General features: G+C 40.2%; 3 protein-coding genes across 8 annotated transcripts in view; all 3 read left to right on the forward strand.

The window, feature by feature from the left end:
• Positions 1 to 11,819: 11,819 nt before the first annotated feature.
• On the forward strand, positions 11,820 to 104,853 carry atosa (atos homolog A). 2 transcript variants are annotated; one of them, XM_069911658.1, is made up of 12 exons: positions 11,821 to 12,231; positions 69,218 to 69,402; positions 69,577 to 69,782; positions 70,480 to 70,605; positions 73,413 to 75,003; positions 85,422 to 85,550; positions 88,882 to 88,961; positions 90,061 to 90,166; positions 97,270 to 97,428; positions 97,665 to 97,733; positions 103,325 to 103,524; positions 104,612 to 104,853. In XM_069911658.1, the coding sequence occupies exons 1-12, from the start codon at positions 12,216 to 12,218 to the stop codon at positions 104,763 to 104,765; spliced, it is 3,021 nt and encodes a 1,006-aa protein (XP_069767759.1). In that variant the 5' UTR covers positions 11,821 to 12,215; the 3' UTR covers positions 104,766 to 104,853. The 2 variants fall into 2 exon arrangements, with proteins under 2 accessions (XP_069767760.1, XP_069767759.1); XM_069911659.1 differs by lacking the exon at positions 97,270 to 97,428 and having other exon boundaries at positions 11,820 to 12,231.
• A 6,998-nt stretch (positions 104,854 to 111,851) lies between these two features.
• Positions 111,852 to 118,989, forward strand: arpp19a (cAMP-regulated phosphoprotein 19a). The gene is made up of 3 exons (XM_069912157.1): positions 111,852 to 112,006; positions 114,916 to 115,038; positions 118,772 to 118,989. The coding sequence occupies exons 1-3, from the start codon at positions 111,947 to 111,949 to the stop codon at positions 118,940 to 118,942; spliced, it is 354 nt and encodes a 117-aa protein (XP_069768258.1). The 5' UTR covers positions 111,852 to 111,946; the 3' UTR covers positions 118,943 to 118,989.
• Positions 118,990 to 125,547: 6,558 nt separating this feature from the next.
• Positions 125,548 to 144,179, forward strand: part of myo5aa (myosin VAa) — a 154,839-nt gene continuing 136,207 nt past the window's right edge. For 4 of the 5 annotated variants that reach the window (XM_069911090.1, XM_069911092.1, XM_069911093.1 and 1 more), the window contains exon 1: positions 125,548 to 125,785. In XM_069911090.1, coding sequence (XP_069767191.1) covers positions 125,759 to 125,785 — 27 coding nt within the window. In that variant the 5' untranslated portion in view covers positions 125,548 to 125,758. Of the gene's footprint in view, positions 125,786 to 137,098; positions 137,212 to 144,179 lie in introns of those variants that run through there. The other variant, XM_069911091.1, reaches the window with a different exon arrangement.

Genomic DNA, 144,179 nt, shown 5'->3' on the forward strand with positions numbered 1-144,179 from the left:
TGCCTCCATTGTCTCCAGAAGACGGTCTCCTGTCCACACTCCAATGAAACGTGTCATTTTCCACTGTGATAATCACCTGTCTCACCATTGTGAAAAAAGTGATGTCCAGGTATTATAAATTTGGTGGATAATTGTTCAAAAGAAGCAAGATTTTGGTCAGTAAAAATATCTGAGAAGGATTGGATACCTAAATTTAAAAAATGATGATAACCGATATCTTGAATCGAAGGTTTTAAAAAAAAGGAATTACCTAAAATAGGACTAATTAATAAGAATCGATGGGACCTAACATGTTTCCTGAATTGAAACCAGATTCTCAGTGTTTGTTTAACAACAAAATTATCAGATAATTTGTAGGCAAAAAAAAGGTAAAGGGTCCTCCAAATATCGAAAGAAGAGAGTACTTTTTGGTAGATTTAATTTCTGAATTAATCCATCTTGAAGCACCTAAATTTTCCTTGTGATGAATCCAAAAAATAATCTATCTAATATTATCTGCCCAATAATAAAACATAAAGTGTAATGCCAAGCCCCCATTCTTTTTAATATTTTGAAGGCAAACTTTTTTTTAAGATGGGGGCACTTATTTTTCCATATAAAAGAAAATATGATAGAATCCAATGCATCAATAAAGGATTTGGGATCAAAAACAGGCGCAGCTTGAAAAATATATAAAAATTTAGGTTGTATATTCATCTTGATAATATTGATACGTCCAATTAATGTCCTCGAACGAGGGGGCCAATGTGTCGAGGACTTCTTGACATGACTCATTAAGATGAGAATATTTTCTTAAAACAAATTATTGAATTTCTTGGTAATAGTAAGACATGGATAGTTGAACTGATTTTTAGCTATTTTGAAAGGAATAGAGGAATCGAAAGAACAGGAAGAACTCAAAAGGAACAGTTCACTCTTCTGCAAATTCAATTTATAGCCTGAAAATTGCCTGAATTGATAAAATAGATGGAATCAATCAGTCAGGATTTGATATATACAGTAAAAGATCATCTCCATAAAGACACCTTATGAACACTTCCTGCTCTATTTTGTATAATTTCTAGAGTAGCAAGAAATCATTATAATTGCTTTCAATTCTAGAAAAAAGAATAATGTATTTGGCACTGAATAAATTACCATGCACACCACACAACTGCCCTTTATAATTTGACACTGATCATGACTTGTCAACAACCTGTGTACAAGAAATCCACTGGGTACAAGTGTCTTGGTTATTATACTAGATCAGGTAGCCCAAGGTCATGTTCAATCTCAACAATTCAATAAATTTGCTCATTATTGATTAGTACCATCAAGGAATCCAATGTTGTCATAAGAAAAGCCCACTCAGTTTATTTATTAATAGCCTTCATGATCTAGCTTAGTCAATTCCAATCTTGGGTTGTGATTTTTAATAGCTTAAGTCGTGGGCAGACGAACAACAGAGCTGTTGGGAGCATTATGTCACAAGGACTGCAGCAGCTGGGAACATCATCCCACATTCACTGCAACAGTCCAACAAGTAACCAAAAAATCTTAAAGACTTAGTTTAATTTCTCCATTGATTTGCACACCAAGTTCCTAACCCAGTATACCAGCAATTTAGCCACCATTATGTCAACCTTCTTGGAGCTCTATCAAGAGCATCCTGGCCAGCTGCATCACAGTGTGAGTATGGTTGCTGCAGAGAAAGGAATCGGAGGTCAATCCACAGGACCGTAAAAGTGGCAGAGAGGATCACGGGAGTCTCCCTCTCCCCCCTTCCCACCCCATCAACATGATCTACTGGGATCATTGCCTGAAGAGGACATGCAAAAATATTGATGACCCCTTCCATCTGCACCAGTATCGTTCAGCTGCTCCTGTTCATGGAAGAGAGCCACCACCAGGCTGAGTAACAGCTTCTTCCCATGAGCAAAACAACCAAGGAACTGCTCATATTAACCATCTGAGACCCTCATATGTACAAATCAATATTTATTTATATAGATGAAATACTTGTTCTACGTGTGTATTGTAGGTCCAGTTGTGTGTCTACATGTTTCGCACTGAGGACCAGAAAATGCTTTTTCGTCAGATTGTACATGTGTAATAAACTTGTCTTGAACAATCTGTATTATCCTTGAGGTCTGTAATCGCTTGCAGAGCAGTTTCTTTCAGGGTTGGTAAGAATTGAAAGAATGCTCAGAACTAAGCCACCTTGGTGTCTGCCTGTCCCGCATCGGACTTGTCAGCCACAAACGAGCCTGCAGCTGACGTGGACATTACCCCTCCATTAACCTTCGTCCGCGAAGCCAAGCCAAAGAAGAACAAGATGTTGAAGTACATTACAAAACTGCTATGAATTTATATATGGAAAATGTACAATTTATCTTGATAAATGCATTGCCACGTAATGACATTTGCAGAGAGGTGAGAATAAATGCATTTCATTTCAGATTTACAGTATCCATGGTATTTTTCTTAAGTTAGTAAAATGTCTATCTGGAAATATTCTTCGTGTTTTGATATTATTCGTATTGATTGTTTGCACATTACTTTCAGTGAATTATGATGAACTGACCTCGTGTCTCGTGTTAATATTACTGAAATTAGCCTCCAATATAAAAATTTCAATGTCTCTTTTTCAAAATTTGCGTAAGCTGAACAAATGTACTTAAATCGAACTGAACAACACGTTTCTAACCACCGTAAGCTGAACATCAGAAGCAAAAATTAACAATTATGAAATGGCTGGCTCCTTACTCAAAGTGATCAATACAATTTGAAAATGTATCTGAACTCCTGAGAACTTAACTGATAAACCAAACTACATTTTCCAAGGGCCACATTCACCAGCCCTTGGATTAAAATAATACAATTGGGGGAAAACAAGATATTGAGTTTTTATTATTTGAGGCATTGCCCCAACTTGACAGTAACTTCAACATCAAGTGGTCACAGGAAACTGGGTAGGCCATTTTGTTGCCAGTGAACAACTATCATGAATTATTTCAAGGTACAACATGTGGCTTTCAGATAAGAGAGTGCTTGGCTTTTTGACTCATGGGGAAATGTTAGAATTGTTAATGGAATGCAACGTGGAAAAATATATTTAGAAAACTCAACTTTCACTTAGTACAATGATATTCCCTTCCGGACTATGTTTAATTTTATTTCCTTTTGCCTTGTTGGTAAAGACCAGATGATTAATTTTTATTAATAAATTCTCAGAATAGGCTGCCCAGTCTTTTTTTTTTGTGGCTTTTTTTCTTAGATTAGGTGGGGTTTTATATAATTAAATTATTTTTTGAAGATTTCCACTTGAGGAAATGAGGCATTAATTGTGGTGTGATGCAATATGTTGTATCTATGATGTTGTATATATTTTCCCCTTTTTGATTATGTTCTATTCTCCTCATGTATTGTTTACCTATAATATGATGAATAAAAGGATTGAAAAAGAAAGAAAAACTCACCTTTCAATGATTCATTTTAAATATTTCATTCATTTGGAATTAGTCACATTTAATGTTATTGTTTCAGTAAATAATAGAAAAAGATAGATAGTGGGATGAATTATAGGATTTTTTAAAATATCAACTATATTACATTAAGTTCTTTGATACATTCAATTTAACATTATCTCCTAATAAAACCATCAAAAAAGTGACGGCAAAAAATAGGTTTGCTCAGGAAATAACACTTTTGCATTGGCAATTGTTTCATTCAAATTCTGTGAGTCAACAGTCCAATTTTTACCTCATTTCAATGTTGAGAACAAACAAATCTTTTCCTCATTTAATGGAGCTACTATTGAGAAATGAGAAATGGGTGTGTCAGTGCTAAGGCTTGAAACAAAACAGAGTGAAACAAAAATCTGCAGATGCTGTGATTGTAGCAAAAACACAAAATTGTTGGAGAAACTTAGCTGGTCTCACAGGGTCCACAGGAGGTAAAGACATTATATATAACCAATGTTTCGGGCCTGAGCCCTTGGAATCCTCCAGCATTTTTGTACTTTCACAAGAAACTAAACACTTAGATTGATTCCCTGATATTAAAAGCTGACGCAAAATTAGAAGTTGGAGGCTGGAGGTCAAACATTATCTGGCAAGAAAATATCACTGATATGTCAGATATAAAATAATTTGTCAGGCCTATAAGGTTCTGCAAATGAACGGCACTGAAGAAAAATCAGAGAGAAAACAGCTAAAATTAATGTCAAATGTTAGGGAGATGTACACAGTTGCTGACAAGACAAATGTTAGTTATATACAGTATCTTTACAGATAGGGTGGTAAATATGGCATGTTTGCCTTCTTTGGTCGAGGAACTGTGAAAAAGAGTAAGGAAGTCATGTTCTGGTCATCCATCAAGTCATATCAAGTTAAGTCACCTTTATTTATCATTCATCCCACACTCGCATGGTAAAGGTGAGATAGCATTTCTCCAGGAGCACGGAACATATTTACATGTTTAAGTTAGAGTAGAAGGAAATGAAAGGATGAGGACAGAGGCTTTCGAAAGGATAGAGAATACATTTGCCAGGATTAGAGAGAATGAGTGCTAAGAGGTCGGAGAAACTTGGGTTACATAGAACATCACAGCACAACACAGGCCCTTCGGCCCACAATGTTGTACCGACAAATATATACCTCCCAAAAAAAATTAAACCCTCCCTACCTCATAACCCTCTATTTTTCTTTCATTTGAGTGCCTGTCCAAGAATCTCTTAAATGCTCCTAATGTTCCTGCCTCCATCACCATCCTTACTACTGCATTCCAGGCACCCACAAGGCTGTGTGAAATTTTTTTTTACCCCTGATGTCTCCCCTAAACCTTCCTCCCTTTACTTTGTACAGTTGTCTCTGGTGAGAGAGGACAGCAAGGTGCCATCATCTTTCCCTTTTGGTGTTCACCATTGGAGGGAACCGTGGATACCTGGTCTATGCTGGACAGTTCAGACTGGCGACCTAATGCAGTGCAGTCATCTTCTAAAACTGCAAGAAGGCAGCCACTAAACCAAGGAGTGTGGAGAGAACAAGTGCTGTAATTTGCAACTTGGGAAGCAGGAATGATAGAGGAATTAGGGGATATGGGGAGAAGGCAGGTAGGTGGAATTAGGTCATAAATTAAATCAGCCATGATCGTATTGAATGGTGGAGAAGGCTCGATGGGCCATTTTTGGCCTACTCCTGTTCCTACTTCCTATGTTCCTAGGCCACCTCTACAGAACCTGACCAAAGCGTGCACAGGTGAAACAGCGGGGGGGTGGGGGGGTGGGGGGGGGGGTGCAAGAGAGATCCAGAAACTGAATTATGGACCATCCCTGCTGGACACGTCTGTTGAGTGTCTCTGGGGCCATGACATGGACAAAGATTGAAAAAGATATTGTAGCCTTGGCATCACGTTCATTTTAATGCAGTTAATCCTGCCCCCTCAATGTTATGGGCAGATTCATCCATCTATGCACGGCCTCCTCAATGTTATGGACAGATTTATCCATCTATGCACGGCCTCCTCAATGTTATGGGCAGATTTATCCATCTATGCACGGCCTCCTCAATCTTTCCAAGTAGAGGGAGATCATTCAATTTATATAACGTCATGAGATCTTTTTCAATCACCCAAGAAAGATGAATTTTGGCTACATCTCTTTTGTGGAGTTTAACTCTGAAATAACTGACTCACTAGATTGGTGCCATGGATGAGAGTCGTCAGTTATCCAAAAAGAATGGTTGTTTTAATTGAAGGAGGCAAAATTGAGTAGCTTTGACAAATATTCAAATTCATCCAAGTTTTTGGTAGGAATTCAAAGGAAATTAGAAGACTTCTTTAGAATCTGAATCAGAATTTATTGTCATGAACATGTCATGAAGTTCATTGTCTTGAAGCAGTTTCACAGTGAAAACATTTAAATAAACCACTTTACAAAACAAATAAAAATAGTGCAAGAAAAATAAGTCAAAGGAAGGGAGTGTCTGTAGTTCATTGTTCATTTAGGAATCCGATGGAAGCAAGGGGGGAGGAAGCTGGCCTTGAGTGCTTGACCAATATCCTGTACCTTTTACCCGATGGGAGCAGAGTGAAGTGGGCATGGTCTGGGTGGTGAGAGTCCTTGAGGCTAGAAGTCACTTTCTTAAGACACCACCTCTTGTGGATGACCTCAATGGAGTGAAGACTGGTGCCGGTGATGTCACAGGCCGAGTTAACAAACCTCTGGAGTCTTGTCTTTCCTGAGTGTTGGGACTTCCATACCAGACTGTGATGCAACTGCCAGAATGCTCTTCACGCTACACCTGTAGAAGGTTTTTGAGAGTTTTCGGTGACATACCAAATCTACTCAAACTCCTCAAAAAGTATAGCTGTTGGCAAGCCTTCTTTGTCTTTGCATCAACATGGAGGCTCCTAGAGAAGGTTGCAAATCTTGAATGTATTACAAGCAGTAGTTCAAACAAATATAATAAATGCAATGAGGGGGAAGCTGAAAAGAATATGAAAGAGACTACAATGGAAAGTTGTACTGATGGGATTAAATAAGAAAAACTAAGAAAAATGAAATAAGAAAAAGAGCCTGGACTGGAACATAAATGCTGGCATGATCTGGTTCAATCAGTGGTTCTCAACTGTTTTCTTTCCACTCGTATACCACTTTAAGTATTCCCTATGCCATCAGTGTTCTGTGATTAGTAAGGAATTGCTTAAGGTGGCATGTGAGTGAAGGAAAAGTTGAGAACCACTACTCTAGACCCAATTGTTACTGAAATATTTTGCTTGAGAAAAATTGTCATTGGCCATTTCCTTTGGAGTTATGAAATCGTGCACATAACAAGTCAATTAAGTACGATTAAAACAGCGGTTTACACAAACTTTTTCTTTCCTTCCACATACCACCTTAAGCAATCCCTTACCAATCACAGAGCACCAATGGCATAGGGATTACTTAAAGAGGTATATGAGTGGAAAGAAAAAGGTTGAGAACTACTGGGTTGAACTGAATTTGTTGTTTCAATGCTGTATATACTGCATTGTACTCAGCTGCAGACATTCATTCTCTTAACATCAGTGAATTTAATTTGGAGTTTGAATTGTGTGTCATTACTGTATAGTACTATATAGTGTGTTGGTGCAACAAGACCAGGAATCTTTTTTTAAAAAAAGATGTGAATATTGGAATTCTGAAATAATGAAAAAACAGAAAAGGCTGGAAACAGTCAACAAGGCAACAAGTGTAAAAACATAAACAGTTAACATCTCAGGCCCTGGATCCTTTGTCAGAACTGATTTACTTTGGCTTGGCTTCGCGGAGGAAGATTTATGGAGGGGTATGTCCACGTCTGCTGCAGGCTCGTTGGTGACTGACAAGTCCGATGCAGGACAGGCAGGCACGGTTGCAGCGGTTGAAAGGGAAAATTGGTGGGTTGGGGTTGGGTGTTGGGTTTTTCCTCCTTTGTCTTTTGTCAGTGAGGTGGGCTCTGGGGTCTTCTTCAAAGGAGGTTGCTGCCCGCCAAACTGTGAGGCGCCAAGATGCACGGTTGGAGGCGATATCAGCCCACTGGCGGTGGTCAATGGGGCAGGCACCAAGAGATTTCTTTAAGCAGTCCTTGTACCTCTTCTTTGGTGCACCTCTGTCTCGGTGGCCAGTGGAGAGCTCGCCATACAACACGATCTTGGGAAGGCGATGGTCCTCCATTCTGGAGACATGACCCACCCAGCGTAGTTGGGTCTTCAACAGTATGGATTCGATGCTTGCGGACTCTGCCAGCTCGAGTACTTCGATGTTGGTGATGAAGTCATTCCAATGAATGTTGTGGTTGGAGCGGAAACAGCGTTGATGGAAGCGTTCTAGGAGCCATAGGTGATGCCGGTAGAGGACCCATGATTCGGAGCCAAACTGGAGCGTGGGTATAACGGCTCTGTACACGCTGATCTTTGTGTGTTTCTTCAGGTGGTTGTTTTTCCAGACTCTTTTGAATAGTCTTGCAAAGGCGCTATTTGCCTTGGCGAGTCTGTTGTCTATCTCTTTGTCGATCCTTGCATCAGATGAAATGGTGCAGCCGAGGTAGGTAAACTGGTTGACCGTTTTGAGTTCAGTGTGCCCGATGGAGATGTGGGGGGGCTGGTGGTCATGGTGGGGAGCTGGCTGATGGAGGACCTCAGTTTTCTTCAGGCTGACTTCCAGGCCAAATATTTTGGCAGTTTCCACAAAACAGGACGTCATGTGCTGGAGAGCTGGCTCTAAATGGGCAACTAAAGCGGCATCATCTGCAAAGAGTAGTTCACGGACAAGTTGCTCTTGTGTCTTGATGTGAGCTTGCAGGTGCCTCAGATTGAAGAGACTGCCATCCATGCGGTACCGGATGTAAACACCGTCTTCATTGTTGAGGTCTTTATTGGCTTGTTTCAGCATCATGCTGAAGAAGATAGTAAAGAGGATTTGCCTTCAGACAGCTCCAAGAAAAGTGCAGAGAACAAAACAAAGGACTCTACATCACCTTTGTTGACCTCACCAAAGCAGGAAAGGGCTTTGGCAAATACTAGAGCACCTCGGATGCCCCACCAAGTTCCTCAACATGGTTATCCAACTGCACGAAAACCAACAAGGTCGGGTCAGTTACAGCAATGAGCTCTCCGAACCCTTCTCCATTGACAATGGCATGAAGCAAGGCTGTGTCCTCGCACCAACCCTCTTTACTGATTTACTCTTCTTTTCTCTTTGGCTTGGCTTCGCCGACGAAGATTTATGGAGGGGGTAAAAAGTCCACGTCAGCTGCAGGCTCGTTTGTGGCTGACAAGTCCGATGCGGGACAGGCAGACACGGTTGCAGCGGTTGCAGGGGAATTTACTAATTCAAGCTAAAAACACAATTCTGGAGATCTACAGTTCTTGAGATCATTTGATTTGGGCCTAAGGGCCTGGATTGGAACAGTTTTTGTTATGTAAAAGAACTTTTGTTTTGCAAAGTACCTAAAGAGAAAAATAAATTCTTGCTCCTCTCACAACTATTTCTGCAATTCAAAGTACTTTATGCCAATTTAAGTGGTGATTGTCTTATGGTAGACAAAAGTTAAAGAATTTCATGTATGTTACATTCTCAATGTAGTATTATGTGACAATAATGGTACCTTTTACTACATTTGACAAGAAATCATTATTTTAAAGTAGATAATTTCTATAGCAACCACCTACAAATGATGTGATAATAAACAGATCACATGCTTGGGTCATGTTGATTGAAGGACTTTATAATCTTTATGATATAAGAGGCCATCCTGCAGAAACTGGCTGCTTAATCCCATTCCACCACTCTTTCCATCCATTTCCATTCAAATCAACATTTGATTAATATCATACATTGAGTGTGGAGAGGGATGAAGGTTATAGGAACAGAGATGGAATTGGGTAGGATTAGACAGGGCCCAGAAAGAGATTGGTGAATAAGGCAGAGTTGAAGGTTTATGGACAGATGGGGTGGGGGTAAGGACAGTAGAAGAATGGGAGGTGCCAGACAAAGGGAGAGAGATGAAAAAGGGGTTAAGTGAAGGAAAACAGGGTGAACCAGGAGACAGCTAATGGAGGGTAATAATGACTGAAACTGAAAAGTTTAGAAAGTGATGTTAGTGATATACTAGAAACAATTAGGGTGAGGGCCAGGTGGAACCAAACAGATGGGACCCTGTTGGTGAAAGGTGGGCAGAAGAGTCCCTCAAACAACAGAGGGGGAGAAGGAACAATGAACTACAGTGCAGGTAATGGTGTAAATGGAATCTAATGCCACAAGGCATTTGATGGGAATGTATGGATATGAAAGTAAAGGAGGGACAGAGACTGAACATGTTTCCTTTGTATATAATTTATTATGAATGAAGTCTACTTTTGGTTTAAAATAATGCAGCACTGCGGTGACTTTGCTTTAATTCTGACCTCTGTTAAACATTTTCATTGTGACCATGCAGGGTTCCTCCAAGGCCTATTGTTTTCCTTTTGTAAATAATTTATCGTGAATGAAGTTTATTTTTTGGATTTTTTTTAAAAAAATGGGTGGAAGGAGAAAGTTTGAAAACCACTGTTTTAATCATCTCTAATTGATTCATTATGGGCATGGTTTCATAACTCCAAAGGAAATGGGCTAATGACAATTTTTCTCAAGCAAAATATTTCAGTAACAATTGGGTCTAGAGCAGTGATTCTCAACCTTCCCTTCCCACTCATATATGACTTTAAGCAATTCCTTACTAATCACAGAGCACTGATGGCAGAGGAAATACTTAAAGTGGTATGTGAGTAGAAAGAAAAAGGTTGAGAACCATTGGCGTAGATGCTCTGCAAAAGGTGCCAAGTCTGCATGTGGTCTCACTAATGTAGAGGAGATCATATTGGGAGCACTGAATGTAATAGATAACGTTCGAGGAGGTGCATGTGAATCTTTGCCTCACCTGGAAGGAGGAAGCACCAGAGATCTCAGAGAGGTATGGGGGAAGGATGAGCAGACAAGGAAGTTATGGACACAGCAATTGCTGTGGAAGGGTGAAGAGGGTGGCTGGTACCTGACAAATGATGAAGGATAATGTGCTGGAGTGAAAGATGAGGATCCAAAATATTGACGAAATGCATGAGGTGGTTCCATTCAACATGGGTGTGGGAATTGGAAGGCTTCATTGTGAGAGTAAATACGATAGAGGGGAAGAAACTGGGAGAAAGGGATGGCAATAGCAAACTGTAGGAGGGGGAGTAGTGTAGGTAGCTGTAGGAGTTGATGGGTTTGAAGTAAACAACAATCTCACAAATGTAACATTACAATTCAAGAAATGAGGAAGACAGCAAAAAGCTGTAGAGCAGTTAGCCTAACATTGTCAATGGGGAAAAAATGTTAGAATTCATCAGCAAGGTGATTGTATCAGGACATTTAGAAATTCATAAGACAATAGTCAAAACGTTTTTGTTGCTGATGAAGGCAACTACTGTCATGTCATCTGCAAACTTGATGACTCTGTTGGAGCTGGAACATGGGTCAGAGGTATGAAAGAGTGGGCTGAAGGCACACCCCAGCGGCGTAGCTAAGGGGGAGGGGGGGATGATGCAGGGGGAGCAATGGCGCGGCCATTGCCTCCACACTCTGATGCCGTTGCCACTCCCCCACCCCCCTTCTCCAACGCCACTGGGTGCGGCCCGCCGTTCCACCACTGACTCAACCATCTGGCGTGCGTCAGGGTGCCTTTTTTGAAGAATTTGCTCGCTCCCGCTGATTTCTGACCCGGGCTACGCCCCTGTGATGTGCCTGTGCTCAGCGAGGCGGCGCCCCGACGTTCTGGCTGGCGTCCCGACGTTCTGGCTGGCGCCCCGACGCTCTGGCTGGCACCCCGAGGCTCCGGCTGGCGCCCCGGCGTTCTGGCTGGCTGGTGTCGTGGTTAGCACAACCCTTTTACAGTGCCAGCGATGGGGACAGGGGGTTGCATTGGGCACACCTTGATGAAGGGCTCAAGCCTGGAACATTGGTTATGCATCTTTATCTTTGCTGTATAAAGTGCAGACTTTCTCCACCACTGTGTTTTCACTTCATCCACGGTGTCTGCAGACTTTCGTGCTTTACTTCCAAGTGCATGTTATTAACCCTTCAGCCTGTGAATTGTTGACCCTACCCCGACACGCCTGAGGGGGGGGGCGGAAGGCCGAACAAGTGCCGCAGGGCGCCCTTCCCCGAGTCCGGCTGGGGCCCGTCCCCATGGCAACGCGCTCGGCCTCCGGCGGGACGTCAGCAGAGAGGGATGGCGCGATGACGTCAGAAGGGGCGGGCGGCGGCGGATGGGGGCACGTGACCTCCGCCGGGGTGGGTGGGAGCGGGGGATGGGCTTCGGGCGAGGGGAGGAGCAGGGGTCGCCTTCTGACAACATGGTGGAGTCGGGCGCTGGAGTGACAGGAGGTCCGCGGCGGTGAAGCTGCCCCCCCCCCCCCCACACACACCGGATTCATCTCGGTCCGCTCTTGGATTCCACCTCGGGGGGGGTGAGGGACGAAGAAGGGGGGGGGGTCCCCCCATGACATCTGGGCGGTGAAGCGGGCGAGGCCGGGGCAGGAGGAGGGGGAGGCTGACGCTGAGGGAGGGGGTGGGTGGGGGGGGTTGCTGGGCAGTTCACCCCTCGCCCCCCCCCCACTCCACTCCCTCCTGCTCCCACTCGGAGGCCGATTGCGGGAAGAGGTGCATCCACTCCGGAGGAGCCCGGACAGCGCCGGCCATGAAGTCAGACCGAGGTAATGGGCATCTTCCACTCGAATGCATTTGCTCGGGACGGGGTGAATTTCCTTGTGTTCCAAGGAGATCAGAAGTTGGATTGAAAGCAAACTTCTCTGCACGGTTTGGCTGCAGGCTTTTTGTTTTAGCGGTCACCCAAAATAACTGTGATGTATATTGGCGACGTGTCCAGACTGTCATCAGCTTATCCCTGGCGCTGAACGAAAATAAGCTCGTTTAAAAACCACCCTCCCATTGGCCTCAGCACTATATATGGAAGTCAGCCAGAGTTTGCTCCATCACCGATTGCCTGCAGCAGCAGGCTCCCTTGAACTGGAAGTATTGATGAAGTTTTCATCATTTATTGGATCCCTTTTTCCACCCCCCGCCCCCCTCTCTCTCTCCCCCCAACCCCTCCTTTCGGGCAGCCAGGTTGACTCGCGATGAATCGAGCTGAGTAAATGGGGCCATGAAACGGAAGATTTTTCTCCTTCTCCCCCTCGATTGCACACTTCAGAACCGTCTTGTTTTGGTCCCGGTCGCAACTCATTGCGACAAACGTGAAATTCGGCCAAAGAAAATACACACAGCTTCCATCTCCCCAGTATTTGACAGGGACATCCTTGGTGCTTGGAAGCTCCATGGGGCAGAATTTAAGCATGTCCAGGAGAGTTTCTTGAAGCAGCTTGGTAGGGCCCCATAAAAGGTCTTGAGGTGTATTGGCAGATAACTTCGGCCGGGTGATTGGAGTTCCAGTTGGAAACGTTTTATGAAGAGTGATCCCTCTAGGTTTCAAAACCGTCCTTCCAGGTGAAGCGACATTTCACTTGTGAATCTCCAGGGGTCCTGTGCTGGTCTCCTCTACATTGGAGAGACTGGGCACTGATTGGGAGATCCCTTTGTTGAGCACCGCAGCTCTTGTCTGCCCCAGTGACCACTCATTTCAATTCCCCATCTCATTTCCTTCTCTAGCCGTGGTCTCATGCACTGCAAGACTAAGACCACACGCAAATTGCAAAAACAACACGTCATCTTCCACCCTCCAACCGAATGGCATTGACATAGCCTTCTCGGGTTTCTGTTAAAACCCTTCTGCCCTCTCTATCTTTGTCCCCCTGTCTCCTTTCCTCTAGTTCTGTGTCTGTTTCCTTTTCCCTCTGTCTCCTTACACAGTGCCAAAAACAATTCTCCCAATTCCTCTTATCATGTCCAATTAACACCTTTGAGAAGAAGATCCCAAGCCCCAAATGCTAGTAATATATTTTTACCTCCAATGGATGTTGAGTTGCTCCAGCTTTTACTGTGTGTTTTCAGACAAGCTTGGGGCTTGCAGAAAAGTACAAATTGGGGTAGGGCAAATTATGACGTGATTAGACAAGAGCTCTGGAGACTAGACTGGGAGCAGCTGCTATTGGGCAAGCCCAGAACTGACAGGAGTTGTTTAAGGACCAACTGATCAGAGTCCAGAACTGGACTCACAAAAGTGAAGGAAACATAATGATGCCAGGGTAAGAGAACCTTGGATGATGAGAGAGGTCATGAACTTGAATCAAGAAGAAAATCGAGGCATATATAAGGTTCAAGAAGCTACAATCAGACTAGGGTGGTCATTCCAAAGAAGGACATGGTCAGAGATGATCATCGTTAAACAGAATTGCAAAAACAATGAATGCAAACACACTGCATGTGTGAGTAACTTATGACCTTGCCCTCCTTTGGAATGGCCACCCTGAATCAGATAAGGCCCTATATGAATACATTGCAGGAAAGTGCCCAAGCAGGACACTAGGAAGGTCAAAAGGGGCCATGAACTGTCCTTGGTGAGCAGGAATAAAGAAAATCCCAAGGCATTTTACATTTGCGTTTAAAAGACAGAGGATGACTAGAAGAGGGTGAACCACTAAATGCCAAGAATGCTTGGAGTCAGAGAATGAGCTAGGTTCTAAATGAGCACTAGGTAGCAGAAGGACGTGCATAATGATAGGGATTAGAATTCACAGGTAATTAGGGCATCTTCAGATCAAGAAAGAGTTGATGTTGGGCTTTTTTTGTGAGCTTTAAGGTGGACAAGTCCCTGGGTCTGATGGGATATATGCCCTTTTATTGAAAGATTAGAGCGAAAAGATTGCTTGAGAAAGATCTTTGCATCCTCACAAATAATAGTAGAAGTCCTAGAGGGCTGGAGAATGGCTTTACATTTTAAATTTATACCTATAGCATGGAACCAGGCCATTTCGGCCCACAAGCCTGTGCCACCCAATTAACCTACAACCTCCGATACGTTTGAACAATGAGAGGAAACTGGAGCCACCAAGAAAACCCATGCAGACATCGGGAGAATGTACACACTTCTTACAGACAGCATGGGATTTGAACCCTGGTCCTGATCGCTGGCCATGTGGTGCTTACCACTGCGCCAACTGTGCCACTGAAATTGTACCTTTCTTCAAGAAGGAAAGAAAAGATAATCCAAGAAATTGTAGGCCAGTGAGCCTCACATCAGTGGTCACTGAAATTATTGAAAAAGGATATTTAGGGATAGCATTTGTGTGCATTTGGAACATCATGGTCAGTTTAGGGACAGCCAGCGTGCTTTGTGAGGAGCAGGTCGTGTATTACCAATTTGATTGAATTTTTAGAGGAGGTTGTAGGGCAGTGGATATTGTTAAAATAGTTTTTTGTCAGGTGTTTGACAGGTAGGTTTATTCCAAAAATGCAAATGCTTGGGATCCATGGTGAGTTAATACTTTGGATAGGGTTAGCTGGCCTTTTGAAGATGGAGTAGTGGTGGAAGACTTATTTTGCTTGGAGGCCAATGTTTTGCTGTGATCGGTGTTGTATATATTTTCACGTTCAAGTTTTATTATCCGATTGCCCAAGTTCAACCTAGCGAAACAGCATTATCTGGTTTTACGTTCAAACTGTGATGTTCACATCTAACAACCTAACATTCTGGGAAAATTGGACTGAACAAAGTATGTAAGAGTGTTAATATGTGAGTAGAGGGATAGATTTCCTGTATTAATTGTGGATAAACTGTGTTGCATTCATGACAAGTCCTGCATTACCCAATGTTACTCAACTGTTTTTATCTGAAATGTTTGTCTGTATCAACAGGAACAATGCAGGAGTTTTTTTTTAGCCAAAAATTACAGGAATACTCAGAATAAGCCTTAATGTTATTACAGGTGTAAAGGAGGAAAATTTTTAATGTGGTGGTTATGTATGATTATAATTTACTGCTTGAAAGAATAAAAATGTTTTTTAAAATCTTTTTTATTGAAAAAAGATAGGATAAATACCAGAAAGAAAATAATTGCAATGGAGAAAGAGCAAAGCAACAGAGCTAATTTAATTATTCTTAGAAATGAAAACTGTTTGATTGTCCAAATGGCTGTCTTCTGTGAATCTGTTTGAAAAGTATGATGTATAAGAACTTTGCTCGCCCCACACTATTCCCCACTAAATGCATGAAAATCTCTTGGCGTTAAATCAATCTTCCCACATGAGTCTACTGTTTCCCAATTATTATTCCCAATAATTATTAGCTGACTTTAGGCCTAACTATATTTATAGAGAGAACTGGCAGTTGTTTGAGACCAATAGTTCACAATTCAGTGCATGTCACCAGGCATGGTAAGTGAATAGATTAGAATTAGATCAGCAAAGTTTTGAATGTTTGCAATGTTACAATATATAACTGGATCAGATCTTTGAGTCCATGGTGAATGAATATTATGTTGGCAACTGCCACAGACTTTTCATTGCTTTAGATTTTAGTGCTGTGTTCTCTAAAGAAGATCAAGAAAACTCTGACCAGGACAGGTAAGAGCTGTGGCTTCAACCAATTGTCACGGAAGAAATGTAAATTAGGATATCAATGTTAAACTATCTACAGAAATAAAATAAAATGATATAATAATGAAGAAATAAAAGTTGAAAACAAATTTTTTCACCTGCAATTGAAATTTAATGGATTGAGAGAATAGTTAAGATGTACAATGGGGTATGCATAGAGTTAAATATCTTGAGCCTAACTTTCCCTGGAATATTGATGCAGACGAACACAAGAACAATGTAGATGTCTTTCAGCCAATAATTATTGGAATACTCAGGAATATTTAAGAGCAAATGTAACTCCTCAGTCTTTCACATTCATAATGTGAAACATATGGAAGAATGAATTGGTCAGTTAAGAGCTTTGGGTGCTTCTCCTTTGAGCATGCTTATAGCTGTAGTCTGATTAAATCCATAATGAAGATACGTGCTGATTGTTTGAAAGTTGATTCTCATGTAAAAATTGGGTCTTCGTTTATTAGTAGATAGGAAACTAATTAAAAGACCTAATTAAAAGATGATTTACAAGCATTGGAGCTCATTCTCTGTGATTGGAAACTTCGTGAAGGAGATTCCCCAACTTTGTATATGGGGAATAATGATTGTGGATAGTGTCTTGGACAACACCATCAATTCTCAATAACTTCTGCCATCCATTCCAGCTAATTTTTGTTGCACTCCTCAGTCTCTCTGAAGCAGAGAGACAGACTTCACAATAAAGAGACAATGGACCACTGAAAATCATGGCTTTGATCTTCTGGCAGTTAATTCTATCCCCCTGATGGAAGCTCGAAATGTTGCAGATGCTGATCAATCTGTCGATTGACCTTGGGTCAAATAGAAGAGAGCAACATTGTCTGTGGCCAGAGAGGCTTTGATCTGAGTGACCCCACTGCCTGGCATCATCTCACATGCCTGCATTTTTGTTGGATTCAGCGGGGTTGTATGCAACACACAATCAAGACAGGAGAGTTGTTCAATTTTGCCTTATCCCAGAATTCATGAGCAAGCTATTTCCTACCCATTGGTTTGGACTGCCGTATTGTCTTTCTAAAGCAGTTTCCTAGTACCCTTCCCAAAGCCCATCTTGGAGAGTGTGTCAAATCATGTGTATGCAATATCTTGTCAAAGGGATTTTCGTAGTTTGTTCCTTTGCAAGGATGTTACTGAGCCACCCTCTTCCATAAGGCAAAGGATCACAGAGCTCCCCGTGAACCTTTTGGAAGAAGTATTTTGAGGCTGTCTCATATGATGATCTTGGAGGATTCTGAGGCAAAGGAGGAAGCTTGCTAGCTCTTTGCTTCTTGGAGTTTGTTCTTCATAGCCACCCTCCTTTGACTGCAGAAGAAGATTTAGCAAATTCTTCTGGAGTTAACACAATTCTGTCTGACTCCATTTGTTTTCTGAACCTCCTTAAAGATGAAGAAACTTTTGATGTTCTCCTTGGTTCCTTCCCACCAGTGCATTGGTGAGAGGGGTCAAAGCTGGGCTTTGTAATTCTCCAACCTTCATAGTCCATCTTTACTTGCTGGATGCTCTCTGGGGTAAGCAGCTTTACATTGAACTTCCAAGTTCCCGTTCCTGCCCTGTAGGTGACAGCCAGCCTAAAGGAGGAGGTGATTAGAGAAGAATTCTGGCCTGATGCCAATGGATCTGGGGGCAGTGCCTTTGACACAGACGGTCTATCTGGAACCAGACAGAGTCATGCAGTCGTGACCAGGAGAATTGGTGAAGTATTCCACCTGCTGAAGACGTTACACAACTTTGCATCTTTTACTGTTTCCTTCAGTAGTCTGGAGATGCTGCATGTTCTACTATTGGCATGACTGAAAAATCAGGCCACTTCAATCATGCAGTTGAAGTCACTGGTAGAATAATTGTCTGGATGCAGCCTGAATATTTTTTGTCTTCCGCTGTTTCTGATTGGTGTTGTGGTCCCAGTTTCCTGGTGTTGGGGTGTGATGAGCATTCCACTGCTCCCAAATCTCCTGGACTTGGGTTACAACAGGCTGGTTGTTCCCCTAATGGTTCCTGATGCCTGTGGGTTCTTATCATCCTTGCATATCTTCCATTTATTTGCTTTCTCCCAAATCTCCTGGACTTGGGTTACAACAGGCTGGTTGTTCCCCTAATGGTTCCTGATGCCTGTGGGTTCTTATCATCCTTGCATATCTTCCATTTATTTGCTTTCTCCCAAATCTCCTGGACTTGGGTTACAACAGGCTGGTTGTTCCCCTAATGGTTCCTGATGCCTGTGGGTTCTTATCATCCTTGCATATCTTCCATTTATTTGCTTTCTCCCAAATCTCCTGGACTTGGGTTACAACAGGCTGGTTGTTCCCCTAATGGTTCCTGATGCCTGTGGGTTCTTATCATCCTTGCATATCTTCCATTTATTTGCTTTCTCTGACGATGTTGTCTTGCCATTGAGGCTTCATGCTTGGCCTCTCACCTCGTGATTGAAAGTGGCTGGCATAAAGAACATGACCCCACTCATTTGTATGTTGTTGTGACCTTTAATAAAATGGCATATGGAAGTTCCGATAGTTTGCTTATTTCTTCATTTTACTTTTGCTCAATGTTTTTAATTAATTTATAGGACTTTAAAATGTATTTTCTTAATAAGCTTAAATGTTTATAATGCTATCAGAAGCATTTAAAAATAGTTCAAAGGCTTCTGACCTCAGTGAGCTGTCAAGGCCAGATAGATGTTCTGGGGGGATGGGTCTCAAAATATGTTTCCTGAGGTATAACCATGAGCTGGCCTGTTCCACTTGGCTGGATGACTCTGCTGTATAGAGTCAACTTGTCCAAAAGCAATTATAGGATTTTCCTTCTTTGTTTATATGGACAATATATGTATATTATAGATATATAATTAATTTAACTTTTTTTTCTCTCTGACTTTTCACTGATCTCTGTCACCTACTGTCCAAAAATGAAACCATAATTGGTTCTTCTTTGGCTTGGCTTCGCGGACGAAGATTTATGGAGGGGGTAAAAAGTCCACGTCAGCTGCAGGCTCGTTTGTGGCTGACCAGTCCGATGCGGGACAGGCAGACACGATTGCAGCGGTTGCAAGGGAAAATTGGTTGGTTGGGGTTGGGTGTTGGGTTTTATATTTCAGACAATAGCATCCATAATAAGAACAAAAGTAATTAAGCAATATACTAAACTTTGACATCTTGTTATGACCTCATGAGTAATCGAAGTTGGCAATTTAATTTTAGAGATAAACTAACAAAAACACAAATGAAGTATTAAAAATTGGTACACAATTTGCAGTTTATAGCTGCCTTCATAACTCACCAGTTAAATAGTTAAAGAATTAATACATATTATATATCCTTTTTAATCCAAAAATATGGACAAGTGCCCTTTCAGAATTTAGCTAAGGAAGGCCAAGACATTCATTTAAACCGAAAATATAATACAAGAGTTAACTAGCAAGTAATTAAAAGTAGTCACTAAAAGCTGCTATAGATATGAAAACAGGAAAGGATTAGCTGAACACTGCCTTCTCTCTGCATTCTCATTCATGATGAAGGGCTCCAGCCTGAAACATCGACCATTCTCCCACTGATGCTACTCAACCGCTGAGTTCCTTCGGCAGATTGTGTTGAGCCTCAGATTTGAACATCTGCCGCCTTCTGTGCAGATTAGCTAAAGTTAATAAGGATCCCCTACGGGCAAGCAGGATAAATTGGACAATAATGAAATGGCAGAGAAATAAAACAGTACAAGAAGAGAGACATTCTGATATGATTACATAGGTGCCTGGTCCCTGCTGAATCTGTATTTGGAATATTGGTTACAGATGTCTATACCCAATGAAGCATGCTCTTGCAAGTCATGGAGAACAGAGTGAAGGCTCATCAGATTGATTCCTAGGATGATGTGTTTGACTTATCAGGAATGATTAAAGGGCGTAAACTCTTGAATTTCAAAGTTTGAGATGTGATTTCATTGAAATGTACACTAGTCTTATAGGTATTGTCAGGATAGAAGTGAGGATGATTTCCACTGGCTGACAATAAGGGATTGGTCATTCACCACAGGTGATTTCTTCACCAAGAGGTCATGTCTGTTCAAGAAGGATGTTAAGGCACATTCACTGAGCACATTCAGCAGGAGATGATTAGATTTTTTTTAGTTATCATGGTATTTCTTGTATACAGGAAAGTACACATTGTGAAATATGAGATCAACTATGATTTTATTGAATGGTAATGCAGGCATCAGGAGCTAAATATCCTCCTTACATCACAGTAACCTTGTTTACAAAGAACATGATGGAAAAGGGAAAAATTTAGACTCAAGTGGCTCAAGTGTTGTAAGGCATAAAAAGAGTTTTCACTATTCTTTTAAAAGAACAGGAAAGGAGGCAAGCAAAAGGAACATGCTTGGATAATTTAGGGCAGACAGAAGTGTTGTATTTGCTACTAAGAGCCTGTGGTTTGTAGAACACCATTATATCAGCTTAGTTAACCACCAACTTTTAATGTTTACTTAAAAAATAAATTCAGGTCTACCCCACTATGAAACCTTAGTGGGGTTATACCCCACTATATCTATGAAACCTTTTGTAATCCAAAATGGCATAAAGCGAAGACCCAATCATTACTATTGAAAGCTATTTTCATAAAAGCAAAAACCCATTCAAATGCTTTTGTCAAAGCGAATTTTCGGAATTCGAGTATTCATAAAGCGGGGTATGCCTGTACTATTTTTAGAAAGCAGCTATCACATCTTCCTGTTAAATCACATTCCAGTTGATTTCAATGTATATATTATTTGGATTTTTTTCGGTGCAAAAGTTTGGTTCTGTGTGTTCACCACTTGTGACCATGTGGAATATAAGCTTGACAAAAACAAATGTGTAATATCATCTTAAAATATTTTCCATAGATACAGCATCAAGATTTAATCTGAAGTGTTGTGCCTTGTATTTATTTACGGGGAGTTGAGTGCTGTTTTACAGGAGTTAACCATATAACCGTTTACAGCACGGAAACAGGCCATGTCGGCCCTTCAAGTCCGTACCGGTTCACTTGAACAACTCCACCAGCTCCTCCGCAAACTCCTGAGGAAGTAGAGGCTAAGGTTCTACCCTTGTTTTGGAAATAAATAGAAAGGTGGGGCACTATGCAAACTGCTTCAGGCCAAGAGAAGTGTAGCCATGCCAGCCCTTTCATGGCAATAATTACTTTAGCTCATGTCCCCGGTTTACTTATGAACCAACAAACAGTTTGTCAAAATGGATTAATGTTACTTTGAATACTACAAAGAAAGCAACAGAGGATTTAACTTGGTTTCGTATCTGTTGATTGTACTTCATGGTATTAATCATCCTCACTGCCTTCACACTTGCATGAACCAATGTAATCGGATGTAGCTTTCACCACCTAGCAACAACTTTGTGTATCTGTCTTCCGAACGTCACTTCCTGCTGTTTGGGCGGCTGTGAAGATTATTGTGCTGTGAAGGTCATGAAGATAGCAGCATGTTCCCATTTGGGTCGTTTGTTTACAAGTATAGCAGTTTTGTTAAAGGAAGGAGGGATTTGCACTGGCATGTTATATGAATGGGAGTCTGAAGTCTTGTCCAGAATGTAAAATAAGTAGTTGCAACAGATTTCAACCACTTCAATATTATTTTAAGGAGAATCGGAACCAATGGGTGCATTGATTTTTGTTTCAATTAGTTTAAATTAAATCACTTGAATTCACATCTCATGATTCAACTGTTTACATTATACTGGTACTAAGAAAATGTAAAATCAGCCGTTCAGTAGATCAATGGAGAGTTGGTACCACCTTGCATGTTTAGTTTTCTGCTTGAACTTAAATTGTTTGTTAAGCTGTGGTCAGGATAGAGAAAGTCCACAGTACCTGAAATCGTTGAATCACTAGAGTTCTGAGTTGTTTTGAATAGTGTGACTTCTGTAAAGTATGTAGTGTTTAAGAACTGAATATGTATTATTGAAGATGGAAAAAAATAGACTTAATCCATTCATGTGTATTTGTAAAGACCACTGAATTATTTAAGACCAATTTAACATTTAAGGATTTGAGCATATAATTAGGGCTGATATTTCTTGGGATATAAAAGCCCTGCATTGTCATGTATAGTGTTTTTTAGATAGGGCGTTTCACTAACAACCTATCTAATTATTCAACTGCGTATTAAAATATCCCATGGTTAAAGTGCAATGGAGATCTAATTTTGTAGAGTAAAGCATTGACTAAATACACGAGTACTTCGATGTTGAAGATGAAGTCGCTCCAATGAATGTTGAGGATGGAGCGGAGACAACGCTGGTGGAAGCGTTCTAGGAGCCGTAGGTGATGCCGGTAGAGGACCCATGATTCGGAGCCGAACAGGAATGTGGGCATGACAACGGCTCTGTATACGCTAATCTTTGTGAGGTTTTTCAGTTGGTTGTTTTTCCAGACTCTTTTGTGTAGTCTTCCAAAGGCACTATTTGCCTTGGCGAGTCTGTTGTCTATCTCGTTGTCGATCCTTGCATCCGATGAAATGGTGCAGCCAAGATAGGTAAACTGGTTGACCGTTTTGAGTTTTGTGTGCCCGATGGAGATGTGGGGGGACTAGTAGTCATGGTGGGGAGCTGGCTGATGGAGGACCTCAGTTTTCTTCAGGCTGACTTCCAGGCCAAACATTTTGGCAGTTTCCGCAAAACAGGATGCTGCAGAGCTGGCTCTGAATGGGCAACTAAAGCAGCATCGTCTGCAAAGAGTAGTTCACGGACAAGTTGCTCTTGTGTCTTGGTGTGAAGCCGACAGCATCAAATCCACGCTGCTGAAGATCAAACTGCGCTGGGTAGGTCACGTCTCCAGAATGGAGGGCCATCGCCTTCCCAAGATCGTGTTATAATGGCGAGCTCTCCACTGGCCACCGAGACAGAGGTGCACCAAAGAAGAGGTACAAGGACTGCCTAAAGAAATCTCTTGGTGCCTGCCACATTGACCACCACCAATGGGCTGATATCGCCTCAAACCGTGCATCTTGGCGCATCACAGTTCAGCGGGCAGCAACCTCCTTTGAAGAAGACCGCAGAGCCCACCTCACTGACAAAAGACAAAGGAGGAAAAACCCAACACCCAACCCCAACCAACCAATTTTCCCTTGCAACCGCTGCATCTGTGTCTGCCTGTCCCGCATCGGATTTGTCAGCCACAAACGAGCCTGCAGCTGACGTGGACATTACCCCTCCATAAATCTTCGTCCGCGAACCCAAGCCAAAGAAAGAAGAGATATACGAGTACATTTAGAATGCCCGAGGTCATGAACAATTATGTACATTTCCTCTGATCTCATTCTGTCCAAACTGTCTGGGCATCTCTCCTCTCTGTCACCCCATTCTTCCCCATTTCCTGCTCTACTCTCAACGTCTACTTTCTCACCATTCTCTGGCTTTATCCTCCTCTTTCACTGATTTTATTTCCCCCTTTCTCACCAGTTTTGTCCTTTCCTCACCTGACTCCCTTGTTTTGCCCTCTTCCCCTCGTTTCTCTACCTTTTGTATTGGGTATTATCTAGTTTATTGGGTTGTGAAGTAGCTAATGGAGGCAATATGGGAACTGCATACTCTTCAGCTGGAGGTGATGGCTGACAGGGTGGGCAAGTATTTTGTATAGCAATGAACTCCTTTATCCTTTTACCTTCAGCAGGGCTTTGTGTATATAATGCATAGCTGAAATGCTCTCAATATCATCTCCAATGTTCCTTCTCCATTTTGTTGCGCCTGGATAAATGGCTCCCAGGAATCTGTGGAAATATTACATTAATGAGGCTTACAGCACGTGTGCCTATGTACCTTGGCCCACCTCTCAACTGAGAATAAAGCACAGATATCTGTTTTGGGAGTCTAGTGTCAGGTATGCGATTGACTTTGCCTACCCAATATAGCTGACTAAGAGTAATAATTTTTAATAGTATCCTGGCAATTATGTGTAATTAAGCCACCAGAATCAAAGTGAATTAGCCGGTCATTCATTCTGATTGCTGAATGGAAATACTTTGCCAACATTGGTCGACTTCTAAATTCTTAATTTAAAAAAATTCTGTTCAAAGGCACAATGAAATGTATTTAACCATACAACGATTAAAGCATAAAAACAGGCCAACTTGGCCCTTCTAGTCCATGCCGAACACTTTCTCCCAACTAACTCATTTTGAAGTCGAACAGCAATTGCTGGATCACAATTTACCAGAATTTTGGATGCTCCACTCATTTACTCCATTACCTGTAAAGCAATCCTATGTTGTCATGAAACTAAAATAAAATTGAGCTTTATCCATTAAGATTTAAATAGCATGCAAAGTAAGAATATTTTGTATTTCATATATAAATGTAGTATTATATGTGACTTGAATTTTATGTTTATAAAATGATCACATCAAGTAAATATTTAATCCGAAGACTTTTTAATTATGTTTTGCTTGATAGTCAAAATGACTTCCAATTTCTACATCTAATTTTTTTGGTCTTCGTCTGTGTAGTTGCTACAATGGTACCTGGAGCAGAGAACATTATAGCAGTAAACAGGCCATTCAGCCCACAATGTTGTGCTGACCTATGTACCCTCCTCCATGACAATCTAATCGTTCCCTACCTCAAGCCCATAACCCTCTATTTTTCTTGCATCCATGTGCCTATTTAAAACCCCTTTCACACTTGCAAGTTGTCCCAGGAATCAGCCTAAAAAGGGTCTAGTGTGAAACAAAAACCTTCTCATCGCCTGCGTGAGATGTCATCTCATGCCAGGGATAGTCTGCCTCAACTCCTAGTACAATCCCCTGCATCTATAGATGGCAGCTTTGCCATCAGGCAAGTGTTGAATGGGCCATTGCATTCTGGGATAGAAATTACCCAAGTTTTTGTTTGAGTGCAGGAATGTGAGGGAAGAAAAGATTAAAATGAATGTATAAACTTTTCTGTGGGAAAGTCACAGTGGGGGAGAGAGAAAAAAAAATAGCAGATAATTTTTAAACAGCGTGGGCAAGTTAGTTGCGCTGTAGTGCACAATTTATAAAGACAGAGGGAAAAAGTGATAGCAGACCTGACTTCCCAGAATGCCATGTGGCAGAGAAACCCTTCCATGAGTGCTTTGTGCATGCAGCCGTGCATACGGCCCTTCCTCTGCTGCACAGAATTCTGGGAGGGCAGGTCCGCCATCGCTTTTTCCCATGGTACTTATAAATTGTTTGCAATAGCGCTACCAACTTTCTCACGCTGTTTAAAAATGGTCTGTTATTGCTATTTTTTGCTAGTACTTTCCCACGGTCCCTTATATAGGTTGGCACAACAACAGGAGCTGAAGGGCTCATACTGTGCTGTACACAAAGCTTAATGATGTTATAATTAGGCATGATTAATTTTGTTAAAATACAAGTCCATAATGCATTGATCAGGATTTAGGGCAGGTCCACCATCTCTTGATGTGCCATGACATCACCGATGGAAGGTAAAACAGTCCTGATCCCAGGGATGACTCCTTGCAAATGTAAGTGAACATGTGCAGAGTCCCAGTTAAGAGTGGTCAAGTTTGAACAGCCAAAAATGGCATTCCTACCCTGGGACACTGAACGACTGATTTAGTGGGATGCAAGAATAAAAGGGGCTTAAGAGTCTTTTAAGTGTCCCTATTATATTAGTTTCTACCCCACACCCGACAACGGTTTCCAAGCACCTCTGACATCTCACCTAAGCTTTCCTCCACTCACCTTAAACAGATCTCCTCAGGTATTTGCTGTTGTCACCTTGGGAAATTTCTGATGAATTAAAACTTTTGCATCTTCGTCAGATTGGTATTGCAAGTTCTCTGATCTGAAAACTAAACAATTGATTACACTGCATCCACAGAACAGTTTTGGTTCAAGATAGTGCAGTTAAAATAATTGAATAGATAATGAATAGATAATGTTTGTTTTGTAGAATACCAAGTTTAGAAATTTGAAAATAAAGCATCTTGTGTATATATTTTCTGCTTATTAACTTGTTAGTCATTTCCACGTTATACATTTTGTGAGTTAACCTGCATATTTAGTTTAAATGTTTTCCCCGTTAGTATCTTGGAGATATTGCTGTAATATCATGAGATGTTCCAGAATTATGGACAATTTGGATTTTGTACCATCTGATAAGCAGTTATCACAGAGTTTAATTGAATGTCAAACAGTTAGCTTACTGTAAACAAATACTAATGAGGGTAAGAAATTTTAGTAATTTTTTTCAAAGACTTTCTGTTCATGTCATCCCAGACCACCACCTTTATCTTAGGCAGTCTCTCATAGTCAGGGATCATCCACTTTCTGGATTCTGAGGCAACTGATTAGACCAACAAAGGAACTGCAGATTCCCTGACAGATGGGTAGGAATATCTGACATAGATTGGCAAAGTAGTACACTCCTTCTGCTGTTTACAGTGAACTTCTGTGTGCTCTTGGTGCATTAGCTTGAGATTCCTAACATCACCTTTGAGTGATCATAGACTGGATTCCCAAGATTTAGGGGGAACAAGGTATTTTCCTTGTAGGTTTTCAGCAATGTTTTTCCCTCTCTGTGATCTTTTTGCCTGATAGAGTTGGTGTTGGATATGCAAATAGCATAGTCTGCGAAACAGCCAACTGAATAGGCCTGGGAGAGGATAATAAGGGCAGTTTGTTTATGATTCCAGTGAATTTAAAAATTTTGCTGAAATGTTGTTAATAGTATCATTCCAGTGCCTTGAGATATTTACTGTAAGTAGTCCAATTCTCAGAAGCATATAGTAGGCCAGAGATCATGAGTATGACATTTAAATACAACAAATTTGTCTTTATTGAACACTTGACTGAATAGTTGAATTTTCCATTTGCCAGAGAACCAAGTTGAAGGGACCCAGCAGGGCAGAAATGGACAGTAAGCATTTTGAGTTGGGACACTTTTCCCAATCTCAAAGGGTTCTTGACATGAGCTGTTGACCTGTTGGGTCTGTCTAACTTCTCCTTGTTTGCTCAAGGTTCCAGTATTTGTTTGTATTTTTTCTATTTGCCGTACAACCTGTTGCTAATTTCAGATGCATATTTTATGGGGATGTTTCAAGAGGATCCAAGTTCATTTTGCTCTATTTACTTATTGATTTTCCACCCCAACAATCTTGCTTTCCATTGGTTCCCTTGTAGTTCTAAGGACACCAAATACCATTTGATATTTTCTCCAAATGGTCATTCATTAAATCTTGATACAGAAGTTCATAATCCAGGATATTGTATCCATATAACCATTTACGGAGCGGAAACAGGCCATGTTGGCCTTTCGAGTCCGCACCGGTTCACTGATTTTGTGCGCCCTCTTCAGGCAATGGTCCCAATGGGTTTGGCCCTCGCATTCCAACTTCAGTGGCTGAATTCTTCCATTATTCCACCTTGGCAAACTCCAAGAGTCTCGTTTGCAAAACCTACAAACCCTCCAAGCTTGAAGACTCAGCACAGTCCAGTGCTGATATTTGTGTATTTTTTGATATACCATCCAAAGTCCTTTTTTTTAACTGTCTTTAACTAAATTGAGAGAGACCTGAGATTGAACCCAAAATATTTTTCCCATAGAATTCATCTGTAAAATCAGTACACTTGTAGAACCAGGCATGCTCTTGATAAGAACTTCAGATGCACAGAAGATTTTTAATCCCTTTTCTGTGCCATGGCGATGAACTGAAATTCCAAATTGAAAGGATTGTATTGCAAAATTCAAAATAATTCAAGATCATTTCGACTAACTGGTTTACACTCATCACATACACTATGATTAGATTAAGAGCATCCATCATTTCTGTGTGCCTTATTCCTTTACTTCTTGTGAAAATGAAGGATTAATTTTAGGTCCTATATGTTTGCGGTCATTTTATTTTTCAAAGTGCTTTGTCAACTCCATCAGTTTCCTTAAGTGAGCTGGTGTTTGAGATTGGAGGATTGTTTATTCTAATAAGACACAAGTATCTTATGAGATATTAAGGGATTTGTGTGAGTGCAAAAAAGAAAACAAATCGTCAGTTAATTTGTCTGAGTAGTGCATTGTTCCATTCCATCCATTTGGTAATTGATTAGCTTTGGTGACTGGTTTGTATTTTAAGGTGACTGATTAGAGCACAAGGAAGGGGGCTGAAGTAAGCCTTCATTTAAAATCATTGTATTTGGACTCGTGATGTACCCATTAAACTTCTCCTGTTATTGTTCATGTTTAGTTTATTGTTATATATGTTACTTATTATCTGTAGTTTGAACGAATAAATAAAGTTTTTAAAAAAAAACTTCTGTTGATTACATTAATCTTGGGAGAAATAATTTCCTTTGATTACCTTAAGAGTTATGTAATATTTATGTATAAATTGTATTGAAGTAATGAAAAATTCTTAAATTTATAGTGCCCAAGCCTGCTTTGCGTAGTTTAAGATGTAGACTGACTCAAAGCTACCGTTTGCCCGTGTAATAAGCTGCTGCTGTACTCTGAACTTTAATTTGTCTGATTGCAGCTGTGAGCTGGGAAGTACTCGCTGCTGCTAAATAGACAGGAAACTATAGCAGAGTTTGACACTGTGGGTTTCATATTGCTGCCAGCCAATCAGGTTGCATGGCTGTTGCTATGCCTGCTTAAGTCTGCCTCATTGTAGAAGCCGTGCATTGCAGAGCAATTGACTGGAGCTAATATACACCACAGCAGAACATGTTGTTTTGACCATTGCAGACATCTGGTGCACTCAGATACTGACAGTGCAGCCCAGCATTAGCCAGAGGCAACTTCCTTTACTCAAGATGTCAAACATTCTTTGTTCAAAAAAGAAAATTATGGCTGCATAGAAAAGGTGTGTACTGTGTGGAGAATGCTTTTGTATGTTATGTTTTCATTGCTTTCTCTAACATTTCCCCCTGTTTAAGGGGCTGGCGCACAAGAGAGTACAAAGAAATGTTGAGTTTTCCCTAACTTTATTCCTTTATGTGATTGAATTCAGTAGATTTATTACTTGTGATACACATTATTATCAATTGCCCAATGGACAGCAAAGCTTGAGGTGGTTTCACTCTGTTTCATTTGCATTTAGTAGTTCAGCTTTCTTTAATTTCTAGCAGCAGTATTATTTTACCTTTGAATGATCTCAGAAATTTTATTTTTGTTAAAGCTAAGGTGGAACATAACTTACAATTTATGCAAACAGAATAAAACCCCTAAAGAGGCACCTTCCAGGCATTTTTTTAAAAATGACTACAGTTTATTTTCTAAGTTGTGACTTTAGTACATCCTCAACCTATAATGCCTTTCAAACAAAGCAACATGAAGGCAGACTGCAGTGAGTGTCCACGAAAAGTAATGATTTCCATGCTATTAAAGAATTTATTAATCCCTTTGAGTATATTGTACAGCAGGATTTTTTTCTTCCTGGTGTTCCTTTGAGTCTTCAAATTTGATCAAGTTTCTAGGAACTTTGTTCGTGACTTTCTGGCTCAAGAGAATTATTCTGGAAAGCCCAGACTGATGTACTATCGTCTTTGTTAATCATCCAAGGTCAAATTGTTCATGTTAGAGAAACAACCGAAACATATTTGGTGCCTCCACAGAGAGGTCAGCTGGCTTCCGTGGGGCTGTCGTTGTGTCAAGTTCACTGAAACTGTGATATTGCTCCCTGATTATGGCCTGCAGTCTTGTGTACTCAGTTGCAACACGTGTTATTTTCTTTAAGGGTTGTTTCCATATTTCCCTATTTTTCTTATTTCTACTGGACTTGCTGCTCCCTGCCCTCTTTCTTGATGCAGACATCAGTACCTCTTCTCTGTCCACTCATGTAACCCTCTACCTCAGATCCTTCCATTTGCACGTTGCTCTTTCTCTTTCATTGTTATTATTCCTTCATAATATTACTTGTACATGTCTTCACTCTAAATTTTGTATTCCCTCTTTCCAAGTGTCTGGTTTCAAGTATGATTATCATTTATGCAATACACACAAAATATCCCAGTGCTTTCCTTAACCTGCTTCTAGCATCTGGTGATGGAACGCATCAAGGCACAACTCCTCCCAGAGACAATGGACCCATTTCAGTTCACCTACAGAAGAAACTTCCACCCATGATGCTGTAGTCTTGTCTCTCCACTCCATCCTGACCCACCTGGAGAACAATGCCTCATGCCAGGCTGCTATTCATTGACCTCAGTTCCATGCGTAATACGATCATTCCCCAGAGGCTGGTGGAGAAGCTGTTCTCAATGGGACTCAACACCCCTCTCTATAAATGGAGTCTGGACTTGCTAATGGAAAGATCACAGTCTGTCTGGATCGGTAGCAGAATGTCAAATACCTTCACACTGAGCAAAGCACAGGGCTGTGTGCCTGGCCTGCTCCAGTTCATGCTACTGACCCACGACTGCATTGCCAGATCTAGCTCCAATGGTTATCAAGTTTGCAGATGACACAACAGTCGTTGGTCTCATCAGCAACGACAATGAGTCACGCAACAGAGAAGAGGTGGAAAATCTCATGATATGGAGCGAGAATAACAACCTGAGTCTCAATGTGGACAAGATGCAGGAGATGATTGTGGACATCAGGAGACCTCGGAATGACCATCCTCCAATGGACATTAATAGCTAGGTAGTGGGGAGAGTGTAGAGCACCATCTCTTACAGCCAACCTAATATGGATACACAATATCTCCTCACTTGTCAGGAAGGCACGAGAGAGACCACTTCCTGAGAAAACTGAAGTGGGCAAGGGTACTGGCCACAATCATGTTGACTTTCTACAGGAACTCTATTGCGAGCGTCCGAGCCTGCTGCTGCATACGATTGCTGTCGAGAATTGGATTCGAGATCCATCCACAGTGGCAGAGAGGATCACGGGATCTATCCAACATTTCTCCCCCCTGCCCCCCCAGTAGACAGGATTTGCCAGGATCATCATCTGGAGGGCATTCAAAATCATTGAAGACCCCTACCCCCACTGTGCACTGCATCTTTCAGCTACTCCCATCAGGAGAGAGATGCAGGAGTATTAGAGGCAGTACCACCAGGCTGAGGAACTGCTTCTTTGCATGGGTAGTGAGAACGCTGAATGACCAAAGGAATTGCTCACACTAACCATCTGAAACTCTCATATTTACTAAATAATGTTTATTAATTTATTTTTGTATGTCTATTTATCCTGCGTGTGATTTGTTTGTGTGTTATGTTTGGTTGGGTGTTTGCATGTTTTGCATCAAGGATCTGAGAATGCTGTTTTGTTGGGTTGTACTTGTACATTTGGATAATAAACTTGGAACGTTTATTGAAGGTTGATCCACAAATTTTGTTTCTAAAACAGTTTGGCTTCTTCACATTCACATCAACTCTCCAAGATTCTATGGCTCACCTCCACACTAGGGATAATTAGTGACCAATTTGCCTGTATATCTTTAGGATATTCAGACCCACAAGCTCGTGCTGCCCAATTACACCATTTAACCTACAACCATGTGTGATTTTGAAGGGTGGGAGGAAACTGGGACTCACGGAGGAAGCCATAACAGACACGTGGTGAATGTACAAACTCCTTACAGACATTGCCGGCTTCTATTCTGGGTTACTGGCACTGTAACGGGAAACCTGTTCACAGGGAGAATATGGCAACTCCACACGGGCAACACCTGAAGTCAGGATCAAGCACTGGTCTCTGGGACTGTGAGGCCATGTCTCTACTAGCTGCACCAGTGCATCACCATGCTGCCTTTATTGTTGAGGTTTTGCTATGTGGATTGCTTTGTATGTTGAAAACTTGTAAAAGGAATTGAAAATTGTGTAGCCATAAGTATTCCCACTGTTGAACTCGTAATGGAAGCAAATCATCGAAGAAGTAGCTGAAGATGAGTGGCCAAAGCAGAACACCCTGAGAAACTCCTGCGGTTATTTTCTGGGTTAGGATATCTGACCACCAACAACCATAGCCATCTTTGTTTACTTCTTTAAAAGAAAGTTTTCATGTGAGATAATTATTGTGTATGCTTAAATCATGTTATTGTGCTTCACAATTGAAAGCACAGAGTGGAAGCCTTTTTGGCGCTTTTGCAAAAGTAGTTATTTTGTTTTCATCTGCAAGATTTTTTTACATTTTAATTGCTAGTTGAGCAGATATTGTTGAGGAAATGGGGAGGCTGCAGAAAGTACAATTAGGAGAATGGGCAGAGAAGTGGCAAATGGAATACAATGTTGGAAAGGACAATCATGCACTTTGGTAGAAAAAATAAACAAGCATACTTTTTTAAATGGGGAGAAAAGGGAACTGGTGGTGAAGGCAAATGCAATGCTGACAGTCAATTCAAGAGGAATAGAATGCAAGAGCAAGGATGTGACGTTGAGGCTTTATAAGGCACTGGTGAGATCTCACTTGGAGTATTGTGAACAGTTTTGGGTTCCTCATTTAAGAAAGGATGTGCTGACATTGGAGAGGGTTCAGAGGAGGTTCACAAGGATGACTCCAGGAATGAAAGGGTTATTAATGAGGAACATTTGCCAGCTCTTGGCCTTTACTCGTTGAATGAGGAGGGTTCTCAATGAAACATTTTGAATGTTGAAAGGTGTGGACAGAGTAGATGTAGAAAGGTTGTCTCCCATGGTAAGAGAGTCTAGGACGAGAGGACACAACTTAAGGATTGGAGGAATTTCTTCAGCGAGAGGATGGTAAATTTGTGGATTTTTTTGCCTCAAGTGGTTATGCAGGCCATGTCATATTTAAGATAGAGATTGATAGGTTATTGATTAGCCAGGGCATCAAAGGATATGGGGAGAAGTCTGGGCAGTGGGGTGAGTTGGAAAATGAATCAGCTCATGAATAAATGGTGGGACAGACTCAATGGGCTGAATAGCCTATTTCTGCTCTTATCTTTTCTTTTCTTTTAGTATAACTCTTCCGGCCTTATAACCTTTAGTTCATAAATTACCAACACAATGTTACCTTTTCAACTTTTTATGCCAGATAACTTCTGAATAACTTTACAGCTCAAGCTTTCTTGGAGTTCTGTTTTCAATTCCCTTTGCAGACACCAGATTTTCTCCCTTCCCCAACTTAAGGTTGGAGGTTTTCATTCCTCCAGACTTCAGATCTTTTATTTCTTTGACTTTACAGCTCTAGCATTTAAGGTGCAGGTATCTGCTGCTTTTCCAAAGTTCGCTTTACCCCACTTTGCTTTTACGAAAGACCTACATTAGTACCTGTTTTCACTAACATAAAGAAATCCGAAGAGGATTTTCACTTTTACGAAAAAGTAGTGTTTTGCAGCGAGTCGTTCTAGAGGCAGTACGCACCCTGAGTAGCAAGAGTGGTGCTGCCAAGCTTCTTCCCCAGGAATTACACTAGCATCAACCCTTCCCCCCATAACTTTGAACTGTGTGTGTGAGCATCTGTCCTTGATCTTGATTTATTTTGTGTGTTCATTAACAAGATGTGTCCTAAGGTATCAGAAAAGCCTCAGAGAGCTCATAAGGGTGTTAAGCTTAACATAAAACTGGATAAAAGAATGCTGTACAGGTACAGTGGTCTGTCGGGAGAATGCGGGGCAGTGGGATTAATGCGGGGACTACTCGCCATGCTTACATCCGACTTGCTCTGTCGGGAGAGTGCGGGGCAGTGGGATTAGTGCGGGGACTACTCGCCATCCGACTTGCGTCTATTTCGATATCAGACCAGTTGGTCTCAGACGTGTGTCGGCGAATGGCTGTATAAGACCACTGTTTCAGATACCAAAATCCTTCCTTCCTTTTCAAATTCCCACATAGTAGTCACTTCTGATTGATGGGATTTGTGCAGATATAGAGTGAGACTACACAGAGTCTGGAAAAACAACCACCTGAAGAAACACACAAAGATCAGCGTGTACAGAGCTGTTGTCATACCCACGCTCCTGTTCGGCTCCGAATCATGGGTCCTCTACCGGCATCACCTACGGCTCCTAGAACGCTTCCATCAGCACTGTCTCTGCTCCATCCTCAACATTCATTGGAATGACTTCATCATCAACATCGAAGTACTCGAGCTGGCAGAGTCCGGAAGCATCGAATCCATGCTGCTGAAGACCCAACTGCGCTGGGTGGGTCACATCTCCAGAATGGAGGACCATCGCCTTCCCTAGATCGTGTTATATAGTGAGCTCTCCACTGGCCACTGAGACAGAGGTGCACCAAAGAAGAGGTACAAGGACTGCTTAAAGAAATCTCTTGGTGCCTGCCACATTGACCACCGCCAGTGGGCTGATCTCGCCTCCAACCGTGCATCTTGGCGCCTCACAGTTCGGCGGGCAGCAACCTCCTTTGAAGAAGACCGCAGAGCCCACCTCACTGACAAAAGACAAAGGAGGAAAAACCCAGCACCCAACCCCAACCCACAAATTTTCCCTTGCAACCGTGCCTGCCTGTCCCACATCGGTCTTGTCAGTCACCAACGAGCCTGCAGCAGACGTGGACATACCCCTCCATAAATCTTCATCCGCGAAGCCAAGCCAAAGAAAGAAAGAGAGTGAGAATAATAGAGATAATATAATATTATGTATACCTAATATTTTTACACATTTAACAGCTAACATTTCCTCTTCAGTCGTCTGTGGGGAGTTGCAGTGACCATAACTCTCAGATCTTGAAAGTCAGGTTAGCATGGACTTGGGTGATTTTTACTCCTTGCAAACTGCAGAAACAAAATCAACCATTCAAAAGGTCAGAAACTGTTTCTATACCCATTTCACCTGGACAAGAGAAACATGGTGCAATGAGGCTTTTTTCCGATACCTGACACCTGTAATAGTGATATGTAGAATGGAACTCCTTTTGTTGTGCCTATTGCTCAAGGATGCCCCTCACGTAGTTTGAGGTTTGTTGAGGCCAACTCCTGAACCTTGCTTTTTGCCTTCTTCAATGAAGAATGGATGCACAGGAGAAAATTTGTCATAGGAAAGCTAACCAAGAGTGATTTTAAAAAAAACATCAGAATACAAATGAGTCAATGAGCAAAGCTGGGTTTGATAATATTCTGGGAATAGAAATGGGTTTCCTTGGTTAAAGCATGGACAAAAGGACCAAAAGTCAACTGAGGAATAAAAATTATACTACATGTACATCTTTGTTAAGTTACAGACAGTTGCAAGGAAATGATGGGATGGAATGGAATGGAGGCGCATTTTACTTCACTGGCAGGGGGAGGTTACTAATTTTAGTCATTCAAATGAGTATAAATATGAGAGAATGCAAAGCTTTAAAATTTTTGAAAGGACAAAATTTATGATGATGGAAGAGTGAGTGGGGGATTGTTATATTTTGGGGAGATGGGTGCTAATGGCAGGTTTGAAATGAAGAGGAATTGTGCATTGAGCCACATCACTTGCCATCAGAGCCTTTAAGAGGATGTTGGGGTTCACCATTTGGAATAGTCAAAGTGGCAGGAGATGGGGAGTATGATTAATCTAAAAAGAACAGTGGAAAATGCAGCAGTGTACACCATGCAATGAATAAGAAGGTGCATCAGAAAGAATATAAAATATTAGAGTTTATTGATAAATGTTGAAAAGGAAATGGTCCCTTGAAAGAGGACAGTAGAGTGTATCTGATGCGTAGCAATAGAGGTAAGGGTTAAAAGATGCTTGGTGATCTGTTAAATTTGAAGAGTGGTGGGTTGGAAGATGAGGGATGGGCACTTTCACCTGTAACTGAAATTTCGTGAACATAGCTGTTGGACCTTCCAGTCACACTGATGAAGAATTATTGCAACAAACCTAGTCACAGTATCTGCAGAGTGAGTGGCCCTTGTTTAAAAAAAAAACAAGCAGGAAGAAATAATATCAGATTAACTATTGGCATTGGTGGGCTTATAGCAGCTAACCCTTAAAGAATATTTCAAAAACAGATCATGTAAAAATGAAGAGTGGAAACTAACAGTAAAATTGATTGCACTTTCTAGTTTGATATGAGAACTGCAAACGACACCAATATAATCATCAATTACCGGAAAAAGAAGCAAGGGAGAGGACCTTAGGAGAACAAGAACAAAAGATGTTTCTTCGATTGTGTGAAAAGGGGATGTATAGCTTGGACCCATAGTGGTCCCCATAGCAACATCTTTTATTTGAAGGAAGTAACAGAACCAAAGGAAACATTGTTCAACTTTTAGGCAGAGCATTGTGGTGATGAATGGGGCCTGTTTGGACATCCATTCAAGGAAAAGAAATAGGATCCACTGCCTTTCAAGATGGGGAATGGAGGCACAGAAGGGCAGGCTATCTATACTGAAAAGGAAATGGAGCTGGGAAACTGTAAACTTTTAAAAACTTTTTTTAAAAAGAGGGAGGCATGGGAAGAATTGCAATGTAGTTTAAAAGAAAACTGATGAAAGGAGAATAATAAGTTACATAGATCAAGAACAAGTATAAACATGCCCATTTGGTTGATCCAATATGTGGAAAGAAGTTGTTTGAGGTTTAGTTCTAAGAGATTTAAGGTTGTCGTAAGGATGTCCAGAAATGAGGCTGGAAGGCCAGCAAAATAAAAGTTGATGTATGGAATAGAATGGTGTTTGAGTTCTTGATGTGGAGATTTGTTTATCAAAGAGCAACACTACATTTGGTTTAATGATAACTTCAGGGCTGCTGAGCAAATTTAAAAAAAAAATGTAAGGTCGGTAAACTTGAGAATGCGGGGAAATCAAGACAGCTGGAATCATACTGGCAGCTTCCAGTGAAAAGATGAAGAGAAGCCATTGGAATGTCCCTAGGTTATTTGAGAATTCTCCTGCAAGATGGCGAGGTCTATCATATTCTGTTGCTGGACCAAGGGAATGTTTTCATGGATGTTTAAGTAGATATCCTTTGGATAACCTTAAAAAATCTGCACTTTTTACTTGCAGTAAAAGTAACAATAACTCACTCCTTAAAAATTAAAATGCACAATTTATTTTTTGGATTTTAGATTATTCTAATGTTACATTCTTAAGGTTTGCCCTATGCTTCTAATTTGTACAGTTGGATGCCATTGATTTTTATACTCTGATTGAAACAACTTCATTCCACATATAGGATCAATCAAATGGGAATGTTTACACTTGTTCTTGATCCGCATAACTTCTCCTTTCATCATTTCTCTTGTGAACTACATTGCAATTCTTCCCATGTCTCCCGCTTTTTAAAAAACAATAGTTTACAGTTTCCCACTTCCGACCATTTCCTTTTCGTGGCCAAGGTAAAGCAACTATGGACTATGTTCTTGCCTGGTGAAGATCTTATCAGTTTATTTATGGGTCTGATTTCCTCATAGATGCAGTTAGTACATCTGATTTTTCTACATCAACTCTTGCTCCTTTAAGAATAGTAAACTCATTTGTGAAGTTGAAGTTCTCCCTTATTTATTCTTTTTTATTGATGGATGTCTATATTTTCCTCACTGGAGAAAAGCTGCGTACTTTCCTCAAAGTTTTAATTGCGCTTTGAAAGAACTAATGAACTCCAGTGAGATGAGTGGCATGGAATTTGCAGGAGCTCTAAAGTTAATTGAATCTCCAATCCATTCAGAACTTTTTTACTTCACCATGCTTGCTGCTGAATGAAAACTGCAGTTTATTCATGTTTATCTTTAAAATTTGGTGCTTGGAGTTCTCAGTGGATATAAACAAGAGTAACATCCTCTACAGATCATGTGGAACCCAATTTATATACGTGTTTGTTGGGAAGTGGATTCTATCTAAATACACATTGAATCAATCTTCAAGTGTAGGAGTTTTGAGAACGGGACCTATTTTTCCTGCATTTGAATTCCAGAGTGTGCCTATTAAATGTAATCATGAAATTGTTGCATGGGGCTGGTGTGGAACCTGGAGAGAGTGGGGAACAGGCCCAGCACTTCCCCATAGGGACCTTCCACCCAGTCCTATGCAGATGGCTCTGTAGAGGCTTCAAAAGGCCTGTTAAAGGAGCAAACTGTTTTATTTAAAATTTTGTGACTGTGGAATCTGGTCCCAAGAGGGCAGTGTCTGTGTTCGGCAATGGTCTTAGGGGGTTACAGACTCCAAGGGAGCAGCAGACTTCAACAGGACACCAATGATGGGGAGAAGTCCAACGTTGAGAGGGGGAAGCAGACGAGATGATCCTAAGGACATTGACCATGGTGGCAGACCAGCGAGGGCCTCTGCGCCTAAAGGATACACACAGGCGGTGAACTGTTGTCTACTTGCTGGCAAGGAATCGAGGTCAACAGACTCACAGCAGGCTGCGATCTGCAGAAGACAGGCTCATGAAAATCAGGTATCAGAACCGAGATTTGAGAGGAAGCTGAGGGCAAGCAGGACTCCTGTAGGGCCATGGGTACTGAAGACTTCCTCATCATGTCAGAGGTTTGGATCAGGGCTTGGGTTGTTGATGGTTTGAACTGAACTGGAATCTTGTGTGGCTGCGGGAGATGAATCCACTGATACTCAGTGACTCTGGGGGATCTCTCTTTTGCTTCTTTTTCTCTGACTGCAAGAGGTGCCAGGCAATACAAATGCTAAAGGCGAAGCTTTAGCCCCTTTCATGTTGCCAACCCACCTAGGAAGTGGGAAAACTTACTGGACATGCTGCACTCGGGAGCCTTTTCCACTGCGCCATGATTTATCTGGTAATCGGCAACCCGGCATTTTAGAGGGGCGGGGGGGGGGTGGTCCTGCCTCCAGCCATGACAATGTAAGAGCAGGTTAACTCAGCTCGGACAGTTGCCCCCACCAGGGTTGGGTGGTTTCACACCACATGATTTCCGGGACCGGACCCACTGGTTAACTAACACGGAATCAGTGGTGTGAAAGGGGCTTTTATCTGCCTTATGGAAGACTAAATGCAAATTTGCATAATGTTACATTTCTGTTTTATTATATGACAATAAATAGTATCTATCTGTTCTCATGTGCTCTTCTACCATATAAATGGTATCTGTATCTGTTCTCATGTGCTCTTCTACCATATAAATGGTATCTGTATCTGTCTCATGTGCTCTTCTACCATATAAATGGTATTTGTATCTGTTCTCATGTGCTCTTCTACCATATAAATGCTTTTAAAACCAATTTTTCTTCATCTCATTCGATTTATTAAGTCGCCTGTTTTTAGCTAACTCTTCTGAGACTGTTTCTTTAATTTTTTAATCATTTTATTATGGATGTCAAGGAGCTCTGAATTAAGATGAAAGATTATGTTAGTCAACTATAAAAGCATAGAAAGAGCCAGCAAAACAATAGAAACTTTTGCGCAGTTAAGATGCAAATAAGACTATTATGACCTAGTATCTGCAAATGAAATGCAAAAATGTTTGGAGTTATGAATGTGTTAATTAAATTCTAGTTAGTTTTTTGGTTTGTGACCTTTAATGTACTTTTATAACATGTCCATTGGACAATTTTTCTGGGCATCCTTTTAAACTGCAATGTGAAGATGACAAAGGCAGTCATATTTAAAATAATGTTTTGTTTTCTGGTAAGATTTTGTTAATAAATAAATATGAATGTAATCCATTTAACATGGTATATGTTATTTTTTTTAAACATCATAAACTCTCCAGGACACAATTCAAAAGCTTTTGGCCTGGACTTTATTGGGGAATGTCAGCAGTATGAGACTTCAAGAACAGGTCAAGTTGACCTTATCTGCTTGGGACAAGGCATTTTTTGGGGTTTTTTTTTAGAATTTTGGAGCACAGTAGCATCAGTAGGATACCTGTATCAACAATTAAACAGCCACAACAAACAACGGCAGGCTTTTTGAACACCAACATGATGCCACAAGTGGAAAATTCACATGAAATAATGTTTAGTACTTACCAAATAAAATCTTGATCTCTGCTTACAAAAGAAGACCACCTCCCCAACATTCCTGGTGCCGCCAGTATTAATCCCCTGACACCAACTACTTTGTATAATTTTTTTTAGATTAATCTAGACCAGCCATGGCTCCCTTAGGAATCTGCTCAAAGTTTATGGCCCTCCTTCCTTCCTTTTTAAAATCTTTTTATTGAATTTAACCTACAAAATGTTAACGAAAGCACATAACAAGTCATCTCATGTACATTCAAGTACAAAAAGGAAAAAAAATTGATGGAATTGCATCAACAGTTCCTTGATCCAGATAAGAGAAAAGTGATTGAATTAATCTATGATAACCATGTTAAACCCATATTTGCCAAGTTAAGCCAAATTTAAAAAAATTATAAAAATGAAAATAAACAAAAAAACCTAAAAACTAAATCTAATCTACCCCCCTCCCTCTAATCAAGGTTACCTTGTGTGTGTATGTATGTATTGTGGATTTGATGGCAACCTCCAGACTTAGGACAGAGAATCTCCAGAACATTCAAAATTCTTAATTCTTCCAATCATGATTATATTCTATGCATGGTCCCCACATCTTTAGAAAGTTCTTTAATGTCGTATCTTATTTAAAATTAAGAATTTTGAATAGGACATTACATCAAAAAACAACTGTGTATGGGTAGATGAAGAGTCCTCTTTGCATTTCAATAAAATTGCTTGTCTGGCTGTCAGCATGGTAAAAGCTAAAACTTTCTCCTGAGATGCAGACAGAAGTTTATCTGGCTCACGTGAAAAACCAAACAAAGCAATTAACGGACAAGGTTCTATATTAATCTTAAAACATAGTTGATAAAGTTTGGAAAATGTCTTTCCAAAATTTCTCTAAATTTGGGCATTCCCAAAACACATGGATCTGTGAAGCTTCAACAATTTTATACTTCTCACATTGTGGATCAATATCTGCAAAAAATCTCTTTCCTTGTGAAGCAGTCGTTTAGTTGGTTTCTTCCATACTTCTCTCTTACCAACTACGTAAAAATGTTTTATGATTACAGTCCATGGGCTCTCCCACTCCCCCCCCCCCACCACCTTAATATGTGATCCTCATTGAGAAAAGCAGATCTGGATGGTCAGTGCTTTCAGCGGACATGTCTAGTATTTGAAACGGAAGTATCAAAATTGAAGCTGTGCAATAAAAACAAAACGCTGGCTACATGTAGCAGATTCAGTAGCATCAGTGGAGAAAAATAAAGCACGAAGAAATGCCCACTCTGAGCACTGGTTTTCAGCATCTTGTTCATGCCCCTGTGAAGTCTTGATAACAACCACAGCTCTGAAAAATTGAAAATTCTTACATAAATGTGTAGTTTTAACCAAAATCTGAAAAGGACTTTTCAAATACAATGAAACAATCTACCATTTTTCTAGTACTTGAACTTCAAATTAAGTGGTCACGATCAAAACTGGTCCTGTTGACCCACTCATTTAATTTGTTCGGATTCCTAACAGAATTATAGAAATCTTTAATGGCCAATTTTAGAGGAAAATTAGCAATTTTGCATTCCCATAGCACCTCAGCTTTATTATCAAGTAAAATTTTTGCACTTCTGAATTTCAAAACGTGTTAAGTTTTTAAATGATTTTACAACAAATGTATAATTCCCACACAACAGTGATGTGCATTGGTGTTCTGGTGACTCCTGCTTTCTTTTTTTATCTCCAATTCTTTCAGAATTTCTATTCCATATCGCAAATATATTTAAAACGAATAAAATTTCCTATTTTTGGAAATGAGGAAACACAAATAAAGGTTTTGCTTCTGGCAGTCATGACTGAAACTTGGTGCGTAGCCAGCTGGATTTAGCTCAGTGGTTTTCAAACTGATCCCCTAAACTCGCTTTCCACCTTAAGCAATTCCTATGCCATAAGTGCTTTGTGATTAGTAAGGGATTACTTAAGGTGGGATGTGAGTGGAACGAAAAAGATTTGAAACCCACTGTTTTAATGGTACCTCATGGACTCGTTATGTGCACGGTTTCAGAACTCCAAAGGAAATGGGCCAATGACAATTTTTCTCAAGCAAAATATTTCAGTAAAAATTGGATCTAGAGCAGTGATTCTCATCCTTCCCTTACCACTCACATCCCATCTTAAGCAATTCCTTACCAATCACAGAGCACTTCTGACATCCGGATTGCTTAAGGTAGAATGTGAGTTTGGGGGGCAGTTTGAAAACCATTGTTCTCGATGAATTGGACTTCAGTCTTCCTTACTGATGCTGAGTAAGCTTCTTGCTGATTAGTCTTAGAAGCCATATATCAAAGTATTTTCAGCTTCATTCAACTGACTAGTGTAACTTGAATACTATGTTGTTTGTGATTGAAGATGGCATTGTCATACCAAGTTGATCCTGGTTGCTATGGTAACTCACAAAAGGAATGGTGGCATCGTTGGCGTAGCAGTTAGCACAGCGCCTTTACAGTGCAGTGACCTAGGTTCGAATCCCATGCTGTCTGTAAGGAGTTTGTACATTCTCCCCATGTCTGCATGGGTTTTCTCCGGTGGCTCCAGTTTCCTCCCACCCTTCAAAAACACACCAGGATGTAGGTTAATGGGGTGAAAATTGGATGGCCTTTGTAGGGCCGAAATGGCCTGTTAAAGTGCTGTGTCTAAATTTTTGTTTTAATGCAATCTGACACCACTTGCTGATTAACAGAATAGAAATGTAAAACCATAATTATCCACAAGTCTGCAGACCTGGTGGCAGTATTAAATACATAAAGTCCTGCTAGACCTTAATGCCATGTATTTTAGATGAAATAAATCAAATCAAAGAGTGTGCTCATATGACATAAAAGATTCATACTGTCAAGACACAGGGATTAAACTAAATAATTTATTATCGGAGGTGCAATGACTTCTGAACCAATCAGGTGTAATGTAAATCCTACCACTGCAAATTTACTTGTGTAGTGATCATTATGGATTTTGATATTATCAATATCATACCACATGCATACAGTTTACATTGTAGTGGCAAATGGGGTTAATCCCACTTATCTTAATACATTATTTTGTAGCCAGCAAGATGGGGTACAGGACTATTAGTGGCATGGTTGACGCAGTAGTTAGCGCAACGCCTTTACAGCTCCAGCAATTGGGACTGGACCAGGGTTCGATTCTTGTGCTATCTGTAAGGAGTTTACGTGGGTTTTCTCTAAGGCCTCTGGTTTCCTCCCAGTGTTCAAAAAAATTTACCAGGGGTTGTAGGTAAATCGGTGGCATGAACTCATGGGCTGAAATGGCCTGTTACTGTGCTGTTAAATAAAGAAGATTAAGCCCAAGTAGAATAGATAATGGGCATTATTTCTGTACTTATCATGGTAAGTCATTAGTTAAATTTTGCATTTTTTTTTAAATCACTTTTGATATTCATTTCAATTTTTTGAAATGTTATATAGCATCTCAACATAAACTATTTACTTGGACTTGAATGATGTGTTTCATGGAGTCAAGTCAAGTTATTCAGGATTGGAAGTAAACTAATTACTATATATGTATCTATATTAGTAAATGTGGCATACCACAATTAATGAGCTTTGTGAAAATGCCAAGAAATCTCGAATTAAATGTTGTGCATTAATTCACATAGTGAAATTCAGTCTGCAGTTGAGAATTGCACCTTTTTCCCACCACTCCCAAGCTGTATCCAAGTGCAATAGGTTTTTTTTTTACAGAAATGGTTTTGATAATGGGTTCGGATCCAAAAGGTTGACTGACCATTTCGACCCATGGATGCTGTCTGTCCTTCTGACTTCCTCCAGCAATTCTTTTTCGATCAAGATTTTTGTATCAATAACTTTTGTGTTTCTTCAAGAATATAAAGATTGGGTTGAAAAATAGAGTTGAAGTCGAGGATCGCTATTATTTTTATAGATGTTCAAAAGTTTTGTCTAGTCTCCTCCAGTTTCTTATATTTTTAACATCTTTGGTGCCAGAGAGTAAAAATAGAATATGAGAGTGTGTTGAGTCCTTAAACCTCCAAAACAGTGACTTCCACTAGTAGCGTGTCCGATGTTGGTGTTTATTCAATTTGGAAGCTCCATAATAGCCACCAGTCATGATATTCCGCCTGTCCATTAATAAAATAAGTTAAACTTGAGATTTATCTCTAGCTAATATAATATAACTGCATGGATATTTAGCAGATCTGATCTGATACTACAAATGTTTCCTCTACTTAGGTGGCTTAGAAACATAGAAGATAGGAGCTGGAGTAGGTCATTCGACCCTTCGAGCCTGCTCCACCATTCAATGAGATCATGTCTGATCTTAAAGTTCAGTACCCCGTCCCCGCCTTCTCTCCGTAACCTTTAATACCCTTATACTGAAGAAATAGATCTAATTCCCTCTTAAATATATTTAATGAACCTGCCTCTACTGCCCTCTGTGGCAATGAATTCCACAGATTCACCACCCTCTGGGTAAAGAAATTCCTCCTCATCTCGGTCCTAAATGGTTTGCCTATTATCCTCAAACCATGGCCCCGGGTTCTGGATTTTCCCATCATTGGAAACGTCCCATCTGAATCCACTCTGTCCAGTCCTGCCAGAATTTTATAGGTCTCTATGAGATCCCCTCTCAATCTTCTAAACTCCAGGGGGTACAATCCCAATTTGCGCAATCTTTCCTCATAAGTCATTCCTGCCATTCCAGGTATCAGCCTGGAATTGCTTAACTGCAATAGAACTTATCTGCCAATTTGATTTTGATTGACAGCCAGCGTGGACTCTGATCTGAACTCCAAGTACCAGAATGGGCCTTCAAAACACTAATGTTGATATTCCAGCGCAATAGCTACTGTACTTTACATCAAATTAGTATTTTCTATTAATTATTGCATAATCAAGCAAAATGACATTCTGCTAACTTCTCAAATTTTCTGTGCATTAATTTATTTTTTAATTTAGACAAACAGTATCGTTTGGACCTTTTCGGCCCATGAGCCCATTCCACCCAATGTTTTGGACTTGGAGGAAAACCATGCAAACACTGGGAGAATGTACAAACTCCTTACAGTTTGTACTGTTTATGACATAACCATTTGATCTGAAGGGGAATTAATGATCTTGCCTCAAACTTTAGAATTCCGATACCTCGACACCAATATCTAGCAAACTAGAAAACTCTGGATGCTGGGGTCTAGTGACGTAGACTGCAATATTTTCCAAATATTTTTTCAAGAAAATGTGTGACTTTCAAACTCGTTAGTTTGAGGAATAAATAGAATTCAAAGACTATATCTACTGAGTGTTTTTTTTACATTTTCCAAGCACAAATTTGAATTCAAACACTACATTGAAACACCTCAGTCAATTGAATATAGCTTTTGGCATAGTATATAACTTGCAGTTTGTGACTGTTAAAATTCACTCAATAACCTGTTTACATTTGGCTCCTATACCTTACACAGAAAACTGAACTTGCTGATTCTGGATACTAATACTTTGTTTTGAAAAGCTTCATAAAACCTCAACTACTGTCAGGAACATAATACTACAGAGGAGCTGGCTGATGACTATCAACATAAAACATGCTTTGGACTTCTTCCAAATCTATTAGCAAAGTCAGGTCAGTTATCGGAGTGTAACTGGTACCTTGTCACCCAGTGCTACCTGTGGCATGTTTGGGTGTTCAGCAACTCAACTGGCTCCTCCACCAGGCTTACCTGGAGCAGAGGGTTGCTAGACACCCTGCAGGATGATAAACAAGACCTGTCAAAGGGCAGATGAACCCTCTTGTAGGTCAACAGCCATCTAGCAAACACGTGCCATGAAGCACAGAAAGGACATTCCTTGCATCAAAGCTTGGTCTGGCCATTCACTGCAACAGACCTTTCCCTGGCCATCTTGTCCTCACCATGCTGCTGGATCTGAGAACCTGTGCAACCCCATCTCACCTCAATCCATTCTGAGGAGTGCTGTTCCTTTCTGAGGAGTAGGGTATCCTCATACTAAACCCCACAAACTGACTGAAAGGAACCATCATCATCCTATAGGATGATAGCCAGAAGAAGAAGACATAGAGAAGTGATCTGTGAACAGAGATCACATATGGGTGATTGTTATATATGTTAGGGTTTCGAGATACTAAATTTCTGTATTTTTATATTATTACTATACATCTTGCAAATTTTCCCCTCCTGTTGATCTCTTCCAATTTAAGTCAATAAATCTGACAAATAAAGGAAGCATAATGCCAGTTGATGATATTGAAATTGACTGAAAAATATAAAATTGTATATTTCAAACCCACATTACCCACTAATTGGAATATATTCATATCAAAGTGTTATAATGTGATTGCTAATGAGACTTTGGGTTTAAAATAAAATCCATTAACTGCTGTGCTTATGATCCAAGGAACAATTTGCTGTCTTTTTTCACTCTTACCTCATTAAAACCTTGCCCACATCTGTTCTGAGTCAAGATATGCTAGTTGTTAATAGCTATAGTTGCATGGCATAGAACAGGCCGTTGGCTCCAACTCCTGCATGCTGACCAAGTTAGCATCCTGGGTTAGTCCCAAATGCCTGCATTTAAATTTTTTAAATTTAGACATACAGCATGATAACAAGCTATTTCATCCTACAAGTCTGTGCTACCCAATTTGCATCCAATTAACCTACACTCCCAGTACGTTTTGAACGGTGGCTCTTTTGGTCCAAAGACTATGAGAATGATCTTATTATTATTTTGTATTTACATTACCCATGGTGACCAATTCTTTCAGTTTGTCTGGACAAGCTACCTCAATAATTTATTTAAGTTAAATTATTTACCATTATTGAAGAAAATAAGAGATGATTTGGAAAGATGGCATATGTTACTTATTACTTTAATAGGTAGAGTAAATTGTATTAAGATGAATGTATTTTCTAGAATACAATATCTTTTTGAATCAGTTTCAATTTCTCAAGCTTTTTAAGGAATTAAATGCTGTGTCAGAAAATTATTACGGAAAGGGAAAATGGCAAGGGTGGAGCTAAAATTTAGGGGCTCTGCAGCTCCCAATTTTATGAACTATTACAAAGCAGCCCAGTTGCAGTTTATTAATGTAATGTATGACTTAGACAAAATTCCAGCTTGGGTGAATATCTTCTCTTTTTTTCTTCTTTGGCTTGGCTTCGCGGACAAAGATTTATGGAGGGGTAATGTCCACGTCAGCTGTAGGCTCGTTTGTGGCTGACAAGTCCGATGTGGGATAGGCAGACACCGTTGCAGCGGTTGCAAGGGAAAATTAGTTGGTTGGGGTTGGGTGTTGGGTTTTTCTTCCTTTGTCTTTTGTCAGTGAGGTGGGCTCTGCGGTCTTCTTCAAAGGAGGTTGTTGCCCACCGAACTGTGAGGCGCCAAGATGCACGGTTTGAGGCAATATCAGCCCACTGGCTGTGGTCAATGTGGCAGGCACCAAGAGATTTTTTTTAGGCAGTCCTTGTACCTCTTCTTTGGTGCACCTCTGTCATGGTGGCCAGTGGAGAGCTCGCCATAGAACACGATCTTGGGAAAGGCGATGGTCCTCCATTCTGGAGATGTGACCTACATATAGAACTTAGTAAAATAGGGGGAAAAAAATCCACAAGACTTTATTTATAAATGGAAATCAAAATTGTTAATAGCAAATAGAGAAACTTCAATATTGAAACATTTAATTGTGCTTTGATAAAGCACAATTAAAGGTTGATAAAGAAATTGGAGGAAGAGGTTTAATGTCAAGAAGAACACCCTTATTTCAAAATAGATTTATTCCATTTTCTATGGGATATCAATTTTTAAAGATTTGGCAATGTCATGGTATTAAGAAGATTAAGGATTATTTTGAAGGGGGATCATTTATTATTTTAGTAGAATGAAGAAGTTTAAGTTATCTGAAAAAACTAGACTTTGTTATTATCAGGTTATGAATTTTTGATGTGAAAATTTTGGTCAAGATCTGTTATTGAGTGAAAGTCAGAGGTGGAGTCATTATTATGTAAAGGAGATACAAGGAAATTTATTTCAGCAAATGTATATATGTTACAAAAGAAAGTTCAGAAAATTGGGCTATATAAATCAAAATAAGAATTAAGTAGATTTGAATGAGCAAATCGATGAGAGCAATTGGATGGAGTTTATATAGAGAAAGCATATAAATGTGAAATGTAGGTTAGTACAATATAATTTTATTCATCAGTTATACTTGACACCACAAGTAAAATAAATTGAATCATCCCTTTCGGATTTATGTTTTAGATATGAACAGGAAGTTGGTACATTTCTGCATTCCACTTGGCAGTGTCCTATGATTAAACCTTTTTGGTTGGAAGTAGGTAAATTTCCACAGGATCCAATGTTGTTTTTACTAGGTGATATTAAAGGGATTAAACCTAAATTAAAATTGAACATGTACCAAATGAAATTTTTTCAAATGGCTTTAGCAATAGCTAGAAAATGTATTGTAATAACTTGGAAATCTGATATAGATTTTGGAATGGAGAGATGGCATGTGGAAGTTTGGAGTGGCATACCACATGAGAAAATTACTTATAATTTAAAAGATAACTATTATATATTTTGGACAATATGGTGCCCATATTTACAAAGTGTTGGTATAAATATTTAAATAAAATTCAGATATTCCCTTTCTCCTAAAATGGATCTCCATATATTATAAGAGGTTTTATAGTAAGGAGTACTCATGTTGAAATCTCTTGTCCTAAATGTTTCTATTTTTCTTGTCTTTGAAGGGGGTTGAGGTGAGGGGAGGGGGGGGGGAATTAAATAAGGGTCTTTGTTCTTTTTCTCTCATTTTTTTCTTCTATATGCCACATATATTTGTAATATTGTAAAATAAGTGAATTTTTTGTGGTTTCAAAATTTATAAATAATTTTTAAAAATCTACCTCAAGAACTCTCTGCCAAAATCTCCCTGCTTTTCTTCAACTTCCATTTCAGAATTCCTGAAAGCCAACTCTTTTAGGATTTTTTTCTTCATCCTCCTTCAACCTTTCATGTTAGTATTCTTTGTTTCTCTGTATTAATCTACATTACAATCTACATTAAATGGATTCAATAAACAGAAAGCTGTTTCTTTCATAGTTTACAGAGATCTCTGATAGAATTATGAACACTAACTATCCTTTGGCCAACTCAGTGCTTCCATTTGGGTGGAGTAACTTGGATACTTGATCTGTTTTGGAGCAAAGCACTTGTTGAATTGAAGTTCACCTGAGTTCATAGTGGTATTTGGCACTGTGCTAATAAAAGAACATTTAAATGAATTGTGTGAAATTAACTAATTTGATTAGAGTGATACTGTAACCAGATAAAATATTTTGAATTTTAAACTTGAGGTATGTCGTTAATTGAAATCTAATTAATACTAAATAATGTTAACCACAGTCGTGACACACAGGGTGTGTTATGTTTGAGACTAAATATTTCCAGCAGCCTACGTTCATGATTACATTAGCATGTAGGAGCTAGCTGATCTGTGCTTTGTTTGTAAGAAATCCATCCAGCATTCTTGTTTCTCAATGCCTGACAACTCAGTATTTTCCTCTCCTTGCTACCAAGAGTCACTAAGATAACCCAGTCTGCATATGCTCTGTAGGATAAGATGGATAAATGGATTTCTTTTGTATTTGCTTTCTATAGCTGTTTATTATTCTGTTACATTTTCTTGAAATCATCTCATCTGGATTTCTTTCTCTGTAATCTTAGTTGAAAAAGGGCAGCATGGTGAGCATTGCGGTTAGTGCATCACTGTAACAGCGCCATTGTTCAATCCCATGCTGTCTGTAAGGAGTTCTCCCCGTGTCTGCATGGGTTTTCCCCAAGGGCTCTGGTTTCCTCCCACCATTCAAAACATACCGGCAGGGTGTTGTAGGTTAATTGGGTGGTATGGGCTTGTGGGCTGAAAGAGTCCTTTACCATGCTGTATGTCTAAATTATAAAAAATGCATTTAGAAATCTTTGTTCCAGCTTCAAATGCATGTTCAAAGTTATTAGCAGCTTCTAGAATGTATTCTAAGCTTTTTTTTAAAAAAAGGACATGTCAAAAATGAACTGTATTTGTTGAAACTGAATTCTCTTCTCCCACCTCCTCAAAAATGCAATTTGTCCATTTGAGATATACCGATGACTAATGTCTGGCACATAAGAATTGGATATTACATTATGTAACAAGTTATATTTGAAAAAAAATCTTATTTTTTTGTTCACTTTGAAGAGATTGAGTTACTGTAGGATAAGTTGAATATTCTGTTATCAATGTCCTATTTAAATTATCTATTTTGACTTTCATACTGACATATACGTTTAGTATATGATGTGTTAATTAAAACAAATAGTTGGACAATCATCTATTTACTCCCACCTAACATGAAATAATATTGCTTCATCAGATACCTTGCTTAAGAAAATCTACCTTCACTTTATAATTATTGAAATTAGATTAATTAAAGGTAATCACATTAAAACATACAAACACTTTTTATGGAGATTGACAGGGTAGATCCAGGAATGATTTTTCTCTGGCTTAGTGCTCAGAAGTAGGGTTCACACAACTCCCAATAGGAGGATAATAATTCAGGATAGAAGATTTTTTTTGTCACCTCGAAGTTAGTGAATATTTTTTCTACCCAAGGCACTGTAGAACTTCAGTTACTTAACGTATTCAAAAAAAGATCAACAAATGTTGAGATATGAAGGGAGATGGGTCTAATGCAGGAAAATTGCTGAGGTAGAAGATTAACTATGAATTTTTAGAATGTTAGAGAGGCATTAAAGGGATAAATCGCCTGCTCCTACTCAGCTCTTAACTTTAACAAGATGCACAACAAATTGGACAGTGAAAGCTGGAGTCAAAAAAAATGAGTGTTTTGCCTCCCATTCAAACTTGAATCAACTTCAGAATTAAAGATAAAACATCAATAGCTCATTAAAATCCTTGCTGGTAAACCCATTGACTACAAGTGTTCTTTTATATGTTTAAGCCGAAGAGTTTTATAGTAACTGATGTAGAATCTATAAAGATAAAAGTTGCTACTCTGTGCATCTTGGATCGGCAAACGAGGTCAATAATGTCCCGGAAGCATTACTCTCGCTGACTGTGAAGGCGATCTTTCAATGACTTAAAAAATATTCATCAACTAAAAATACTTTGTTCATCTCATTAGTCATCCACTATCTCTTTTGGGTAGAATTTTAAAAGAACAAGTAGCATCTACAATTGAATAGTAATTACTTGAATGTCTCAACTTTTTTCTTACAGAAAGAAACTTTAAAAAAAAGTTCCTCAATGTTTTTTCTCTCATTTAAAAAAAATACTTTGTGATAGAAGAAATTACCCCCCCCCCCCCATATTTTTCTGGGTAATATATAATTGTTTTGGAAAGCACTTTTTTATGTCTCTTTGCTGTGGAAGAAGAGCTATCAGTCTATTCTGATTTGTTATTTTAATTCTATATTTTTATGCACAGACAAGTTGTATTGATTAACATAAATTAAATCCATTATATAAGCATTTGTTGAGTTAATATGAAATAAGCCAATGTGTAACTTTCACCAAGTGTTTATTAAATCTACAAAGAAATTTAATGAGATACAGATATGGACGTGGCATTATTCTATCCTTTTATAATTTTATTCGATAGACAATGTTAGCCAACATCAGTCAACATATGAATTCTGATTACCTAAGGTTGCCAAAGCAACTTTGATACCTATCTTGGCAGGCCCACATTTGTAAGAAATGGGTTCTGGGAACTGTGGAAGATCAAAGTTTTTATCTGAATGAAGAGTTCTACTGAAAATCAATCAATGATGATCCCAAACATTAATTGATCAGATTAAGGATTCTTTGTATCCTTCCAAGGAGATGAATGCTGTGTATGCCAGTGTATTCAAGAATGATTTCCAAAATATTTCTGCTTTTTATTAAGAAATATCATTTAAGTAAAGGAATACTTCTCTGTTAAGACTGTTAATGCAGGACGATAATCAGTAGAGTCATTTATACACCAGTGGTGACACTGTTTAGTGTTACCTGTTATTTCTAATAGTGCAATCATTTTTGTTTAATAATTTTTTTTAAAAATGATCCTTCGACATTTTACCACATGAAAGAGTCTTTGATAATTCAATGGAAAAATGCAAAAAATCCAAAACCAAGTTCATTATGACATTTAAAGGGCCAAATGGATACTTTCTGTTCTATTGTCTTTTTTTTAAATTCTGCGATTTATTAAGTTGAACTATACGTATCAATTTTTTAAAGGGCAACAGGGCCCATTTAGAAGCAGTAAACATAAATGATGACTTTGGCAATTCATAATACTAGACCACTATTAGAGAAGCATGGAAGATACAAGGGTTGCTGGAGGGTAGAGGCTAAAGAGGGGGTTTATAAACAAGGGTGAGAATTTTTAAATTGAGGTATTGGTTAACTGGCAACTATGGCGTTTTCCTGAGTGCTTGCTGCTCGTGTTAGAGATTGTTTAATGGAAGGTGCTTTGCAGTAGCATTGATGTGTAGATGGCACACACTGAAGCAATAAATGGCAGAAAGGCCATTAGCTTCTTCAATATTATCAGAGCTATACCTAATCACTTAAGTGGAGAATATTCCATCACACTCCAGATTTGTGGTTCTATGGATGGTGGAAAATTTATGTTCTTGGGAGTCACCATCTTGGAGGATCTTTCCTAGACCCAACACACTAATGGCATCGTTAAGAAAACACGTCAGTGCCTCTACTTGTCAGGGTGTTTGCAGAGGTTTGGTATAACATTAGAAACCTTGGGAAATTTCTACAGATAAGGTGGAGTGCTGACCTGTTGCATCATGGTCTGGTATGGGGGCACCAATATCCCTGAGTGTAAAACCCTGCAAAAGGTTGTGGACGCAGCCCAAGACATCAAAGGTAAATGTCTTCCTGCCAATCAGAACGTCCATAGGGAATGCTGCCATTCAGCACCATTCAGCAAGGATCCAAATAACCCAGCACATGCTCTGTTCTTGCTGCTGCCATCAGGAATGAGGTCTAGGTGCCACAAGACCTGTACCACCAGGTTCAGGAACAGCTGCTACCCCTCCACCATCAGACTCCTCAAGAACAAATTCAAAGTTGTCACGTGATGGAGTAGTGGCTGGTAGGGGAATACCAGCCCTCTCCAGAAAAGAAGAAATAAAGTGAAGAAAATACAAAATTCAAGAAATACAAAATATAACAATAAAAGATAAAGTTGTAGAGAAAAGAAAGAAAATGGCACCCAAGAAGGAAAAAATAAAAACAACGGGGAAAAAAAGAAGAAAAGACGCCGGAAGAGAAAGAAGGCCTTAGTTGCATGAAGAAACAGGGAGCCACCGTGGAGAAGGGAGCCTGTTCTCCGAGGTTGGTGACGACCCCACAGAGTCACGACCCCCCAACCGCTGGACTGCAAAAATGGCTCTCTGATCCAAACAAAAGTGCACAGTGTGCTTACTAAGGAGAAGAACATCGACGGGAGGGGGTCTCAGCAGAGGAGCGGGCAAACACAACACGACCAGCTGAGGGATGCCCGACACCAGGGCTCTCAGCTGGAAGAAGAGGAAAGCGACAGGAAAGGGAGTGAAAGGAAAGAAGAGCAGCAGCAGGAGGCCCAACAGATGAGTAGCCCAGAAGAAGAGGACCAACAGCAAGAAGCCAAGCAAGAAGAAGCCCAGCAAAGTGAGACAAGCAACTCATCAGGAAAGTAAGAACAGACACAGATACAAGGAAGCGAAGAAGAAGACACAAACACAGGTACAGACACAGAAGAAGAGGAAGAAGAAGACCAAGATCTGGACAGAGAAATAGAAGGTAAAACAGATGGACAGAATATAGATAAAAATTTTTTTCAAAAACAAATGAGAGCATTAAAAGAATGGTTGACATTAGAATTTAATGAAATAAAATAAAAATGAAAAGTACAGAAGATAAAGTGAATAGATTAGAGCTGGTCGTGACAGAAATAGGGAAAAGATTAGAAAATGTGGAAGAACGAGAAAGGCTGTAGAAATGAAAGTGAATGACTTAAGAAGAAAACTGGAAGAAAGTGATAAAAAAGTTAGTTACAAGAGTTGTTAGCTCGGAAATTGATATGTTGGAAAATTATAATAGGCGAAACATAGTGGGCCTAAAGGAAGATGAAGAAGGCACAGATATGAGTTAGGAAAACTGAATATAAAGCTGGATTGCTATCTGATCATTTACCCTTGTTATTAGCAATAAAACTGGAGGACATCCCACCAAGAACATATAGATGGAGGTTAAGACAGGAATTTAGAGAGTGTATTGAATGCCAAATTAAAATGTACTTTGAAATAAATAGGGAATCAGTGAAAGACAAATTTATATTATGGGATGCTATGAAAGCTTTCATTAGAGGGCAGATAATAAGTTATGTAACTAAGATGAAAAAGGATTACAATTGGGAAATAGAGCAGTTGGAAAGGGAGATAGTAAGTACAGAAAAGAAACTAGCAAAAAGGGATGATATAATGAAAAAGAGAGAATTGGCGGACAAAAAAATAAAATACAAAACATTACAAACGTATAAGGTGGAGAAGAACATAATGAAAATAAAGCAAAAGTATTATGAACTAGGAGAAAAAACACACAAAATATTAGCCTGGCAACTTAAAACAGAACAAGTTAAAAGAACTGTATTGGCATCAAGGAAAAAGGACAAACAAATTACATATAACCCAATAGAGATTAATGAAAACTTTAAGGAATTTTTTGAACAATTATACCAAACTGAGAACGAGGGGAAAGATGATAAAATAGAAGAGGTTTTAGCTAAAATTGAACTGCTGAAATTGCAAGAAGAGGAACAAAACAAACTGATAAAACCATTTGAAATAGAGTAAGTACAGGATATATTAAAAAGCTGCCGAACAATAAAACCCCTGGAGAGGATGGATTCCCAATAGAATTCTATAAAACATTTAAAGAGTTATTAATTCCTCCTCTCCTGGAAGTAATGAACCAGATAGAAGAAACACAAAACTTGCCAGATTCATGAAAGACAGCAATAATTACAGTAATACCAAAGAGAGGGAAGGATTCACTAACACCAGCATCATATAGACCAATATCTCTACTTAATTCAGGTTATAAGATATTAGCAAAATTATTAACAAACAGATTAGCCAATTGTGTACCAAAAATAGTAAAACAAGATCAAACTGGATTTATTAAGAAAAGACGAACAGCGGATAATGTCTGTAAATTTATTAATTTAATTCATGGAGTTCAAGGAAATAAGATGCCAACAGTGGCTGTTGCTTTAGACGCAGAAAAGCCTTTGACAGGGTAGAATGGAATTATTTATTCAAAGTATTACAGAGGTTCAATCTACCTGAAAAATATATTAATTGGATTAAAGCATTATATAATGAAACATTGGCGAAGGTAACAGTAAATGGATATATATCAAACCAATTTAAATTAAATAGGTCAACTAGGCAGGTATGTCCATTATCTCCCTCACTGTTCGCTTGAGCAATAGAACTATTGGCAGAACTGATAAGAACAGAAAATTTTAACAAAGGATAAAAATAAAGGTGAAGGAGTATAAAATCAGTTTATTTGCAGATGACATCATAGTATACTTAACAGAACCAGAAATATCAATAAAAGAACTACATAAGAAATTAAAGGAGTATGGAGAAATATCGGGGTACAAAATCAACAGAAATAAAAGTGAAGTGATGCCAATGAGTAATGCGGATTATACAAAATTTTAAAAAGAATCACCATTTAAATGGGAAACACAAGCGATCCGATACATAGGTATTAGGTTAGTAATAATTTAAGCCACTTGTACAAATTAAATTATCAGCCATAAATAAAGAAATTGCAGGAAAATTTAGAACATTGGAAAGAATTACCGCTAACATTGATAGGGAGGGTAAATTGCATTAAAATGAATGTTTTCCCAAGGATACAATACTTATTTAAATCGTTACCAATTCCCTTAACAGAGAAATTCTTTAATGAACTAAAGAGAATAATAAGGAAATTTTTATGGAAAGGGGGGAAACCGAGGATAGCGTTAGATAAATTAACAGGGAGGTACAACCAAGGTGGTTTGCAGTTACCAAACTTTAAAAATTATTATAGAGCAGCACAATTAAGGTATTTATCAGATTTTTATCAGACAAGGGAAAAACCAGATTGGACTAAGATAGAGCTAGATAAAATAGGGAAGAAGGTACCGGAACATGTACTTATAAGTGGGATGAAAAGCTAGTACAATATAAAAGCTCACCTGTATTGCATCATTTACTCAATATATGGAAGAAGATTCACTTAGAAAGGAAAAAAACAAATTACCAACTATCAAAATTATTAAATTAGCTAATCCCTTTTACAATGGATAACCTTTCCTTTAGAGAATGGGAGAGAAAAGGAATTTAAAAAATAGAAAATTGTTTTTTGGGAAATAATTTATTAACATTTGAACAATTGAAGTACAAATATGGAATAACTCATGGTACTCAACGTTTGCATAGCACCAACTGAAAGCTTACTTAAAGAATAAATTGGGAAACAGACTGAGATTACCTGAAGGAAGCAGCTTTGAATATGTGATTACAGACACAATGATAATTAAAAGATTTATAACGAACATGTACATCAAGCTGCAAGATTAGGAAAATGATGAAATAAGCTATAAACCTAAACAAAAGTGGGAAAAAGATTTAAGTGTAAAGATAAAAAATGAAACATGGGAAAAGTTATGTTCTGGAACTATGAAGAATATAATAAACACGAGGTTACGCATGATACAGTATAATTGGTTACACAGGTTATATATCACGCCCCAAAAGTTAAATAAATGAGATCCAACAGTATCAGATAGATGTTTTTGCTGTAAGAAGGAAACGGGAACAACAGTACATGCAATTTGAGCATGTGAGAAAGTGAAAAAGTTTTGGGAAGATCTAAATCAGATATTAAATAAAATCACAAAAAACAACGTACCAAAAAATCCAGAGATCTTTCTTCTAAGTAATATAAGAAGAAAGGAATTAGGCCTCAAACTGGATGAAGTGCAAAAAAGATTTATTGTGATAGCCTTAGCAGTAGCAAAAAAATTTATAATGTCAACTTGGAAATCGGAAGAGAGCCTGAGAGAACAGCAATGGTACATGGAAATGAATAAATTATTCCATTGGAAAAAAATAACAGATAATTTAAAAAATAAAGTCATATTATTTGAACAAATTTGGGAACCGTATATGGAACATAACAGAGGGGGCTTGCCTCGGACCTGCACCCCCTAAAATGATAAGAAGACAAAATTACTTGATCCAGTGTGTAAAAGTAGATGACACATTTTTCTTGTTTATTTTTCATTGTGTGATGACATTGTTTAATGGTTTTACTGTATTGTATATGTTGAAAGTTTATTGGTTTTAGAGGTGGGTGGGAAGTGGGGAGGGAAGTGGGGGGGTAAAAAGGGGAGAAAATGCCACTGTGTATATTTAAGAGGGAAATGTTTGTATTTTGGTTGATATGGTTCACAATGTGAAAAATTAAAAAAAATTAAAAAAAGAACAAACTCAATTTAAGGACTCTTAACTTTGCACTTTATTGATTTCTTTTCTCTTTCTATTGCACAGTCTGTTTACACTTTATTTGTTTACATGTGTACGTTGAGTACAATTTTTTTTGCACTACCAATAAGTGGTAATTCTACCTCGCCTGCAAAAAAAGGAATCTTGGGGTTGTGTGTGATGTCATGTATGTACTCTGACAATAAATCTGAAAGGTGTTGAGTGTCTGAAAAGGAGCCACAGAATAGCGATCGTCCCAACTGATGGCTAGAGTAATTAAGCTTGTGATCATGGTGACTGTCATGAATGGCAAGTGTGTGTGTGTGGTTGGATTCTCTCTTGTTGGAGGTGATCTTCAACAACTCTTGGTTGGGCCAAGGACACTGCAGCCACATCTGTGGCTGAGTTGGTTACTGTCCAACAAGTACAACCTATGTTTTTTTTTCCCACAATGGTCAGCCATCTTGATCAAAATTCTGTTTTGACATCAAGGATGGTCACTCTTTCCTCACTGCTGGAATTCCACATGCAAGTGCCCATTGCTACAACTTTGATTTGTAAGATGTGAAAAAAGTCAGGAGAGAAGTTCAATGTTCTTGATGTGGCCCTAGCTACATAATGAATCAAGCATTCATTAGGAGACTGAATTGCAATGCATCTGAACTCCAACCAAAATCAACACAAGATCTAAAAACTTCATTTTTCCTTCCCATTGCCATATTGACCTATCCATCAACTGCAAGATTAGACCGAACACACATTTCACTCACCAGTGATGGGGATAGACTGCTTCAGTGCTTTTAAGTGGAAGTAGGTGGACATTTGAAAAGCAAACGGTGAAAGTTTAGAGTAGGTAGAATGGAATATGTAATTGAGGTTATATTTTGGATCAAACATGATTTTATTAGAGTGGGGCAACCCTGGAGACTGAATTGCCTACTCCTCCAACTTCCTAATTTCATTTTGCTTTCTTTAAATTTAATGGCATTAATTTCAACATTGAACTGTGAATGAGAACTGAAATAGAGAAAGCGATTTCTTTTTTTGTTATATATTAGCATTAGTATTAAAATAGCTACTCCAGTTCTGAGCACAAATATTTTTAGATGATCGTACTGTCCAGAACAACCTTTCTCAATGGGACCCTATGCCTGCCCCCCTCCCCCACCTCCAGGATCACAGCACATTTAAGTAAAATCTTTATTTTTTTCCCACCTCTTGTAATATAAATAATTTTGTTTTTTATGTAGTCGGTCAGAGAGAAGTGCAGAAGAAACCAACACATGACCCCTTCACAGGAAAGGGGTCCATAAACTTTCAACTGAGTTCTGGGAGGGCCATAGCCAAAATGCAGATTGTGAATGGCTGGTCTATAGAATATTGCCCAATCCTTTATAGAATGCTGAAATCTAATGTTGAATTTGAATCTATCTCTCTATCCCAACTTGATGTATGATTTTTTTTTCTCTCTCTTGCAAAAACCAGGTGATATAATACGTCTTTTATCTTTGCCGTGGGATTAGCAGTCTCTGGTGTTGTTTTGTTACTGTTCTTGGACGGTTTCCTGTTTAACATATTTTATTTCCTGCTCATGATAGGGCCTCCCCTACTTGGGGGAAAGCAAACATTGACTGCATAACTGCCTTGCAGAGTGCCTTTGTTCAAGACATAAGGTTTACCCTGAACTTCTGTGGCCCTGTCTCTTTAATAGCCCATTCCACACCCACTCTGATCTCTTAATCATCCTGCTCTGTAAAGCTTAAAACTCAAGAACTAGCATCTTGTGCAACTTGACGCAGAACTCGATGTTGAATTCCATTCATTTTAGATTCAACCATTCCAGTCATGTGAAATGCATCTCACCTTTCCAGCATTGTTTTTTTCCTCAATTTTGGTGGCATTCCGGCAAATCCATCATAAGCCAAAAACCATTTTTTCCAATTAAATTTTGAATACCTTTATTCTACACTGGAAAAAAAAAACTATTAACATACACAGCTGAAAGACACTGGGCATGAAGAATCTTTGAAGCATTGAACTAAAACTAATTGCTGGATGATAGGGATGCCAAAGCCACAGGGTCATCAATTTCACTTGTTCATGTGATTGCTAGAGACTACAAGTGTGAGAGGGTATGCTGTACAATTTGGCATAAGAGAGTAGCGTATGGCATATCACAAACACAGGAACAAATCAGAATTCGAATTTGAAAGTACAGATTCGAACCATCAACACTTTAAAAAATCGTAACTCAGACTATCATAAGTAGGGGAGGACCTGTATTTAAAATTTTATTTGTCATTTCCTGGGTACAGCCCCTCTTTCAGGTATCAGTCGCATTGAATTCTCTTGACCTCTGGTTCCTAGTCAAAGACTTCTTTTGTTCCTGTTACTCCTCTCTCCAAAATAAAGTAAGGCTAACAAAAGAACAACTTGGGCATGTATTTTTTTTTAAGTACCAGTGAAAAACATTAACAGTTTCTGGAACCTTCAAGCATCACCCCAGAAATGTAGCAAAATAACAGTCTTCTGGAGAAACTTAGTAGGTTAAGCAAGAACCAGTGGGAGAAAAAGAATGGTCAATATTTTGAATTTGCTCACTTCAAGTCTTTTGCTCAAGATTCCAGCATCTGCTGTTTCTCATGTGACTCCAGAAACGTTCATCATCCATACAAAACCCAACTGATGTCTGCTTTAGTGAGCCTCCTTATCACTTTGGTTTGGCTGATCCCATTCTCCATCCCACACCACAGCCAGGCCCCACTCTCCAATCTCATTAAAATCCCAGGTCTCTCTGTTCCATGGCCTTCACCTCTCCACATGCCAGATCCAAGGTCACAACACACCTTCAATAGCTCCTAGTCACTCCAGCTACAATGATCTGACTTGTTCCCCACAATTCTCTGTCCCTGACTACATATAACCAAATTCTAGATTCTCAGTGAAAAACCACCCATCCCTGCTCTGTCCATATTCATTCCCTCTGGCAACTAACCTTTTAATCCTGCCCAGTGCCCATTCTCAGTTTTTTCAATAGAACTGGCCTTGGCTTCAATGGGGCAATTTTGATATTGTAGATCAGTGAAGTGACTTTGGGTTTTAGACGCAGCTGAAATTTGCAATAGGAGACTCATCTGAAAATCTACTTTTAAATTTAAATCTAGGTATACAGCACAGTAACAGGGTCTTTCAGGCCATGAGCCCATGCTGCCCAATTACATCCAGTTAACCAACAACCCCTGGTATGTTTTAAACAGTGGGAGGAAACTGAAGGCCCTAGGGTAAAACCATTCAGACACAGGGAGAATGTTCAAACTCCTTATAGTCAAAGTGGGATTCGAACCCCGATCCCAATTTCTAGTGCTGTAACAGCATTTGTGCCCTGTTGCAACAATTTTGACATTCGTGGTGAGCAGAAAGAAACTAGTGAGTGTATTCTTTATTTGTTTGTAAGCTGTGGTAAATCAGTGCCATTACAAGTGGTGAGCCTGACGTGATACGAACACACAGCCTTCTGACTTGGAGTTTAAAAAAAAGTCTCCCGCCTCATAGACACCAGCACAAAAGGTCTAGGCCTTCCTGTGAGGGAAAAAAATATCACAGACTAACTTTTCACCCGATTCATCCAGGGTCACATCTTCAAGACTTCTGTGATTGAGAAGAATGGAAAGGCTGACACTTTCCATCGACAGGTTGAAGCCGGTAGATATTGACGGTCCATGTTCTGCGTTGGAGCCAGAGTCAGAGGACCACTTGGACTATTCATCTCCTGTTTTGCACTCTCCTATGAGGATGAGCCAAACTGTCAGCCCTCCAGACCATTACATAACAGGACAGTTCCAATCAGTCACCTCCTTGCATAGCTCGGGGGCTGAAGGAGGAGAGGGTGGGCTGTCGAGGTCACTTACCTTCATTGGGAGGGAAGTGAGAGTATTAGGATCACCCGTGTAGCAGTGAGACAATTAGAAGGTCAAAGGATTTTAGCTGGGTTGTGTTTGAGGAGTTGAAGAATGCAATGTTGCAACTAGTAGGGAAGAAAAAGAAAGTCGACTTCATTATGTGCTGAAAGAAACAAGTCAGTGTATTCTTTATTTGTTTGCAAGCTGTAAATCAGTGCCGTTAGATCATGCATTTAAGGGCACTAATCAGAATAACTTGATTCACTTTGGTATCGCACAACATTTTATGGCCAATGGGATATAATGTTTGTGTAAGGAATTGCAAATCATAGTTTCTTAAATAGCAATGGGATAAATAGCTGAATAATCGGTTCTTGGTAATATTGAGTGAGACAGAAGTGCTGGCTCATAGCCTACATCAATTTCCATATTTATTTTAATAATTTTAGGGAATTTATTGCATTCGGCAAGGTGTACTTGATTTAATGTGTTGTTCATCCATACATTAAATCAAGTACGCCTTGCCAAGTGCAATAAATTGAAATTACCACTTCAAATGGGCGATTAACCCTCTTTTCCTTGTGCGCTTCAGTAAAATGTGAGCAAATGTTGGAATAAGAGAAGGCCTTGAACCCAGCATCAAAGCCTTGACTTCTGGTGGTACCTATCATGTATTAGCCAGCAATTTTGTAAGGAATTTTGGAAAATCACAAATAACAATGGGATATCAGCATTATTGGGTTCTGCTGATATCACTGGACTATGGATTTTTGGCTGCTGACCAGGAACATCACCTTAACATTTTCCTATCACATACTGTTTTTTAGAGATAACCTATTTTTGTGATTTCCTGTCATATTTTAAAGATTTCTAGTATATTGCCCACAAAACAAGCTATTTTGGTCAGTCGAAGGATGCCTGGTGCTAATGAGGCCAGAGAAAATACCATGAAAGGCATTTAAAGATGTTGAGAATTTTCTTGGAAACTATAGAGCCCCAAACTACATCCAGCTGATCGGCAACTTGCTTCAAGCGTCCAAATCCATGATGTGCAACGTGTCGTTGAAAATTAATTTTTTGCATTTTCACTTGAACTTCTTCCCTGCTGATCTTTAGTGCAGTCGTTGACGAACATGGTGAACAGTATCACCAGGACATTGCAACCATGGAAAAAGGGTATCAGGGCAAGTGGAGTCCATCAATGCTAGCCAACTATTGTTGATCACTGACACAAGAGGCGTCTGATGCTGAGTCCAAACGAAAATCAGTAGAAAAACATTTTTAGGTCTGTTGAACTAATACATTGTTATGTGATTAAACATGCTAAATTCAATTAAGGGTAATTTAATGTTTCTCCAACTTCTGATGTGATACAGCAAATCTGAAATTATTTTTATATTCAGCTTCAAATTGTCTATCATAATCTTTGCTTTTCAAGAAGCAAACCTTTTGGGAGAAAAAAAATTGTTGTAAACAAATTTATTGTTCCTATTTGCTAGTCACCCAAAATATTAGCACAGTGGCTTGGAATAAATTAATTCTAGATTTTCAAATATAGACAAGTGACTGGGAAATTAGAACTTCAAAGGACTCCATAAATATAATTTGCTCGTCATGTTAAAGTTTGATAATATCTATTTTCGCCTATATGATAGACAGGTGGAGAGGGTTGTAAAGAAAGCTTTTGGCATCTTGGCCTTCATAAATCAAAGTATTGAATACAGAAGTTGGGATGTTATGGTGAGTTTGTATGAGACATTGCTGAGTCCACATTTGGGGTATTGTGTGCAATTCTGGTTGTCATACTACAAGAAGAATATCAGTAAGATTGAAAGAGTGCAGAGAAGATTTACTAGGATGAAGCCAGGTCTTCAGGAAGTGAGTTACAGGAAAAAATTAAACAGGTTGGGACTTTATTCCTTGGAGCATAGAAGTATGAGGGGAGATTTGATAGAGGTTTACCAAATTATGAGGGGAATAGAGTAAACGGGAGTAGGATTTTTCCACTTAGATTGGGAGAGATAAATACGAGAGAACATTACTTTAGGGTGAAAGGTTCAGGTGGAACATTAGGGGAAACTTCTTTACTCAGAGTGATGGGAGTTTGGATAGATTATCAAAGAGCGGGTACAGAAGAAAAATACAGGAATTTGGTGAATAAAAAGGTCAAGTATAATACATTACAAACATACGACAGAGAAATTGATTTTAAGTTCTAGACGGCAGTTCTATGAGCTGGGGGAAAGGTCCCATAAAGTGTTGTCCTGGCAGGTGAGGGCGGTTGATCATTTTATTTATATTTTCAAATCAACATGAAATTTATCAGTTAAAAAGGAAACATAATCTTAGCATTTGATGTTGATTTTGAGTATGAAAAGGAAAAAAAACAAGAGGAAAAGAACTATTTCTCTCCTTCTCTACCCTACCACCCCCCCCCCCACCCCACACACACACACACACACTAGGGTAAAATGGAGAGAAATAGTCAAAAGAATTGAAAAGAAAAGAGACAAAGAAAATAATAAATATCCTGACTTACCCAGAATCCTAGGTGGTTCCCAGATGCAAGGAGGTGGTGGGGGGGGCATTGTTAAGAATCTACACTTATGTGCTGAAGATATGGACACCAACATTTTAGGAAAATATTGTATTATTTTTCCTAAGGTTATAAATAATTTTCTCCAGGGGAAAACACGCATATATTTCTGCTTTCCAACGAGTCATATCTAGATAGGAATCAGATTTCTAGGTAACTGCTATACACTTCCTGACCACTGCCAATACGATCTTCACAAACTCTAATGGGTGTTTCACAGCTTCATTGTGGATCTTACATCTGCTGTATTTTCCAATATAAACTATTTTGGTATCTGTACAAATCAAATCTTAGTGATTCCTCTGGAAGGGTAAGCCACCCAGAGTTTCTATTGATAAATTATCATGGGATTATGAGATGGGAGGTTTGAAGCTCCCAGACGTCAAGAAATATTACTGAGCAGCCCAAATGAAGTTTGTCACCTCCCGCTTTGATGCAGGAGACAAGCCTTCTTGGGCAAAAATAGAGCTGCATAAGGTTGGAGAGTGGATTGCAGAAGATTTGATATATATAAATGGAATTCAAAATTAATTTTGGGCATAAAAGAAGCCCCCTTATTAAAGCATATAATTAATATTTGGAAAAGAATGTTATCAAATCAGGACTAAAAACGGCCTATCTCCTAAAACGGCTCTGGCTCAAAATAGGGTAATTCCTTGAACAATGGACAATAAAATTCTGGACACCTGGTCCCCAAAAGGGATCAGGTATATTTAGGATTGTTATGAGAAGGGGCAATTAATTTCATTTGATCAATTAAAAACCAAATATGGTGTAACTAATAATAATATCTTCTGCTATTTAAGAGACAAATTGGGCCCAATAATGACCTTATGACAGTGCAGTGTAGAGGCTCTGGTTCAAAAGGGGATTACAAAGAAATTTATTTCAAAAGTGTATTTCCTATTTCACAGGGGTTACATAAATTTAGACAAAGAAGGGAGATAGATTTGGTATACTGATTGATGAAAAAATTTGGTCCGACTTGTGTTGGGACAGTATGACCAATACTATTAACAAAAGGTATAGATTGGCGCAATATAGTCTTTTTGCACCAATTATACCTTCCACCACAAAAATTCCACAAATTAAAATCAGAAATATCAAATCAATGTTTTAGATGTGGCAAAGAAACAGGAACCTTTTTGCATTCAACTTTGTCCTGTTCCAAGGTGAGGCTTTTCTGGAAAGATTTGGGAAATAGATGATTTATTTGCTTTCATTTGATCTACCAAATTTGGATCAGGAAGAGCAAGAGGGATTGAGTGCCCATTTCTCTAAAGAGGAGATTGCATGGTCCCTGAGCTCCTTGTGAGCTGGCAAATCACCAGGAGAGGAGAGTTTTCCTGCTGAATTTTATAAAGAGTGCAATATCTTTTTATGCCCATACTTATGAATGTGGTGGCTCAGGCAGTGGAGATGCATACTCTCCCAGAGTCCCTCTCAACAGTAATCATCACGGTGATCCCAAAGGAAGTCAGAGACCCATTGAATCCCACCTCACATAGACCCATCTCATTATTGAACACTGATTATAATATCATTGAAAAAGCATTGGCCAATAGGTTGGCAGAATATTTTCCGAAATTAACGAATCCAGGCCAAGCTGGACTTGTAGAAAGGAGACGATCAGCAAACAACATTGCTAGATTGCTTAATGTAGTACATTTGGAGCAGTCATGGGTGGATCCAGGAGTGGCCATAGCTTTGGATGCGGAGAAGGCCTTCGACAGATTGGAGTGGGACTTTTTGTTCAAGGTACTGGAGAAATTTGGATTGGGTCAAACATTTATTAATTGGGTGAGGACATGATACTGTAAACCCCAAGTAAAAATTATTACAAATGGGAAGATTTCTCCAATGTTCCCATTGAGCAAGTCCAGTAGGCAGGGCCGTCCATTGTCCCCAGCACTGTTCATACTAGCAATTGAGCTGCTGGCAAAAGCCATTCGGCAGGATCCAGTCATAAAAGGGTTCAGGGTGGGCCAGGTGGAACACAAAATCACATTTTCGCTGATGATGTGTTAGTATATTTGACAGACCCCAAGGAGTTATTGGCTAGCCTGAGGACTGCACTAAAATATTATAGGAAGGTCTTGGGGTATAAGGTAAATCTGGAAAAAAATGAAATGATGTCTTTGACGAACGGGGATTATAGACAATATCAACAGAAAAGTCAATTAAAATGGCCACAAGAAGGCATTAAATATATGGGGTTAAAAGTAGACAAAGATTTATGTAACTTGTACTTGCTCTGGAAGATTGAGGAGAACCTTGCTAGATGGAGTACTCTGCCCATTACACTGGTGGGCAGAGTTAACTGCATCAGAATGAAGGTGATGCCAAGGCAACAGTATCTTTTTTAATCATTACCCATTTCGTTGCCCCAGGGTTTTTTTAAAGATGTTCAGAAAATGGGTCAGAGGGTTCCTGTGGAATAGCAAAGTGGCTAGAATCTTCATGGAAAAGTTTATGTGGGAATATAATTTGGCAGGGTTTAAAATTACCTGATTTCAAAAAATATTACTGGGCAGCCCAGGCAAGGTTTATCACCTCACTCTAAGGGAGCCCCCCCCCCCCAACCCCGACCTGGACACAAATTGGACTACATGCAGTGAGTGAAAAGATAGCAGAAGAGTTTATATATAAATGGGACACTAAATTAATTTCAAAGAAAATGGATAATCCCCATACTAAAGCATGTACTTCAGATATAGCAAATGTATTGTACAGAAGTTGGGGATATCTCCCAAAGTGCCCTTGACCCAGAACAACTTGATACCCTTGAATCTGGGTAATAAAATCCTGGACTCCTGATGCCAGAAGGGGATGAGGCGTATTGAGAATTGTTACAAATGATGGCATCTGTGTTATTTGAGCAGTTGAAGAACAAATAGGATTTGTCTAATAAAACATCCTTCTGCTTTTTGCAAATAAGATCTTTCTTAAGTGAAATATTGGGACCACCTTTGACCCTACCTAGATGTAGTAACATGGAGATTCTAATTCAACAGGGGAATGTGTGTAAATTTATCTCTTAAGATGCTTTACATATTCCAAGTGAGGGCCTGAAGCTCGACTTACATAGGTCGAGGGAAGAGATGTAAGTTGGAGTTAGGCACCGCAATCAGTGAGGAGTGGTTGCAAGACCTGTGTCCAGACAGCATGACTGGAGTTGTCAATACCAGATACAGTTTGGTGCAATACAACTTCTTGCACCATCTGTACCTCACACCTCAATATATTACATAAATCAAAGCCTGAAATTTTGGAAAATGTGCTTTAGATGTAGTGTGGAAGTTGGAACTTTTGTCCACTCCACCTGGCTATGTGCAAAGGTGAAGACCTGGGAGAACATTCTTTAAAAAAAATACAAAAGTGGATTTTCCACAGGATCCAGAAGTATATCTCTGGGAGACATTGGGGATGTGAGTTTTAGACTGTCCAAATACCAAATTTCATTTGTGAAGGTCCCCTTGGTGGTAGCGGTTTTGTTGAAGTCCCAATTAAATACTAATTAAATACCACATGATGGAATATAGAAATGCAGAGTTGCATTCCCCTGGAGAAACATGAGACATTTGTTAAGGTGTGGCAACCTTAAAATATATTGGCACACAGATTGATTAGTAACCCCCCGCCCCCCCGGGAAATAGAAGTTCTGTAGCAATCCGTCGCATTGGGACATGGCGCAGGCAATTTTTGTTTTTCAGTTTTGTTTTGATTTTTTAAATTTAGTTTAAGTTCTTTTTAACTTTTTTTAAAATCCCTTGTTACTTAGCCTTTCTGATTGCTTGTTTTTTTTCCCCTAGGTTTCAGCAGGGGTCTTTGACCCCATCAGAATTTGTATCGATGTAATTTAATTGACTGTATATTCGGTTGTATGGGGGTTGCGGGAAGGGTCCGGAGGGGGGGGGTAAATACAGACTCTGTATGTTACATGAATGTTAGAAAAGATTATAATGTTTGTTTGAATTTTACGAGTCTATGAAAATTAAAATAAAATATTTTTAAAAAATAAATTAGATAGATACATGGATGGGAGAGGTCTTGTCTGGAATGGGTGTATGTCAGTGGCACTAAAGGAATGATGTTACGGCACAGTCTGGAAGAGTCGAATGGCCCGTTTTCTGTGCTGTAGTTTTCTATGGTTTTTATGATCTTGGCTATCTCCTGTTCCCATAAAGTGTATTTGAAAGAATTTAGTCATGTTGAAAATTTTTACACCCAGTGAGTAATAATATAAAATTTAACAATGTTGTCGCATCTTCTGGCTTGAACTTCAGGAGATGATATTGTTAGCATTAATTGGAGTAAATAAAAATAATAGCATCCAAGTTTCCTGAATATTTCTGCTGTGGCGAATAATTTTTGTAACTAATGATAAATATGAACAGCCAATCATCTTTTTTGAATAATTCTTGAATTATATTTCCTATTGAAATCAGAATGATTGCATCTCCCCCAGCCTAGCCTCCCCTCTCCACCACCAAACAGACACACATACACATATATTTTACTGATTACAAAAATATTCTGTAATATTTCCCTTGCTCAATATATCATTTAGACTGCAGAATGAGATGTCTCTGTGGTTTTGTTGGCACTGCAGAATTTACAGTAAAAACTAGAAAGGCTGCCGCCACATGTACATTTGACAGCTACAGTTATAATTGCCGTGAATTGCTGTATTTTAATTCCTATTGCTACTAATTGGCTAGGTTTGGTATCAACTGGTAACAAAGGATCTACTGTATATTTATTATGAATCCTTCCCTGTGTTTGATGGGATGTGAACATTATTGCATTTATAGAAGGAACTAGGACTTTTAAGTTGATTGTTTCACGTCTTTCTATCCCTACTGAGGATGGAGTATGAATACCACCTAAAGTGGAATATGGTAAAGGAAGGCATTGAGGAAAACTTGTATTTTTGATTTCAAAGAATAACTGGAATATGTCTCTGGCTACTTTTAATTGTTAGAAACAGCGTGCATAGACACAAATAATCTTTGTCAGTTTCTTGCATATTTTTGTCTTGTTCCATTGATGAACTCCTGATTATGGGTGGTATTTACTGAGCATGAAGAACTTGCTGAATTGCCATCTACAGCAGTAAGCATTGTTTAGTGTTTTGAACTTGTTCATTTAAACAGTGTTAGCTAATGAAACGATTGCAGATATTGTGTACGTTAAGTAGATTCTTTTTGTTCTTTGTAGATACGATAGAAGAATACTTTGAATATGATGCAGAGGAGTTTTTGCTTTCCCTGACCTTGTTGATCACAGAGGGTCGTACACCAGAATGCTCAGCAAAAGGTCGTACAGAGGGGTTCCATTGCCCTCCAGCACAGCTTGGGCAGTCCTTAAGTACAAAGCATGAATGCACTGAAAAAGTGCCACAGGTAAGTTCATAACTAAAGATTTGGAACATTTTTACCAATTTCTGTGGTTTTTTTTGTTTCAACAGTAGAGGAAAGGAGTCATATACAAAATTGTAAAATTTGTGGCTTTGACTGGTTCTGGAAGATGCTCACATTTTTTTCTAATGATTTGTTTTCTTCCCTTTATTTTGACAGTGTTATCAGGCCAGAAGAACCAGATCTCAGGTTTTAGTTCTGTGGAGGAATAATATTTCCATCATGGTAGAAGTGATGTTGCTTCCTGAATGTTGCTATAGTGACGCTGACGGTCCATCCACAGAGGGGAGTGATATAAAAGACCCCGCGATCAAACAGGATGCTTTGCTGTTGGAAAGGTGGTCGTTACAGCCAGTGCCCAAACAGTAAGTCTTTGTTCTTCACCATAACAAAATCCTAAAGAAAATGGTTTACAAAATCAACATGCATCTAATTATCTTCCTCCTTTTGTAAAAAGAATGAGTAAGGCCATACAGTTGAAACAAAGATAATATAAATACAGAAACCATTGTCTGAGTCTAAGAATCAGCTTACAGGCCATGTATTTTGTTGGAATTTGTTTAGGCGCAGCACGCTACAGCTGTTGGGTGTAATCATATTGCTTCACAGCAAGTTTTTAAAAATTATCATCATTTTAAAGTGCAAAGTAGATTAAATTTTATTAATCCATATGTTATAAGAAAGTGAATATGTTATTAAGACCATGTGAATGAATTTGCGTTGCATACATCTATAATAAAGTATTTCCCAGAGTTTCCTTTTGTGTTCTACTCTTCTAAATGCTGTTGAAAAAAAATGTGTAGCAGGTTCTTTTAGATGTTAAATTTACTGCTGAACCTCCAAATGTATAGATACTTAAATGACTGGAACATTTCAATTCTAGACACATTGGCATTAAAGATGCTTTTTCCTCCTGTTAAGACTCCCAGGGTTTCTACATTTTATTTTAATGCTCTAAGAATTGCCATTCTCTTCCCCAGTCAAATATTTCTCATGTCCAATGAAAATAAAATGATATTTTGATAGTGTCCATGTTTGACAGATGCCTATTTTAATCTTCAGAACTGGAGATCGTTTTATTGAAGAGAAAAGCCTTCTGCAGGCTATCCGTTCCTATGTCTTTTTTTCTCAGCTGAGTGCTTGGCTGAGTGCATCACAAGGTGCTGTTCCTCGCAATATTCTGTATCGGTGAGTGTTAAATGGGTCTATTATTGGAATTAGTTTGAACTGTGATTTCAGAAAACTTCAAAAAAATGGTTTAAGTTTATACTATCCAGAAATAGTTCTAAATACATTAAAATCCCAAAACCTATGGGGATTGGTAGATGTCTGTTAGGTGAATTTGCCAGTTGCTTGAGACTGTATGTGGCGCGGATTGGCGAACTGACCACTGGGGCGCGCCAATTTAAACTTCTGTAATTTTTACGAATTTGTTTTGTGTGATTTTTTTTTTGGTCACTTTTCTGGAATTTTACTGTATTGGCCAAAAAATTTAGATGAACTGTGTTCATAAAGATAGACAATGAGTGATCTTTGTTAAGGGATTATTTAGAAAACAAGAATGCATAGAATCAGCAGAGGGCCCGTGGGTTTGGATGGTGAATTGGTTTGAAGATTCAAGGTTCCTTTGTCATGTAATTGTACAGAACATGAAATATTACACAAAATTCCCTCCTGCCTGGCGAAATACAAAGAATCTTCAGTAGTGTTGCCCTGCACCCCTTACGGAGTGAGAGAGAGGCAAAAGAGAGTCCTTCAGTGCCACTGAGGTTCCGTGCATTCACCTCCAGTGCCTCTGCAGCCTCAACAGCTACACAGATCCCTGTTCAATCCACCGGCAACCTGAGTTCCAGGTCCAACCTCTGACATGATCATTTCAGTGTCCGAGGCCCTTCTTGCTCTCAGCACCCTCTTGAATCCGGGCTCTGATACCTGTTTCCAATGAGCCAGTCTCCAGCAGCTGTGCAGTTTCCCCTGACCCCCAGTTGCCCACAGTTTGTGAGGGCCCTCAGCTGCTGAGCCCTTCCCTAGTCCGCCGTCTTGGTCACCATCCTGTAGGATCGTTTCCTCTTCTTCCCCTTCTCAATGGGGTGTGTTCTCCCCAATTCTGGTGCCCTGCTCTGGATTGCTCCTGGTTCCTTGGAGTCTGCAATCCCTTGTGGCTGCTGCCAAGCAAAGGCCCCACCATCTTGGGCACAGATCCCACGGTAGCAAGGTTTTAAAGAAATACATTGTCGGCTTCTTTGACAGGCTGTATGGAACCATCAGCATTTGGACCAGGTGGATGAACCCTTCAGAGCAGTGCTGAGTCTCTGCTCCCTGCTCTCCCAGGTCCATACCAGCAGCAACGTTGCTGTTACAGCAGCTCTGATAGTGGCACTATATTTTAAAAAAAGGGGAGAGAATGAAGTAAGTTCAAATTGGTATAATTTAGTAGCAACCTCAAATATCTGTATACGAGTCACAGTTTTTCATAAATTTACTTGGATGAAGTAATCTACACTAATACGGCTGACAATCACAAAATCAGATCGCACAGGGAATAGAATAGAGAAGACAGAAAGTTGATACAAAGTAAGTGAGTGAGCAAAGCTCTTGCATGTGGAGTTCAATGTGGGAAAGTGCTAGGCTGTTCACTTTTGATGTAAGAAAGCTAAATTGGAATATATTCTAAAAGGAAATAAAGTTAAGAATTGCAGATGTGCCCAAAGTTTCATTGCTCTGAGTAAAATAATCACTCAAAAGCTAGTAGCTGTAAACAAAATAATAATAAGGGTTGGTAGATGTAAGTTGTATCTTGAGAGCTGGTATGCAAACAGGTTCCAGCTCTACAAACTTCATTTGGAGTTCAGGAGACTGCAACTCAAATTTTAAAAAAGCTCAGTTGTCTTTAAGGGAACTCAGGTTGGATTTACCAGTGTAAGATCACAACAGCTTGGTGTGTTGACTAGGATTAATTCCTTTGAATGCAGACAAGTAAGGAATGATCTGTCGCAAATGTTTAAGTGGATTTGAAGATTTAGTGGGGTAATCAAGAAAGAAACTTTTAATTTAGAGTCCAGGACAGATACATGGATGAAAGAAAATTAGAGGGTTACGAGGCAGGAAGGCTTTGGTATTTTTTGGTAGGAATATATAGGTCCGCACAACATCGAGAGCAGAAAGGTCAGCACTGTGCTGTAATGTTCTATGTTCCTGAGTTTGGCTCTAATTTTAAGGTTATGATTACAATTTGATGTCAGATATACATCAACATATGTAGCTGGTGGGAATCAAGAATAAAAATACCCAAACGCCAGTCATCAAGCTAATTGAAAGTTAGAAAACTTGCAAAGGTTTTTTTAACTGGAAGAATGGACTTAAAGCAAGAAGATAGAATTACTGATAAGTCACAATTTAACCGAACAGCTGATTTAGCACAAGAGACTGAATGTCCTGCTCTTGTTCCTGTGTTCTTTCTTGCATCCCTTACAACTTTAGCAAGTTGAGAAGTACTTGAAACTCAGCAAAGTTCTTTTGATATGTAATCACAGGTAAAATAGGATGTACACAATTTTCGCTTGCCAACAGAAAAATGCAAATACATTTGTTTTGGCAAAATCGATTGAGGATAAATTTTGGCCAGGCTTCTCGGTAATTCCCTTATTCTTCAAAGTAGTGCCACCGTTAATCTGAAAAATACCACCCCTAATAATGCTGCATGTCCTCAATACTACATTGAAATGTCCAGCCTATATTTTTGTAGTCATTGTCTGGACTGGGGCTTGAGTGTTTAGCTTTCAGCCGTTAGGCAAGAGAACTGAGTGGAGGTTGACTTGATTTTTCCATGAAGAGGTGTGAAGCAGGATATCAAGCTTATTTTAGTATCTTTATTTCATTTGTCGTAGCCAAAATGAGATGGCTTAGATATTACAAGGCTTAATGATATTGTGAACAACATGATTTCGCAATGCTCTTGTTTGTGACTCATTAAACTTGTTTTTCTTAACATTTAGAATAAGTGCAACAGATGAAGATATGTTGTTAAATTTTGCCCAGCCCCCAGTTGAGCACATGTTTCCAGTTCCTAACATTTCCCACAACCTGGCTCTGCGAGTGAGTGTGCTGTCCTTGCCCAGGCAGCCAAGTTACCCGTTGTTGACATGCAGTATTCATACCAACTTCAGTTTCTTTGGGAAGCATATCCCCAGTCAAGAGAAGGATGCTTATCAACCTACCAATGCAAAAGAGCATGACTACTGCAACATGCCAGGAGTACAACAGAGATACAATAAACAAGCATATACAGCTGTTCGAAGCCATGAATTGTTGCCAACAGGTTCAGTAAAGATAAGAAAATGTCCTTCTCCTGACACCTTGGAAACCAGGAAAGTGGCAACGTTGGGTAACACTGACAAAATATCTGAAATCAAAAGTTCACAGACAAAGACTCAGTGTTGTAATTGGACAAATACGGCTGAAATAAATAAAGTGCACCCTTATGAAACCCATACAGTCAAAACATTGAAGTCATTTTCTGTCTCCGATTCCAATGAAATTGGCAATCCGCCCTCTCGGATTCCTTCAGGGGAGATGAACCCTTTGATGGGAAGCTTGCTTCAGGAAAGGGAAGAAGTGATTGCGCGAATTGCCCATCAACTGAGTTATTGCGATCCAAAATCCCCATCTATTTCCGGAAGTCGTTTCACCGCAGTGCAAGAATCGAATTCAACAAGCAGAATGCTGCTGCAGAGCTCTTTAGAGGAGGAAAGCCCAAGTCCAGGAAAAGAGACTCTTTGTAGTCGTACCACCCACTCAGAAAGCAGTTCCTTGGAGAACAAAAACACAAGTAGAACCTCTTCTCAGGATACTCCAGTCATATTATGTAGAAAGGCAAAGCTTGACAATGATAAAACAGTTTCCCCAAAGACACAGACAGGAAGAAAGCTATTTCCAGGAGGTTCTTGTACTGACACAGTTGGCAAACCTGAAACAAAGCATACTGCTGAAAGAACTGTAAGGAAGCATGGTAAATCAGAACGGTCACAAATCAACTGCAGAGGTAAAATGAACGGGAAGTGCCCAATATCTAGCAACAGTGTACATGACAAAAAATCTAAAGTTGAGTCATCGTGTTCTGGTTCCTTCCATAAGAACATTGTGAACTCTACAGATAATTCTGAATTACACCCCCCTCCGAAACATCATGATCCCGTCGAACTTGACAATGCAAGTGCAGTTAATCGTGACAAATCAGCCTGTTCCTGTATTATTAACTTTGACTCAGGCGCTCAATCTGAAAATAGCATCAACAATGCAAAAAATAAGCCGGTTAGTATAGAATGCTCAGGTATCTGGCATTCAGACTCTGTCCACTGCAAAAAGTATGGGTGTAAAAGTGAAAGGAGTAAATTGGATATTTCTGGTGATGACAATTCTGTTACAATAAAAACAAATGAAACTGTCAGTTCCAAAAAGGGATGCCAAGAAAAAATTGGCCTGCAGATCCAGAGCTGTGATTCGTCACAATTTGTACCCAATTCAACAATGCAAAGAAGACTGAATGGAGACTGCAGAGAAAAACCTGGAGAATCTCAAATGCAAACTGTAAGAAAGTTTACTTTTTACCACATTGGTAGTTATTTTTAATGGACTCAAATGAAAGTTGTTTAATTGACTTTGCATGAAAAGTAGCAGTTTGTTAACATCGGGATTACAGCCTTATAATAATTTCATTGTAGATAGTGTACAACTTTGCATATAACTCTGAGTACAGTTGGCACCATTTCAGCTCAAATAAAGCGAATGGAGACCTGTCATTCTGTCCTTAAGAGGGAATTTTAATGTAGTCTTTATTACTTTCATGCTCAGTCCAAGAAAATATGATTTGGTTGCTTGGGAATGAGACAATCGTTCAGTATAAGATTTTTGTTCCACGGTTATTATTGAAAAATTGTGGACCATGAGAACTAAATTTTTTATCCTTGGAAAGCATGCCCTGGGAGCAGTGATGCATAATTAATTGTTGGGCATTTCATCAATGAATAAAGCGTAACAGCAAAATGCCATCCACAAATTTCCATGATAGCGGCATCCAGCATCTCCCAATGGCCACAGTCATGGAAATCCCAATAATCCTCTACAGGAAATTAGGGCTTGTAAACTCGCCCACCTACCTTCTGCTATTTTCAGTTCTCCACTATTGTGTTCTGCAAGCCAGATGGACCCATAGCAGTACCATGCAATCTGTTTGATTGATGTGACTGTCATAATGTGGTTCGCAGTGTCCAAGCTGAGCTACGTGGGTACATATTCTACACTGGAGTAGAGTAAACCCCCACCCCACCCCCGTATCTGGCACCTATGGGGATTGATAGATGCCGGATCAGTGAATTTGTTGGTTGCTTGAGATTGTGTGGATTGGCAAAATAACCAGGGGTTGGAGGGGGGAGGTATTGCAGTAATTCTGTACCAATGATTGTAGCAGCTACATATTAAGGTGTTCAAAAAAAATTGCTGAGAGCAAAACTGGTACAACATTACAGGTTGATGTCATTTCATCTGATGAAAGGTCATTGACCCATATTGATATTTGTGTTTTTCTCTCTCTGCAGGATCTTTACATTTTGTTTATGCAACTGTATTTCTTTTGCAAATCAAAGGAATTAAATTAATTTTGGTTCTGTATGGGCAACAGTGAAACACAGTATTGGTAAACAACCCAGCCTGTGCCTTGGGAAAGACTGCCCATTAGCAAAGAGGATTATTCCCTCTGCTTGTCTGTCACGAAACAAAAGGCTCTTTCAGGTGGCCAGAATACCCCGATGTAAAGCCGCATATTCTACCCCTGTGTGGCTGTCGGAAGGCCACTTGAAAGAGCGGGAGGTACCTCCGAGGCGCACTTTCTAACCCTCCTCTGAGAGGGATAATTGCCGGATGACTGAAGTTCCCCTAGGAACCTGAATGCAGCCGCCTGAAAGTGGTTGCTAAGGGGCGGGTTGATGACAACCAGCTGGCGAGCGCCTGACAGCCCCCCTCCCTGCTGCCCCTGCCCCCCGGCGTGGGACGTCAGAGAGAGTTGGGGTGGCCGGCGCGGGCTGTTGGGCAGGCCGCACCTGCCCTGAAGACTCGTGCCGGCCGCCCCTGACCCAAAGTCCTGCATCAGCCGCCCCAGCCCTGATGTCCCAAAGGGACAGGAGTCGGAGTAGACAGCGCAGCGCTTTCAGGGCTGCCACCTGAATGACCATTCCACAGGTCTGCATCCACTTCTGCAGGCGCATTCTTGGCGGAGAATGCACCTGAAATCGGCTATAGAGAATGAAATGAAGTTATTGACTAGAGAGCTTCACTGATCTCCTTTACACTAGGTGCCTGGTAAACCATGTGATTTTGCAAATATCCAGAAACTCTCACCAGAACTGCAGTTTACAAAGCGGTCTTTGACCAGCATTGAGTGGGTAATCATGGCTGCAAGGCCAAAATATTGGAACCCTTATAGCTTGCATATTGCTCTCTGAAATCAGGTTGGAGGTCACTCTTCTCCCCTTCTTATACTTGCATGTCCTTTTTTGTGAGCTGTCTCCTCAATCTACACTCAATATATTGCAACATAAATACTTATTACTGTTCCCATATCCAGAAGCAACTGTGGCAAAAAAAATGGGCAAGAAAGTTGCATAACATTTAGTGGAGCTTTACAAATTGAATCAAATTTGTAAAGCATTAAACATGTGGAATCTGACCAACCTAACAAACATGCACGTATTCCAAAAGACACCATGTGTAACGATATTTACAGCTCTAAAAGAAACAGGTGTTTTTGGTATCCTTATTCATTTTTGTTTCATGTTAACTTTTTTCCATTCATTTATCGAACCTGCCTATTATTTATTATGTAATAATGCTGATACCTGGTTTAAAAAATGTGTGAATGCCACTGCCTCAAAGCAGTCTTTTTTTTGGTGGGGTGGGGGGAAAGAAAGGTTAGAGTGGCTTAGTTGATATTGCTCAGATATACTACTTTTTTATTAAAGAGATGCTCAATCAATTGCAGTCCTTCCATACATCCACATTTTCTAAAATTCACTTTTTTATGGAAATGGCGCTCTGAGAACGTCTCAAGGACAACTAACTGCTGCAGGATATTCTGAATTATCCTTGGATAAGTTGGTGTTGAGCCACCTTCTTGAACTGCTGCTCTCCTGGGTTAGGACCTCCTGCAGTGCTGTTGGGTTGACAGATCAAGGGTTCACACCCAGTGACAATGAAGGAATGACTTTGTATTTCCAAATTACACTGGCATGTGACATAGAGGCAGCCTCCTGCAGATGACGGAGTGGGGAGTGGTGGGGGGGGGGGGTGCATCTGCAGCCCTTGTCCTTTTCGATATCAGAATTCATACATTTTCAAAATCTTTTGTAATCACCCAAACTGCTCTCATATATTTTGAATGTGCCAGTGATGCAGAGAATCCAGTATTAAGATGTTAGATGGAGTGCCAATCAAATAGTCATCTTTATCCTGGGTGATCTGAAGCTTCCAATAGAGCTGCATTTCTCTTGGGTAGTTGATACTATTCTCTTACATTCCTAACTTGGTGAACCTTTATAACAGATGAACTGGGTGGATTACAGAATGATATCAAAGTCTTCGACATTATAATAAGAGAATTGGCTTGACTATTTATATTAATTTCCTGAATTAAGAACATTTTTATATAAATTGTATATATATATTCTTGCAACTATATTTTCAATGTTGTTGTAGTATTATTTTGGCACAATTAATTCAATGCACTGTAGTATCTGTTCACTGCTCCTATTAAATTAAGTGTGGTTCATACAGCATTGTGGGTTTTTTTGGCACATTTCACATTTATGAACATTTTAAGTGCAAGAAATTGGAGAACAGGTTAGGCAATGAGTTCCTTTTACATAACTATCATTCACAGTTCCCAGCTATTTCAAATTGGACTGAAAATAATCTGAAACACCTGGATAATTCTGGCTTTTGAGGACAAATCGCATGCTACTCACTTATATGTGAGTGCTGCATATCAGTGGTAGAGAGAAATAAATTCTCCGAACCCTTACGCTAAGGAAATATGATTAGCTTTGAAGGACTGCCTCAATTTGTCCTGACTGTCCTTGGAGCAAGTTCCCAGTTACAAGTTTCTGCTGGGAAACCAGATCAGCAAGGCCATGACAGCCAGTGAGAACCCACTTCACAAGGCTTGGAAACTATCAGATGTCGAGATTGAATGATTGTGAATATCTTCAATACTCACAAAGAATGTTAATGTGTTAATAGTTGGTGTTAAAATATTTTTTTAAAAATCTAAAATACAAAATATAATTAGTCCACAGTTAAAACTAACAAAATAAATCAATGAATTTATTCAAATAAAATGAAACATTACTGACATAACCATTTCTTCCCAACATGGTTCAGCCTTAGAGAACAGATTTCTCAGCTTTCATTAAAATCGTTTGGTGCACAGTTGAGTGAAAGGTAAAATTTATGCCTGCACTCACATTTGTCAGTTAATTGGTAAAAGCTGGCAGGTCCAAATGAAACTGCTGGTTTTTAAGGAAATGCTTGACCCATTCACAACAGCAAGCACGTTCAATTGACAACTTTGATGGCCTGAAGAGAAACTGCAAGAATCCCAGCATCTTTTAAAATTTTTCTGCAATGTCAACACCACATTTAGCAACCATATTCATGAGTCCGACCAAGAACAAAGAATGGAGGAGAACTAACTAAGGAGTCTGTTTTTGCAAGAAGGAGCACTCTTTAACCATGGCACTCCTTAATGTGAGTGACCCTTGATTCTCTCCCAGAAAAACAAGATGTCAGCAGGCAGATAAGAAACACCTGCATGATGCACACAAGTTGGGATATTAAATCAACAGGTCCTCAACAGACCCAATCTCTAGGAAACCTGTTGTTGAACAAGGTTGCACCATCATCCAAAATTGGACTGATGTAATAGAATTGAAATGGACTATTGTCTTTAAAGGAACAGCATGTTTGAACATATGTCTAGTCTCAGAAACTGATTTCTTTTATCGCTAAACTCGTATCAGCAATCCAAATTTCTGGTTGAAGTCTTCTGTTCTAAGAGGGATTAAGTGGATTTGCAAACAGAGAAAAAATTGCCATCCTTTGGTGAGAGAGATAGTTTACTGAAAGAGTTGGTGGTTGGTGTTGAATTCTGCAAGTTTGCAGACCTGCTGCGAGACCCCATTTCAAGACGGGTTTTGAGTTCCAAGTTCAGCCTATGATAAATCTCTGTAGTCAATTATAGGGACTGTGGCTGGTTATTGTATTTCTCCTGAAATAGGGGAAAAAGAAGAATTCTTTGTGCTAACCTGGAAGAAGAGGTTATCTTTTGGAAAAACCCATACCCGGTGTGGGTGGGTGGTGGGGGGGGGGGGTTGAGTTTCTTTGGCAAGGCACAGAAGTGGCTGATTGAAGGAGATCAGTTTGTGCGTGTCCAACAAACAACGAAAATATCTCTCTGAAACCAACAAAAACCTTCCTGAGCGGCAACAAAGTACCAGAGCCTGGTGAAGATTATAAATGTAAATTCTGTGCCCAGTGTGGAAAATTGCCTGATACCAATTAACTTGGAGAATTGAAAACCAAATAATTGGACAGTGAAACAAACAACTTTCCTGAACACATACGCATTACCTAGTATACGCTTCGAAGTAGAAGGGGGTTAAGTTAATAGTAATAAGTTAAATATTGATCTTATTATTGTGTATGAAGAAAATTTAAAACATTTTTGTTTAAGTGAATTGGTGAATTTCTATTGCTGCTGGTTTTGGGGTCCTCTGGGCTCATTACAATTCATTTTTGGCCAGTACATCACCTCTTGAGCTCTAACTTTGCATTTTTTCCTCACCAAGATGTCCTTCATTTATCTTCTTCAGCATTTCCTTGCCTAGCAACACTCGAATCACAAACTTATTCCCTTTGAAGACCGTATCTTTCACAACTGACTGTTCATCTCTGTGTGCCCAATAATCCCAAATACCCATTGGACAGTCATTCTTAGCTGCTGGCCATTCTGTATTGCATCTTTGGGCTCTTTCATTGTTTCATCCATCTCTGTGGCTTTCCTGATCTGCTCTGTTCCATCCCGGGATACTGGAAGTGAGATGATGATCATGTGAACTTAGGCCTGCATCTCCACATTAACCTCTTGGTTGCTCTTTTCTTTCTTGTCAACTGCTCGAGACAGTGCATCAGCTCCAAACATGTATTTTTTCTGGCACGTAGACCATTTTCACATTGTATTTCTGCAGCCTTATCAACATGTGCTGTACTCTCATGGGACAGTCATTCACTGGTTTGGATATAATTGAGGCTAGTAGTTTATGGTCTCTCCACTTAAAGAGCTTGTGCATAAATGTATTTATGAAACTTTTTGCCTACATAAGTGCTGGCAAGCTCCTTATATGTGCATAGTCGGCTTCTACACGTTAAAGCCTTTGATGCAAAGGCCACGGGTTGTCATGTGTCCTCATGCTTCTGCAGTAGTACTGCTGCAGGGCCACATCAGAATGCATCAGCCGAGATCCTGGTACGCCTATCCAGATCATAAAATTTTAGTACAGACTCTTCTGTTAGGACTTTTTTGAGTTCCTGGAAGAACTCTTGCTCGTGTAACCAGATCTACTAATTTTTCTGCTCAAGGAGTGATCTAAGTGGTCCTGACACAGTCGACGGATGAGGGATGAACTCAGCCAGGTAAGTCACCATCCCCAAGAAATGTCTCATCTCCTCATTGTTTTGGGGCCTCACAAAATTCTCAGTGGCTGATGTTTTACTTGGATCAGGCTTCACTCCCTGTCCAGATATGACATCTCCTACGAAGGTCAGTGTCTTTTTGCTAATCTCACATTTATCTTTATTTAATTTCAAATTGACATTCCGTGTGATATCGAGCATTTGCCTTCTTGGTAGGCTCCCATAATGATGTCATCCTGGTCTCAACTCCATGTTTTTTTTTTAAAGATCATGTGGATCGTTTTATGGTAGACTTCTGATGTGGACAAGTTCCCATATAGTCGCTGAAGAGCGGTATCTTCCTTGTGGACTATTGAAAGTGCATACAGTAGTATCCAACTTGCCTCATTGAGCTTCATCTGCCAAAACCACGATGAGTCCTTGAGCATGCTAAACCACTTGGCACCTCCAAACTGGGACATGTTTTCCTCCTTTGTCGTCTATTTAAACTGCTCTCTCTTGATGGCTTTATTGAGGTCTCTTGGGTCCAGACATATACACAATGCTCTTTTTTTTCCATGATGACCCACTCTGTAGGTTCTTCAATTTTCTGTATAACTCTCATCTGTTCTATGCGTGCTAGTCCTTGTTTGTTTGTCACTAAGTGGAAACCAAACTTTCCTGCAAGTATGGATAACAGGAGCCACTGTCTCAATTACGTAGACCTTGTATATACCAGGTTAACATCCAAGTCACTCAAAGACATCTGTGAACTCTTCCATGGGTGTTGTGTGCTCATCTTTGGTCTGTGAAGCCACCTTGAAATCTTTTTTCACCAGGTTGAGCTCTTTTGATCAATCCTCCTTCCTTTTGAAACCTCAATGTTTCCTCCTCCCTCCCTCCCTCTTCCTTTGCATCTCAGGTGTGGTCTGATGCTACTGGCTCCCTTCCCAACACCCTCTCTTGCTTTTTGCTGTTGGGAAATGGAGACAAACCAATGCTAAATCAGTTTTTTTTAATTAATTAATGAAATTTCACTGGCAACGCCACATTTTTTCTCTATCTCTTACAGCCCTATAAGCTTGAGGTTACATCGAACAGTACATGCCTTTTGCCTATGTTGTTTTACTGATCTCCAGTTCCCTCCATAATGTTTAGGACAAAGACACTTTTTTCCTTTATTTGCCCTTGTGCTCCACAGATTAAAATTTATAATCAAACAATTCACATGTGATTAAAGTGCTCATTCCAGATGTATTTAAGGGTATTTGTGTACATTTTGGTTTGACTATGTACAATTTAAAGCATTTTTTATACATAGTCCCATCATTTCAAGACACCATAATATTTATGACCCAGCAATGGTATGTATATTAAAGTAGACATGTTTAGCATTTTGTTGCATATCCCTTGCATGCAATGACTGCTTGAAGTCTGTGATTCATTGACATCCCTAGGTGCTGAGTATTTTTTCTGGTGATGCTCTGTTGGGCCTCTACTTCAGCCATCTTCAGCTCCTGCTTGTTTGGGGACTTTCCCCCTTACATTTTCCCTTCAGCATATGGAAGGCATGCTCAATTGGATTTCAGTTGGATGACTGATTTGGCCATTCAAGAATTTTCCAGATTTTAACTTTGGAAAAACTCTTTTGTTGCTTTAGTAGTATGTTTGTGATCGTGTGTTGCTGTGGGATGAAGCACCATACAATGAGTTTGGAGGCATTTGATCAAACTTGAGGAGATAAGATTTTTCTATACACCTCAGAATTAATTTTGCTACTGCCATCAGCTGTTACATCATCAATAAAGATAAGTGCACCAGTACTTGTGGTAGCCATACATGCCCAGGCCATAACAGCCCCTCCACCATGTCTCACAGATGAAGTGATATGCTTTGCATCTTGAGCAGTTCCTTTATGCCAGTGGTTTTCAAACTCTCTCTTCCCACTCACATACCATACTAAGTAATCTCTATGCCAGTTGTGCTCTGTGATTAGTAAAGGATTACTTAAGGAGGTATGTGAGTGGGAAAAATAGTTGAGAACAACTGGTCTAGACCCAATTGTCACTGAAATATTTTGCTTGAATAAAATTGTCATTGGTCCATTTCCTTTGGAATTATGAAATGGTGCACATAACGAGTCAATTGGATAAGATTAAAAGAGTGGTTTTCAAACTTTTTCTTTCCACTCACATGCCACCTTAAGTAATCCCTTACTAATCACAGAGCACCTATGGAATAGGGATTACTTAAACTGATGTGTGAGTGGAAAGAAAAAGTTTGAAAACCACTGCTTTACGCCTTCACACTTTGCTTTTGCCTCACTCTGATGCAGGTTAATCTTGGTCTCATCTGGCCATCTTGTTTCTGTGGTTTACTAGTGGTCTGCAACTTGCAGTGCAGCCTCTGCATTTTGGTTCATGAAGTCTTCTGAGGACAGTAGTCACTTCTGCCTCCTGAAGAGTGTTTCTGATCTGTCGTACAGGCAATTCTTCTGAAACTAGCAGTGGAGGTCTTCCTTGACCTACCAGTCCCTTTGTGATTACTGAGCTCACCAGTGGGCTTTTTCGTTTTAATCGTCTGATGTTCCAAACAGTTGATTTTGGTAATCCTATGGTTTGGGCAATATCTCATTGTTTTATTCTTGTTTTTCAGCCTCATAATGGTTTCTTTGACTTTCATTGGCACAATGTTGGTCCTCATGTTGAAAAATGGCCACTACATACTTCAAAGGTGATCAAAAGCTTAGAAGCAAGCCTAGCTCTCTTAGACCTGCATCAATGAAATAATTAAACGTACCTGAGTAATCATAAACACCTGTGAAGCCAAATGTCCCAAACATAATGGTGCCCTGAAATGGGAACTATGCATAAAAAATGCTATAATTTCTACATGGGTCAAACCAAAACATATACAAATCATTAATCGTTCAGGTGCCTTGCCATTTGGCATAAGCAATAATGTCTTTCCAGCTGTCACAGTCTCTGACCCAATAAATTGTAGTTGTTGCCTCGATGAAGGATCTTTCTTTGAACTGAGACTGTAGTCCATGTAGAATTCATGATTATACATGGATAAAATACTGAAGTGCTTTCCCGTTGCCTTCTTCAGTTGCAGTGTCTATACTGGACAGGTAACTCTGGCCATTGATCAGCAGATTTTAGTTTTCAACTATAAATTCCTATTTGTAAAATCTGCTTGTAAAAACTGTCCACCATCTACAATCCATGGCTTCATATGACCCTGATTGGGAGGCTAAACAGGTACAACACCTTGGCCAAGGGTGACCTGTAGGTCATCAGATGGAAGGAGTGCCTTACACCTCCTTTTGCTGAGCAATTGCGCAGCCCTGACTCCGTACAAATAACCTTGAATAAAATCTGGAAAGTGCACTCTAATCACATGTAAATTGTTCGATTACAAATTTAAAACTGTGGAGCCCAGGGGCAAATAAAGGAAAAATAAAAGTGGCTTTGCTCCAAACATTATGGAGGGTACTGTTTTTAAACTTATTCAATGACAAACTAATCCATCCCCATCTCATAACCTATTTTTCTTATATTCATGTGCCTATTGAAGAGTCTATTAAATGTGCGAATTCTACCAGCCTCCACCACAATCCCCAGAAATGCATTCTATGCACTCACCACACTTTTTTTTACCTCTTATCCCCTGACTATCAACTACAGTAGGACTACAGAACAACTTGTTTGCGTGATTGAAATGTCACATTTTTTTCACACTAACTGTAACTGAATATTTATCATCTCCCTAGTTTTAGATTTATTATTTTGTTCTGTGCTGGGGTAATTTAATATAATTGTAGGGTTTTTTTGTAACTGAAGTGTGTGTTTGGCTGCAACAAGTAAGAATTTTGATATATATGTACATTGTACTTGTGTGTATAACAATAAACTCATTGTCATGTTCCACCATGAATGTTCACTGGTAATTGTGCAATCTTGACACACTTGGACAGTTTCCCTGCTGGTTGTTTATGCAGATGAGGTGCTCATTTGATCATATTCAAGCTTACTTTGTTTCTTATAAATAATAGAAACAAGTTATCATTTGGTGTGTAGATTCAAATAAAGAACTATAGCATATATTATCAAGTTATAATATCTCAGCATAAAATCCTGTTGCAATTTTAAAAAGTTCTTAACATTTAATACTGGGTTTGTGTAAATATAAAAAGGATACTGAATTAAAATCTAAATTGAGATTGACCTATTCAAATTATTACAAATTTTTATTTAAGGTGGTGATAAATATTTTTCTTGCAGAAGAATTTTTCAAAATCTCCTCTGAGACCTTGTTGTAACTATTGGAAGAAGCAAAATCGCCGTTCATTAGATGGAATCTCCACAAAGGTTTTTCATCCATGTACTGGATTGCCCTTAAATTCAAGTCCTGTAAGTTCATAACAAGATTTTAAAAGATCTTTTAACGTAAGATTATTATTTGCAGCTCTTGAATGATAATGAGGAAAAACTCCAAGTGCTCCGTTTTTCTTTCCAAAGATGTGCAGGTTAATTGGCCAAATGGATGTATTTGCGTAGCACAGGCTCATGGGGCAAAAGGATCTGTTATCATGCTGTATCTCTAAACAAAACAAAATTGAAATACTGTTTAACAATATCAAGCAGAGCTCTTTCATTACAACTGCACATTTGAATGATTACATTTCATTGCCATCAGTTATGGTATTGAGTTATGGTCCCCCAGGAAAATAGCATTTTTTTCCTTCAAATACTTGTTCACATCTTTAACATTTTAACAGCAAGTTACTATGTTTGTAGCACTGATTTTGATGATCAGGCATAAGTATAGTGTTTTTTATCTGGTGGACATCCTTTTCAGTTTTTGTCTACACTGACAATCCTAACAAAATCTGGTGTGTGGTGTATGTGTGTGAGACATCCACTTTATTTATGGCAAGAAAACATGACGTAATCTTGGTGTTTAGATTTCCACCATTTTGAGTAGGCAGTTCCATACAGCACTGGAGGGTATTCACTCTTCAAGAATAAATCACAGAATCTTTGCAGACTGGCAAGGCTGAACACGGCCTCTGCAGTCACTCCAGTTAGAGTTCAGTGAATGTACTTGTGACGTGCATTGGTTGAAACAGACTGCCCTGAAAGGTTTGTGTAATATTTAGCTTATGATGCAAATAAATTATTGCCCTTAATCCGGGCCAAACAGAAGTTTCAAAAGTTCAGAATTCCTAATATGAATAATGTTATTAAGTCATGTAGAAGTGCTGAGATAAATAGCAAACAAAAAATCAAATGGCTATGTGGCAAGAGTTTTACTCTTTATTCAGTTGAACAATGGAGATAATTGTGTTAATAGTTTCTAGAAGGCTTAAAAGTAGACTTTGTGGAAAAGTGCTTCGGAGCTAACAATAAAATAGACCAGTGCTAAATTTTGATAATGATTACAAGACTAACGATGTCACCTACAGTACCCAGAGGACACGCATTTAAAATGGCCTGGGAATGAGGTTTTAAGGGGCTGTTATTTTTACACAGTGGGTGGTAGGTGCTTGGAATGGACTGCCAGGAGAAATGGTGGAAGTTGTTACAATGGTAGTATTGAAGAAGCTTCTGGATAGACGTATGGACATGGAGGAGTGTAGGCCATGTGCAAGCAGCAAAACCTTGGTTAACTTTGAGCATCATGTTCGGTGCTGATTCTCAGGCTGAAGGGCTTAAACCTGTGCTGTCCTATTATAAAAATAAATCAGTTAAAAAAAATCTAACAATAACAAATTATCTCTAAGTAAGCAATCAAACTATGATTGAATCTAATGTTAAATTTGAGAGTAAGTAAGCAATCAAACTATGATTGAATCTAATGTTAAATTTGAGAGGATGAAGGAAAAGTGTCCTTTGATGGGAAAAGTAATGAACTAGCCACAGTAAACTTGGCGAAACAGTTAATAGTGATAAGTTGCAAAAATAAGAAGGAATAAATTTCCAAGGGATAACCAAAAAACTTCTATTAAGAGCAGGCGATTTATAAAGATGAATGTTGACACCTCAAAACAGCAATTGAGAAAACAAAGGCAAGGCAATCTGAGCTTTTATCTGTCTTTGTCATGTGAATAAACTTGTATGAAAATTAAAAAGTACCAGTGCTACAGTGGAACCAAAACAAAGTTAAAAGGGAACTTGGTGGGATTTCATACAAATAAAATTAATGATAGAGAAAATAAAGATATTCAGGACTTGATTTACAGCTCATAGTGATAAATAAATGGGTGAAGAACCACAGTTGTGTTAGCTTCTTAAATGTAATATTACAAATATGAGGATGTAAGTGCTCTCATGAAATACTAAAATGTGAATACAGTCAAATCGAGTCCTGTTTATTGTCATCTGATTGCACAGTGCAACAGTGACGAAACAGGCCCACCTGAATTTATCCATGTCCATCATCCAGTACTAATCCCATTTCTTACCCCTTGGTTTTGGCCTTCTTTGCCTTGGTGATTTTATAATCGTCAGGATTTAATGAATAATGTTTTCCAGAGCATCTTTATGTAAGTGACTCAGATGAAAGACCGAAAAAGAAGGAAAATTAAATGAAAAGGGAAACATTCAACAGATAGAGCTAAATGCAGAGACTTAACTTTAGACCCATGGAGAGAGAACCAGTGTCACTGAGGAGGAAAAGAATTGGATCTTTGCTCCAATCACTGAAAATAGTGCAAAGCAACAAAAAAAAATGAACAAAGGCTAATGCGGAATATTGGTGAATATCTGAGATATTAGAATATAATTATGAATAAGAGCTGTTTCAGGTATGCAAAGCATAGGTTCATCCTCATCTGCAGAATTCAGTTTTGTTTAATGCCTCGAAATTTATGCAGCCATTGTAAAGTGTATGGTGTGGATTTACCAGACTGAAAGCTGGACTTGCATTGTTAAATCATGGGAACTCTTGACTTAAATGTGATTCATTGTCTGATCAGGTTTTTTCAATGGTCTTGGAATTCATTAAAGTAGATACAGAGAAACTGTTTTCTCTGGCTTTGGAAATCCAGAGCATGGGCAGAACCTTAGAATTAGAGCTGTCATTTTGGATGGAGTTAGGAAGCAATTTTTCACTTTGTAAATCCAGAAATCTCAGTCTCTCCCCACCACCACACCCCCCCCCCCCCACTCCCCCTAGTGACTGCAACACTTTGTCAATTGAAATGTCCAAGTACAGGATTTGTAGATTTGTGTTTGATAAGGGTATTGGCAGATGGAAAGATCAAAAGGGAATGAATAGAATTGAGCTACTGATGATCCACGATCTAACAGAATGAGAAGACAGGCTTGTAAATTGAATGACCTGCATAGATGTGCCTACAAAAATACCGATAGTTTCAAATAAAATGAAAATGGATGTATTTCTTGGATTTGGTTTTGTTCTAAACTGCTGGTGTACTTCATGTTTAGACAATTTTAATAGCACCGGAATATAGTCTTTATTTGCACAGAAACTTAATAAGAAGCATTACTAGATCATTTTGGCTGTTACACGCAACTTCATTCTTCAGTCATTTTCACTTCAGCTTTGGTTACCTGCGCTGTCCCCGTATTTCTTGATTCCCACGTGATCTATTGTTATATTACCTAATGATTATTGTTGAACATTGTTTGTTTCAATCATAGGTGTGGTTTAGTGTCAAAGCATCTGTAAATCAGCATAACAAAGTTGTTAATAGAATTTATTTTGTTGTACACCAAGGTTCCACCAAGAAAAAAACAATCGGGATACTTTGACCTGGACACTTCATTGCAAAGACTAAAAGGGGTACCTTGCAAAAGGTATTTCTGTGTCTTTTTCTACAGTTTAAAAAAAAACAAAGCGACATTCGTCAGTAATCAAGTGACAGTCTTTTGGTACAGATGCACACCAAATTTTAGTCGACAATTTGTTCATCGATTGCATTTCAGGATTTGACGATATTTTAAGAGTTAAATGCTGATTACATAAGTTTGCGGGGTTCTGTTTTTAAATGATATAATTGTTTTAACTGAGGGAAATTTGTTCTATTGACTTCTTTCTTTAAATCCCTGAAGCAAGTTCTCTTCATAAGACTTTGAAACAAATTGGAGTCTAAGTGGAATGTGAGAATGATCTATCCAGAGATGCATATTCCATAGGACTCCTATTTTTTTATAATTGTAATTCATTTGAATTGGAACATCTTGATGCCACTTTTATTTATCATCGTGATGTATTTTCTCTGTGCACAACTAAAATTTTCATTTCCTGTCACTTAACATTGCTGGATAAATGACGTAGTTTAACACATGCAACTTTCAGCACTCTATGTAGTAAAAAGTCCACGTCAGACTTGTCCCTGATCGATATTTGCACCCTTTCCATGAGAGAGATTATGTAAATACCAAAGTTAGAAAATAACTTGGCTTTTTGCAGTGTGGGTGCATTTGCTTGTAAGTGTGGTTAATGGAGTTGAGCACCATCTAGTGGCAAGTCACTGGTGTGTTTTGTGTATCCTGTGGCATTTGTTGTTGACCTGGAACTCGTGCACAAAAAAAAGGATGCCTATCAAAGTCAAATAAATCAGTGCTAATTACCGCCCTAAGTATCCCCAGTGAAAAGCAGAAGTACAGAAATGGAAAGAACTGCAGGCCGGAGGAGGGAAGTGAACAACGTTGTCGTCTTTGGGGAAACAATTTCCACAAAGGAATCATTATATTCAGACCTATGATTTATGAATGTTGGTACCATTTATGTGAACTAATTCAGGATTTGTGTTGCTTCTTCAGTTTAACATATAAAATCTGTACAAACATAATATTTTGTTATGATTTAATTAGCGGTGTTTGGTCCCTTGTCATATTGTCTCCACCTGACAAAAGATGCTTGTTTTACGATGTGTTCTCATTTTCTTTATAGCCAGAGGAAGTGTCTAAGGCGAGAGAATGATGCTGACCAAGGGAAGCAACTCCTAAGTGTTAGTACTCCACCAACAACTAGTCTCAGTCTGCTTGGAAACTTTGAGGTATAGATTAGCAATGCATATATATTATACAGAAAGTAATTGTTTAACTGTGTCGGTTCTTTGAAAGGGATTTTTTTTTAAAATTAAAGTACTGATCTTGGGTTTTAAGATTCTTTTCTCAGTTATGAAGTCTTTTTGAATGTATTCATAGCTAATGTTAATATACCATTTTGTTGATCTGCTCGCAGCAAGTTTACAGGTTGTGTAGCTGTGGGGGAAAAAGTAAGACATGAAAATCTGTAGACACAGTGGTTGAAGTAAAAACACAAAGCTGGAGAAACTCAGCAGGTCAAGCAGTGTCCTTTATATTAGCAAAGGTAAAAATACAGAATTGACATTTCTGGCTTGAGCCCTTCATCAATGTATGGAAAAATGTCAGCAGGCGTCTGAATAAATAAGAGTGGGGGGAGAGAAGCATGGTGGTTGCAAAGGCAGGAGGTAATAGGCGGAGAAGGGAGGGAGGAGACAGCAGCAAGCAAGGGGAGGAAGGATGGCTGGGTGAGGAAAGAGGAGACCTGGCAGGGAGGAGGAGAACAGGATAGCAGAAATTGGAAAAGTCGATGTTAGTGCCATCTGGCTGGAGAGTGCCCAGACAGAAAATCAGGTGGTGTTCCTCTAATTTGCGGGTGGTCTTGATGGGATAGAACATAAGGTCACAGAAAGACGTGTGGCACAGAACTGAAATGGTTGACTACTGGGAGGTCTCTGTCACTGGTGTAGACAGAGCGAAGGTGCTCAGCGAAGCAATTTCCTCCAGTCTGCGCCAGTCTCTCCAATATAGAGAGGGCCACAAAGGGAGCACTGGATGCAGTAAATCATTATATGAAAGGCCAGTTTGTAGCCCTAGACTGTGGTGATGGAGTAGGCGTGGATGCAAATGTGGCACCTTCTGCAGCCACAAGGGAAGATGCTCTTTTGGGGGGGGGGGGTGGAGGAGGGAATTGGTGGGGAGGGATGAGTGCATGAGGGAGTCATTGAGGGAGCAGTCCCTACAGAAGGCAGAGAGGAGAAGATGCATCTGGTAGTGGGATCCCGTTGTAAGAGCTGGAAATTCCGGAGGATAATGTGTTGGATGCAGAGGCTGGTGGGGTGGTAGGTGAGGACAAGGGGGAATCTGTTTTTGTTGCATCTGGGGGCAGAGGAGGCCAGGCCAGAAGAGAAGGAAATGGAGGAGATGTGGGTGAGGGCTAAGTTGATGGTGGTGGAGAGGAAGCTATATTTATGAAAGAAGGCAGACATTTTGGAAGATCTTGACTGAAAGACCTCATCTTGGGAACAGATGCAACAGTCAGAGAAGTTGAGAGAAGGGAATAGAATCCTTGCAGAGGACAGGGTGTGAGGAAGTGTAGTCAAGGGAGCTGTGGGAACTAGTGAGTTAGTAATATATGTCAGTGGAAAGCTTGTCTCCCGAGATGGAGTCAGAAAGATTCAGGAAGGGGAGAGTTGTTGTCAGAGATGGACTAGGTGAGTTTGAGATTGGGAAGAAGTTGGCAAGGAAGTGAATGAAGCTGAGAAGCTCATCACGATGCATGAGGCAGCCCCGATGTAGTCATCATTATACTGGAGGAAGAGTTGAGGTGTCTTGCTTGTGTAGGCTTGCAGCAAGGATTGCTCCACAAAGCCCACAAACAGGCAGGCATAGCTGGGACCCATGATATGCCTTTGATTTGGAGGAAGTGAGATGAGTTAAATGAGAAGTTGTTTAGAGTGAGGACGTTCTGCCAGGCAGAGGATGGTGGTAGAGGGTGATTGGTCGAGTTTCTGGTCCAGAAGGAAGTGGTGCTTTAAGACTTTCTGTATGTGGGATGGATGGATAAAGGGATTGAACATCCACCATGAAGATGAGGCAGCCTAGTTTGGGGAATCTGATGTTATTGAAGAAATGGAGGGCTTGTGAGGTGTCGCCGAGGTAGGTGGGGAGGGTTTGGACCATGGGAGAAAAGATAAGAGTCAAGGTAAGTTGAAATTAGTTTGGTGGGACAAGAGCAAGTGGAAACAATGGGTCTACCCAATGGTTGGGCTTGTGTATCTTGGGTAGAAGGTAGAAATGAGCAATGTGGGGATGGGAGACAGAGGTTGGTGGCCACGGGAGGGAAGTGACCTGAGTGATGAGGTTGGAGATGGTGGCTTGATGAGCTATGGTGGGTTCTTCTAGGAGGGGTAGGTAGGAGGAGGTGTCTGAGAGCTGACGCCTGGCCTCAGCAAGGTAGAGGTCAGTGTGCCAGCACCACCCTTGTTTAATGGTGAGGTTGGGATTGTGGCGGAGAGAGTGGAGGGCAGAGTGCTCAGAGGAAGTAGGATTAAAATATGAGAGGGGAGTGTGAAGCTGAAACGGTTGATGTCTTGGCAGCAGTTGGCAATAATAAGATCTGGAGCAGGCAGCTGGCCAGGATGAGGTATCCAGGAGGAAGAAGAAGGCTGAAAGCTAAGAAGAGGACTTGGATGGGCGGGGTGGGGGGAGGGTGGAAGGTCACAGTCCTGGAAGTTTGCCTGGTGACGAAGGAAAGTTTGGGATCATGGCTTGTGTGGAACTTATTAAGGTGTGAACGGAGAGGGAGCAAAGGTAAGGCCTCCGCTCTTGACCAACCACTCTGGCTCAGAGAGGGTAAGATCAGAGGGGATAATAAGGACCAAGCAGGGGGTCAGAGTGGAAATCGATGTAGTGGAGGGTATTGGGAGGAAATGGTGGGTTAGGGATGTCAGAGTGTTGAGATAGAAGGTGAGGGAAGTGAAGGGTTGGAGGGAGGTGGAGAAGGTTGAGGATGTCAGAGGGGGTAGATGAGGTCGGGGGGGGGGTAACCAGAGAGAAAGAGGGGAGATGAGGTCTGAGGGTTGGAGAGGAGAGCTGAAAGGGGGAGATGGAGGTATGGAGTAGGGAGAAGTGTAGGGGGATGGGGAAGGGTAACTGTTAATAAGAGGGATGAGTAAATGGGATCCAGCAGCGAGATTGGGACTCTAGTAGGATTTATGTCAGGAGCCATATGCTTGGAGTCAGTGTGGGAGGCTCCAGCCCGAGGGTGGCTGGGGCTCAGGTGAGTGTCAACGACATCAGCGTCAGGACCTCCTGCAGGTATGCGAATGGGGCCAATGCTGGAGTCAATGGTCAAAGAGTTGGGCGCTCCAGTGAGTAAGGTAGTCAGGGTCTGGGTTGGAGTTTGCGGCCGTGGCATCAGGAGCTCCATTAGATAGGTGGCTGGGACCAGTTTTTGGGTCGGCAGCCAGGGCGTTGGGTCAGCGGCCAGGGCCAGTTATCGGGTCAGAGACGAGGCATCAAGGGCTCTGGTGAGTAGGTGTGAATGGCAGTTTCTTCCTTAAACATACTGTAAGTTTAAGGAAGAAATTGTCATTCACATCCGTCTTAAACCTACCTGGGCATTAGAGTTTATGACTTGGTTGCTTAATATGTCTAGAATTGTTTCCTTGAAGAAACATGAGAAAAATTAATTTATGAGATGTAAAATAAACTATACTTTCTTTGGCTTGGCTTCGCGGATGAAGATTTATGGAGGGGGTAAATGTCCACGTCAGCTGCAGGCTCGTTTGTGGCTGACAAGTCCGATGTGGAACAGGCAGACACGGTTGCAGCGGTTGCAGGGGAAAATTGGTTGGTTGGGGTTGGGTGTTGGGTTTTTTCTCCTTTGTCTTTTGTCAGTGAGGTGGGCTCTGCGGTCTTCTTCAAAGGAGGTTGCTGCCCGCCGAACTGTGAGGCGCCAAGATGCACGGTTTGAGGCGATATCAGCCCACTGGCGGTGGTCAATGTGGCAGGCACCAAGAGATTTCTTTAAGCAGTCCTTGTACCTCTTCTTTGGTGCACCTCTGTCACGGTGGCCAGTGGAGAGCTCGTCATATAATACGATCTTGGGAAGGCGATGGTCCTCCATTCTGGAGACGTGACCTACCCAGCGCAGTTGGATCTTCAGCAGCGTGGATTCGATGCTGTCGGCCTCTGCCATCTCGAGTACTTCGATGTTAGGGATGAAGTCGCTCCAATGAATGTTGAGGATGGAGCGGAGACAACGCAGGTGGAAGCGTTCTAGGAGCCGTAGGTGATGCCGGTAGAGGACCCATGATTCGGAGCCGAAGAGGAGTGTGGGTATGACAACGGCTCTGTATACGCTTATCTTTGTGAGATTTTTCAGTTGGTTGTTTTTCCAGACTCTTTTGTGTAGTCTTCCAAAGGCGCTATTTGCCTTGGCGAGTCTGTTGTCTATCTCGTTGTCTATCTCGTTGTCGATCCTTGCATCTGATTAAATGGTGCAGCCGAGATAGGTAAACTGGTTGACCGTTTTGAGTTCAGTGTGCCCGATGGAGATGTGGGGGAGCTGGTGGTCATGGTGGGGAGCTGACTGATGGAGGACCTCAGTTTTCTTCAGGCTGACTTCCAGGCCAAACATTTTGGCAGTTTCCGCAAAACAGGACGTACTATGACAAATAAGTGTATGCTCTGTATCAAATTACCCATAGGTAGTTTGTGTGTTCCTGAAATGCCTTTTTTTCCCCGCAGTTTATCAATGATAATGAATATAAATGAATATTGCATACCAGAGCCAATTATTTGTTTCCACTTGGTGAATTGATTTCAAATGATTTGTTAAATGCTAGTAACCTTTTGGTAACCTTACAAGCAGAAACTGATCAAGAATTATTTGCAATGAAAGCATTGCATATTACTTTGCAAACACTACTCACCTATTGTCGGTAATGTTCAACCTGCTCTAATGACTTGAATGCAACAGAATCAAATGTCTCAGAAGATAGTTATATCCTGATGCGATCAAAACACATTTTAGGTCTCTGATTTATGAAGCCATGACATTGGACTAAAATGTGTTGTGACCCCATTAAACTAAAGATAAAGAAAATAAATTAAAGTGGGAGCTTAAAAACTATTTGAATTAGTTATTTACATGGTTAATTTCTTGCTTAGTTCTTGATATTTTAACTAATTTATTTTAACAATGAAACTTTGAAATGTTATCTCATGAGAGCAAAAGGTAAACAAAGCAGATTGGTATATCAGTGCTTTTAAACAAGTTTGCCTCTCCCACTTAAAGTGATCACAAGGAAATTACAATTGATTTAAATATTGGTCAGGGAGCTCATTAAACATGAGGCAGCTACTTGGGCTTGTTGAGCTCCAGAGTGATCTGTCAATGGTGGAAAGAAACTGAATTTCTATACAGACCAATACCAACAAAATCATTATTGAACAAAAGTGGTAAAACAAAACTTGTTGTTGCATTATTGTTAAATTTTGCAACTAAAGCTACCATTTTCTTTGGGCGACTACTGACATTTTTTCATAGCTTGATGAAGGGCTCAAGCCCAAAATGTTGGTTATGTATCTTTGCTATATAAAGTGTACCGTTTGACCTGCTAAGTTTTTCCAGCATTGAGTTTTTATTTCAATCACAAAGTCTGCAAACTTCAGTGTTTTACAGCGAGCAAACATCGTTTTGAATTTATCTGAATCTATGTTATCACTGAATGGTAATTAACATCTGATCTGTGAATCTTGCCATCATAAAAGCATTTCTGCCTAGCATTTAAACTGCAGCAATGGAAAATTATCTTGTGCTCAGGCCACATCAAATTATGTATCAGTTACAAATTAAACATTGTAAGCTATATTTCTCCTCAGAACTTCAACACAGCTCCTGATTTTAAAGTAAAATTTTGTATACTAGTATTGAAATTGAAATCTGGTATAAATCCTTTTGATGCAAAGAAATGGTGTTAGTGTTATATAGCACAGAAACAGATCCTTTGGCCCAATTTGTCCATGCCAGCCAGGTTTGTCTACCTGAGCTGGTCCCATTTGCTTACATTGGGCCCATATCTCTCTAAACCTTTCCTATCCATTTACCAGTCCAAATATCTTTTAAGCATTGAATTGAACTTGCCTCTAACACTTTTGTAGTTTGTTCTGCATACCCACCACCCTCTGAGGAAAGAGTCACCCCTCTGGTCCCATAGGAACATAGGAAGTAGGAACAGGAGTAGGCCAAAAATGGCCCATCAAGCCTGCTCCGCCATTCAATACGATCATGGCTGATCTAATTTATGTTCCTCTCTTATCTTAAATCTATGCCCTCTAGTTTTACACTCCCCTCTGCTATGAAAAAGGTGGCCATCAATTTCCCTCATGATGTTATAAATCTCTGTCAGGTCACACCTCAGCCTTCTATGCTCCATGGGAAAGAAAGAGCCCAATCAGTTCCTCCTTATAATGCAAACTCTCCAATACTTGTGAATATTTTCTGCACCCTTTCCAGCTTAATGGCATCTTTCCTACAGCTGGGATGATCAGAACTGCACATAATACTCCCAAATGTGGTCTAACTAACATCGTGTTCAGTTATATCCTGAACCAGGAGGTTCAGGAATAGCTGCTACCCCTCCACCATCAGACTCCTCAACAAAGAACTCAACCAGGCACTTGTTCAAGGACTCTTAGTTTTGCACTTCATTGATTTTTTTTCTCCTCTCTCTGTATTGCACACTCACTTTATTTACATTTCTTTATTTGTTTACATGTGTGCATTGAGTCTGGTTTTTTTTTGCACTGCCAATACAGATAACTCTGCCTCACCTCCAGGAAAAAGAATCTCAGGGTTGTATGTCTTGAATGTGCTCTGACGATAAATTTGAAATCTGTTACATGTCGCTCCAACACTTGTATTCAATATCCTGAGTATTTTTATTTAAAGAATTAAGAGAGAAGGTGCAAAGTAATATTGGAAATTGTTTGCTTATATACTACGATAATGGTTTGGTAGTTTTTTTTTAATGAAATGTAGGAGCTATAAGGTTGTTAAATAAACTGTGTGGCTCTCTTAATGTCAAACTGTAAGTGTAACTTCAGGCATTTCTTAAATACCTATCAAACAAACCCTGTTTCTTTCCAATTGCACCTGATGTAAATTGCTTCAAGAGACAATGAGAAATGAAATCCCATTAAATACTTGGATATTAAAATATTTTGCAAAAATTAGATCAGATATTTTAAGGTTGATTGTCAAGAAGTTTAGAAGGAATAAAATAATATAATTTAGTCTCAGCTTCCTTGCAGCTCTAACATCGATGTGTCTCAATGTTCTCAGGAGTCCATCTTGAATTTCCGCTTGGAGCCTTTAGGAGTAGTTGATGGTTTCACAGCCGAGGTGGGAGCAAGTGGAACATTCTGTCCTAGTCACATGACTCTTCCAGTTGAAGTGTCGTTCTACTGTGTCTCTGACGATAATGCACCATCACCCTACATGGTATGTGTTCTTACACATTCCTGTAGTTAAAGACTTGTGATCAAGGTCATGGTGTAGCAGTAATTGATTAGGATCCGTATCTCTCAGACTGGTAAATCACTCATTTATTCATTTGTTAAATTTTGTTTATTTATGGGTATGTTGAAATTCCTTTGAAAATGAGTAATTTGATTGTTTAAGAAATAGAACTCATTTTGAAGTTGTGTATTCTGAATGGAGGATTTTTCTGTTTATAGGGTGTGATTAATTTGGAATCTTTGGGAAAACGAGGCTATCGAGTGCCACCATCAGGAACAATTCAAGTGGTAAGTTAGTTTAGAATCTTTATCTAATTTTCTGACACTTCGTCATGCCTACAGAGCATTTGATACACAAGCTGTGATTATATGAAGAAACACAATGAGAAGTGCCAATGACAACATTGTTACTCAGTTGTTTCTAAATTCAATGTTCACTCTACTTGTGGATATAAACTCATTTAGTTGCCAGTTCTTCATCAATTTCAACTGTTAATTAACAGAACAGATTGCATGAGAAAATTACTAGAATGTTCGGCTAGGAACAGGTGCAATTTCTTTCAAATACTTAAAAAATGAATTATTTTCCTCAACATGTTGCAGGTCATGGCCAAAAACAAGAGACCTATTCTACATTAATCATAAAACCAGTGTCTAAATGCAGAGGGGAGTTAATCACAAAGGTCTGCAGACCCTGTGATTTTTTTTTTTTTTTTAATTTTTCACACCATAAATCACATTAGCCATGATATACACTATTTCTTTTTCACACATATACAGTGACTTTTTCTCCCCCCCCCTTTCCTCCCAAACCACCCCCCCACCCCCCCCTCTCATCCATTTTAGGTATACAATCTAGGTTGCATTAAGCCAGTCAGACAATGTTGTCATTCAACAAAATTACACCAGAAATTCTACTGAGTCCATTCTTTTCTTTCCTTCTCCTTCCATCAACTTAGGTAATGTTTGTCCCCGGTAGGTTTTCGCTATTGTATTTAATGTAAGGCTCCTATACTTGTTCGAATATTTCAATATTATTTCTTAACCAATATGTTATTTTTTCTAATGGAATACATTTATTCATTTAAATTTGGTAGTTTCTTCCTTTTAATTTGGTTATGTATTCCATTAATATTTAAAGACATATAGTTCAGCGTAGCCCTTTTATATTTTGTTTATCTTCTCTTTCCGTTTTTCCATCATTACCTTTCCTCCTTTTCCATTTCTGTTTTCTTATTTTCAACTCTTTATAAGACAACATTCCTACAACATCTAACATTTTCCTTATTCTCCTATTTCTATCTTATTTATCCCCAATCTCCCCTTCACCTCCTGAGTTGTCCTTTATCCCTTGTCGGACAACCACATCTCCCCTCTCCATTTGGATTTGCGAATCCACTCGCAAGCGTCAACTGATTTTGCAGTGACCGCTATTTCCCCCCACCCCGCCTCCCCCAGAAAAGATTTCACTTTTCATATGTCACAAAGGTCCCTCTTTTAATTCCCTCCTTATTCTCTCTATTCCATTACCTTCCCTTATTAATTCTTGTCTATACTATCTATATTTTCCTCTAAGTACAGATACATTCATGTATGCTCATTGTCTCTATTCACTCTTATACCTCTTTACCTGCATACATATCAATCGTGATCATTTTTACTCTCATTACCCGTCTTCATCCCTCAGTCTATTTTTGTCTTTACCCACATACATATCAGTCGTGATCATTTTAACTCTCATTACCCGTCTTCCTCCCTCAGTCTATTTTTGTAATTGTTCTGCAAATTTTCGTGCTTCTTCTGGATCCGAGAATAGTCTGTTTTGTTGTCCTGGAATAAATATTTTCAATACCGCTGGATGCTTTAGTATAAATTTATACCCTTTCTTCCATAAAATCGCCTTTGCTGTATTGAACTCTTTTCTCTTCTTTAGGAGTTCAAAACTTATATCTGGATAAATGAAGATTTTTTGCCCTTTATACTCCAGTGGTTTGTTGCCCTCTCTTACTTTTTCCATTGTCTTCTCCAGTACCTTTTCTCTTGTAGTATATCTTAGGAATTTTACTACAATAGATCTTGGTTTTTGTTGTGGTTGTGGTTTAGAGGCCAATACTCTATGTGCCCTTTCTATTTCCATTTCTTGCTGTAGTTCTGGACATCCTAGGGCCTTAGGGATCCATTCTTTTATAAACTCCCTCATATTCTTGCCTTCTTCATCTTCCTTAAGGCCCACTATCTTTATGTTATTTCTTCTGTTATGGTTTTCCATTGTATCTATTTTTTGAGCTAGTAGTTCTTGTGTCTCTTTAGTTTTTTTATTAGATTTCTCCAATTTCTTTTTTAAGTCTTCTACCTCCATTTCTGCTGCTACTGCCCGCTCTTCCATCTTGTCCATTTTCTTTCCCATTTCTGTTAAGGTCATCTCCATTTTATTTATTTTCTCTTCTGTGTTGTTTATTCTTTTTCTTAAATCCTTAAATTCCTGTGTTTGCCATTCTTTAAATGATTCCATGTATCCTCTAATAAGAGCAAGTATATCCTTTACCTTGCCTTTCTTTTCTTCTTCTATTTCACCATACTCTTCCTCTTCTTCTTCCTCTGGGTTGGCCATCTGTTGTTTCTTTGTTGCCCTTTCCTCCTCTTCTTTCTTGTTTCTGTTGTCTTCTGTGGTCTCTTCTTGCTGCAGGTGTTCTGCAGCTGTCGTTGCCGGCTGTGGAGATCGACTCCCCAGCTGGTCCCCCCTCCCGTCGGTGTGTTTTTTTTCATTCGCATCGCGCATGCGCGAAGTTTCGCGCATGCGCGGTTGCGCACTTTTACTCGGCTCTGCGAGCCATTTTTGTAGTCCATTATTTACCGACCTGAGGGAGCGGGTTTCTCTCTCCGCAGCGGGCCTCTTCGGACAGGTAAGGCCTTCACCTTTTTCCTCCTTTGTCTTCTCTTCCTCTCTTCTTACCGTTGCTTTCGACTTTTCTTTTTTTGTCGCCATCTTCTTTCCACCTTTATACTCACTTTTCTGTAACTTTTATTTCTGTGCCTTTGTGTTTTCTCTTGTTTTTCCCGACTTTTCTGGAGAGGGCTGGAGTTCACCGTCCGGCCACTACTCCATCGCGTGACTCCTCCAGACCCTGTGATTGAAGTAAAAACACAGCGCTGGAGAAACTCAACAGGTCAAATACCTTGATGAGGGGCTCAAGCCTGAAACACTGATTTTGTATCTTTATGCCGTTTGACCTGTTGAGTTTCTCTAGGATTGTGTTTTTAATTCTAAATGCAGAGCTTCATAGTGGTAAATTGCCCCAAATTTTTTTTTTAACATTTCTATCAATGAAGATGTTGATTTAATTGTTATATGGCGAGCTCTCCACTGGCCACCGTGACAGAGGTGCACCAAAGAAAAGGTACAAGGACTGCCTAAAGAAATCTCTTGGTGCTTGCCACATTGACCACCGCCAGTGGGCTGATCTCGCCTCAAACCGTGCATCTTGGCGCCTCACAGTTTGGCGGGCAGCAACCTCCTTTGAAGAAGACCGCAGAGCCCACCTCACTGACAAAAGGCAAAGGAGGAAAAACCCAACACCCAACCCCAACCAACCATTTTTCCCCTGCAGCCGCTGCAACCGTGTCTGCCTGTCCCGCATCGGACTTGTCAGCCATAAACGAGCCTGCAGCTGACGTGGACATTTACCCCCTCCATAAATCTTCATCCGCGAAGCCATGCCAAAGAAAAAAAAAGATATTATGATCATACAGAATACCAAAGTGCAAAGTATTACCTTTAAAGCACAGTAACTATTAATAATGGTGGGGGGGGGGGGGGTATGGAGCTCTGTTCAGAACAAAGGTCAATGTCTAGTTTATCCATTTGAATGGTGAACTATACTGATGGTTCATTAAAGAACTCCAAGCTCTTCTCCAAATAACACTGTGGGATCAACTACCACCTGTTGGCTGTCAGGGCCTCCGATTGAAGCATCTCTCTATTACAATACAACACTTCCTCATTGCTGGGCTGAATTTGACAACAATCTAACTCAGTGCTGTCAACCAAGCCAAGTTAAAAGAACATATGAAATAGGAGCAGGAAGGACCATGTGGCCCTTGAGTCTTCATCATTTTGTAGATCGTTACTGATCTGATCAACGGTCACAACTTCATTTCGTTACCTGATCCCCATCACCCTTGATTCCCCGATGGTCCAAAAATTTATCCGTCTCAGCTTTGGATGTACTTAATGACTCGACATTCACAGCCCTCTGGGATCGAAAATTCCACACATTTACAGTCCTGTGAGAGAAAACAATTCTCCTCATTCTTTATTAAATTAGATCACTCTCTGAGAACGGTATTCCAATAAATCATTTCATTTGCTGAATTAATTCTTCAGCAGCCATTTTGTAGCTGTGAAATGGAATGCTGAGGTGGCTGACCACTTCCAGGTCAGAACTGGGCAGGATTGAAAATCACCACTTCTGTTAACACGCACAGCCCTCCCTGCATAGATAGCATCGATGAGAAAACCTATCAGTCATAATGAATAAATTGGCGCAAGACTTTAAAAATTGGAATTACTTTTAAGAAATAAATAAATGCACTATTTTATCATTTATTGTAAGTGCAATGCTGCCACAGTATTTTAGTCCAATGTACGATTTGTAAATGGAAATACGGCTCGGATATAGTCGTAGAGGTTGTGTGTCATGACTGTACATATTGGTAAGGTTTAAGAATGTTACACTGCAGTTCTCATCTTCCAACAAATCCTGTCTAATAGGGGAGCAGATTTGATGAATTGGAATGTGTTATTGTAATTCTTTGTCTATAATTATGTTTATAGACATTTATACAGATACTGCAAGATTATTCCCTATTGATCACATTTTACATGATTTTGTGCAAATCTACAAGATTGCTCTCCAACATAGATCCTTTATTTTTCTGTCATTCTGCATTAGGATAACTCAAAAGAAGAAAATAAATAAATTCAGTGCTTAAATAGCCTAAGTACGAGTACCATACTCCGGCTATTTTCTTGGTTTGTATGACATTTTAAAAGCACTGAATTCTTGCATTTACTATACTTTCATTGCAATTCTACAAGGTGCTGGGTAAATTAGTCTTGTGTATTTTGAGGCTATATTCACATTACAAAATCCAGTTTTTGCATTATGATCAGTGTGTGCTCTGTTTTAGAACATTTCTTTCTTAGAATAAGTTCAGTGATAATTTTGCCAGGTGTTCTGGCCAGTAATGTTCTCTTTTGTAACATTACTGTGAGAAAGAGCATCAAGTAATTTTTACACGGCTCTACTGAAAGCATGCTGTGCCAGATCGATGTACCTGGTTCTTACAGGAACTGCACGTTGAAGGGAAAACATTTTGTGTGACTGTGCTCACTTGTGGTGAAGGGATGCAAGAGTGATTTTTATTTTCAACGCTTCCCTCCAAGTTACAGAGTCTCACCACATTGCTATCTAGGAAGCCCTCTTATTGAATCTCCAGTGGTGCTGGAAAAAAAATCAAGCCAGTTATTACTGCACTGCTTTTATATGCTTCGTTTACTGGCTGTAAGTGGCATTGGCAAAGTGACGGACATTTTTCAGGTCCATGTCTTGTCATAGTTAGTAACCACGATGGTCTCGGAGAAAACAAAAATCGTTTCTGTTCAAGGAATTTGAAAACTTTACAATATCATAATATAATAGCTGATTAAAGTTATTACAAGTACATTTTTAATGTACTTAAAACCATTTTCATGATTCCATAGAAGAATAGTGACATTTTGTATATTAATTCTTTTTTATCAGATTTGCTCGTGACCTGTAGAGATATTTTATCTCTGTTAAAATATTAATAACTCGCAAATGTAAATTGTGTTTCAGACCTTATTCAATCCTAACAAGACGGTGGTTAAGATGTTTGTAGTTATTTATGACTTGAGGGAGATGCCAGCCAATCACCAGACATTCCTACGACAAAGGACATTTTCTGTTCCTGTGAAACGTGAAACTGTTGGACATGCCAATAAAGAAAACCTAATCCAGACTGAAGAAAGGATACTTCGCTACCTCGTACACTTGAGGTAACCAGGAAAATGGAATCATTTTATAAAATATTGCAATTGACATTACAGGTTCTCCCGGGTTATGAACTCACAAACATCTGCCTTGTGGATGCAAGTTTTAAGTTTGTTGTCGACAAGGGCAGTGATTGAGGTTGTTTTGCCAGCAGATCAGTAGACATCTCACATATAGTACAAGAAGTAAGACCCAATACAAAAAGTGTGGAGCTGCAGAGAGAGACCAGTTGGTGTGGAACAAAGGCAACATATTTTACTATTTTGGAGTTCATTCGGGAGTCAGAATAACATGACTCTGGTGGGGCATGATTTCACATTAATGAATCATCATCTTAATGGGGGGGGGGGGGGTGTTGAAGACAGTATGGCTGGGGTGGGATCAGTCTTTTGATCTGTTGGCTGCTTTTCCAAGGCAGGGAGACTAGTTGATGAAGTTGGAGAGGGTGATGACCTGAGCTGTATTCACACCTCTTTGTAGTTTTTAAATGTGATTCAGACAGACGGCACGATAACAGACCCTTCCAGCCCAAGAGCCCATTTACACCTAACATCCAACCCCATGCGTTTGTCTTTGGCGGAGCAGTTCCTGAAGCATAAAAAATTATTGAAAAGATCATAATGTTTACAAGTAGATGGATATTTACTTCATAATAATTTAAAACCAGAAAACCATAGAACATTACAGCACTGAAACAGGCTCGTTGGCCCTTCTAGTCTGTGTTGAATTATTATTCTGCCTCGTTCCACTGACCTGCACCCAGACATATCCCTCCAATCCATATACCTGTCTAAATTTTTCTTAAATAACAAAATTGAGCCTGCATTTAGCAATTCAGCTGGCAACTCATTCCACACTCCCACCACTCTCTCTGTGAAGAAGTTCTCCTGATGTTCCCTTTAAACTTTTCCCCTTTCATCCTTAACCCATGTCCTCCAGTTTTCATCTCTCTCAATCCCAGTGGAAAAAGTCTGCTGGCATATATTTTATTTATACCCCTCATAATTTTGTATACCTTTATCAAATCTCTCCACATTCTTTTACGCAACAGATGTCTGATGAATTACAATGGGATTGCTTTATATATTGTAGGTTCCAGAGTTCAAAATCTGGGAAGATCTACCTCCACAGAGATGTCAGACTCCTTTTTTCTCGAAAGTCGATGGAAGTTGACAGCGGTGCTGCATATGAATTAAAATCTTATACGGAGTTTCCAACAAATCCTCACTTTTCATCACGATGTTAGCAAACCTTTGAATCCTTTAGGACATTTTCTTTTCTCTCTGGAGAATGACCCGTTCAGCTAATTAATGGAAATAAAATAATGCGCAATACCTAATTGTGAGAAATTATTGGTACTCGTCTTTTAGAACCCCAGCACCTATTAGACAGTGGGCCAGTCTTGTGTACGTGTTTTGAATAAACCCTTTGTACTTAAAGCAAGCAGTAGACTGGAATGTAAACCATGTTGTCCTGATATTATCTGTACCGTTACAATGGAAGTCACAAACCACTTTATTGGATGTGTTGCAATAGTAAAAGCAAGGAGTAGCTTAGTGTTGAAACATTTTATTTTATTTGTCTTTTATTTAATATTTAAATTAATGTTTCACTTATTGGACAGAATTTTTTGTCCTGTTTAGTGTTCTATAGCATATAGTTCTCTGTAAAATCATACTCTGTATTTTTTTGACATGGTTAATACTCAAATATACAAAATATATGTAAACATCTGTGTCTGTGACAATATGTGCATAGAGACATTGGGGTAAAATAGGTCTTAAGTCACTTGTGTTCGATCTCTGCGTGTTTTGATAAAAGATAGCTCCATTGATAGATTTCTACCACACTGTGTTTTCCTTAACATTACGAGTCCATTCATCAGGAATGTGGTTTCCTTAATTTGCCAAACAAACAAAAAATCAGTCTTTCTCCAGTCCCCTGTGGCATAATCCTTTACTGATGTTTGACGAACATTGATGAGCCCCCCCAGTAACTTGCTTAAGTCATTCTCCCAGGCATTGGGGTATCAGGCTATTTGACTGCAAAGGGTAAGTTTTTTTTTTACGCAGAGTTGTGGGTGCCTGGAATTGTTTGCCAGGGATGGTGGTGAAGGCTGAGACATTAGCGGCATTTAAGAGAATCTTAGACAGGCACATGGATGAAAGTAAACTTGAGAGTTACGGGGTAGGGAGGGTTTAGTAGCTTTTTTTTAAGGAATATATATGTCGGCACAACGTCGAGGGCTGAAGGGAGTGTACCATGCTGTAGTGTTCTATGGCTTACATTTTCCAGAGGCAATTGGAGTTTCTGGAGTTGATAAACAATCACAGTTTACATTTTCAATTCTCTAGCTTCCAGAGTTTCTACGTTAAGTCTGTCTTACATAAAATGATTGGGAGAAGTGCTGCTAGTCACCACATCACATCTTTGCTACATTTCTACCATCAGTATTCACCTCAAGTCTAGAGACAGGAGCTTTAAGTCCTTCTCCTCAACCTAACTCTTCAGTGAAAAACTATTTCAAAGTGTAAGAGAGTCATCACCAAGGCCTTGATATTTATCCCTCAATCAACATGATTGACCAGATTCACCAAGAAATTGGATGGTTTGATGCAACTGGGATCTGGTCTTTGCAGTGCACTGATGGATGGGAACACCACAGTTAAGACCCATCCTTGTTTACTTTGCAATAGCAGACATGAGTGAAAAGGCTGTTGACCTACCATTCAATGGCCATTCTGTGCACTTGTCAGACTGCAAGTTTCTAGGCACCTCTTTATTGGTTTGTTGGAACTTGTTTCTAATTCACTGCCACTTTTCTGATGTTAGATTGTTGATGACACCTTTAAAACATTAGTTTAAATTTTAAATATAGACCTATAGCACAGTAAAAGGCCATTTTGGCTCACGGGTCCCTGCCGCCCAATTTACATCCCATTAATCTACACCCCCCCAGGTAAGTTTTGAAAGGTGGAAGGAAACTGAAGCCTCTGGGGTAAACCCATGCAGACACTGGGAGAACATACCAACTTCTTGCAGACAGCATGGGATTCGAACCCCAGTCCTGATCACTGGCGCTGTAAAGGCTTTTACGGCAACTATGCCACCTCTTTGTAGTGTGTTTTGGGATGGCTGGAGATCATGGCTTTCTCCTGTGCTATCACTGCTATTGGGCAAGGCCACAACTGACATCTGGGAGTTGTTTAAGGAGCAAGGAATTAAAAGAGTCCTAGCCTGGCTTGTATTCAAGATTCTTTTATTGCCACGTCATAAAACAGAAAATGTAATATTACACAAAATTTCTTTTAGTCTACCTTAAGCAGACAAAGATTTGTCATCAGCAGAAATTGCCTGGCGCCCCTTAGTCAGAGAAAGAAGTAAGAGTCCCTCAGAGTCACTGAGTGTCCATGGATTTGACTCCAGTGCTCCGACAGCCTCCACAGGCACACAGACATCAGTCCAAACCATCTAGTTCTCACCATTTTTGATCTGCACTGCTCTTTCTCGTGGAAGCCTTCAGTGCCCTTGGCACCATCTTGCATTTCAGTTCCAATATCTGGTACCTCTTCAGCCAGTTTCAAGCAGACCACAACCTGGTGCAAAACCCTTAACTGGGCTCCTCGCCTTTGAGACTCCAATAGCCTGCCGTCAGCCTCAGAGTGCTCACTCGTCCACTGCCATAGTCACTGTTCCCTGTCTTCTTCTCAAACAAAGGGTGTGGTGGGGGGGGGAGCCATCTGCTTCCCACGGAGTCTGCAAGCCCTTGAGGCCATTGCCATATGTGGGCTGCTGGTTGCTGCCTTTCCCTTCGCTCAAAATCTCAGTATCTGCTGTTAGTGTTTCTTAAGGGTCATGAGTACAGATGTCCCTTGGATACCTCGGGCAAATTTTGATGACATGGTGGTGTCGCAGTTAACATTGCTGCATCACAGCTCTGAAGCTTCAGGTTTAATTTTGATCTCTTGTGCTGTCTGCCTGGAGTTTGCAAGGTTCTCCTATACCCACAGGGTTTCATCCCACATCCCAAGGAGGCGCCGATAGGTCAATCAGTTACAAAAAAAATATCAAAGGGAGGTGTCTGGCAACGTGAGAAAGAAACAGTTACTGGGCATGGGGAAAACAAGGAGAGAGGAAATTAGATTTGCTCTGCTGGAAACTAGCAAGCATCTAATGGGCCAAATGGCCTGTCTTCTGAAGAAACTTCGGAAGAAAGAAATTAAATGACCACCGTGAATGTGGGCATACAATTCGGCTGTAGACTATTACAAGAGAATCTGGTCTAGTTCTCACCATTTTTGATCTGCACTGCTCTTTCTCGTGGTCACAGGACGCCAATCAGTTGGCGAATTCCTTTGTTGAATTTTCCCATCTTTGGAAAACCTTTTGAGTCCTTTTGGTTCAAGCTCCCAGTGGTGAATTTCCCTGACCCTTCAGTGCAGCAAGGAGTGAATACTTTGAACTGCCAGAGATGTCTTTCAGATAAGGCATTAGGCACTTTCAAGCAGGGAAACACCAGTCTGTAAAAGCAGAGGTTCTTCGCCCTTACGCCTAAAAATGTACCTTTCTGAATGCGCTGTGGCTGGCTCTGAGTCGCAGATTCCAACCCTTCTCAGGGAAGGATAATTAGCAGAGCGCTGCAAACAGCTGGTTAGAGGTGGACTGATAATGCTGTCAGCCTGAGACCCATCTCACCCCTCTCCCTCCATGACCTTCTCATGGCAGGGGTGGCAGGCAGGAACAGTTGGGAGCAGTGGAAGATGTCAGCAGGGGCCGTTGAGGCAGCGGGGGGCAGCGGGAGCCATCAGCGGGGCAGCGGGAGGTGTCAGGGGGCAGCCAGTGCAGGCTGTGACAGCCTCACCAGGCCACTTCAGCCTTCGGGGCTGCTATCTGTGGCTCAAAACACGGTGGAACAATGGCCGTCTTCCCTACTCATAATTCCCCGCACAGCTGGAACTGTTCTGGGAACCACAGAGCAGTTCCAGCTGCATGGGGATTATGGGTAAGGAAGACGGCCATTACTCTGCCGCGTTTTTACGACGGGTGGCGCTACGGCACCAGTCGCCCCGCCTCCATCGGCTCTGGAGAGCGCTACGAGGCTCCTCTGGATATGAATGGGATGCTGGAACAGCCTTTTTGGGCTGCTGTCTGAAAGGTAAGTTTTAAGTTTTAGATCCGATCTTGAAGCTGGCCTCCAGGCGGAGACCTGACATGAAATGGCCTATGAAATCATGGCCAAGGGTTTATCTAACACTTGGATGGACATTAAACATTGGTGTGCCAATGTTTATCCTGCAATTCCAATAATTTTAAAAAAGCACATGATAAAGTTACTTCATAGTCCACAAATGACTCCAGCATCTCCTACAGCAATAGTTGTTTTAAAAATATTTTTATTAACATTTTACAATAAAGAGTTGAACAAATACAATTATAAAGTGCGCTACACGACCAGTTAGAAGTAACAATAATAATCATAAGTACACGTTCCAAAACACACTCAAGGTAATAAAATAGTACAGACCAAAAATGAAACAAAGAAGAAATAAATGTCAAAACCCCTTCCCCTGAGCAAGGTTCAAGATTAGCATTCATTAATCCAAGTGGCGCAGTCTTGGAGAGGAACAGCACAACGCCAAAATTCCAGATTAAGATAGTAGTCCAAGAATTAATTCCTTTGAAATTTAATATTTGAGTTATTCCAAATTTAAACGACATCCCTTTGCCACTGTGCATGTGTAGGAGGAGTATTATCTTTCCATTTAATCAAAATTGCACGTCTGGCCATCAGTGAAGTAAAAGATAAAATTCAGCATTGAATTGAAGTTAGTAACACATCATCTTCTCGACAATAGCTGCTTTCAAAGCTATTTAATTGGTTAGAAAGCTCACCGGTTAAGTCCCAACATTGAGAAATTCCCACCAAAAGAAATGTTTTTTGATTATTTGCATTTTTTTTTAAAAAAGGCCAAAAGCAACAGGGAGGAAATAAGTGCTTTCAAAAAGTTGTGAATGAGTGTGAGGAAGCAGATAAATGTTTGTCCGGTTGCTCAACTGACTTATTCCTCGAGCAAATGCAAGATGCGTCTGGCTAAGACTGACTTCCTCACGGTCATGCAGCACTAGGGCGAACATTCTCAGTTTTGGCCTGAGATTGTACCTTCTGTTCGTGATCAAGTGATTAGGGGGGGTTGGGAGAGAGAGGGGGGGTTGGGAGAGAGAGGGGGGGTTGGGAGAGAGAGGGGGGTGGGAGAGAGAGGGGGGGTGGGAGAGAGAGGGGGGGTGGGAGAGAGAGGGGGGGTTGGGAGAGAGAGGGGGGGGTTTGGAGAGAGAGGGGGGGGTTGGGAGAGAGGGGGGGTTGGGAGAGAGGGGGGGTTGGGAGAGAGAGGGGGGTTGGGAGAGAGGGGGGGTTGGGAGAGAGGGGGGGTTGGGGGGTATGTGGGCAAGAAAGAGCGAGAGAGCATTTGATGAGCAGTGAGTCTAGGAAGTTAGGAAGAGCATTGCAAAGGGTGCAGCAAAATCCGTACAAGGTGAAGCAGGATCAGTTTCCTTTAAATTAATTAATAACATAACAACAAGATTAAAATATTTATGTTCTGGTCTCCTTTGGTCCCTGAGAACCTACTCTTTCCTTAGATAACCTCTTGTTTCTTCTTATACAATAGGACTGATGAAGGGGAAATGCCCCCCCCCTCCCCCAAGGCACTGATCCAGCTTATACTTGATGCAAAGTGTTGTCATCAAACTACTAAAACACTGTACTGCAGACATCGTGATTGAAGTAAAAATGCAAAACTGGGGCAACACAGAAGATTAAACAGTGTACTTGATATCAAAATCAGAATTTATGGTTATGAACATGTCATGAAATTCGTTGTTTTGAGACAGCATTATACTGTCATCATTTATATAAACCATCTTCCAAAATAAATAAAAATAGTGCATGAAAAGTCAAAGAAACCAACATTGATCACCCAGGAATCTAATGGCAGCTGGGAAGAAGCTGTCCTAGTGCCACTGAGTGCTCGTCTTTAGGCTCCTGTACCTTTTTTCTGATGGTAGCAGGGTGAAGAGGGCATGGGTGGTGGGGTTGCTTTCTTAAAACACCGCATCTTGTAGATGTCCTCGGTGGAGTGATGACTGGTGCCTGTGATATCACAGGCTGAGTTAACAACCGTCTGGAGCTTTGTCTTGTCCTGAGCCTTGGCATCCCAGTACCAGACAGTGATGCAAACACCCAGAGTGCTTTACATGGTACACCTATAGAGGTTTTCGAGAGTCTTTGGTGACATACCAACTATTTGGTATTCTATTTAATATAATTAAATGTGCAACACTGCTATCTGATGGTAAATTTTATAAAATGCAGTTTCTGTCATTTATTTGTTTTGGTCGCATGATGTGCCCTCCTTTCCCCCGCAACACCTCCTTTCATATTCTCATGTCCTTATGCAATTTCCTCTTGGTAAAATTACTAAATTTATCAGCTCACTGTCACAATCTGATTTCAGTACGCTCTACAGACAACGTGCAAGTTTATTGTCCTCTGCCTGAAATGTCAAATTCAGAGGAATAATGATCAAGGGAGCTGCTCACACTAATCATCCGAGATGCTCATATTTATGAAACAATATGTATTGATTTATTTGTATAGATGAATACTTCTCCTGAATATGTATAGTTTGCCTGCACGTGTGTTGTGTCTGGTTGTGGGTCTGCACGTTTTGCACCGAGGACCGGGGAACGCTGTTTCGTCAGGTTGTACTTGTGCAATCAAATGACAATAAACTTGACCTGACTTGATGTAAGTGCCTTGACTCATTTTACTATGCAAAAATGTCTGTACAAATACATGATTTAAAGATGTATTATAACTTTACTTTTGCAGTGTAGTGTTGAAAAAATGGACGGTGCAGGCTTGAGTGCCTAAACAGCTAAAGGTCATTGATCAGAGTTGTTAACTTTGTTTCCCACTCGACAGATGCTGCCTGATCTGTTGAGCATCTCCAGCAACTTCTCATTTTATTTCAGATGTTCAGCATCTGCATCTTGTTTTCCCTGCGTCACCATCCTCGTTGATCCTTGACACAGGTGCAATTTTGATTTTTGAACATGAGAGGGCGCATCAAAGACGGATTAAACTACGTCTCCCAGAATGCAGCGCGCCACAGCTGTTTCAAAATAATTATGACATTAATAGGTAAAATTGAGGAATATTATTTAAATACGTGAAGCATGAATGAATTAAAGCAGAGTCAGAAAAAAAGTTTTGGAAGGTCTGGTACGGGGTGACGTAATGAATGGGGCGGTGGGAGTGAGGCTCCAGGCGGCTCACAGTGGGGGTGCGCATGCGCAGGGGGTCCGCAGTGCGGAGGGATACGACGGGGCAGGGCCTGGTGAATCGCTCGCTGTGTGAAGTCGTCGACGATGTCGTTGAAATACGAGGCGGTGAAGAGGTTGGAAGGAACGTCGGCTGAGGAGCAGCAGGTAGGGTCCGGGTGGGAGGGCAGGGAGCAAGGGGGAAGGATGGGCCGGGGAGGAGGAGGAGGTAGAAAGATGGCGCGATGGAGTATTAGTGGAGGGAGGTGTGAGAAAACGGGTGGGTTGGGAGTTGAGGTTGGGGAAAGAGAGTGAGGGGGGGTTGGGGGTGAGAGAGAGAGGGGGGGTTGGGAGAGAGAGGGGGGTTGGGAGAGAGAGAGGGGGGTTGGGAGAGAGAGGGGGGGTTGGGAGAGAGAGGGGGGGTTGGGAGAGAGAGGGGGGGTTGGGAGAGAGAGGGGGGGTTGGGAGAGAGAGGGGGGGTTGGGAGAGAGAGGGGGGTTGGGAGAGAGAGGGGGGGTGGGAGAGAGATTGGGGGTTGGGAGAGAGATTGGGGGTTGGGAGAGAGATTGGGGGTTGGGAGAGAGGGGGGGGGTTGGGAGAGAGGGGGGGGTTGGGAGAGAGGGGAGGGGTGGGAGAGAGGGGGGGGTTGGGAGAGAGGGGGGGTTGGGAGAGAGATTGGGGGTTGGGAGAGAGGGGGGGGTTGGGAGAGAGGGGGGGGTTGGGAGAGAGGGGAGGGGTGGGAGAGAGGGGGGGGTTGGGAGAGAGGGGGGGTTGGGAGAGAGGGGGGGTTGGGAGAGAGGGGGGGTTGGGAGAGAGGGGGGGTTGGGAGAGAGATTGGGGGTTGGGAGAGAGATTGGGGGTTGGGAGAGAGAGGGGGGGTTGGGAGAGAGAGGGGGGGTTGGGAGAGAGAGGGGGGGTTGGGAGAGAGAGGGGGGTTGGGAGAGAGAGGGGGGGTTGGGAGAGAGAGGGGGGGTTGGGAGAGAGAGGGGGGTTGGGAGAGAGAGGGGGGTTGGGAGAGAGAGAGGGGGGTTGGGAGAGAGAGGGGGGTTGGGAGAGAGAGGGGGGGTGGGAGAGAGAGGGGGGGTGGGAGAGAGAGGGGGGGTGGGAGAGAGATTGGGGGTTGGGAGAGAGGGGGGGTTGGGAGAGAGGGGGGGTTGGGAGAGAGGGGGGGTTGGGAGAGAGGGGGGGGTGGGAGAGAGGGGGGTGGGAGAGAGGGGGGGTTGGGAGAGGGGGGGGGTTGGGAGAGAGAGGGGGGGTTGGGAGAGAGAGGGGGGTTGGGAGAGAGAGGGGGGGTTGGGAGAGAGAGGGGGGGTTGGGAGAGAGAGGGGGGGTTGGGAGAGAGAGGGGGGGTTGGGAGAGAGAGGGGGGGTTGGGAGAGAGAGGGGGGGTTGGGAGAGAGAGGGGGGGTTGGGAGAGAGAGGGGGGGTTGGGAGAGAGAGGGGGGGGTTGGGAGAGAGAGGGGGGGTTGGGAGAGGGATATAATTGTCTGCATTATCTGAGTGTTCTGTTATTAGGAAGGTTACAGTGTGCAAATTGGTTGGTACTTTATTAAATGTAATTATACATTGGAAATATTACAATCCTGTTATGAATCTTCTCAATCTTGTATCTTGATGAATCTTGTAAAATTCAGTCATGATTCAAAGTTCAATTTCCATCCATCTGTCTAAATGACTTGAAACCTCCAATTTCTGATTCCTCATTTCATGTACCCATGACCTCTATGGAAAAGGGTGCCCCCCCTTATATCCCTTTTTGTCTTTTCTCTGTACCCTTAAATGTAGATTCCTCTTTTCTAGGAAACAAGACTGACTGCCATATGTCAGTAAAAACACAATGCTTGAGAAATTCAGCTGGTCAACAAACAGTGTAGATTTGTATGCAGTTGTGGCATGATACAACTGCTCCTTTACTCCTGTACCAAATGCTTACTTTACCCCCTTGTATTGCCCTTTTCATGGAATTAGAAGCCTGAACCCCTATGTTTATGCTGGGACACTGTCCAGCACATTGCCATTCACTGGGTAAGTGTTGTCCTAGTTTAACCTACGGTAAGCTCATAAGAAATAGGAGCAGGACCAGGAAAACTGGCCCAACGAGCCTGCTCTGCCATTCACTGAGATCATGGCCTATCTGATGAGCTCATCTCCACCTACCTGTCTTTTCCCCATGTCCCTTAATTCTCCGACTATGCAAAATTCTTTCCAATCAGTCTATGGGAGCAAATTCCATAGATTCACCACCTTCTGGGAAAAACAGTACCTCCTCATTTTAAATTGAAATGTTAAATTTAGAGCATGGAAATAGGCCCTTTCGGCCCATGAGCCCGTGCCACCCAAAAACACACAATTGACCTAAACCCCTGGTACATTTTGAATGGTGGGAGGAAACCAGTGCTGCTGGGGGAAAAAAACCACGAAGACACGGGGAGAACATTCCAGTGGTTTCTGTCCCCTCACTTTTTAATTGCAGAATCAATTTCTTTGCATATTCCTCCTTATTTTGTCAGTATCAGTTTGTAAGCAGATTCATGTAAAACTTGATTGGGCAAGCTATCCTTCAAATATGCCCAGTCATTGGAATTGTATATCAAGATGGCTAGTCCTTAATTTTTTTTTGCACTCAAATAAATTTGTGCCTCTCATTCCCAATTATATTAGGACGATTATAAAAATTGTTCCTTTTTGTTTGGTGAAGATCACAAACTTGACTTTGAGCTGAAGATTGTTTTCATTCCTAGAAAAATCTGAATGTTCTGCATGTTTTTTTTTTAAAAATACTTGTGCAACACGGCTCTGACTTTGCCAGAGCTGCCTCTTTGAGTTTAGGCATATGAAGCAAGAAGATTTATTTTGCATCCAAATGCTTTATGTAGTGTCAAAGTTTGCAATTGGTTTGCAATTGTCTTTTGCTAACACAGAGGAAGAGAGTAGTTCTTCAATCCACAAAGGTGTAAGACATGGAAGGTGAGAAGACAAAAGTAATTTGGGATGCTTGTGCTGGGAAATCTAGAGTGATGATCATGTAGTTGATGTATAAATTGGCTCACCTTATTTTCTCTTCCATTTGTTTTTCAGGAAATGGAGGATACTGTAATCAGTCCTGAAAAGGCTGAGGAGGCCAAGTTGAAGTTAAAATATCCAAAGTTAGGACAGAAACCTGGTGGATCAGAATTTTTGAGGAAGCGACTACAGAAAGATGCAAGTATTTGTAGAAAGAAAATTTACACATCAACTGAACTTGTAGATTCTTTAAGACTTTTCTTGACACCATTCAAAATGTATGCATACATATTTTTCTGTGCATACCAGTCGGTCACATTTTCAACTTGTGTTGAATATGGATAGTTTTTAAAGTCATACAGTTGATGACAGGAGAGCAGTTAATGCTCCAAAACGGTTGAGTCTGAATCTAATTCTAATGAAGTTGCATCTTATTCCTTTTGTAACTCAAGGAACTCTACTTCATAATTTTCAAAAAACTTTTTGGACCAGTATAACCATGGAGCCTTTTTTTCTCCCTTTATAAATTTTTTGGTTCCTTTTCAAAAATTTCTTTCTCCCCGTTCTCTGAAAATAAAGGCACAACTCTTTAAATTTATTCGTGGTTTGCATCTCTTGTTCCACTCTTTGTTGACTTGAAGTCTGCACACTACTAGCATTCTTACTCTTCAAATAACATTGTCTATTGACGCAAAAAGATTCTTGATTGAACAGCACTTGGTTTTTTTAATTCCTTGTTTTTAAATTTCACATGTTTTCATGCCTTCCTCTCTCTTCCTGACCTATAAATCTAGGGAATTTCTGTTCTAGTCTTGGGTGAAACATCAAATTACTGAATTTGCGTCAGAAATATGTTTTCTCCAGATCTTGCACTAAACGAAAAGTGTTGTTTTCTGTGACACTTCGTTGATCAAGCTTGATAATAAGATGTCCAGTAATTTGGTTGACAGAATGTTATGTTTATCTCCTAAATGGAAATTGCATGTGTGTGCATCAAGATTTTCCATTGAGACCACCAAATTCAGTGGCTCGTCCCTGGTGACTCAGCTGGGACTGTTTCATTGATTCTGACATCTTAATACCTGGATTTAAAGATGAAAGCAATGGGGAGGTACCGATACTTTGTTTTCCAATTGCAACTTTCTTGGCACAATTTTCCTTGCCAAATAAATGATGAAAATTATTCCATGCTTTCATGGTTATCAGTGGGATTCTAGAATAAATAATGTTTTTGTATGCAATTTTGACTTTTCATTAATTTGCCATTAAATACTGTTTAATGCCCACTTTTTAGTATTAAACAGTCCCTTTTCAATATCCAGCTTTTAAATGTGGTTGTCATTCTTTCACTTAAATGCTAAAAATTGCCTGCCTTCTGATTATCCTACACGATCTTCCAACCTATCCAAACAGTTTTATAATATACATGCTTTTAATTTTTCCCCCTTTGGCCTTTTTAAGCATTTAATTTGGGATTCATTTTAGTCATTGAATGCCTCTTGTGTTAGGCATTTATTGAGGTTCCTTATGGAAAAAAAATTAATGTGAATTTTGTTACATTTTCCCCTCATGGGCCTCATCCCATCAAGGCTATTTCTTGCTACATGTATTAAAATTTTACTCCTCCATCTTCTAAACTGCACCTTTTGAATTCTCCCCCACATTTAACCTCTGCATATCCCTCTTATGTGTGCACATTTTATCTCAGGAATCATCTCCCCTGGCATTAATCAGTTTTTTTTTCCTTTTGTTTATCTGATCTAATAATGCTCCATATTTCTGTTAGTCATTATCCATAACTGGAGTTAGTTACACTGTCTTGAATCTAGCAATATAATGAACAAAAATAAATGAAGCTGAGCATTACAATTTCAGTTTCCACACTAAACTTTCTCTGTAATAAATCATGACAATCTGCAGACAATGCGGTAAAAACACAATGCTGGAGAGGCACAGCAGGTCAAACTGTGACCTTGATGTAGCAAAGGTAAAAATACATAATGGACATTTCAGGCCCTCCACTGAGGTATGAGAAAATGCCGGCAGGCATCCGAACAAAGGTGGGGGGGGGGGGGGGAGTGGAAAAGGCAGGAGATGACAGGTAGAGAAAGGAGGGAGGGAACAGCAGCAATGAGAGGGAGGAGAGATGGATGGGTGGGTAAGGGAGAAGGGAGGGGAGAACTGGAAAGACAGGGAAGGGGAAAGAAAAGGTGAGAAGATTCAATAGAAAGTACAAAAATCAATGCTAATGCCATCTGGCTGTAGAGTGCCCAGACGGAAAAGAAAGTTGTTTCTCCAACCTGCGGATGGTCTGGGTGGGATGGTACATCCTCCAACCTGTGGGTGGTGTACCATCCCCTCATTGCTGCTGTCCCCTCCATTCTTTCTCAACCTATCATCTCCTACCTTTGCTACCCCCACCACCCACTCTTTTGCTCGGATGCTTGCAAGCCTTTTCTCATACCTCGATGAAGGGCTCAAGCCTGAAACGTACGTTGTGAATTTTTACTTTTGCTACATCAAGGACACTTTGACCTGCTGAGGATCTCCAGCATTTTGCTTTTTACTTTCTCTGTACCAATATCTTTGGATAATTAAAATATTTTTAAAGTGACTAATTAAAAAATCTTTAGTTTTCTTTAGTTTAGTCTAAATATTGTATTTGATATTTTGCCATTCCTCTGCTTAATTAAGAGGCTCAATTTGGGTCACTTCCTTTAAAGTTGAATATTTTAATGCTAATTTTTTCATATGCAAACTCCAATTCTGCTATTTCTTTTTGCCTAAATGAATAAAAAAAATTAATTTAAATTCTGAATAGTTGTCAGTGTTAACACAAAGAATATGTTGTCTTTATTACTAGTCAAGTGCAATATTTTGATATTTTTGGTTAATGGGATTTTTTTTAGCACAGAAGGTGAAGCCTTTTAGAGTTATCTATTTAGACTTCACTGTAGCCCTACAAATTATAATCACTCCATTGTCAAACCAGTTTTTTAAAAATCAAGAAGGGTCTTACCATGCTGTATGTTTAAATTAAAGAAAAAAACACCCTGGCAATTAATAAATTCTATGTCAAAAAGATCCTCGGGGTTGTATATGATGACATGTATGCATTCTGAAAATACTGTAAATCTGAAATCCCAATTTTCATTTCTTTCTCCCATCCCACTCAATTTTTCTTTTGCCCATTTGGTACTTGAACATTTGGACAAATATCTGTAAATTGTGCCTTAAATTCTACTAAAACCTCTCTACTTTTTCTTCAAGGAGTAAATACTCAGTCATTTCTGAAAATGCATGCATACATTTTCATGGTTGGTAGGTCAAGCAGTATTTGAGGGAAAAGAAACAAAGTTTTGGGCCTGACACTTCATCAGAACTGGGAAAGAATGAAAACAAGTTAGTTAAGCCAACTCCCAGACCTTCAAGGATTTTAACAATTTCTTTCCACAGATGCTGCATAATCTTGAGTGACAACAACAATTTCTGCTTTCAATTTGAGTTCCAACATCTACAGGTTTTCTTGTAGTTGCAATTCCACATTCATTCAACCACTCTCTGGAACATTCATATCCTTCCTAAATATCAGGACAGTACTTCATTTGTGCCCCAATTAGTATTCTTTAATTTAAAAAAAATCAGCTTATCACTGCTTTTGCCTCGAAATATGGAGCCCCAGATCTCAAATGCTTTACTAACCTTGTTCACAACATGTCTTGATGGATTCATAGATTATTGCTCGTTGATCCAAGTCCTTGAACATAATCAAACTCATTAATCTTATGGTCTCTCCTTGTTCTTTGTTGACCTGTATGTTTAAGATTTATGCTAGCATTGAATATCAAGAGGCAAACTTGTAATAATAAACTGTAAGCAACAAGTTTTGAAATGGAATTATTATTTAGCGTGAACTATTTCTATGTTGCAGCCAAAGTACTTTGACTCAGGAGATTACAATATGGCTAAAGCTAAAATCAAGAACAAGCAGCTGCCGAACAGTGGAGCAGATAAGAACCAAGTAACAGGAGAACATATCCCCACTCCGCAAGATCTGCCTCAAAGAAAACCTTCGCTTGTTGCAAGCAAACTGGCTGTCTGATAATCTCATGAAGAATGCATAAAACTTGTCATTCCTCTTTCTTGCTATTCCTGTGTTTTAGCTTTTTTTCTTGTACCATTACATCAACATGTCTGACAGCTTGGCAGATAACTACAGCACTTTCCTGCTGCAAGAAAGATCAGTAAACACAGAACAATGAGATTTCATAAACTTAAAAACCATGCACTGATGGCAAGGACGTTGATGTTATAAGTAGGAAGTAGTGGACTACAATATTGAGGCACAAATGTAACTTCATGTAGAAGCAATTCTGCAAAGTATTGATATTGAATGTTTTACATTTTTGAGTGCCTCTGTAAAATTCTAAATTAGGTAAGTCTGATTTTGTTTTTGCTTTTCCATGTTCCCATTTACTATTAATCTCGATGGAAGTGATAGTCCTTGTGGATAACACAAAACTGCAGAGAACATATTTGGAAAAACCAAGAATGTGGCCCAAGTTTCAATGAATCTTCAGAACTGTTAAACCTAAGTAAATGTTTGTAATTGGACAATATTTGTCCACACAGCTATACCCCTGCTGGATATATTTCAATCTACAGCTACCTGTGCCTCTCGTAGTTCTGAATGGTATTCCCTGAAGATCGTAGGTTAAGGAAGGTGATTGAAATGTGCATGAGCATAAACTGTGCAGTCACTTTGTGCCATTTTGGAAAATAAACTAGTTTTGCACTTTGTGCTGTCGCTGCATTTAAATCCTGGGGAGCTGAGTACAGTTAGTTCGCTATAAACGATGAACATGGGGATCATTTGAAGTCTTCATTGCACTGCTAACGGTAGGATCATCTCAACCCTTTGAATAATATTGGGAGAGATCAGAAGATCCAACTTAATTGAAGAGATAATAAATATAAAAGATATTCAGTAAGTGCAAGGAAAAATGTTCTATCACTGAAATAGTCCAAGTGCGTTTGGGTCATGAGGGCAGGTTGAAGAGCCTGATGGCTTTTTAGGAGGGGGTGAGGAGAACTGTCGCGAATCTGGTTGCAGGTGTGTTCATTGGATGGGAGATTGTTGCCTCTAATGGCTCTGGCTACATTTTCTTGTTGCAGTCTTCTTTCCAGGCTGTGATGCCACCACTCAATATACAGTGCACTAATAGAAATTTGATAGAATATGCAATGAAATGTCAAATTTCTTCAGATTTAGAAAGTGGAGGAGTTGGCATGCCTTCCTAGTTGCCTTGTTGAGCTGGCTCCAGGAGAGGTCCTCTGATATGTGGGCTCCAAAAGAAGTGCTAGCCTCCACTGCCATCCCATCAATATGGATAGGGGTGTAGTCCCTCTGCCTAAACTAGCTCCCTGGTTTTGTTGATGTTGAGAGCAAAGTTGTTGCTCTGGCAGTACCCGACTAGATTCTTCATCCTATATTCTGATTCATCATTCGCTGTTGCTTGGCCAAGAATGATGAGGTCAGTGAATTTCTTGATTGCTCTGGAACTGAACTTGGCTCCTTAATTGTGAATGTATCAGGAATGGAGCAGGACACTCAGCATGCAGGCTTGAGGTGTCCCTGTGTTCATGGTGAGGAATTTGCTCTGATGAGGAAGCTGATGGATCTAGTTTCAGAGAGATGAACAGAGTCCCAGATCTCCTAGTTTGATCGCATATTCTGATTGGGGGAAAAATGGGGTTGAATGCTGAGCTGTTGTTAATGAACAACGGCCTGATTTCATCTCTGACATTTGACTGCCTGATATTCTTCCACTTGCTTGGATGAATCCATGTGAAGTTTCTCATGTATTTATTTGATATACAAAGCATTCCTATTGATTAATATTCTGCTCCTCTCTTGGACGCTGCCTAGTCCGCTGCATGCTTCCAACATTTTGTCCAAAATGCCTGCTGAATCTTTCAAATTTATAATCGTAAATTGAACTTCGACTGACCTCCGGTTTCTCTCTGAATAAAATGAGTCAATTTGTCTTGATTTCCCTTGCAATTAGGGCAGCATCACTGGCAATTGTAACAACGTATTATACTGAACCTAAATCCTCTACTTGGCAAGTGCAGCTTATACCTCCTGTGTTATATTTATTCATGAGGTCTTGGTTGACAGTTACTTCATTTTAAAAAAAAAAAAAATTCTGTTGGCATAAAAGTGATCTATTTTAAAATAAAGACACATACATTTTATTATTAGTTTGATCTTGGACACCTAGGATTACTGGAAAACTACAGCGAAAGAAATGCATGCATGGCTATCAGAAATAGTTAAGGCTTCAGCTCAATGACTTGTTTATCTATCAAAACAGTGAGAATTTGCAAATAGTTTTCTCAGCTGGTTGAGAATAAATAATGCCCAAAACCTTAAGTATTGTGGAACTAAATTTAAGCAGGAAATAAAACAGGAAACCTGCAGACACTGGTTGTAATAAAAGCTCAATGCTTGAGAAACTTAGCTGGTCATACAGTGTATATAGCAAAGATAGATACTATCCAACATATCAGGCTTGAGCCCTTCATCAATGTATGATTTCAAATGTTGGCATGCATTTCTTCAGAATGTGTGAGAACAATTGTGGATAGAGAGTAAAGTTGTCAAAGAGTTAAACAGGATACAGAGCATTTGGAAGAATGGGTAGAGAAATGAAAGTTAGTTTAATCCAGAGAAATGGGTGTTGCACTTTGGGATGTCCTATGCAAGAAGACATGTAATGTGCAGACAAATCTTGGTGTGCAATTCTATCACTCCCTGAAAGTAGCAACACAAGTCGATTATGGTAAAGATGACGTGGGATATGTTGCATATACTCATCGAATTTTTTTTTTTTGGACCAATTTTTCAGGTCAAATTTGCGGGGAGGGTTGACTTTTACATGGGCCAAACCTGTTTCTTTCAAGGCATCGGGAGCTCGGATGGCCGGGACTGGGTCACGAGTCCGTGTTCAAAGCTTTGGGAGCTCGGATGGGTGGGCAGTCGGGGCATTGGGACTCTGGTGGGCAGATGGGGCTTTGGAGCTTGCGTGGGTGAGCGATTGGGACCAAAAGGGTTTGGGGGGGGGGGGGTCAACTTTTACACAGGTCATATGAAAAAAGTGAGTTTTAGGCCATTAAAGGAGGGGGGGGGGGGGTTGATGACACATGCATATATGGTACCTAGCCTTAACCGTCAGAAAGTCATACTGCAGTGGTATGCAACTTTGGTTTGTCCAAGCCCATTTAAAAGTCTTCCAACCTAGCAAGTCACTCTGTATCTTTATTTAGGCAATAACAATAAATGTTGACCCTTAAAGTGATTTTGAAAATGAAAAAATAACAAAAATGATTGTTTTGATGATTAGATGGAGGTAGTTCTTGATTCACATCAGCTATCAAATAGCAATTAGTCCAAATTATTATTTCTTGGGTACCAGGAAGCCATTCAGATTATGAACAATTTAGATTTATCCACAGTGTTTTCCCCATCTTGTATCACTTATCCAAGTATTCAGATTTCAAATTTATTGTCAGAGTTCATACATGGCATTTTTTTTCCTGTGGGGACAGCAGAATTACCACGAATTGGTAGTGCAAAAAATAAACTGTACACGGTGTAAACATGTAAATAATGTAGACCTCCAATTTCCCTTTTAAAGTTTCTATCCAAAGTTAAGATCGGCCTGTCTCCATGGTGGGTGACTTGATGAGTAATTGCAACATGATAAAGGCCCTACTAAGCATGTGTAGGCCTTAATTTGAGTTACATAACCTTGACTTAAGTACAGAGTGGAAGCCGGTGTGCATTAATGTTAAATCTTCATGGGATAGCTATCAGTGGTGCCTAGTCAAATTCCGACACAGACATGTTGGATTCAACTCCTTGATCCCAAGTTGTACTTGCATTTTTAAATATAATAACATTTTACTACTCTCGGATAAACTAAATTTGCAAGACCGAGTCAGCTAATAATAGTTTTGATCAGTAAAGCAGTGGCACATTTTCTTTGATTGTTCATCTTGTGCTCAATAAGAAACAAATCCTGTATTATAAATGTACTGAACACATTGGAAAAATAATATTCAGATAAGGCTGCTCCCAGGCACATGGTTTGCCTTGTGTTTATGAATTGTGAGAGGATGGGGTGAATGATTATTCCCTATATAATAAAACCATAAATTTTCAATAAACTTCCATTAGAAAAATGGGGCAATAAATCCCCATGAAGCACATTTGTTTGTCCAATGTTCTCCCTTTATATTTTACCAGATGTATGTGTGCATAAGGGCATCTTCTCAACCAATGCCATCTGGCTGTAGAGTGCCCAATTAAAATTACCTGACATTTCAAACAGATCAGAAATTTAACAGTTCTTTTAACTCAGTAACTTTAACATTAGGGGAAGGATTTATCCATGTACTCTAATTTTTTTTGTCTCTGTTGAATTTGAGTGGATTTTTTTTCAGTTCATCATCCAACATGCTCAATAGTCACTGACTCACGCCTGGTATCTGGAATTAAAGGAGAAAGCACTCAACACCTCTACTTCCCCAGGAGTTTACAGAGATTTGGTATGACGCCAGAAACTCTGGCAAATTTCTACAGAGGTGTGGTGGAAAGTATGCATCACAGTCTGGTATGGGGACAACAATACCCCTGAGCATAAAGCCCTCCAAAAGGTAGTGGACACAGCCCAGGACATCACCTCCCACACAAATGAGTACATCTACAGGGAACACTGCTGTCAGAGGACAGCAAAGACCCCACCCCTCCAGCACATCCTCTTCTGCTGCCATCTGAAGAGGTATAGGTGCCACAAGACTCGCACCACCAGGTTTAGGGACAGCTGTTTCCCCTCCACCATCAGACTATTCAACCACAGACTCAATCATAGGCTCATTTAAGGACTTGCGTGGACTGTTACTTGTGCACTTTATTGATTTCATTCTCTTTTGCACAGTTTGTTTAGATTTGCTAACTGTTTATAGTTCTTTATATATTTATGCTGTGTAGTTTCAGAATCAGAATTTATTGTCATGAACATGTCATGAAATTCAGTGTTTTGCAGCAACGTCATAGAGCAAACATCACCATCTTACAACATTATGATAAAAAAATTAAAATAGTGTATGAAAAGTAAGACAGTGTCTTTGGTTCATTGATTATTCAGGAATCTGATGGGAGGGGGAAGAAGCTGTCCTTGTGTCATTGAGTGCTCATCTTTTTTGTCTGTGTTGAATTTGAGTGGATATTTTTTTCAGTTCATCCCCCAACATGCTCAATAGTCACTGACTCACGCCTAGTATCTGGAATTAAAGGAGAAAGCACATCAGCACCTTGACTTCCCCAGGAGTTTGCGGAGATTTGGTATGACGCCAGAACTCTGGCAAATTTCTACAGAGGTGTGGTGGAAAGTATGCATCACAGTCTGGTATGGGGACAACAATACCCCTGAGCATAAAGCCCTCCAAAAGGTAGTGGACACAGCCCAGGATATCACTTCCCACACAAGAGCACATCATGCTCCTGTACCTTTTTCCCAATGGTAGCAGAGTGTAGAGGGGGTCTCTGAGGAGAGAGGTTGCTTTTTTTTAAGACACTGCTGCTTGTAGATGCCCTCAATGGAGTGAAGTGGCAGGCCGAGTTAACAACCCTTTGGAGTTCATTCTTGTCCTGAGAGTTAGCACCTCCATACCAGGCAGTGATGCAAACCGGCCAGAATCCTCTCTGTGGTCCACCTGTAGGAGTTCACTAGAGCCTTGGGTGACACCCCACAAGCCGCTGACGAGCTGCCCTCCTGAGCACACCAATCCAGGGCAGATCCTCGGAAGATGTTGGCACCCAGGAGTTTGAAGTTCTTGACCCTCTCCACCACCGAGCCCTCGGTGGAGGTCTGGCCCGGCTCCCCTCCGACTTCCTCCTGAAGTTTATTTTTTGCTCTACCAATTCGGGGTGATTCTGTCGCCCCTGCGAAGGTGGGGAGTGGGGGAAGGAGCCAGGGTTGCAAGTGGGCTCTGACAAGCAATGCACCCTCTCTATTATCAATGCTCCCTCTCCATTGCAAATGCACCCTCTTTATTATCAATGCTCCCTCTCCATTGCAAATGCACCCTCTCTATTATCAATGCTCCCTCTCCATTGCAAATGCACCCTCTATTATCAATGCTCCCTCTCCATTGCAAATGCACCCTCTTTATTATCAATGCTCCCTCTCCATTGCAAATGCACCTTCTCTATTATCAGTGCTCCCTCTCCATTGCAAATGCACCCTCTCTATTATCAATGCTCCCTCTCCATTGCAAATGCACCCTCTCTATTATCAATGCTCCCTCTCCATTGCAAATGCACCCTCTCTATTATCAATGCTTCCTCTCCATTGCAAATGCACCCTCTCTATTATCAATGCTCCCTCTCCATTTTAAATTCTCCTCCGCGCACTCTCATAAGCCTGGGGTGGTGAGGCTGGGGCAGCCACCAACCTCAGGCAGCGTGAATGGGGAGCATGTGAATAGGTGGGTCCTCGGGAGGCGTGTCCAGCCGGCAGCAGCCAATCCCAGTGGTTCACCGCCCTCCTCAGCCCCGGGGACCGACCCTTCCACGAGGTGGCGCTCTCTCCCCAACCACCACCACCGCCGCCGCCGTGATTTCCCCCTCCCTCCGCGAAGCCTCGCCATGCCCCTCTCCACAATGCGCAGGCGAGGGGCAGAGCCCTGACCCAGGTAACGCGGAGGACCCCCCCCTCCCCGCCACCACCCACCCACCCACGGCGAGCCTTCATTTATCATCGCGGCCGACCCTTCGATGGCCTTTCCGCCTCCCCCCTGTTAGGTGACCGGGTCTTCGGGGGAGGGGGGAACGGAGCCGCAGCGCAGGAGCATGGCAGCATCCGAGCTCTTCACCAAGGTAGGCGCGGGCGCCGACTCGGTGGCTGGGCCGGCGCGGGCGGGAGGAGGGGGCGGGCGGGGGGTGGGGGGCAATGGGTCGGGGTTGGAGGGGGGTGGGGGGAGTGTTCCCTTGGCATGTCACTGCAGCAGCCGGATGGAGACCTGCCTTCTATTGGGAACCCGTGGGAATTGAGGCGGGGGGGGGGGCGAGGTTGCAATTGATTCCCTTCAAACCCGCCCCCCCCGCCTCTCCCAAACAAAAAGCAGGGCTGTGCAATTCGGAATTAACGTTGCTGTTACCCCCCCCCAAAAAAAAGGAAGCTCCGCTTTGCCCCCCCTCTCCCAAACAAAAAGCAGGACTGTGCAATTCGGAATTAACGTTGCTGTTACCCCCCCCCCCAAAAAAAAAGGAAGCTCCGCTTTGCCCCCCCTCTCCCAAACAAAAAGCAGGACTGTGCAATTCGGAATTAACGTTGCTGTTACCCCCCCCCCAAAAAAAAAGGAAGCTCCGCTTTGCCCCCCCTCTCCCAAACAAAAAGCAGGACTGTGCAATTCGGAATTAACGTTGCTGTTACCCCCCCCAAAAAAAAAGGAAGCTCCACTTTGCCCCCCCCTCTCCCAAACAAAAAGCAGGGCTGTGCAATTCGGAATTAACGTTGCTGTTACCCCCCCCCAAAAAAAGGAAGCTCCGCTTTGCCCCCCCTCTCCCAAACAAAAAGCAGGACTGTGCAATTCGGAATTAACGTTGCTGTTACCCCCCCCCCAAAAAAAAAGGAAGCTCCACTTTGCCCCCCCTCTCCCAAACAAAAAGCAGGGCTGTGCAATTCGGAATTAACGTTGCTGTTACCCCCCCCCAAAAAAAAGGAAGCTCCACTTTGCCCCCCCCCAAACAAAAAGCAGGGCTGTGCAATTCGGAATTAACGTTGCTGTTGCCCCCCCCCAAAAAAGGAAGCTCCACTTTGCCCCCCCACCCCATCACAGCTGTTCAGAATCTGCTGAGGCAGCCGGGCTCAAGTCCTTTGTATCCATCGGTTGGTTATTCATGCTGGGAGGAGACTGATTTCACTTGAACCTTTACAATTGAAATGAGTTTTTCCCCATATTATTAAACCCCAATCCTTTCCCACGCTCCCAGCAGCCAAGCACATTGCATTTAAATCACTGTGACCATCTCTTCCTCTTGCCTGGGTGGCCGGCTGGTGGTGTTTCAACAAAAGGGAATAGAGAGAGAGAAAATGCTGGAAGCACTCAGAGTGGAATGGGGCGATGATCTGTCCGGGTGCTGACGATTAGCGAGGCGTCCAAGGGGGTTCTTTGAGGATTCTGTTGACACTGTGAAGTGGAGAAACTCAGCAGGTCAAACAGTCCCTTTATGTGTCAAAGGTGAAGAAGATCCAGCACCAATGTTTCAGGCTTGAGCCCCTCATCAAGGGATTCTTTGATGTTTGAGCTCGGGCAATGTGGGCCAGGGATAGTCATTAACTGTCGAATGACTTGATGGCCAAGTTGGGTCAGAGCCACTTGCTGCCCACAAAGGATGACTCGTATGGCGTTTGCTCATTACAACAGCCTCTAGATCTTCAAAATGCTCGACTGGTTGTCAAGCACGATGGGAAGCTTTCAGATTTCACATTTATTGTCAGAGTATCTACATGACATTACATGTAACCCTGAGATTCCTTTTTCCTGCAGGCGGGGCAGATATAGATGTCAGGAAGTGTAAGTGGCCTTCATTGCTAGAGGGATTGAATTCAGGAGCAGGGAGGTTATGCTGCAACTGTACAAACTACCAATGAGGCCACATCCAGAGTACTGCGAGCGGTTATGGTCTCCTTCCTTGAGGAAGGATGTACTTACTGGCTTTGGAGGAGGCCCAGAGAAGATTCACCAGTTTGATTCCAGAGATGAGGAGGTTAGCCCATGAATGATTGTGCTGCCTGGGGCTGTATTCACTTGAATTTAGAAGAATGAGAGAGGAATTTAGAAAATTATGAATGGCATAGATAAGATAGAGGTAGGTATGTTGTTTCCATTGGTGGGGGACTAGAACTAGGGGATGTAGCTTCGATCCAGGGTAGTAGATTTGGGATGGAGATGAGGAGGATCTGCTTTTCCCAGAGGGTGATGAATCTATGGAATTCACTGCCCATTGAAGCAGTGGAGATGACCTCATTGAATATAGTTAAGACAAAGTTGGATAGATTTTTTACAAAATAGGGGAATTAAGGGATACGGGGAAAAGGCAGGTAGGTGGAGATGAACATATCATCAGATCAGCCAAGATTTCATTGAATGGAGGAGCAGTTTTGATGGGCCGGATGGCCTATTCCAGCTCCTATTTCTTATGACTTATTGCAAAAACACTGATTGGATTTTGATTTTTTTTATTTAAAAAATGGAGAAGGTAGCATATAATAGTTAACTGACAAGAAACGGACATAACAGGTCGTAAGACTTTTGGAATGTGGAAAGAAAAACAGGAGAAATGTAGGTTCCTTCCAGAAAGTTGGGAGAATTTGTAATGGAACAAAGAAATTGAATAAATGAGAAATGAATGAAGTTAGTATAGGGAACAGACAGGGCTAGAGAAGCTGGTGAGTTTGAATGACACTAAGATCCGAGGATCTGATGTTCTGCATCCCTGACCTGACTCTGATAATGGGTGCATTCAAAATTCTATCAAATGTGGAACTGTGCCTGTGGATCGGAGGGTAGCCAATACGACAGTGGGAGAGAAAATATGGAATAAGTGACCTGTTGACCTAACCTCATTAAATGGGAGAATGCTGGAACCTATAATGAAGTTAGTAATAACATTTAGAAAACATTAGGATTGAGCAGAATCACCCTGGATCTATGAAAGGGAAATCATATTGGTTGCTTTATTGGGGGGAGGTTTTTTGAGGATGTAAGTGGTAGAGGGTGAATCATTTTACGTGGTGTAGTTAAGTTTGGAGAAGGCTTTTAAAATTGCTTAGTAAGGTTAGAGCACATGGATTGGGGATAAGATACCACACTGGATTGAGAGTTGGTTAGCAGACAGAAAGGAAGGGGTGATAATGAATGAGTCTTTCTCAGCTTGACAAGTTGTTGCCAGTAAAGTATTGCAAGGGATGGTGATTGAGCCCCAACTATTCACTGTCTGTATTAGGAGCTTGGCTGAGGGGATGAAATGCAATTTCCCTAATTCGATACAAAACTAGGTGAGATTTTGAATGGGGAGAAACATGTAAAGAGACTTGGAAGAGAAAGCAACAGCTTAAATGAGTGGGCACATATATGATTGATGGAACACAGTGGAAAAACTTGAAGTAATTTGGTTTGGTGCACTACAGCATACTATTTAAATGGTGGCAGGAAATGATGTTGCAAGGGACATGTGTGTACCTATGAGCAAATTAATGAAAGCTAAAGTGGGCACATAAAGCAATTAGGATGAGAAGATTTGAGTGCAGGAGTAAACTTGTCTTTCTGCCATTATATCGGGCCTTGGTGAGACTGCACATGGATAAGTTTTATTTTTTAAAAATTAAATGTAGACATACAGCACGGTAACAGGCCCTTTCGGTCCACGAGCCTGTACCATCTAATTAACAGACAAAACTTCTTCCAAACAGCGCTGGATTTGAACCCAGGTCACTGGCGCTATAACAACGTTACACTAACCGCTCCACTAACCGTGCCTCCCTTGGAATTTGTGGAGTTTTGTGCTCCTTACCTGAAAGATTAGAACTTCCCTTGGAGGGAATTCAATCAAGTTTCACCAGACTAATTCCTGGGGTGGCAGATTTGTCTCTGAGGGATTTGGCCTATGGTATCTAGAGTTTAAAAGAATGAAAATGAAATTTGTAGAATCGAGGAAGGATGCAGCAGAGCATGTTTCCCCTGACTGAGGGGTCTAAAACAGGGGGTCACAATCTCAACAAATGGGTAGGTTGTTTAGGACTGAAATTGAGAAATGTTATCTCCTGTGGTAATGAATCTTTAGAGTCTTAACCCTGGGTGGCTTTGTGGGTTTGTGACAAATAGTAGATTCCTGGATAGAACGAAAGCAAGGAAATGCTGGAATCAAGATCAAAAACAAACTACTGGAAGAACTCAGTAGGTCAGGCAGCATCCACAGAGGAAAAGAAACAGTGTTTTGGGATAAAACATTACTTCAGGAAACAATCTTGATGAATGGTTGGCTCAAGGTTGGAAGGCCTAATATGTTAATTCTTAAAAAAATAGTAGGGTAGATCTGTATTGATTTTATTTAATTTGATTCCTCATTATTTGTTGACAATGCATGCACTTAAGCAATAAAAGTAAATAAAATACATGGCCAGTTTTATAACTGGTGATGAGTTTGTTAGAACTTGCAGAATTCTTGCTGAAGCTTCAGTCAGCAAAACCCAGAAGCAAGTAAACTGAAGATGAAAAAGCAAAGATCATAGGATGGAACGTTCTTTAGATTCGGTTTTCAAATTTATTGTCTGAGTACATGCACGACATCATACACAACCCTGAGATTCTCTGCCCTGCAGGTAACCATTTTGATTGTCTGTAGATGTAAATTTATCCAGTAGGCATCTGATGGTTTTAATGGATAAATGATGAAGTGTTGGGGGAAATTCAAAATCTGGATGCCATAGCCAAACTAACTGAATAGTGCATCTTTCAAGTGAAAGCATGTCAGACAGCAGCTGGGGAGAGGGAAGCAGAGATAATGTTTTGCATCAACGATGTTTCATCAATAAAATTAAACCCTTGGTTTGCGGCACCCATGGGGGATTGTTGGATGGCAGATAATTGTATTTTCCAGTTGCTTGAGACTTGCTCTTATAATACCTAAATATTACACCCTCATTAAGAATAAACAGTTTAAAAGACAAAATTACTACACTGTACTTGCACGGAACAAACTTCACTTGCATGAATATATAAACTAAAGCATTTTACTTTATTTTCAATCACATTATTTGAAAATATTTAGCCATTGCTACATCTGCAGGTTCCTCCCCCTCCACGGAGCCACCTGAAAGACAGACAATAACATTATAGATGATTAAACCCCTTCCCCAAGTTTACAGATGAAACCTCTGACCGGGGCAATTCTTACTAAGCAAGGATAAGGAGACAGTTTAAGAGAGTCACCCCAACAGTGAGCAGCTCTTCATTCTGGGCAACGCCATTGCTGTTTCACACAAGCAACCGCTGCAATCGTGTCTGCCTGTCCCGCATCGGACTTGTCAGCCACAAACGAGCCTGCAGCTGACGTGGACATTTACCCCCTCCATAAATCTTCGTCCGCGAAGCCAAGCCAAAGATTTAAATATGAGCATAGCACGATCAAGGCTCTCCACTAGCTGAATATTTGCTTCCATCTTCACCAGAGGTTTATGTGTAACCTCAGAGGATGACTACTTTTATAATTTTAGATTTGGTTATTTTTTTTACCAATTATTTTATTTATTTTAATTTTTTAAATTTATTTTCCTTTTTTTGCCTATTACTTAAAGCTGCTGGTTGCTTGAATTCCAGATAATAATACGGAGGTGCTCATGAAAGATCACTAGCTTGAAATATTAAATCAGTTTCTCCCTCTGCATCGGCTTCATGACTTGCTGAACATTATTGTAATTATAATTAATCTAATCATGTAATTTATAGTTATTGGGATTTCACGCAGGACTTAGATGCTCAGAAGAACATAGAAATCTAAAAAAATTAAAAATTAAATCCTTTTTTTTGTAGATACTGGCAACAAATTTGTAAAAATGCATCATTTTTTTCAAATTGTATGTAATTTACTTGAGGAGAGCACAACTGTACATTTCCCCATTCCATCGTTCCAAACTTGGGTGTGAATCAGATTTCCAAGCAACTGCAATACACTTTCTGGCCACTGCTAATGCAATTTTAACAAATTCTATCTGATATCTAGTTAATTTCAATTTGGGTCTTATCCCTATAATGTTACCTAATAAAAATGATTCTGGATTTTGTGGAAACTGGACTCCAGTAATTTGTTTTTAAAAAAATTTCCTAATTCCAGCCAAAAAAAACTTACTTTATTACAAGATCATGTTGAATGTGTAAAAGAAAAAAAAAAGTTCCCACCTCTTCTCCGCATCTAAAACACTGATCTGATAAATCTGATTTCAATTTATTTAATTTCTGTGGTGTGAGATATAGCTGATATAAAAATTTATATTGCACCATTCTATTATCTTATGTTTATTGTCTTAGTCATACAGTCTTGACATAAATCAACCCAATTCTTCTCATCTAATATCATGTTTAAGTCTGTCTCCCATCTTTGTCTAGATTTATGAATTTAGGGGTCCCCACTTGAAGTAAATGATAAATTGCCAAGATAAATTTCTTTGTATTTTCCTTTCTTATTAGCCTCTATATTGCAACACTTTGATAAATTTATTGTTGGACCCAGATTATCACTTAAGTATGCTCTGATTTGAAAATAGCAAAATATCGTATTATTAAGAATACCATATTTATTTTTAAGTTGTTCAAATGACATCAATTGGCTTTGCTCATAACAGTCTTCAATATATCTGATCCCTTTACAAGACCAAATTTTAAAAATCTGATGGCAGAGGGGAAGAAGCTGTACTTGTGCCGCTGAGTGCTCATCTTCAGGCTCCTGTATCTTTTTCCTGATGTAGCAGAGTGAAGAGGGAATTGCCTGGGTGGTGAGGGACCTTGAAGATAGAGGCTGCTTTCTTAAGACACTGCCTCTTGTAGATGTCCTTGATTGAGGGAAGACTGGTGCCCGTGATGTTGCAGGCCGAGTTAATAACCGTCTGAAGATGTTTCATGTTGTCAGACAGCAGTAAAAGAAATGAATCCAGACACTGTTATATTTAAAATAATATTTTAATTATTAATTACCAATAATATAACACTTTATCTAATTTATCAAACCTTGTATGAGCAAATATGTGTGTGTGTGTGTGTGTGTGTGTGAAATACCCAAGCCGCTACAGCTCAGGCACAATTTTCATGTTGGCTTGAAATTGATGTTATACGCAGGCTTTAGATCAGTGGTTCCCAATTTCCACTCACATACCACTTTAAGTAATCCCTATGCCATAAGTGTTCTGTGATTAATAAGGGATTGCTTAAGGTGGTATGTGGGTGGAAAGAAAAAGTTTGAAAACCACTGTTGTAATCATTCCAAATTGATTTATGTGCAGTTTCATAACTTCAAAGGAAATGGGCCAATGACAATTTTTCTCAAGCAAAATATTTCAGAAATAATTGGGTCTAGAGCAGTGATTCTCAACCTTCCCTTCCTACTCACATACCACCTTAAGCAATCACTTAGTAATCACAGAACACTTATGGCAACCACTGCTTTAGATGGATGCAAGGAAGTTCACAAAGTAGGTGGGAAAGATTGGGGTGATAAACTCACGAAATCCTTGCCAAGGTGCTTCAGACCAATGTGTGGCAATCCAAACTCCCCTTCTCTTTGGTGTGGGGACACGAAGCGAGTGATTCTCACAAAGCTTCCACAACCCCTTTTGTGGGTCTGCCAAATTGCAGTATTTCTTCTGCTTCCAGAACCAATGGACCAAGCCCCACCCAGTCGGCTCCCAATTACCCTCTGGGATATAAGCTAGATCCGGCCCCTCGAGACCAGTCTCAGCTTGCACAGCATCCTCACAGCCAGCTCTGTGGAAGTTTATTTGAATAAAACCTGTAGAACAGACTTTGTGTGTTTGCTTCTGTTCGATAGTGAACCTCAGTAATATTGTTTAATATCAGGACAAGAGCTGTAGGTTGAAGAGTCGCAGGAAGAAACTGAAAGGTCTGGTAAAGCACTTTGCATTAATGTTAACATTTCTAGGTTTTCCCTTTCAGAATTTAAAAAAAAATTCTGTACCGCAAAGCATGATATTTAAAACACTGATATCAAACATAGATGGTTCCTAAAAATGTTATCAGTAACTTCACAACAAAGCTCATTTATGTCCTTGCCAAGCCTCCGGCATGGCATGGTTAGCAAAGTAGTTAGAGTGACACAGTTACAGCTCCAGCAACCTGAGTTCGAATCAGGCACCGTCTGATGGGGTTTGTACATTCTCCCTGTATCTGTGTTTTCCGGTTTCCTCCCACAGTTCATAACGTACAGAGTTGTTGGTTAATTTTGGTGCAACTGGGGCAGCATAGGTTTTAATGGCCAGAATCAGCTTCTACCATGCTGTAAATAAAAGAAACTTGATGAATATACTGAACCATTATCAGGGATTTATGGACCAACTCTAGAACCCCCATCTCTGCCCTCTAAATCCATCGCTATGTGTATTTATCCACTAATTCATTGGTAGAATTGTTTAGGCTTTTGGAACCTAAGAAAGAGTAGCTGCTTGAATTTCTTTGTGCAGTGACTTCTACATTTATCTGGCCCGTGTAAAGCTCTGGATATTTAGGAATGAATTGTTTGCTTTTTGTAAAGAAAGTGAATGTAGTAGTTTTAAAGATCAAAGTTGAACTTTGATAGGGATTTGGTTGTACAGGACACAGTTTCCAGATTTGCAGGTGACACAAAACTTGTAACTGTGAGGAGGTTGGTAGGCCAGGAAGAGATGAGCTGGTTGGTGGAATGGGTGAAAGATGAAATGTGTTGCTGAGAAAAGTGAAGCTTTGTAATCTAGTTGGAAGATTGAAATGCAGCAATATAAATTAGAAGGTAAAAGAGGTAAAGGAATGAGCTCCCCAGGATTTCCATGCATGGATGAATGTGACAAGAGTAGATTGAGAAATTAGTTTAAAATGTACGGCAATCTGGGCACAAGAAGTAAAGGCTTTGTGTTAGCTGTGTCCCCATTTGGGTGCCACGCCTTCAGAAAGGTGTTATGATTGGAGCGGTTGCAGAAAATGATGTCAGAGAAGAGGAACTGCAGTTCGATCACAGGAGGTTGGAATCTGTTAGATCGGTATAGAGAGTTTTTGGAGATGAATTATTTTTCTTGGGGTGGGGGGAGGGGTCAAGTAATGGAAATTTTTTTGACAAAAGAACCAAAACTGAAATTGTTTTTTTTTAAAGTATGACCAGTGTTAAGATTGCACTTATAAAGGCAGATTCAAACTGTTGTGTTCAAAAATGATCTATCTGGCTAAGTGTCTGAAGGGATAGAATTTACAAAGGGAGAGAGCAGGCAAGAAGAACTCTCTGGATTGCTCTTGCATGGAGCTAGTATAGATAGTTTGGATAAATTGCTTCCTTTTGAGCTGTAACAGAGATTCTAAGTCATTTCTTTAAATGAAAGAACTTCCTTGATTATAGCTTTAGAAGAACTTTAAAAGTGTATTGGAAAGACAATTTTAAATTTTCTGCTTTTGTGTTAATACATCAGTTATCTGTTTTCAGAATGTCTGAAGGGGCTAAGCATTAATGAAATTCAATCAGTGGTAGGGCCTCTGCAACCAAAGCTAGCCAGATGAATCTGTGAAAGAATAAGTTTAACAAATACGCTTAACAAAAGGTTAATGAATTGGGCGAGAATATAGTTGGCTTGTAATGTAAGTGAAAATGTGACTGCCTTCTAACATGTGTGACAGATTATGTTGTGTGTTATATAGATATGTTTTTGGGAGGTAAATTGTGGCAGGTTATTTAGTGTAGGTCACATACAAACACTTCAAAACAGATCTCCAATATTTTAAGTGAGATCTGCCACAATTTATCTCCCAAAAGCATATCTATGTACAATATAAAACACAACATATGTCACACCTGACCTTCCCTTTGCTGCAGTGAGATAGCAAAACCAACACGAGGGACATCCTGTTTTTGCCAGCTTGCCTGCAGAGACCACAGAGGAACATATTGTTGTAAAAACAGGAATCACCATCTATGTGAAACTCGTGTGGAACTTGTAGGGTCTCAAAGGTGTGTAAAAATGGGATGGATACTCTGTATGCATTGAGCGAGGCTCAGTGTCGAGAATGAGTTGCTAAACTCTTTCTTTGTATCCCTCACTCCAGTTAGCGTTATCAAGGCTGAATAAAACCGTTGTTTGCTTAATTAGTTCTGTCTGTGTTTGTTTGAATACAACGTGGGCTAACTTTCACAAATCTGCCATAGTGATTGGCATCGGATTAGTTTATAAGAAATGATGAAACTGAAAAGTATCATTCTAGAGTTTGCCTAAAATTCCAACTCCTGATCACAATACTGCTGTGCTCTTAGACATCAACATGCAAGGCCATAAAGTTATGACCTTAGCAGACACAGTGGTGATGTATCAAATAGGTTTGCAAGTCAGGCATAATGAACCAAATTTTGACAGTGACCTTGAAGCCTTAACAAAGTCAGGGAGTTGATGTTTGCAAATGTGGAGAGGCAACAATTGGTTAAAGACGACTGCATCACCACTGCATCAGTAAGTATTGAGCCCTTGCAGGCTTAGCTTGAAACCTAGACAACGCATTCATCTTGCCTATAATTTAAAATGGAAGATTTTCCTGCACTCTGAAGCTAGGTATTTAAAAAAAAAATCACCAGCTTGTGACAGAATAAATATATGATTTTTGTTTTAAAATTCCAGCCAATTTAAGATTTGGAGTCTTGAAACAAAATATTTTAATTTCAACAAATGGGTTAAACAGTCCTTTTTGAGTTGACGTGTGTGGGGTTTATGCAATTTTTTTGAGGGCTTTTGCATGGATGTTCATAGCTTGGAGCTTGTTCAATATATCTCTCCTCTATATGTCAGTGAGACATAACCTGCTCCCGAAATGCATTGAAAATTAATATTTTTAAAATGTGAAGAATACTTTTGAATTAAATGTGCCTATTACCTCAGCTATAAATTTATCACTGAATTGTTGTGTAGCAGGGAGAGGGGAATCATTTAGCTGCAGAGACTCTTGGCAAATTGACTGTAATTTCAGGGTCACTTGCATGCTGTACCAGCTGAGGCCATCCGCGGGGAAATGACGTAAATGGCAGAGAATATTCTGTGCCCTGCTAACCAGTCTGAGCTGCATGTGTAATCCTCCCCTTGTATTGAGGCACTGGAAGAATTATGCAAGTTTGAGGTTTGAGCAGTATCTTCAGAACCACTGAGAGAGAAAGAAAAGTGCTTTTATTGTCGTCCAATGGACACAAAGATAATATATTTTTAGCAAACAGTTTGCTTCTTGTGCTGAAGGGGATGATGTGCAAAAAATAAATTGTATGAGAGATCTGAAACCTCATCTTATCAGTACTGTGAATTTACATGATTTCCTGTATGTTTATGGGAGTGGGGTCGGGGGCGGGGCTATTTTGTACTTCACCATTTCACAAGAGAATGTTCAATTATTTGTGGAGATGTCGTGTTCTGCAGATGATTGAGAGTAACTAAGTTCATTAATGCAAATGGTTCTGAGGCAACACTTGATCAATCACCAAGGCTCAAAGAGATGGATTTGGATTTTGTTTATGTGAAGGTACTGCGTGCACAGAAAAATAATTGCAGTTTGGTTTATTCACCAGTTTTTTCACTTTTCATACAACTTACTCCAAGATTAGACTTGGACTGGTTGATGGAAAAGAAACATGGAACTTGTTGAATAACATGAAGCACGTGTGTTGCTATGGGTGTTGTGCGGAGGAAATGTATTAGTAGGTTTTGGTTGGAACAACAGTAATCGTATGTTGAATCCTCTACGAATTGCAGGTCTGATTAAGTGTGCCTGAACACGTTGTGTGACTGTAGCAGTAGTGGCCGTAGGAGACTAACTTTGGCAAATATTTAAGACCGCTTTGATTGATCTGTTGAATACTGTCAAGTTTATTGCCATCCGATGCACAAAATAGCGTTCTCCAGACCTCAGTGCAAAGCCCGCAGACACACGACAAAATGTAACACACAAACAAACAATATAAATGCAGGCCAAGTAAGTCATCATATACACATAAATACATAAATATTGGAAATGTGAGTCTTAGATAGTTAGTGTGAGCAGTTCCTTTCGTTGTTCAGCATTCTCACTGCCGATGGGAAGAAGCTGATTCTCGCTGCCGATGGGAAGAAGCTGATTCTAGCTGCCGATGGGAAGAAGCTGATTCTCGCTGCCGATGGGAAGAAGCTGATTTTCAGCCTGGTGGTGCTGGTTCTGACCCTCCTGTGTTTCTTTCCTGATGAGAGCAGCGGAAAGATGCTGTGTGCTGGGTTGAAAGGATCCTCAATAATTTTGCATGCCCTCTGCAGACAACTATCCCAGTAGATCATGTTGATGGGGGGAGGGAGACTCCAGTGATTTTAGGTCCTGTAGATTGACCTCTGATCCATTTCTTTACAGCCACCGTACCACACTGTGTTGCAGTCGGCCAGGACGCTCTCAATAGAGTTCTTATTAGAAGATGTGGCCGGTAGCCTTTCTCGCTTTAGTCTTCGCTGTTGCACCTTCCTGACAAGTGAGATGTTGAGTGTCCATAATAGGTCTCTCGTTAAGTGAACTGGAAAGAACTTGGTGCTATCCCCTCTCTTCTCTATAGGGTTGTTGATGTGTAGTGGAGGGTGGTCAGGATCAAAAACTACAATTGATCTACTTTTGAAGAGCCACTAAGTTGGCTCTAAAGGAAAACAGATACTGTCCTGTATCTCTCATTTGCCCCCATCCCCCATCGCTCCTGCTAATTTGCGCTGTTTCTCAGGGCAATTATCTGCAAAATGGGTTTCAACAGAAATAAAGCTTTTCCGATGAACTGATTACTGAGAAGATGAGTTGGTGCGAAGTGCGGAGGATGAATATCTGCTGTATTAAGGGTGCTGCAAATCTACAGCGAAGTCACAACACATGAATAATTCTGACCATGTGGTTTGATTTGCACTAATTATTAAGAAAGCAGCAGAGGATTACTGCTGTGAATTTACCACAGGAGTCTCACTGTGCAAGACTTTCCCCATGTAAAACTTGATACTGTTTTATTATTTAAAAGCCCTGCGTGGCGACTCGTAGTTGGCATCGAACACGCATGGAATGTGAAACAAGCCAATGTGTCGTCTAACTTGCACGGTCATGAGGTTTGATAGCTTCTGATGAACTCAAAATGGAATGGCTGTAAGGGGTCCTTGAAAATGCAAGCTAATGTGGTTCAATCCAAAGAAGCTGCACATTTTTAGACTCCTTTTGAAGAGCCTCCTTTTATTTTGGAGATTCTTTGCTCTGTTCGGACTACACCCTATATTGGCATAGATTAATTCTCTCTGCCAGATTGGAAGAGGATGAGATTAGACGTGTGCCTGGGCATGTTTCCCTTCACTTCCTTCTGGACCAATCTAGAACACCTCAGAGGCATTGGACAGCACTGAGATTTTGTGATGTTGGGACTAGACCTGATGGCCTTAGTTGCATGAAACTATTATTCTTTTGCCATTATCAATGCTTTGTAATTTTAATAATTTGGACATATTGCATGGTAGCAGGCCATTTCAGCCCGATTACACCCAATTAACCTACAACCCCCAGTGCAGTAGGAGGAAACCAGAACCCCCCCCAGGGGAAAAATCCACGCTAACACGAGGAGAATATTCAAATTCCTTACAGAGAATTTGGGATTCGAACCCTGTTCCCAATCGCTGGCGCTGTTTGCGGGGCCATTTGTCTTGTTCCTCCTGTTCTTGTATTACAACCACTGAAACAAATGTTAAATAATGATAACATCTTGCTAAATGTGATGAGGATTTAAATTCCATCCTTCACACCTCAAAAGAAAAGGGCTAAAGTTACCTTTTTTTGAAGTGCTTGCTGTAGTCTGCTACAGTTGGGTAAAATTACCAGGACTCATTGTCTATTGGCTGCATCTTGACTTGAGCTTGGTCTCATTCTTCGTTAACCACTATGCTTCTTGACCACTTTGTGTTCTGTTTTTATTTCAAATTTTCAGCATCTGCACTTACTTTTATTCTCTTTATTCTGATTGAGTTCTAGTTGCAGTAAGATGAATTATTGCACTGTTTAAAATCTTTGATTTAAAGAAGAGACTATTGTAGAATTTGGCCTTTTGTGTCAACGTTACGTTTTCTTGAAGTGATAAATAATGATGATTAAAAATTATTAATTTCTACACTTTTGAAATCTATAACCTGGCATCTGAGAAGTTTTCTGCATTATTTTCATACTTTATGCTTAAAAGAAACATATATAAAATGCAACAACGTTCTGGTGTGGCCTTGTCTAATCTTTAACCAGTTATTGAAATGTAACTGTAATATGGAAGATTTCACAAACATTTACTCTCAAATATGTCTTGGGGTTTGATATTCCTGACAGCTGGCTTTGTCGATCTAAAGGTTGGTGAGGTTGGCAGAACTTACTTTCGTACTGTGGAAGGTTAGCACCCGAGAGCTGAACTTTGTAATAAAAGTGGGGAAGGGTGTGACTTTGTGACAAAAGATAAATGGGCTAAATTCTGAGTGAGTAGAGAGGATGTGTGGTTGTGTGTGGGAGATCTGACCCCATGTTATTGGTAGGGGTGGGGGGGGAGGCTGTGTTGCATTCCCAGAAAATCATTCTTCAGATTTATTTTACCCCTCAGTAACAGGAACCCACATCATCTGCACGTCAAGAAAGTTGCGATTTTTAAAAAAAAAAGACCGATTCTATGAGTGAATTTTTATTGGTGTCCTGTGAGCTTCAAGGGCAAATTTCCATTAGTAAAAAAGCTGTAACACTGGCGCTGTCTCTGACTGATCAGAGCCAAACAGGGAGGAGGAAATGCTCTTTATTTAATCTACAACTTGTGATGTTGAATTTTACAACCCCTTTCTGTTTCTCTTTCACCTGGTTGGAATTAAAACGACCACTTGCCTGAGGCTCTACCAATCTTACAATGTGAATTAACTCACTAAATCCATCTTGTTAGCAGCACTGAGTAGAATGTGTGGATTATTTTCAGTGCCAGACTTTCCTCTGTTCCTCTGGGATCCAAGGTTTTTGTGTGAAGATCAGGGAGCTAAAGATGAATCAGTCTTTTGCATCCATTGATTTACTTAATTTTTGAAAACATTATGCAGGATCTTACAGGAACAGTGAATGCATATTAAAAATTAAGTCATTGGTTGCAAATGACTTTAGTATATTGCAGTGGTTCTCAAACATTTTTTTCCCATTCACTTAGCACCTTCAAGGAATCTCTTACTAACCACAGAGCATCTATTGGATTGTTCTTTAAATCAGAAAGTTTGGGGTTCAGGTCTCATTCCAGAACTGTCAAAAGTAGCGTCACATTAGAGGGAATAACCGGATGATATTTTAAACAGTGAATATTAAAGATCCTCCCTTGAGGAGGAGGAGGAGAATGGTCCCCTGGCGAGATATTTATTTCTGAATCCGTATTACTCAGATTAGATAGTCAATTTCACATTCCCTTCTGTGTGAGATCCCTATGTTGCCTGCCATTACAACAGTGGCTATACTTCAAAATATATTTTTTGGGATACCTTGGACGTTGTAGAAGATACAAATTTCTTGTTGGATGCAAACAGCTTTTCTCTGAACATTTCTCTTCCTCAATTACCTGCACTAGTCTCATAAAATGTTGCTTAAAGTTCGTGGCTACTGCAGAAAGCAAAGATGGGCCACAATTTTTATTCCACTTAATGTCAAAACATTAACTTGTGCCTGACGTGTTCCTGGAAGGTTGCAGAACTGAGCAAGCTTTCTGCAAGGTTCATTGAAGCAATGAGAAATATCCTAGGGTCTTCTGATGCCTTTCCTTAGATCTGGGACAAAAGTAGGCAAGGAGGGGGGATAGAACACTGTTCAATCCCTTGATACTTCTGATCAGGCTGGAAAGTACGTAATACATTTACAATGGGAAGGAGAAAAGGACATGGGGCTTTTCTGATTGTTTCGTCCTCTTTGTGAGTGAGTAATGTCTTTTTATCTCGGTGCAGAAAACCGGCCAGATTTGATGCCCTGATCTGTTGCAGCTGGTCTGAGATCCAAGGTGACAGATGCAACATATTTTTGTCTGCCCCTTGCAGAAATGGGCTCAATAAGGTCTGGTGCATTTCAAAGATTTTTTTTTCCCTCTAATGATCAGATGTTAAAGCTGACTTTAAATTGTATTTATAGCTCTTTTAATGCTGTCTGTACGTGATGCTACTCTAAAATTCCAGTTTCTTATTTCCTGTTATGCTAATCCATCGCTCATGTTTCTAGATGAAAACGCTCAAATAAGATGATTGCTTGAAGCAATGTTCAACAGTGACACGATGAACTCTCATTTGCCAGTTGAGTTCTGCCTTGAAGAAGTTCCATCCTTTGAGCCCATGATATTGTGGCGGGCTGAATGAACCGCGTTAAACAATGAACTGGCTCACGGAGGTCTGGGTCGACAAGAATAGCAGCCCCGGAACGTACTGGGCTTGCTATCGGCTTTATTCAGTCAAGGAAAAAGGGCTTTGATCTGTTCAAGAACTTAACCTAATTATGTCAAGAGCCCTATTTTGTATGCTGCTTTCATTTCTCAGAATTAGGTCAAGTAGCAAGTACTTCCTTTCAATCATAAAGCATTAGCTATATATTTTTTAGTTTGAATTGTTTTTTGTGCATATATCTCTGTTGAAATGCACATACATAGACACTTGAAGATTTTGAGTTGACTTTTATACTTCCCTTCTGTGCCCATATGAGCTGTCCAGGACACTATTGAAAGTAAATTTTCACCATGAATGCTTAAAGATACGTTCATATGTTATGTTCTGGACTTGCCCTACTTAGAAAAAATTTGGAAGTGTGGCAACGCACATGTTTGCAGCGGCGAACTGGCCCTGCTTTTCACACGCGGTCGGCGGGGAAGCTGCGGCAAGGATGGCATCGCAGGACCGTCTCTTTTGATCCAGACCTGTGAAGGGCAAGTGCTTGTTGGGGACGGGACCAGAGAAAGGCTTAAAGGCTGCAGCGCGGAATTCAAAATAAAGCAGTTGTGATACTCAAGCTCCCAGCCTGTTGTCTCAGTCTCTTCGCTGTGTTCACTCACAACCTGCTACAGAAGGATGTTTTCAAACACTATCAGTAATTTTAAATTTAAAATTAGCCCTTTAATTACTCTTTTTGGAATAACTCAAGAGGATGATGTATTACTGATTTTCATTCAGAGCCGAATTTTATCTTTTACTTCGGTGATGGCCAGACGTGCAATTTTGATTAAATGGAAAGGTAACACCCCACCTACACATGCACGGTGGCTAAAATTTGCATAGATTTAGATCAAAAATTAGATATGCTATCAAGGATTCAGATATTAAATTCCAAAAGCTGTGCTGCTCAATTATGGACGACTATCATAATACAGTACAACTCCGTTTATCTGAAATGGTCGGGATAAATTTTTTTAACAAACAGCTCAGTAGCAACAGCAAATCACTTGTAACAGTGTTTAAACAACAACAAAAAAGTGAAGGTTTTTAAAGCATTAAAATAATGTTTAATTCTCACCAAAGAAATTGCTGGATGCCACTGATCACAGACACCTCCCCACCAAGATCCACCGCCGCCTCCGGGAGCCTGAGGTCCCTAGTCAGTTTAGCTCCAAAAAAGTTTTGGATTTGTTTGGGATCTCCTCATTTATCCAAAAAATTTTTTAAAGTTTCGGATAATTGAGGATTTTGAAGAATCCGATTTCAGATAATTAGAGTTGCATTAAGATTTAGTGTCGTTCTTGAAATTTGGTGCTGTGTTGTCCCTCAACAAGAAGGTGCTACTTGATTCATACATGTCGACTTTCAACCTTGCTTGGAGGAAAGGGTGTTGAATTTTAAAAAAACTTTCATCATTTGATTTTTTTTGTTTACTATTGTTGTTAAGAATGTGCTCTGGGTTCCTTAATTATGATCGTATTTGTAATTTTTTTGCATATTGTATACTTGGACTGTTCAATTGTTTAATAAAAACATTTTAAAAAGAAAGAAGATTGCCCATAGGTATCTGGAACTTCAGAACAAATGACAAAACATTGTCTTTACCTGGTTTATGAAAGTGTCCTGCAGGATACTTGGTATGACTACTTAGTTTCACAAGTCATAAACAAATCCTTTGTTCTTTAACATATTAACAAAAGAAGTGGGCAGATGATGGAATATTTTCTTGAATTAATTGACTTTGAAATTCAACACAGTTTGATCTAGAGCTTTTGTTTGTACACGTTGCTTGAATTTTTACATCTGAGCTGACAAGTTTTTGATGATATGATATCATTACATTTGAAAAGGTAATTGGTTATCAAGCACCTTGTGACACTACAAAATGATGCAGAAGATGCTGCAGACATTTTAATCTATGAGCAATAATGCCACTGGTGTATTTATCAGGAATAGACCACGCAGAGTTTTCTGACATTGAGGGTCACCAAATTGTTTCAAAAATAATGTTTTCATTCTTGGGCAAATTCATTTTAAAATATGAGT

Source organism: Narcine bancroftii, chromosome 14 (genome assembly GCF_036971445.1).
Source record: "Narcine bancroftii isolate sNarBan1 chromosome 14, sNarBan1.hap1, whole genome shotgun sequence".
In the NCBI taxonomy this organism is placed as follows: Eukaryota; Metazoa; Chordata; class Chondrichthyes; order Torpediniformes; family Narcinidae; genus Narcine; species Narcine bancroftii.

Excerpts from the sequence above, each read along its gene's own strand:
- atosa (XM_069911658.1), top strand. Across the intron at positions 97,429-97,664 it reads ATGCACCATCACCCTACATG|GGTGTGATTAATTTGGAATC; the intron begins GTATGTGTTCTT and ends TTCTGTTTATAG. Across the intron at positions 97,734-103,324 it reads CATCAGGAACAATTCAAGTG|ACCTTATTCAATCCTAACAA; the intron begins GTAAGTTAGTTT and ends ATTGTGTTTCAG.
- arpp19a (XM_069912157.1), top strand. The coding sequence starts at position 111,947 with ATGTCGTTGAAATACGAGGCGGTGAAGAGGTTGGAAGGAACGTCGGCT. Across the intron at positions 112,007-114,915 it reads CGTCGGCTGAGGAGCAGCAG|GAAATGGAGGATACTGTAAT; the intron begins GTAGGGTCCGGG and ends TTTGTTTTTCAG. Across the intron at positions 115,039-118,771 it reads GGAAGCGACTACAGAAAGAT|CCAAAGTACTTTGACTCAGG; the intron begins GCAAGTATTTGT and ends TCTATGTTGCAG.